The sequence below is a fragment of the Phacochoerus africanus genome, chromosome 4 (assembly GCF_016906955.1).
Source record: "Phacochoerus africanus isolate WHEZ1 chromosome 4, ROS_Pafr_v1, whole genome shotgun sequence".
NCBI lineage: Eukaryota > Metazoa > Chordata > Mammalia > Artiodactyla > Suidae > Phacochoerus > Phacochoerus africanus.
In genome coordinates, this window is record NC_062547.1 from 26,769,986 (window position 1) to 26,907,299 (window position 137,314).

The window sequence follows — 137,314 nt, forward strand, 5'->3', positions numbered from 1 at the left end:
TTTTATTCATCAATTTGAAAACTTGGCACTTCCATTGTTCATGCCATTATATGCAAAGCACTGTAGCATGAAAGTCACTTACAAAGCTTTTTTTTTTTTTTTTTAAAAAAAAACAAAACAAAACAATTCTCTAAACACAAGAGGTTCCTGGAACCAAAAAAACCTCAGGTAGGAAGATGTTATGTTTTGTTTAGCTAAATGTTCTGGATAGTCGAAAGGTTTATTCCTTTAGTCCCTAAAAGGGAAATTTGTTTCTTTTTGTTTGTTTTTATCATTGGTGATATAAATATTTCTAAAATGTTTGATATGAAAATCCTTTCTTTCTTCTGGGCATAATTTAATTTCTTCAGGTGTGATGCCCAGGGCCATCATTTTAAATATAATTGTATGGTCCTATGATGTTAAGAAAGAAGAATTGAGATGTGTAGAGAGCTATTTTTGACACTAAATGCCTCCCTAAAACAGTGCTTTCTGGGTTCTTTAGTCTACTTTAACTTTTTTTTTTTTGTCTTCTCTATTGCTGTCAGCTCTTTTTCCATCTTGACCTAAGTTTCTGCTAGAAATGTTTCTTACCCTTAATCTGCTGTAGAATCAGAAACCAGATGCAAACCTTTAGAATTATGTGTGAAGTAGGAATAAATAGGTTCTGAGTATGGTGCTTTATGGGTAGATAGATGGCCTTTTTCTTATGTGTTTGCTTCATGATATTTATTTCAACTGGTCAGCCATCTTGTTTACTGATTTCTTAGTTCTCAGTCAGTTTTATTTTTGTTTTTTGGATATACCCATGGCATGAAGAAGTTCCTGAGCCAGGGACTGAACCCGTGCCACAGCAGCAACCTGAACCACAGCAATGACAACAGATCTTTAATACACTAGGCCACCAGGGAACTCAGTCATTTTTGAACAGCCTCAGCAAAGGTTTCAGATTTTTCCAGTTCTGCCTCAATTACTAATCGTCAAACCATCTGTGTAGATTTCATGTTTAAGAAATAGGGATAGGTGAAGCTGACAGATGGCTGAGCTCTAGTTAAATGAGTTAGGTGCAACAGACTCCCTAAAATTGTGTGAAGGTTGTAGGCCATTTTTGTAAGGTAAATGGTATGCTGTGGCCATGATGGCTCAACTCAGTAAATGAACTATAAAAAACAGACAAACTCCTTTTGCAGTCCCTTTCCAAGAATATGAAGCTGGCCTAATGTCAAGCTGTTGGAGATGCCTTCAAGATGTTTAATTAAATTACAGACTCAGTGCTAGAGCTGGCCGACTTTTGAGATTCTAAGACTATGGCAAAAGAAGCCATGGTTTTGCCTCTCCTGGTGATTTCATTATTTACGGCCTTGGAATAAAGGAGATAAAGCAATCTAATAGTCTTCTCCTTCCAAAAGTGAAGTTTCAGGTCAAAAGAGGATTTCACTGCTCTCCTCAGTCCTCCTTCCCTCACTATACACTGCACTTTGCAAACTGTACAAAATGAGGTCTAAAAAAGGCAAATTCTTTTGTCCCAAGGCCATACCATATATGTTTGTGGGGAGGGGATGGGTTTTGTGGGGAGGGGATGGGTAGGGGATATTATTCACCAGTACAAAATGGAATCAGTAGAGCTGGAGAGGAGAGGTTGAGAGCAGAGGTGTAAAGTCTGCTAGACCTGGGTATTTTTTAAATCCTAGCTTCTCATTTATTAGGGTGTGACCTTGGGCATAGTATTTAACTCTCTGATTCCTAAGCAATAAAACAGAGAATGCACTAATAAAATCAGTGCTGTTAAGAAGTAAATAAGATAAAGTAAAAAGCAACTGCGACAGTGTCTGGCCCAGAAAAGAGCTCACTAAATGGTAGCTATTATTATAAATAACAATGAATGATTAAGCCTGAACACTGCACTATGTAACAAGGACAGATACTCAGCCCAGCCAGTTATTGACTTCAAGCAGCCTTTCATTTTGTTTTTTGTGACACCTTCTTCTCTTACTAAGACTGGCAGCGTGACTTTCTACGCAGTGTACCTACCTCTGATGCCCTGTTAAGGCCAGGAGATCCTCCAGACCAGCTGCAATTTCACACTTTTATGAGTATAAAGGAAATGGAGCCACCTGTAAGTTGGACCAAGCAAAGATCAATGAAACAAAATCAAGAGTTGTAGCTTTCAAAGGGAAAGACAATAAAATGAGAAAGGGCTGGGGCAATGGGATGTGGTATTGAGATATTGGCACCAGGAAGTAGAGAAGAGAACCTCCAAACACATTGTGGTTCATTAAAACACTGAGCCTCCCCAGTACTACAGTGCTTGGCAATCCCATCCCACCAGGCAGAAGTGTCCTCAGCAACTGGGGAGGAAGGAAGTAGGACCTAATGATTTCTATAGGAGACAGAAAGTCTGCTGGCCCGGCTGTCTCAGCATGGCTCACTGGGTGACCCTGAGTGACTGACTTGCTCCAGTACCCTATCTTGACGAATTTCTCTAAACTTCACATAGTCCCCAACTAACTAAAGGAGTTTGATGGAGACAAACGTGTTAAAAATTTTTTAGAGCAAGGTTCATAAACTGCAGCTTCTCCAGACACTCTTGCTGGTGGGTTTTAATGATGAGTTTTTAAAAATTGAATTTTAATGCCATTAGGTATGACTTGTACTTTCTAATTCATACAGTATCTACTATCTTGAGTTTTCACATTTTGCCTCTGGGTTTCAATGCATCCTCTGCTCCTAATATTACAAACTGGACTAGAATTGCTTCATTTGTAACTTAATTCTACCTCTTCATCAATTATCAAGTGCGTACTTCTAAGGTTCTTCAAAGATGATTTTCCTGGCCTAACTGTAATCTGCTCTATGAAGATTTTTTTTTCTAGAAAAGACGGTAAAAATTAAAATTTGACTGCCTCTCTGGTTAATCCAAATTGCAAAACTTTTATGCTATTTCATTGAAAACATCATTTAGGACCGAGCATTCTTTAGGCTATAATCTACTTTGCTCAGAAAATTTAACCCAGGCATGGATCATTTCACTTTGAGGAGAAAACATCTCTTTAAATAACAATGACTTTAAGTCTGTCCTTTTGCCACTTTCCAGAAACCTCCTAAGCTACTCAGGAGAAGTCCGGGGCGAATGAGTGTTCCTCTCATAACCCAAACACCATCATCTCCAGGATTGTCACAGTTAAGAATGCAGACCATCATGAATATTTACACCTAGCAGGGCCCTTTGTGCCCAACTCGGAGAGACAAATGGTATTTCCAGTAATAGTTTATTGATTTCCAAATGCACAGGGGCGCTGAGTCCAAACATCCTGGGATAGCGGTAAATCTCTCTTACAAAATAATTTACAGTATGAAAATGATATACTGAAACATTAACTCAAACGTGTAATTCTCTTGAAAGATTGAGTGTTCCCTTGTTTAATGTAAAGGGTGAAAGGGGAAGATGGCTTGGGAGGGAATGTGACTGTGTGCACAGGATCACAGGCAGAGGACAATGGATCCACTCGTCCTTTCCACCCATGCAATGTGGCCTATCACTGTGGAAAGACTAGTCAGACTTAAGTCCCATTAAGTATAAATCCACTGTACCCTCAAGGTCATATCAAGCTCAGAAAGACTCCGTGGCATTTTTTTTTTTTTAATACCAGTACACCCGCAAGTATCTTAATTTTTATTTTTTCTGCTCTGGCACTTGTTCTGCTGTTTCTAGAATATTCTCAGGTCCAAATGCCACTGTTTTACTAGGCAGGCCCCCAGAGGACAGGACTGTGTGGGCCTTAGAGCTTTTGGGACGGGCTGGGGCTTCAGAAACACTGCTGGGTGAGGCAATATGCATGAGATCTGAAGCTTCCCCCAATGGATTTTCTCATCGAAAATCCATTCCATGAGTGTGGAATTTCAGGTACTGGCAAGAGAATATTTTCTAGGAGGAGGAGCGGATTTCCACAGCCCCACCACTACCACTAGTAGTGGACTCTGCAGCTGAGCCCTCAGGCCTGACTGGAGGCTCAGACTCTCCTGTCGCCAAAATGGCTGGGTAGCCACATTCCCCGCGCATCATCAGGCATGGTGGAGGAGGGCTGGGGTGCAATTTCCTTCAGGGCTGTCACCTTGGCTCAAAACTTTGGGAGCTGACAAGCTTTGCCAAGGAGTTGCTCTTTTTGTAAACATCTTGTAAGCAAGCACCTAAGCTCCATTTATCTGGTGATACTTGTAATCAGGGCTGGCAGAAGCTGCTGCAGTGGTAGGCAAGATAATGAGGGGCTGCTTTGAATCTCCCTTAGTTGTTAAATTGCGTGTGTGTGTGTGTGTGTGTGTGTGTGTACACACACACATCAGGTATCAGGAGGAAAATCTATATTCACTGGACTTTGAATTACCACATCCTCCGAGCAGAGACTGGCTGGGTTTACTAAAATATGATTTCCTTTTCCGCAGCTGTGCAGCAGCAGCCATTTCAAATTAAGTCAGAGAGAACACGCTTTCACTTTGACCATTTCTGAGAAGTTCCATACTCCTGAAGGTCTAAAGACACTGTATTTAAGGGGGATGGCAGCACAAAGGAAAGGTCTCCCCCTGCTCCTGGGGGCAGGCTCAAGTAGGCACTGTGTACCCAATGTATCTGAAGAGTGAGGTTACCCTGATGCCCTTTCTGAGTCTAAACTACAGCCATGAAGTGCAACTGAGAGAAAGGGTGGAGTTGTCAGATTGTGGTGGGGGACCCTGCAGCCCTCTTCTCCCTCTGTGTTTTGAGCATGCAGAGAGTTAGGAAGAGCTGAGGACAAAACCTGACTCTAACACTTCCTAGCTGTGTAACTCCAGGCAAGTGACTTGCTCTCCAAATATGTACTATCTATCACCTGAGAGATGAGGCGCAAGTACGGGGTCTGGCTCAGAGGCCATGTCCCTTTCTGGGCTGTCAGAGCAGAGACTCAAAGCACTTCTTGGAATTGCCCTGGATCTAATGACATCAAATCAAAGGACAAACCCCCTCTTAGCCTCCAGATACCCAACCTTTGGAAGGCAGCCAGGGATTACTCTGAGGACCCAATTCAATCTGAAGACATTCATCACTTGCCTCCCTTGATGACTTCTCCCCAGAGGTTTCTACAGACCCTGTAGCCAGACAGGACACAATTTTGAGCACTCAAACTCTTACTGACCTGGCAGGAAGGAAGCCTCCACATGCTGGGGATTAAGGCTGAGCAGCACGCTCCAGCTTTGGGGAAGCTGGTACCACTGCAGGAAGCACCCAAGTTCTTACATTGATAAATGCTGCTGGCAGGAACTCAGGAGCCTGGGCAGAAGGTGCTGTGTTGTGTTTAATGCTTCCCTGGTTAAAGTTTTATCAGGTGCTGAAGACAACAGGAGCCCTTTCTAAGTAAATCTGAAATCCTTTCTAAGTAAAGGCAAAAGTGCTTTCCTTGAGGATTACAGAGATATGATAATTCATTGAGACAGGCTGGCATGTACTTTTATATCTTCATTCATATCCACTGCATAAATGCCTGGGTTTCCCAAATACTGACTTAAAATAACAACATATGATAAGCTGTGGAGGAGCCAATGATCTACCTGTCCACTGCAGTCCATTGCTAAGATAAGGCTAATACTTGAAGATTAAACAATAATTATTGGGAAAAGACAACACAAGCTTCAAAATCCTAAAGTCTTCTTAATCTTCTGGATTTTTAAACTCTTTTAAGAATGACCACTGGTCCTCCTTTAGGGATAGTTTCACTGGGTGTGGTTGGGGGTTGTAATTAGTGGTATACCAAATTCTCCAGTCTTTGCAGGCAGAAAGGTTAAAGCACCGAAAATGTCTTAGCCATTTATTGGTCGCTGGTTTGAGTGAAAAATACTTTTTTTTTTTTTTGAACAGCCCAAACTACTCTCAGCCCCAGCATCCTGACATATTTAGTGAGCCAGGGTAATCCTAACACAGAAGCATATATGCCTAACAGCTTCCTGGCCTCAAAGAAATAATCATTTCATAGCATGCACAGGACTGAACAATGATATAAATAGGATTCCTACAGTAAATATGGTTTATCCCTAAAACCATCCTGCACACACACATCAGTTGGGCCTAAAGCTTTGTGACAGGTACACAGGTCACAGGTAGGCAGACAGAAAAGGAAGAGTTTCCCCCAATGCAGGCTTCTTTGGTTCTGCCTCAGAGGCACTAGAAGTCTAGGCCCTGAGTCAGCAGAAACCCTAAGGCTGCGTGGATATGGTTCCAACTGTACTTCTCAGAAGTGAACACCAAAATACTACTACAGGCAGAGGAGGGGGAACACGTGCCCCACTTGCAAATACAAATTCTCTGCGAAGCCTCCCATTTTACCTTTACTGTTTATATGTATGAACATGCTATTTCACAATACAGTTGTGTTTGTTTTATCAAAAAAATAATGTTACTCCCCAAGTCCAAACCATTTCTTAAGTAAAACTGATATTTCAGAAGATGTATTTTTTAGTCTGCAGTTTTGTATTCCCTAGCACATCATTGCTTACTTGGGAGTAAAAAACTTGGTTTTAAGGAAATGTGATTTGGGAGTGTGGAAAGGCTGGAGTCCAGCCACGGGCTGTCTCTGCTCATGTCCCTAAGGGGAGAGAGCCAGGGCATAGGAGGTGAGCCGGAGGCCTGTGGGTGGGGAGCACGGGGAGAGGTCCCGGCTGCAGTAACAGGAAGGTGTACCTGCTGGGAGCCAGTGCAATCAACACACCACGGAGTCCAGGGATTCTCCCCACGCTGAGTTTAAGCCGAATTAGGCTAAGCTAGGAGAGCAGGAGCAAAACCTACACTGAAAATTCCCGTTTGGTAGCACACATTTCAGCCTTTTATGTTGTGACAAGACCCATAAAACCTCAGATTCCACCCAAATAATTCAGGTTCCATCAGATCCTTTAGTGACCCCTTTGGAACTCAGGCAATTTGAGTTCAGAAATACTGATTTCAATGTCAACTTTTAATCAAATCTCTTTGGTCCCTTTTTTTAAAAAGTCATTTCCTTCCTACTTCTTCAATCTTTTTTTTTTTTTTTTTCTTTTCATTTCCACAGCACTGAATTATGAATCTGAAGTCCTGGATAACCGCATGTACTAAAAATATCTCTCTATATTTCTAACTTTTAACTCTTTCTCTGTTTTCAAGCCATCCATTTTATTTCATGAAACTACATTTTCACAGATGCATACTGGAATTTTAGAGACTAACTACGTGGGTTGATTGGGCCCTACTTTCCCCTCATTTATTTCATGCCTCAATAATAATGAAGTGGAGTTTTATTAGCAGGTAGGGAAACAAATTTTGACTGCCCTTTGAGATTATGCCAGATCCTTCCTAATGAAGTGATGCTGTTTGGGTATACAATATTACAAGGGCTGGCTTTCCTGAGTAAGTTCAAAGCAGCCATGGAGGGATCACCTGAAGGACTGTTTAACAGGTCCTAACTGATCAAAGGCGCACCTTTCCTTGACCTACCACGGTAAGAGAATGAGAGGCACAGTCAGTAACAGTAAAACTGGTCATCCCTTGGAGAGCTATTTGCTTGCTGTGGATCTGGGGACGTATCTGGTAGAAGTACGTTTGTTGCTGGGCAGTCTTCACAGGAGTGAGAAGCTGTTACATACACGCTGTCACATACACACAAGGGGAAGGGATGATTTTCCACCGGGGATGGCAGGCCTTCATGTGTCCTCTTCTTCTTCACTGGCACCACTACAAAGGAAAGGAGAGCAGGTGAGTTAAGATATGGAAATAAGGGAGGCAGCCTAGTCTACTGATGGCGGTGCAGGCTCTGTTGTCAGACTCACCTGGATTCCAGTCCTAACCCTACCCTGCTGGGCACTACGGTAGTAGGCGAGTCAATTGGCTTCCCTGCTTTCTGATTTCATTTGACAGCAATGATAATGATGATAGTAAAACCTGCTTTCTTAGCATATTGGAGGAATAAGTATGGTAACACATGTAAAACACACTGTACCTGGTACGCAGTAAGCAAACAGCTATTTAAAGGAGCAGGGGAGGGTCATAATTATTTTTAAAACTTGGCAAAATAAATTGCTAGTAATAATCAGGGCTTTGACTTCCCCCAAACCTTAAAGTCGTCTACTGTTAGAAGAGAAAAACAATGAGAAGCTATTGTTCCGCACACCCAATGATATTTCTCGCTTGTAATAAAGCCAAGGTTTCAATTCATGCCACAAGGAGAATTGCTGGGTTCAGATGTCACCTCTTCAGAGAAGGTACTCTAAGTCAGCCTTCCTGGTTACTCTTTTTTTTTTTTTTTTTTTAAACTGCCATACTTGCAGCATATGGAAGTTCTTGGGCTAGATGTTGAATCAGAGCTGCAGCTGCCAGCCTACACCACAACCACCGCAACACAGGATCTGAGCCGAGTCTGTGACCTACACTGCAGCTTGTGGAACTTGGGATTCTTAACCCACTGAGCAAGGCCAGGGATTGAACCCACATCCTCACAGATGCTATTATTGGGTTCTTAACCTGTTGAGTCACAATGGGAACCCCCAGACTTCCTGGTTATTCTCCAAGTCCATCTTGCTTCTTTTACAGCCCTTATCATATCCTAAAGGATCATCTCTTTGCTATTTACTCTCCCCTCTCCCCTGCACCAGGGCATAAAAGAGGAGCAATACTGTCTGTTTTATTGACTACTATTTATCTAGCACTAGTCCAGTGCTAAGCATACAGAAGTGTTCAATAAACAGTTGTTTTAAAAAGGAAGTGAGAAATAAAAACAATAGGAAGGGAAGGAGAGAAAGGGTTGGAAGGGAAGGACAGAAAGGGTTGAAAGGAATGTCTTTGACTGTCTTGACCAGGGCATCCTAGATGTCAGTGTATTTCAGTGGCCAAAAAATGAGTTGTGAGTCTCAGGCACATCTAGACCTCAGCTGCTCAGGGTGACAGCCTCCCTGGCTCATCCTGGGAGAGAATATTGTTGATACAGGGACCAGGGCCAGAAAAAGACCTAGGACACTTAGAAGGACAAAAGTAGCAAACTTGTCTGGTTTCTCCTCCACACTTCCAGAGGCCACTGTACTTCAAACAAAAATAAGAACCAAACGGATCAACTGAGCTGGGGCACTGAGCTCAGGGCTCCTGGCCCAGTCTTTCTCATACTCCCCACAACAATCCTAGGATGTAGGGACTATTATTACTATTGCTGTTCTTTTCACTTGGCAGATGAAGAAAGTGAAGCTCTGAAAGATGTAAAGTCTTTGGTCACATAGTAAGATCTGTGTTCTTAAAACTTAAGGATTAGTTTTGGCTAAAGTCTGAAGCAGTCAGTCTAGGACACCTGGAAGGGAGGTACAATCCTTTGGTTAGAGACAGAAGTTAGGGAAGAGGAAAGGCCTAGTGTGCATGAGCTCCCAGCTATGACCTGGAAATGTTTTTATCCCACAAGGGGTTACCTATGTCTATATAAAATCTGTGCTTTTTTTGCATGCAATTGGGAAAGACTTTAAGGAAAAACATCCCAGGCAACAGACCTGTAGTTTTCCTGCTAAGGGTGAAAACATTTCAAGACAAGAAGCCTGAAATTAAGGTAACTAAACTCTAGAAGCCAAAAGAACCAACTCAGCAATCATCACGATTTAAACTGTGCCCAATTTCCATGCTCTTTTTCTGCCTGTTATTCACTCATGGGATGAAGGGCTGGACAGTGGACCATCATTAAGGAACAATGTTTGATGGCATTTGTCCCAAAGGAAACAAAGGGTCTTTCATGAAAGAATTTCACTAGAATCAAGGCACAGTTGGAACCAGCACCATATTCTTCCCTTTGGTATTATAATCCAAAGCAAGCTCAATGTTCTTCTGTCAATTTTCCTTCAAATATGAGAGGTCTAGTGTTAAGCATGTGCCCTTTCCTTAAACTGTGGTTCACTTTTTAGCCTTCTTAACTTTAGATGCATAGTTTAAAGGGTTCATGAACCTACTGAAATTGAATACAAAATTGTGTTTGTGTATTCCTTTGTCTGAGAGGAGCTGTAATTTCCACCATATTCACAAACAGGTCAACAACCCTCCAAAATGGAGTATAATAAAATTATAAATAAATTAAGTTCTTTTCAAGTTGCCAGTCCCTTACTATAAGACTTGCAGAGTTTACTTGGGGAAAAGATCAGAAGCCCTGACTGATTAAACCTTTTCTCATTACCTTAAAAGAGATTTGTTCTTGGGCCTGAATGATATAGCTTGTCTCATAGTTTAAATGCATGAGACTCTAGGATTCTGAACTATCATTCTCTACTTTGTGTTTGGCATGATGCTAGGCACAATAGTGAGAAAGATGACATCACAGCAGTTGCCCTCATAGATTTCACAGCCTAGTAGGTGGGAGAGGCCGGGGGTAAGGGGAGGGGATGGGGGGAGAGGGACATTTTTTGTCTAGCATTGAATAAAGCATATTCATTTTCATAATTAATAACCTGTTTTTTGTAACAATGAAGAAGAAGGAAAGTCATAACTGCGTCTGTAACACAGATTTTTGTTCACCTTGTGTGTGGTCTCTCCTGAAGGGTCACACAGTATAATTAGTGTGAGTTATCATCTGAACGTTCCTTCTTCACTCTGCGTATAATCTGGTCTGTGTTCATAAGATTTTTATCTTCAATAGCCTAGAGTTTTTACTTTCTCCAAGGTAAGTAACACAGTCTCCCATTTCAGCCACTTATCAGCCTCTGAAACATCTACCATTCACATTTGGATTTATAATTGGAGTGGTACTCGGTGGGTACTGAAATTTTGTGTCTGTCTTGTCACTGCTGTTTTGAAAATAATCTAGAGGTGTGAGATAGCCCATTCTGTAGTAGGTAATTACCGAGAGAAGTAGCATTATGCACTGGCTTAAGTCACCAAACTAAACTAGGCTCAAATCCCTGCTCTGGCACTAATGAGTGGCAGGACCTTGGGTGACTTGCTCAACCTCTCTGAGTCTCAGTTTCCTCATGGTAATAATGTGTATCTTACATGGCTATTGTGAAAGTTTTATGTATTTCATGCAATATACATACTTTAAAGTGTTGGCTTCTATCTTCAACCTGCTTCCTTCTTACCCAGAATCAATACCTGCCTCCTAATAACTTCCTTTCAATGTCAATCTTCTGGCATCCGAAATGCTACATTCCACAGCAAGTGCATTCCTATCCCCAGATATCCTTAAATTTCTGGAGTGCAACAGTGCTTTCTTTGCTTAGAGAGATTTTTTAAAATGACAACTCCAGACCTAACAAAGTGCAGACATTGAATAGAAAGAAAGGCTGAGTGCATGGCTCTGACCCTTCTATTTGACAGGTCTCTAGAAAAGTCAGTCCCTGCCAAACATGGTTGAGGACAGCTGTCGAGTGAAGCCAGTTAACTGGCCTCCGTCACAGGCTGATCTAGTTTGAAAGTGCTGTTGTTATCTAAAAGCAGTGGTTTTAAAACTGCAGTACACGTACCTTTCTTTTTGTGGCACATAACGACCTTCCAGGAGGTATTTGGTCATTGCTAATTCAGAGGAAATCAATCTCCAGATCCTTATCTTCCATACACACTTTTTCTCAAAACTGACCTTTCCCAGAACATGCCAGTGATCTGCAGGTTCTCTCTTCAGCCACTCTCACTTTTACAATCACCTTACTCCTGCCTCAGAAAAGAAATGCATACCCCTCGTCCTCCTGACTCCTACCATGGCGCAATTTTAGAATGCCTTGCTTCTAAGAAGAGTCCTAGGAGAGCAGGGTAGCAAACACTGAAGGTTACAGTCCCTTATTTCATCCAGGTAGTAAACTTTTGGCAAAGCTGTGTGTCCTTATCTGTCTATCCACAGATCAAAGAATTCATATTCAGAAGTGAGATGGTTGTCGTGACGTATATACTAATATGTTTATTTTAATTGAAAAAAATGAAACCAGACTTGGATCTGACAGAAAGTAAGATTGATATGGCTGGATGGTTTGATCATAAGGACCCTCTTTGCCAATGAAATTATACAGTGGATCTCACCTGTAAATTTAATAAACTAAATCTGTAGTGCCAAAGTTTTGATAAAAATGTATATAAAGCTCACACTACACAGTCTGTTAGAAATAACATCCTTTTCAACTATCTAAACTTGATATATAGTTTTAGGAGTTAACTTAAAAAACGGGCAAGAAAGCACATATTTTTTTCTAGATTATTTTAGGGGTTATAAGAACAAAAAGTTTAACTAAAGGAACCGAGAGTTCCCAAATCATGACTGGGAGAGTGATTCGACATGTGACACCTCCCTGACGAGGGGCAGGGGTCCAGTTGACAGAACGGGACTAGGAAGCCCAGTCAGCAGGATGCTATGTCCCCTGTGTCATCAGGCACACCACCTCGTAAGCAAAAGTCCTGGGGTGCCTGTGAAATTGAAGGAGTGGTTAGAGGCATGCCACAAGCCCCAGTCATATTCAGCCTCTACACATTTGCTGAAAGAGTGATTAGGACCAAGGAGTGTTTCACTGCCTGACTAGTTTTTAGATGATCCAGGTAGTCAGGCAGCTCTGTTTTTCAGCTTTAGTCCCCTGAAATGGAGGCTTATAAGAGAAATAATGAATAAATGAGGTGGGTAGACATTCAGGTCTCGTAAGTTAAATAGCTTCTTTTCCAGAGAATATAATAAAACTTAATTTGATTTAGCATCACTCATACTGTTGAGTCCTTGGCTCTTTATTAATTATTGCTGTAAAAGTATTATTAACTCAAGAAGATGAAGAAGTTAAGAGGTATGAACAAAGAAGGGAGGCTAGATTCGGTTGAGATTCAAAAAGACAGAGGTAGCATCTTCGAAAATGAAGCCACATAGGTACAGCATAAGAAACTAACTGGGAAGTCTCCATTCATCACCTGAGACTGTGGTGCTCAGTTTTAGGAAGTGTGCGATCAGCCCAGCCTGAAGTGGGGGTGGGCCAAATACCCAGATCCAGAAACACTCCTCCACTAGACAAGAGCAGAACTGACACTTTTGTCTCCCATGTCACCTGTCTCAACAGCCTGGGCTGAAAGTGAGGAGGTTAAGGAATAAGAACTTATATATTTAGCTGCTATGTGTAGAACTAATACAAATTAATTTTAAGGAACATAAGTATAAGGTTTAAAAGATATATAAATACAAACTAAAGTAAAATGTCCTCAGCTTATCCTGAGTTAACTGAGAAAAACATGAGAGGACTTCAGAGTTCTAATTCTGGCTCTGCTGTGTGATTCTGGGACCCAGTTTTCTCAGCTGGGAAATTAGGATGCTTCACGTTATAAATGAAAATTCTGACTTACACATTTGCTGAGCTAATTAATTAGTGCTCATTTACACTTTTTCCTCTCTTGCTTCCTGTGCACTTCTCTCTTTCCCCATTCCTCTCCAGCTCAAGCTGAAGGCTGACCTCGACATTCCAAGTTCTTTCGCCTCTTTTTCTGGCTGGGCCCAGATGTCAGGTTGATGAATCGTATGGCTTGATCAATATCTAGTACAGACCCTAGCACAGTGAGCTCTAGTATGGGCAGAAAGCCCATGATTTCTCAATTCATTGTGGCTCTTTTTTTTTGGCCATGTCTGCAGCATGAAGAGATTCTAGGGCCAGGGATCGAACTTAAGTACCACAGCTGCCACTCAAGCCACAGCAGTGACAATGCCAGATCCTTAATCCACTGTGCCACCAGGGAACTCCCCATTGTGGTTCTTAAAGTCTAAGATGGCACCAGCCTTGTTCCATCTTCCTTCGCAAGTCACAGGAAACAGGGAGAAGGGCTCTTCTCTCTCCAGATCACATGACACTTTATCCCATGAACCGTTTCTTCTTCAATAATAACCACTGTTTGCTAATGACTCACTTAATGATTTCTGCACTGTGCTAAGCAACTTATACATGCAATCTCACTAAACCCCAACAGTAACTTTAGGATAGGTATTATTATCTTTATCCTACAGATGGGAACACCGAGGTCAAGAGAAGCTACATGACTTGCTTGAGGAACACAGCATGTAAATGGTAGATCTAGATTATGCAGCCTCCGGAACCCTTAGATAGGACACTGCACTCATGTAAGAGGAGAGACATAAAGCTGGTCTTCTGAGCCCTGGTTACCCAGACAATATGTGACAGCCATTTAAGGTCTCTGAGGCTCCGTTTTTTTTACCTGAAAATGGAGTAGCAGTATCTACCTCCAAAGGTTGTCGTAATGAGCTGGAAGGTACATGCAAATTCTTTTTTAAGATAAAAAAATGCAAGATACGGAGTTCCCATCGTAGCACAGTGGTTAACGAATCTGACTAGGAACCATGAGGTTGCGGGTTCGGTCCCTGCCCTTGCTCAGTGGGTTAACGATCCGGCGTTGCCATGAGCTGTGATGTAGGTTGCAGACGCGGCTTGGATCCCGCGTTGCTGTGGCTCTGGCGTAGGCCAGTGGCTACAGCTCCGATTCGACCCCTAGCCTGGGAACCTCCATATGCCGCGGGAGCGGCCCAAAGAAATAGCAAAAAAAAAAAAAAAGCAAGATAAAGGTAGGATTACTATAGAAGGAGAAGGAAACAGACACCGGGTTTGTCTCTCCACCCTCACAGCTGCCTACATCACCACAGACCTATGTAGGCAGCTCTGAGAGAGCCTGGGGGCTTCAGGGCAGCCACAGGTCCCCACAGTGACCACTAAGCGCTAAGTTTGATCTCCATGCACCTTGCAGCCTGTTCACTGCTTTTACAGGTGGAGTGCGAGAGTCCACAGGGGCTGGGTGGTGGCCTGTTTCTATGGAGGATGGAAAGACACCAGCAGGCCTGTTCAGGCAGTGCCCTTTTATAGGGAGACACTTGAACAGAAGTAACAGGCAGGCTTGTTAGCTGCCAGTATTCCATCTGCTCTCAGAACTCCTTCATAGGACTGAGTCTTCTGTTACTGCTGCTGCTGAATTTATAATGGAATCATTCCCAGTCCTTTTTTTTTTTAAATTCATAAAGTAACTTTTTCTTCTTTTACTGATCTGTACTTTCGATAACAAACAAGTATTACTTCTATAATAAGTAAAAATCCATAGTGTTATCCCTGGTGAGAATCACCATTAACACACTGAAATATATTCATTTATATCCCTTCTGTGCATATGCAAAAATATACATGCATAGGAGGGGTACAGATGAATATACCTCACAGGTATATTCTTTTATAATCCACTTCTTTTTTTTCCACCCAACTATCAATCATGAGTACTTTTCTCAATCAAGAAATAGATTTCTGTAAGATTAAGATTCATGACTAAGTTGTATGGATTTACCATACCTAATGCTGGACATTTAAATCATTTCTGCCTTTTCACTGTTACCTACTCCTCTGTGACGCACATCCATGTTCATCCTTAATTATTTCTGAGGAGGGAAAAATAACAAAGATAGTACAGAGGGTTCTAATATGCAGTTTCTCTACTTTACCGCCTTACACTAGGGTACTGAATTTGTTACAATGAATCAGTATTGGTACACCAGTATTAATTCAAGTCTGTGTTTTATTCAGATTGTCTTAGTTTTTTCCCCAATGTCCTTCTTCTGTTCCAGATTTCGCCCATGATACCACCTTACACTTAATCATCAGGTCTCCTTAGGCTCTTCTTGGCTACGACAGTCTCTTAGATTTTTGTATTTTTGATGACCTTCCTTGACAGTTTTGAGGAGCAATGGCCAGGTATTTTGTAGAATATCTTTCATTTGGGATTCGTCAGATGCTTTTCGCATGATTAGGCCATGGTTACGGGCCTTGAGAAGTAAACACTTTAGAGGTAAAGCACCATCTTCTTCACACTGTACTAAGGGCACATGCTATGAATATGACCTGACCTTGATCATCTGGCTGGGGTAGTATCTGTTAAGGATTATCCACCGTAAAGTTACTCTTTTTTGCCCCTCTATATACTGTACCCTTTGGAAAGAAGTCATGATGAGCAACCAGACCTAGGGGATGAGGAGTCATGCTCCTTCTGGTTGAAGGTAGAGTACCTACACGAACTATCTGAAATAATTCTGAACATGAAATTTGTCTCTTCTCCTTCACTTATTTATTTATTTGATCATTCATTTATACTGGTATGGACTCAGGGATGTTTATTTTTATACTCTGGGTTATAATTCAATACTACTTAATTGATTTCATTGCTCAAATTGTTCAGCTTTGGCCTTTGAGAGCTCTCTTAGTTCACTCTTGATGGCCCCTGACATACCCTCATCAATGTAAGCTGTGTTCTGAGTTTTGTTGGGAGGACTTCCTTACTTCCTGGCACTACAAAATGCCCCAGGCTCATCCTATATATTTCCTGCCCCAGTCCTAGAATCAGATACTTCTCAAACAAGCAAAGGATAAGTATTTTTTTAAAGTAGCTGATATATTGTTGTTAAACTGCCCTCCAGAAGTTATCCTGTCCTGATTTACAATCGTTATTCATGCAGGTATGAGAACGCCCATTTTCCCCACACCCTTGTCAACATGGGGCAGTTTCGAAGTATCTGTGGGGATGAGAGTGTGCATGTGTTTCTCCTCTGAAATAACTTCTATGTTATTACTCGGTTTCCTGTTGAACTTTAAGAGGAAAATACCGTGGTGGCTGTACGCTTTCCCTTTTCATTGGCCTTCCCCAACCTCCCTTCTCTTCCCCACTGCTGCTGGATTTCACTGAACTGACGACCTCCTGTGGTGAGGGCTGAAAGGAACCTTCCCAAGCCTTCTATTAGGGCCCAGGCAACTCTAGGAAGCGGAGGGTTAGAAGCAGAAAATAGCCCAAGAGTTTTACTTCCCTGCTTCCTGCACCTTCAGGAAATCCACCCGACCCAGTTTCCTTATCTTTTCTTGGCAAGTGAATAATGGAAAACCAATCTCTCTCCAGCAGTTTCCTTCCACAGAAATCTTCAACATAAGATTTAATAAAATGTTAAACTTCAAATTTCCTGTTGCTTCAGCTGCTGTATCTTACAAGTTACCAAAAGGAGAAAGGAAAAAGAATCAATAAATGAATATGCTCTTGACACTCATCTCTAATCTCTATGTGAGTAGTAGGCTTTTTTTTTTTTTTAAGTGCCTCATATTAGTTCTCAGTAGTTTTATTTTTTATTTTTATTTTTATTTTTTTTTTGTCTTTTGTTGTTGTTGTTGTTGTTGTTGCTATTTCTTGGGCCGCTCCCATGGCATATGGAGGTTCCCAGGCTAGGGGTCGAATTGGAGCTGTAGCCACCAGCCTACGCCACAGCCACAGCAACGCGGGATCCAAGCCGCGTCTGCAACCTACACCACAGCTCATGGCAACGACGGATCGTTAACCCACTGAGCAAGGGCAGGGACCGAACCCGCAACCTCATGGTTCTTAGTCGGATTCGTTAACCACTGCGCCATGACGGGAACTCCAGTTCTCAGTAGTTTTAAATCAAGGTCCGGAAGTTGCAGAAAGTTGGAAACTGGAAGCATGGCAACTCTCAGAAACTACTTCTCACATCACAGAGGGTTATGAATGTAGAGTTAAGAGTTAGAAACATCTAGGCTTGAGTCACAGCTTTGCCATTTACCAGCTGTGGGATTTTGAGTTCAAAGTTCGTACATGGAAATGGAGGTCAACCTAGTGCCTACCAGGAAGAGTTGTTGGAAGGATTAGATGAAGGTTAATACACAGAAAGAGTGCTGGACATATAGAGAGCTTGACGTGGAACCTGGCACCTTGAAAGTGCTCAATACACTTCATAGTTATAGATGAAAAAAATCAAGGCTAAAAAAGAGGCTAAAAGTCATACAGTGAGTTGATGGCAGTGAGATTAACTCAAAGTCAGTTTCTGATTCTTGAATATACCTTCATACCGGCCATCCCCATTTTCTCTAGGAATGCCATTTATTAGCAAAAGAGAAGCGCTAACACTGCTGTCACACATGCCTTGTAGGCATCATTCTGTCACTTGAATGGGTTCAAGACTGCCTCTCAATCTTATTCTCCTGGTGTCTGATACTAGGCTGCTGGCTAATAACAATAGTCGACAGCTGTAATTTATCGAGTGCTTTGTATGCTAAACACTGTTCTCAAAATCTTAGAAGCACCATCTCCCCATCCCATTAAGTCCACCAGCAAGCTCTGCCCACCCCACTGCACTTCCTGTCTGCCCATTCCTCTGCTCCACTGCCACCATTAGCTCTTGCCTGAACTGCTGCAATTGACTTTTGACTAGTTTTCCTACTTCTGTTCTTACTACATTACTGTTTAGTTTTTCAAACTGTACTCAGAGTACTATTTTTTAAAAACGTGCAACAGATTATGTCACTGTTCCACTTAAAAATCCTTCGATGGCTTCCTATAGCCTTAGGATAAAGCTCATGGCCCTTACAAATCCTTACATGCCTACCTCTCTAACCTATTTCATGCCACTTGCCAGCTATACTGGCTTTCTTTCTGCCCCTCAAATAATCGAGCTTGTTCCTGCCCTAAGTTCTTTGCATTTGCTGTTAGGTCTCAAAAGCTCTCCCCTCACAGCCTGGAATGATTTGCTCCTTAACACCTAGGTCTCAGCTCCACTGTCACCTTCTCTGAGGCTTTCCCTGACCAAGCTACCTAGATCAGCCACTTCACCGCTGTGCTATCATGTCAGACTGTTGTATTGTTTTCACAGCACCAATCGCTATCTAAAGCTGTTTTGGAATGTAAGGGTCCTTGACTATTCTGTTTCCTGCTGTATCACTAGTACCTGATCATGTGCCTGGTACCAGTGAAACCTCAACATGATTTTTTTTTGAATGAAGGAATGAGTGAATGATCACAATAACCCCATAAAGAATTACTGTTCTAGAAACATTCTAAGTCTTCCTAGGCAAACTGTGGGCAACTTGCTGGTCTTAGAGATACTGCGTGGGAATCTCACGGATAGCTTACTCTACAGGTGAGCCCTGGCTCCATTTTTTTCTAACTCTCACAGCAATCACCAGGCACACATAAGCACCGGGGGACCAGGTGTGGATTAAAACACTGTATCAAAAATGACGATTACTCTTACAAATGACTAAGCCTTACTGGTAAAGGATATGTGTCTGTGTGATGGACAATGAAGGCACTGAGGGCAAAGCAGAAGTAAGTTCATATCCAGCCCTTGCCAAGCAAGGAAACTTGAAGCACCAATGCACCTCCATGAGGAATTTTCTCATCTTCCTTACCAAACAGCTGCCTGTTTGGCAAGGTGCAGCCCTCTGCAATCCAGCTGTGAGCTGTACTCAAGGCAGGCTTGGATTCCAACACTTCAACCATTCATCCCTCACTCTGATGGTCTATGAAGGGACAGAGTTGTCAGGACAAGGCAGAAGTGACAGGGTGCTTAATCACTGCTCCTCTCCTTCTCTCAGATGAAACGAAAGCTGAGGTGTGGATCCAGGAGTGTGAGTTGGGCTAGTTTGTGGTGATACTGACGGGCAGTGGAAAAGAGCATCACTAAGAATCAGAGACATGGCTTCAACGCCATTTCAACATTCAGCGGTACAACCTTGGGTGAGAGGCCTCTTTAAAGTTTCCACATCTGTAAAATGAGGCTATTGATACCTCTAAATACTCACTAAATGGATGCTATAATTATTTGCTAAGCTCTGAATGAATCACTTCAACATTTTCACATTCAGTTTTCATAATAATAACCCTGTATAACAGCATTACCACTCCATTTTATAGATGAAAACAGTGAGAAGCAGAGAAATGCAGTGACAGTCCCAGTCCCACAGCTGGCAGAGCTTGCCCTTGCTTTTAATCATGGATGGGGGATGCCAGGCTGAGTGAAGGCAGCTATGGCTGCATTTATCTAGTCAGGTTACTGATAATGCCTCATCACCAGTAGCATAAGTGGTGATCTCTGCTGATCGCTAAAAACTTTCCAAGGTCTCAACAAAATCAGACTCTAAACCAAGTACTAAAAAATTACCCGGAGTTCCCGTCGTGGCGCAGTGGTTAACGAATCTGACTAGGAACCATGAGGTTGCGGGTTCGATCCCTGCCCTTGCTCAGTGGGTTAACGATCCGGCGTTGCCGTGAGCTGTGGTGTAGGTCACAGACGCGGCCTGGATCCCGCGTTGCTGTGGCTCTGGCGTAGGCCGGCAGCTACAGCTCCAATTCAACCCCTAGCCTGGGAACCTCCATATGCCGCGGGAGTGGCCCAAGAAATGGCAAAAAGACAAAACAAAACAAAATTACCCCCCTGCTGAAGGGGATCCCAATAATCTCTTTTTAAAAAAGTTACAGCCAGATTTTTCCCGTTTTTCTCAACTACAACCAGTCTGTGACTTTCTTACAGCAACCTGGCAACAAGTCAGCCACTGCCCTCAGATCTCACCTTGGTTCTTATGGGCTCCAGCAAAGTCATGCAGAGGGCCTGTTGTCAAGCCCCACCTACCACGTATCCTGGCCTTAGGACAGTCTCCCTGGGTTAGACACCACTTTCAATTGCAATTCCATCTGTCCTGAGGTGAGAGGCACCCAGGTCTCACTCTTTTACACAGGATGCATAGAAAATATCATTCAGGGCTCCAGCCAATTTTCCATCTACCCCACCAGAGAATAAAACTGGTGGGCATTAAGTCGAGATAATGCCCCCTTGTCTGCCTTCAGGGAGCCAGTGAGGAAAGTGGTCTGACAGATGCTGCTTTCCCTTGCAGCCTCCAGGGGTTCAGGAATCAGCACGCCTTAGCTTAGCTGTGTTATAAATGTCAGTCTTTGCCATGTGAACTCCTTAGAGGCTGAATCTGTTTCTCATTCACCATTTACCTCCTGTGTTTAACAAGATGCCTGGCACTCAGTGTCAGTGTCTGGTGGCCAGCAAACTCTGTCTCTCTTATTCTGCCTTGGCCTAGGAGAAGGGACTTAGCTGGCAAAGTGAAAGGGGGAGAAGGCTGACCTTCAAGGCACAACCAGGTCCGGCAGGAAGGCAGACTTTTCTCCTAGGAGCACCAAAATCTGTCTGCTGGGAGCATTCCTAAAGGAGGCACTATAACATGGTAGGAGGGTCCACTTCAGAGTAGGACCGGAATTCCCATCCAAGCCCTTCTGAGCTGTGTGACTTTGGCAAAGCTAATTAACCTCTCTAAGTCTTAGTCTCCTTATCTATGAAATAGGGAGTTATTTATTTATTCATTCTCTCAGTGAATAAGTGTTTACTGAACACTCACAATATATTAGGCACTGTAACAGGTGCTGGCATGATAGCAGTGTACAAGTCTGACAGAGTCCAGTTTTCACGAAGCTAAATTTCTAGTAAAGAAGACAGCTAGTAATGAAGTAAACAAATGATTTCAGATAGTAGGAAGTATTATGAAGAAAACAGCAGGATGCTGAGATAGAGAATGATAGATGCATGCATGTTGCGGGATAACTCAGGAAGGGGAAAATATCAGGATGTACCTCTTAAAGTTGGTGAGCATTAAATGAGACAACAGATATAAAATATTTAGCATACTTACTAACAAGTAATGAGCACTCAACCAAATTTCAACTGTTCTTAATTACTTCTTCCTGAGGTCACTTGCTTCTCTTTCACCTCCCAGTGGCTAAGCTCCCACTACACACCAGTGATGGGAATACAGAAGGGAATCAAATAGGAGCTCACAGTCTGGCAAAGAATGCAGCCTGTGTGCTTTGACAAAAGGATGAAGTGATAAATTCCACCTATAGAGTCAGAAAATACTATCACTTACTGTTGACAGATGGATTGGTATTTTCCAAGAAGACTACGAGGCCAGAAGAAGGGCATGCCGGGTGGAAGGAACAGCTTAAAAAAACTCTTGAAGATGTGAAACAGCCTGGCATGTTCAGAGAGATGTGAAAAATTCAGAATAGCTAGAGGTAAAGTGTGAGAGGTACACTGAGAGAAAAGGAATCTCATCAGCAGCTCCTAATGCTTATCTTCATGGGTCATGCTTGAAGTGTCTCCTAAGAAGACAGTCAGGGATGTGGATGGGAAAGAAAAGGAGATGAGAAATGTGTCAGGGCTCCATATGGCATCTACCACACTGCAGACACTCCAAGATGTGAATATGGGCTATGCTGAAAATATTCAGCACGAGTTCTCTGTGACACCCCCAGGGTAGCACAAACAGATGTTTCAAGGGGAAGAAAACCAAACACCCAGTGGTAACAATATAAATCCTATATGGAAGGAAAGCAGGCATCAGGCTGCTCAAATGTGATTATACCATCAGCACAGGTCTGAGACAGCCTGGAAGAGGAATACAGGTGTCAGTGAATAATGACACGAGGTGTCTGGAGAGAGTGGACCCTTGCTTCCAAGCAGAGCCAAGGAGTCCTTATTTGCCCAAGAGTCTAAGACCCATGCTGGGGACACTGAGAGGGTTCTGTAATAGAGAAACAGGAAACTACAAGGAGACTTCTTGTACCGAGTTAGGAGAGGATGTTTGTGAAAGGGAACCATACAGATAGAGGCCTGGTTCCCTGCCTGTTTATTACTCTGTCCTATCCCTGCACTTGCAGTAAATGCTCTTGTCATGAGTCTCCCCAGGAAATGGAGAAAAAAAAATTAAGAAAGCTGTCCCCATCCAAAATATTCCAAAAGCAAGGTCAATGGCTCACAGCAGCCGACAAATCTGGACTTAGGAATCTTCCCAAGGTGGGAGGACAGCTGCTAGATGCAGACAGCCAAGAAGATGAACATCACATCCAATACTCTTTGAGCCAGTCTTACTAGAGGCTCTCCCTGGATTGCAGCTGAGTGCTGTCAGATGAGACAGAGCACTAGTCTGGCCAGAAGAGAGGAAGACGACCCAAAACACATGAACACACCAAAAAGGAGAGCTGAAGCAGAGTAAGGAGAGAGGAACTGAACAGCACAGGTCTACGTCCCTTTTGCATGCCACCGCCCAATCTCAAGACTAAACAAAGCCCACAGCTCTGAATCAAAGGGCTGCCCTAAGCACTGGAGGAAACAACAGATACCCAACATGACATCCTGTAAAAAGAAGCCACAGCCTCTGTCACATTCAAAACATCTCTCCATAATCCATTAAGTCTAAAGACCTTATCAAAGTTGTTCCTTTAGTCTAAGGCACTGCACTTTTGGCTGAACCCCTGGAGTTAAAAATCAGTAGCTATTACGAGATGAAGAGACCATGGGATCACCATAAACCACTTGAGCACAGATGAGTTTCTGGGTTAGCCAGCTGTCATCTAGGAAGCTGATGGGATGAGACGGATGGTTAAGTTTTGCTGGGAAAAAGAACTGATACTCTTTAAAGGGCTGGGACTAGGGTATAAGTGCATGATGCTGAAGGAAGCAGATAAAGATTATTAAAGACATCCTGCCTCCTATGTTTTCCTGAAGCCAGCTCTGCTGTGACACTCAAATGACATAATCCTACCACTTCAGACCTGTTTCATCCATCTGCAGAAGAACATAAATCAGATATTGTAAGATTTACTTATGATACCTGGAAAGCCACTATTCTCCACTGGCCCACTTACAGAGCTCAGCCGGAGTAGACAATCCAAACACCCCACCAGGCACCAGGGAGATGTTCCCCTTCTATTGAGTAAGGCCCAGTCACCCTCTAAGGTGGTGGAGTTGAGGGGCATCTGTCAGCAACCTAGATGGCTCCCCGCTGCCAGACTTTCAACCCTGGCTTTCAGACTGCGAGGAGCAGGAAGAGCATAGAGAAACCAAGGCTTAAATCTAGTCCTTCCACTTTTTACCTGGGCTCCCTGGCCAAACTTACTCCCTGGGCCTCAGTTTCTTCATCAGTAAAACAAGGTTAATGGCTCACAAGTTCTTCACCAATGTAAGAGCACATGGCACGTGGTAAATGCTCATTAAGCAACCGCACATGGCTCTGTTCCCTTCTCCCAACCTGGATCAGATGCCCTCTTAGGCTCTGCATTCGGAGTCGTAATCAGAATTCAGTTTTATACAGGACAGTATCAGATAGCGCTTCAACACTGGTGTGAGATGGTAACAAAAACTGCGCAGACCTTCTGCTTTCCCCACCCACTCGCTACTTAAAACATGCCACAGAGTCTTCATTCAGCCCAGCGCGGGGGTGGGAGGGAGGGAATGACAACAAAACAAACATTTCAGCGAAATGCTTTGGGGAAAAGATGAGAAGATGCCTCTAGGGGTTGTTTTTAAATTAAAAAGCATTGGCTGTGAGACAATAAAGCCATCATTTCTAAAAACTGGTCTTAGGGCCCTTGGCTGAAATATATACAAAAAAGAAAAAAAAAGACATTAAAAAGATGGTAATTCTGTTATAAGAGTTTAAGAAAAGCCTGTGGAACTACCTGTTTTATGTTCAGCTGGAAAGAGGAAGCTCTATTCCTTCTCAAACTACTTCTCTAACCTCTGAAGTCTGAGTTTTTATTTTCCCAGCTTTAGTGAGACATCACTGACATATAATGTTGTGTAAGTTTAAGGTATACGATGTCATACTTTGATGTGCGTGTATACTGCGCAGTGTTCACCACAATGAGGTTAGTGAACACACCCTAGGAACAACAATGATTACCATGTCGTTACTGCCGCTAGGATCTGACAGTGCTCAGAGCCTGGTGGGGCCAAGGACTCTGACACCCACTCGGATGCCTCTCCTGCCCACTGAGGGGGATGGCAAGACCTGGCTTTGGACATGGGGTTAGACTGACTGAAGGGGCCCGGCCCTTAAGGCCAGAATCGCTGATCTTGGTGAAAGAAAAGATGGTCACACACTTAGCTCTTATTCATTCTGCACAGCATGAATGGTCACAATGTGGCTTGAATGGGCATTCTTGCTAGAGGTCAAAGTGAGATCCTCAAATTAGGCCCAACACAGGAACGTGAAAATTGTCTGCAGGAGGAGAGGAGAACGACTCCACGAATATGACATAACTCCACACCAGAAGCTTTATTTTCTCTCTCATTCCAACTCCCCCCAGCCCCCGCCGTAAAGAACAGTAATAGCACTGAAATCCACAGATAATCCTTAAATCTCTGTGGCAGCTCCAGTTCTAAACTCCTCCTTCACACTGACGGTTTTAACAGCTGTTAACAAGTCATAACAAGGGCCTCTCTTGCTTCAGCCTGGAATATCGATATCCTTTCCCTGCTCAAATCATAATGAGCCTTCAAGTCAACATGTTCCACGAGGCTGTGCCAACCCTCCACTCCCCAGAGACTACTCTCCACTCCCTCTCAGACCCTCAGTGTCTGGGTCCTGCCCGTAGGGCCCAGGCCCCTTTAGCAGTTACGCTGTTCACAGGGGAGTGGGAGTGGGAGAAATGGAGACCGCTGAAGGCTGGTGACACTGGGTGAGCTAGAAGCAGCCTAATTAAGAGAATATGCATGAAAATGGCCAGGGAGCCAACGCTAGAGCCAGAGCCCACCAGAGGGGTGGAGTGGCAAGGGAAGCAGTGAGCCATGTCCATAAACAGGGTCATTCATTACAAAATCCCAACTTCAAAAGGTCCAGGGAGGCTAAGAGTGCAAGGCGAGCAGGACTGAAGAGCCCCGGATAGAGGCTGTGAACAGAAGGGGGTCCTGGGAGTCTCTTTAGGCAGTCCTGGCTGGGTGGTTTGGGGCAAAGCACCTGAAAGGTTCAAGAGAGTCACATAAGACTGGGCACGAAGCACTTAATGTGAAATTCATTTCCCTGGCAGTGATCCCCACAGCTATCTCTGTGGTCCTATTAGCAAGCTCTGAGGCTTGCCTTTTCTTCCCCTGGACAGTGAACAGCAGCTCAAAGGCATGTGCTGTGACTCATCACTTACAACTCTGACTAGCAGTTTGGGTCTAAGATGTGTGAAATGAAGACAAGGGCTTTGCCCTTTCCCTGCATTTGCTGTACCTCAATCACCTTCCCCTTGGTGAAAACAGTCACAATTAGAGGGTTACAAAAAGTGGGAGGCAGTCTGGGTGCCCATCCGGTGGGGGTGGGGGTGTGGGGCAAACCGTGGGATAACGACTGCTTGGGTCTAGTGTATGCAGGATGCTCGGAAGGGCACTGCACTCCTCTCAGAGAGAGAACACAGACACTGCGGACATGTGCTTATCTTTGTTTTCATTTTGTTCTTGGTTGGTGCTGTTTAAGAATGTTGCAGTTGGAGTTTCTGTTGTGGCTCAGTGGTAACAAACCCGACTAGTATCTATGAGGATGCGGGTTCGATCCCTGGCCTTGCTCAGTGGGTTAAGGATCCAGTGTTGCCATCAGCTGTGGTGTTGGTCACAGATGCAGCTCGGATCCTGTGTTGCTGTGGCTGTGGCATAGGCTGGCAGCTGCATCTCCGAATAGACCCCTAACCTGGGAACTTCCATATGATATGATGCACATGCGGCTCTAAAAAGACAAAAAAAAAAAAAAAAGAGAGAATGTGGACATTTACCCATTCCATAATCCTCTACTGATTGTACTCCCAGATACACTGGCTAAAGGTGCAAAAGGTGTGAAGGGAACCTTTGGAGCCACTCCTCCAGCTGCCTGCCCACTGCTCGGGGACCCATGGTCTTGCTCTGCTGGAGCAGAGCCCAGCTCCCTCCTCCAGTCCCCACTGCCCTCCCAGAGGTCAACCACAAGTTCACATCAAGCAACAAGCTGCGATTACAAATTGAGTGTCTGCTGGGAATATCTCTCCAGTGTCAAGCAGCCATTAAAAGCACTTAAGGAAATCACAAAGGGAGGTGAGAGAACACTCCAGGGAGGTACAGGATAGGGAGGGCAGAAGGGAAAGCAGAAGCCCACCCTCTACCCTGAAGGGAGAAACAGGCCATAAAAAGCAAAATTGGGTCTAAAGAATGGGCCTTCTTTTGGGAAACTGAAGAACAATGTATCTTTCGACCACTTGTCTGCTGGGGCCGAAACACTTCAGCGGTGCCTAGGAAACCTTTTGCTAAAACAGAGTAAAATGACATTTTAAGCAACTGCGTATTTTTAAAAAAATTATTCAACGAGTATGCATTAAAATAGGTACTATATAATCTTTCATCTGATTTGGAATACCTCTCTGTGAAGAAGACATTATGATTCCCCATTTGGCAGGTATGAAAACTGAGGTTCAGAGAGGTCAGTGGCTTGAGCATGTCTGAAGCTCAGGTTTGTCTGACTGCAAAGCCAATGTTCTTCCTACCAAAGAGAATGCTGGGCTGCGACTTCCTGCCAGGTCAGCATCACTCTGACCTATCTGTTGTTATTCCTGGAGTCCACAGAGCACAGTGGCTTTTCCTATCCACCTGATTAAAGGAAGAGGAAACCTATATATCTTAAGTGGGCTGAGTCTGTGATGGAATCCTTCTTAAATCTTCTAGGTGGTAATAACTATCTAAAAGGGAAGGACTGAATTCTGAGATAAGCAGATTATGTAACCGTGGGAAAGTCACTTTCCTCTCTGAGTTTAGTAGCCTCATCTGTAAAATGGGTCCATTAAAACCTATGTAATAGAGAGAGTAGTTGTGAACACTAAATAAGACATCTGATTAAAGTCCTTAATATACTACCTGGCACAAAGTAAATACTTTATAAATAGCAGCTGTGACTGTAATTTCTGTTAGATAACCAGTTTTGGAAAATACACAGTTTTAGTATCAACTTGTTCTCACTGCATACACGCTATCTATGGTTAAATTTTTTTTTTTTTAAAAGCACAGAAAATGTGAGTTGAGAAAAGAAAGAGCCATATTCTCTCTGGAGCTGGTCCTCTCCCTTTCTGTTCAATCATCTTAGAGCACAGCTATTTAGAGACTAGAAACTTATGCTATATATACATATGGCACGAACCTTGAGCATTTTAGGAGGCGAAAGACATGTGTAGGATGAATTCATGCAAACGGTTTTGCTTCTGGTTATACAGGCCCCTGAAGGCACATTTGCCAGAGGAACTCTCTTAAGATGGGCAGCTCCTCCAGAGGGCAGTTCAGGCTGGTTCCCTGTCTTGCCAGCCAGCTTAACTGACCAGGGAGTAGCAAGCTAAAGGAGAACCAGGCTTATACTGTGTCCTCACTCTTGCTCTTCACTCTGAGCCCCAAGGGGCACAAATACCCAGAGGTTCTCTGTGGGTTTTAATACCCTGTGCTTGCTTGCTTGCTTGCTTCTTTATTTATTTATTTGCTGCACCTGAAGCATATGGAAATTCCTGGGCCAGGGATCAAAGCTGAGCTGCAGTTGTGACCTACACTACAGCCATGGCAATGCCAGATCCTTAACCATTGTACTGGGCTGGATATTGAACCTGTGCCACTGTAGAGACAACGTTGGATCCTTAACCTACTGAGCCACAGCAGAACCCCCAAATCTCCTGTACTTTTGACTCAAAGCTGCTCCAGTGGTAAACTACATGTTTTGCTGTCTACGGAAACCTGTAGCCATAGCTGTGGGACAAAGTTTCTATCTGCATTCCCATTTCTGCACTCCTTCAGTTGAAGCAAGACTAAACCCTGACCCAAGGCAAAAGTAAACTATGCTTCAAATCACTGCCCCTCAGGAAATGGTGAACGATTTTTCTCTTACTATTTGACTGTTTTTCTTTTAGAGGATACAGCAAGCCATAATTGTTTGAATGTGCAAGAATGGAGAATATGGAACTCAGAGATTCAGTTCAGAGCTAGATTCATTTGTGTTTTAACTAATCCCTCAAACAGTATATTTGGTTTTACAGAACCTTCTGTAACATAGTAGAATTTTCAGTATAGGTCAAGTGCTAGTAGCTTTTTGGCATGAAGAAAGCAAAGAACAATAACTTCTTTAAGGTTACTGCACTGGTCTTATCTTGGCTTTTATTTGTAGGTAGATTTGGGAAAACTAGTTCTTTCAAGTCTGTCTTTCACATATTGACAGAAGAGTCAGGTGATGCATTTTGTAGAAATTAAGGCTCCAGAGACTCAGAAGAAAAAGCACTCCCTATGAAACAGAAAAGGACAGACGGCAAAATTCTACAGTCTAGTTTTTTGATAGTAGATTTTCAGGAATAAAAAGCTGGTGAAATTTAAGATCACTTGGAGATGCAGAAAGAAATCTTGCTCTCACTCAAGCCAAATTTTAGAAAGAATCTCATTTGCCCTTTTTTGTTAAAGGCAAAAACAAACATTTCCAGACCCCCTAATATACTGCATAGTGTATATCTGTTTACAAACACATAAGCATACACACATACAGATAATCATTCTAAATTCAGTTTGCAACATCTATTCCTTCTTTAATTTGCCTTGCAATCACTGAATCAGTAACCTTAAACTGGGTAGCCAGTTTTTATTAAGGGGAAACTCCTACATATTTAAAAGACTTAGCTGGAATAGGTATTGTATAAAAATATAAGTTTTTATGGAAATTTAGGATACTCCTACATTCTGCAAACCACCGTCATCACCTCTTTTTAATACACACAACCTTTGAATGAGGATTCATAATACTGGGCCTCACAGGTTATCTTCCAGGCAGCCTTTAACTGCTGAGACCCCATGCCTTGGAAAGGATATGTTTAGCACAGATATATCTAAAAAGATGTCTTCCAAGACAGGCTCAATGTCTAGAGCCTTATCACCTACACATTGTTTCAAACAGAGGAGACGCCATTTCTTGGACAGCTGAGTGCCCCAACCCTTCCCCACAAAGGGGCTAGATTCTACCACAATCTGGCATTTCAGATTCTGTGTCTGTTACCATCCCCCTCTATGTCACAGACAGACTCTCACCATAAAGATCAGGTCACATATCTAATCCCAAACTGAGCACATGCTGCTCCCTGGTTGGCCTGTCCCACTATTAACCCTCTGCATTGAAAAGGCTGTGCCTGTGTGTGGCTCACTGATGGGGTGATCTGCTGGTACCAAGCACATCAATATTCCTGGCTGTGCACATGAAGGTAAGATGATCTCGGGGTGCCCCCAAACCTGGATCCATCAGCAAGGCTTTCCTTCCTGCCTTTCTAAGGAAATCTGACTGTAATCTGTGCCCGTGAAGTAAGACCTTCCATTCCTAAGGAAACCTGCTTCACAGGTTTGCTGATGTGCATAGCATATTCCTTCCAATGTGCCCTTCCAGGAAAGGGCCAGACTCCCACTTCAGGCACACAATTCATTCTGATCCAAACATTTTCTCTGTTGCATGAATGCAAAAACATATGCACACACATAGGACGTTCCTCATTTTCTCTGGAGTAATGGGAGCCTGGGCAATACTTTAAGTATTCATTTTCCAACATAAATTAGAATAGGGCATAGAAAACACTACTGACATCTGCACAGATACAAAATGTATTCATTACAGCTGGTGCTATTACAATGAAAGGAAATGCATTCATAATGGCAGGACATTTGAAATAATGTGTTGCTGGATTCTGTGTCCATAAAAGCAATGATGAAGAAACAGGAGTGGGTCAAATAAATTAAAAGGAGTAATAGGGGCATGGGATGAGGCGGCTTCAAGGGCCCTGGGCAATGTCAGTGAGATGGCACATTCACTGGATCCACAAGGAGAAAGTTATGATAGGGTAGGTGAGGCAAGAAGGGCATCAGGCTGACATTCTGGAGAACTGAGCTTTGAATCCTGGCTCTGTATATTCGAGCTGTGTGATCCTGGGCCAGTTGTGTCAACATCCCCTTAGGTATGTCAATACCTAGACTTCTCACCCACACAGTGAAGAGAGCTGCCTCACAGGACTGCATGAGGAAGAAAGGAGAGGTCATACGTAAAGTGCTCAGTTAGCATCTGGTATATAATAAGCATACAGTCGACACTGACTTTTATTTTTTTTTGTTATCACTAAATAAACATACAGTTCTGTGATTTTTAGGCATCATCCACCTCTCCACATCTCAATTTCTTCTTTTATAAAGCAGAGCTAATAACACCTGCCTTCTACTGCATGAGCTTATTATGAAGAGCAATTAAATAAAATGTTTGGCAGACACTACTGGTTGGCCCACTTAGTCATTCCCAACTTGCTCCCCTTGCTGCTTTCTGCTCTGGAGTGTGGAAGGGTTAAATATTTACATAACCAAGCCTGCACTGCAGTGGAGGGGGATGGGTATATGGAGCCCAGTTGAAGTCCCTGATACAGAAGGATAAGTTTTCTGGTTGTTTGTGGGGGCTGTCTGCTTGGAAAGTGTTTATTTTTTCCGACTAGTACAGACATGGCCCTCCTTCTGACCCCTTCTTCATGCTTGAACAGGGATATGACACCCAAAGCTGAAGCCTTTTTTCAGTCATAAGGCAACCAGCACAAAGAAAAAGCCCAAGGAGTCTCAAAGGCACATGGCAGTACTGACATCATTAGCCACTGAACCAAACCAGCAGTCACCTCTTTCCAAACTTATTTATGTGCAACAAATAAACCTTTGTTTGTTTAAGCTACTGATACCAGAGTTCTCTGTTACTCAAAGCTAAACACAGTTCTGATATAATGCATTAAGTACTCTGGGGGATTAAAAGCCCTCTATATAAGTACATGATCTTTCCTGTGCCAAGAATTTCATTCCCTTGGACCCGTCTGGCTAATTTATATGCATCCTTTAAACTTAGGTTTAGTAATATCTCCTCTAGGAAGCTTTCCAAGACCTACCCCTCACATCTCTCCCACCCTTTGGACTTCTCAAAGCACTCCATAACCCCTCTGTTGGTATGTGTTGCACGGCTTTGTAATGATCCATTTACTTGTCTCTTTGCTCCACCAGATGGTTAAAATGTCTCAATAGCAAGGATCCCTATCTTAGCCATTTAAAAAAAAATTCGTAGCGCTTGTCACAATACCTGGCATACAGTAGATAACCCATTAAGGATTTGTTGAAATAGTGAATAAGTCAACAAAAGAAAGACCTGAAAGGGCATGAAGTAAACTATAGCCTGTAGTCTTATTACCCATTCACATTTTTGAAAGACTGCAAATTAGCTTTCTAATTCCTGTTATTATTTTCAGGATATTTAGGCTGGGAAAGCACAGGTCTAGGCAGTGATTTATCATTTTGAGTTATTCCACTTGATTCAGTTTGAGTTCATGACATTCCCCTATTGCTGCCTCCTAAATTAATTTTTGTTGTGTTATTTTAGTCCATACTTATCTACACAAAAATAATTTTATTTTCTTCTTTGCTGTTAGAATTTACCCTTGTGATAACCAAAGGCATCTTGGGAATAATGCTGTTTGGCACCAAAATAAATGTTCATACCACCCAGCAGCTCCCTTCCTAGGTGTATGAGTTCTGTCTCTGTGACTATGGCTTCTAGAGGCTTCCTGCTGACTCTGCCATATCTGGGTCCTTACCATCCTTAAATGAACAGTGTGTAAGGTCCTCAGGCTGAACCTAAGATATATATATATTTTTTTTTTTGGTTCTTTTGGTTTTTTTTTTTGCCAGGAAACAGACGTAAACTCTCATGTCCTCCCTCTTCTTATAAAACCAGCTTGTCTCCATGATTTGTATAGACCACAGCCTTTCTGAAGACAGATTACTAACTCTGCTGCCAAAATATCCAGAAAAAAAGTAATGCCAAATAACGTAATATTACTCAGAATATAAATCAGAAACATGCTCTATTATTGGGCACATTACACTAAAAAAAGTCTAAAAGGTGAAGTGGTCTTCCCCTGACTGTCACCAGCAGCTGGCCTCAAGTCTGAACTTCCATTCCCTTTGCCTATAATGCTTGCCAGGCCCATTTCTGCTTGGCTGGCTCCTTTGCTCAGTCAGGTATCAGCTCAAAAGTGACCTCGTTAGCCCTTCTTTGAACCCCTTATCTATAGCAGCTTCTTCTCCCTAGCTATTCTCTATCGAATCACTTGGTTTCATTTCCTTTCTACACTGCTATCTGAAATTATTTTCTTCATTTAGTGGTTTACTAGTTTTTTGTCTATCTCTTCCCACTAGAATTAAATTCCAACAGAGAAAGGATCTCATCAGTCTTGTTCACTCTGTATCCTCAGCAACAAGAGCTGTGCCTGGCATAATAAAGGTGCTTAATAAACATGTGTTGAAAGGGAATAAGAAAGTGGATGGTGTGTGTTCACTCAGTAAATCCATTTTGCTGTCCTTTACTTGAGTTTCCCTTTGGGAGCAGGGATGAGGACGGGGTTGACGGGCAATACGAAAGCTCAGAGGTGGTAAGGTTGGCTTCAAGAGGCTATAAGGAGATATGGAAAGAGCCAGCGTTCTGGTTCTGCCTCTTAACTTACTGGAACATGTTTCTCCATTGCTCTGAGCTTCAGTTTTGTCATCTGAATGGTAAACTATTTCAGGGAATCAGTGTAATGATTAAATGAGACACTGGTGGCACAGAGTAAATAAGTTAGTTCCCCTCTGCCTTGTCCCTCAAGGCTGTAAAAAGAGGAAGCAGTCCAAGACCCCCAGGAAAATAGTCTAATGCTTTTTCCCATCCCAGCAGTCGTCTTAGTAGCTGGGACGATTCTTCATAAAGATAATACCAACCTGCTCCATCAGGGATCTAGCCCACAGGCAAATTTTGAAGTCCTGAGTCTACTCTAAAAACAATGAGTATGACTCTACCTTGCAAGATTATTAGAAATTTATTCCTCTCTTCTCAACTTTACATCAACTTACATGAAAGTGGGCTGACATTTTTCCACAGAGGCAAGCTTATAAATCTGTTTTAAAGAGCTTTGGGTGCTGATTCTGCCACAACATGTGCTTCCTATAGTCTCATCAAAACCAGAACACTCAAAGTCATCAAAAATCTGTGGTCTCCAGGTCTCCTAGAGATACTTTTGGTGACATGTTCTTTACAGCTATTTACCTATTTAAACACATTTACTTCCTTACATTCAATTTATTCTACCCATTCACTTGTTAATTCAACAAGCATTAATTAATTGATATGCCAACTGCATGTCTAGCCTTAGTAGTGAGAGTTACCATATCCTGGCAGTTATTACATGGTAAGCACTGTGTCTAATCCCTTAGGAGCACCCGGTCATTCATTTTACCCCACAGGCAATATGATCATCCCCATTTTAGAGACAACAGAGCTGAAACTGAGAAGCTTACATAAATTGCTTACACGGACAATAAATGGTGGCTAGTACTTTAACCTAGTTCTTTCTGACACCAACTCCATGCTCTTATCACAATACTATAGCATGTAGGTCTAGAAAATGCACTTGGTACTTATCAGGGTCCTAAATACTTCCATGAATTTAAAAGAAACAAGGCTAGACTATATGACCTTTCTCGGGGTACGAGCTCCATTTTACTCTTCTTTGTATTCTTAGCCCCTCAAACAATAATGAGAATGAATTAATGAGAATGTGGCACTTGTTCTCAAAGTACAGTAGAGCCAAACTGAAAAGTTTGCGTAAAGATCTTTAAATAACAACATAATAAGAAGCCCAAGACACAAAACTGTATAGGGTACAAAAAGTGTGAGTGATTACACACTTATAGGGTTTAACCCTATAATCAAGCAACAAAATGAGGAGATGGAATTAGCCAAGGTATCATGGACTTAAATGCTTCTAGGGGCCTGGTAGGGAATATGAATGAATGCAGGGAATTAACTGGGCCAGGTGGAGTCTGGTAAATCAGAAAGCACACGCCCCATTTAAGGACTGGTCAATGTTACAGATAAACATAGGTCAAGAACTGCTAGAAAATTTGAATTTTCAAAAGAAACTGAAAAAAAATCTGTTTTTTGATGTTAAATCTTTCAATTTGTAAATTCTGGTCAGTAAATAATATGCTGAAAAAATACTTTATGAAGAAAACAAAGCATATACTTAGGCTAGATTTAGCTAGTGACCCCATAAGTTTGTGGGTTTTGGATTCGAATATATTTCACAATCTTTTCATCACCAAGGACCCCCAGAGAATTCAGAATTTGAAACTCTTTGTCTAACAAAAAACAGTTTGAATATTTAGTTTTCTTGTATGAATTAAAAAAAAACTGACAAATTAGGTTACCACAGAAGGAAAACAGCTAACACAATTCTGCCCTGATGCAGTTAAATGTAGGATTTCCCCCTACAATTTTTGAAATACCGAAGATATAGTTCCTAAGACTTTTACTTCTAGCTTCATAGTTCCCTTTGGGATCTGAAGAGCTCAATTAGAAATTACTGAACTAAACATGGAGAAGCTAAGATCTGGTGGCACTGAGGCACAGTAGCTAAGTGTGGGATTTGGAGTCAGAGAGAACTGGGTTGAATGCTAGGTCTTCAACTTCCTAGCAGCTTTTACTTGTTTGCACAATGGGAATAATTACTCCTCTTCCCAAGAGAAGGATAGGGTTAAGGATAAAAGAGAGGCAGAAGCATGCCCTCGAGATGGAGGAAGAGTGGCAGGAGTTTCTAATTCAGTGGATATGTGGGGGAAGGATAAGGTTTCTCCCCAAAGAGACTCCTAGGCTGACACCGTGAAGGTGTGAATATGCTCAAAGAAGTGTATAAAAATGCTAGGATATCAAAAGACGCTGGAGAAACATTATGCATAAGGCTACATTAGTCCCATGACCTCAAGGCTCTATGTGTTCCTAAGGGACCTACTTTGGAGAGGAAAAACAAATTCTATCTCCTTTTTGGATTCACAAGAAAGCCAAGGAGAAAGTGAGGGCTATGAGCAAAGGTAAAGAGGAAATGCACACAACCCAATGGGCTGAGACAAATGCAAAATGGAGTCATTTTAACATCTTTCTCTCCAAGCCAACCTTCCCTCCCGTTAGCATCACCAGTAGTCTGTGGTCTTCTAAGACAAAGAAAGACTCCAGGGTCTTAGAGCCACAGAGGGATAGTGCTAGAGGGAATTGCAGGGGCCACGACAAATAGGCTTTTCATTTTATAAATATTAAACTCAAGCCCAGAAAGCTTGCCTGAGTTATATAGCTAAGTAGCGACAGAGGGAGGCCTGGAAGCCAGTGCTCTTGACTGCACCCCATCTCTCTCTGTTGTTCCTCAAATACAGCCACTCGCTAAATCCTCTCCAGACCCCATACCCATGTTTCCCCCATCCATTCTTTTCTCCCTCTTGCTAGTATTCTAATCCAAGTCAAATCACTGCCACAATATTGTAATCTTTTAGGCCTTCAAGACGCTTCCTTCCATCTGAAATCATTCTGCACCTGCCTCAACCCCCTGCTCTGCTAGGGTAGGTTGTGCTATTCTGCCCTTGGTCTTTTCCCTTTGCCAACATGTCCCACACAAGGGGGCTGCTCTTTAGCCTTGGCCTTAGAATGAAGGAGAAGGGAGCAGAGGTGAAGTTGATCTATAGGGGGTATGCGGTATGTGAGAGAGTCAATGTTTGCTGCTGTTGCCACTGGGATGTCAGGGGCATTTACATATCGTGCACACTCACAACAGTGCCTTTACTCAAAGGAGCTTGAAAGAATTTTTTTTTTTTTACTGAATTATCTGACTAATCTTTACAATAATCTTACTTTAGAAATTATCATCATCATCTTCATTTTATAGATGAGAAAACCAAGGCTTAAGGAATTTAAATAGTAGGGCTAAGATTATATAGGTAGTAGGTGATGTGGCTGGAAACTGACCAGAACCTCTTACCACAAAGCTCATATTCTTTAACCAACACATCATACTGAGTCTGAGAACCCTTTTTTAAATTTACATAAAAATCTGATAAAATTTAGTAAGTGTACATCAAATATTATAAACACAGTTTGGAATTAGAAATATAAAGAACAGGAGTTCCCTAGTGGCTCAGCAGTTTAAGGATTTGGCATGGTCACTGCTGTGCTTCTGGTTACAGCTGCAGTGAGAGTTCAATTCCTGGCCCAGGAACTTCTACACACTGTGGGTGCTGCTAAAAAAAAAAAGAAAAAGAAATATAAAGAGCAATAGAACAGGCTATAAAACCGATAATGATACTATGTATCTACTGCTAGAGTCTAAAATATACATTTAGTTTTAAATTACATATTATCTCATGTTGTCTGATCATTTCATATATTACACTCATCCCTTGGTATCCTCAGAGAATTGATTCCAGGATTCCCTTCAGATGTCAAAATCTGTGATGTGCAAGTCCTTTAAATATAAAATGACATGTTACACATGTATAATCTTTTGACTATCCTCTGCCATTTCCACTTAGTTGCAGGCAAAGATTTCACCCTAGAGACTTCTTTACTGATTGATGATGGTTAATTCAGAAAAGAGCTACCCTTCTTATTTCTAGTTCTCAGGGAGTCATAAGTCTGGCTTGAACACTCCTCTCCTTGACTCAAGAGCTCTGGTAGCAAAGGCTGAATTTTAAACAACTTTCGGGTCTGACGGAGACATAACTTTTGAAGGAGGAGATCACTTCCTTCTTCTTAGATGCCAGCCCTATCCCTCAAAGGCGGGGAGGAAGAGAAATGCCTTCTAGAAGGAGTGTTCTAGGAGAAGAAAGAGGAAATGGACCTCAGGTTGGAAAAGTAGGCGTCAGCACAAGAAGATCTGTTTATTTTGGGAACTATCTCAGGATGATACATCTGAGATCTCACCCTGCTTTTCCAGATAGCAGCCTGTACTATTGCTGGCTCAGATAGGCTGCTGTTCTCCAACCTCAATATGCACAAGGCACAAAAGTCTGCAGCTGAAAGGGTAGCCACTGACATGAAAGCATCTCTGCAGCTCATCACTTGCCAAGGACAGGGAAGAGGGCTGCCCCAGTCTCTCCAGAGTCCTGAGCACACAGTCTACTCCCCCTCCAAAGCTCTCACTACCGCATCCCTGCCCTTCTCGGAAGGCTCAAACACACCAGACAGGGCCTGTGTGCAGCTTTAAATGAAAAGAGCAAAGAAACTAGCCTTGTATAGTTAGATTACAACCCCTCTTTAGAATATATACATGGGGAGAACTTTTTCTTTTTTACTATTTATTTACTAAACATCTACCTGCCTATCTATCTCAGTGTAAGCCTACAGTGGTGATTTGAGAAGGGAGTAGAGAGAGCTGGCTAAGAACATATAGACTTTACAGCCAGATGGTTTTGGTTCACACCCTGGCTCTCTACCATTTATGAGCTATGTGACATGGGCAAATTATTTGATCTTTCTGTGCTTAATTTCCTCATCTGGAAAATAGGGATGGTAACAACCTTTATCCCTTTGGGGCTATTATCAGGATTAAATGCAATCATGACACATAATACTCTTAGAACAGTGCATGGCACACAGTAAGCCCTCAATTAGTGTTTGCTATTATGACCGTGATCCCCATTATCAAAGGAATAGCTAAGGGTTCATGAGTCCTAGTTGGTCATTTTCCAAGTCTAGAACATGGCAAAGTATTGCTCATATAGATAGTTAGCAAATAGCATAACGGACCTGCTACGTCTGCTACTGAGATTAAAAAAAAAAATCGGAATAGGAAGATGGCGGAGGAGTAGAGGGGGACACGCTCGCCCTCTCCCACAAACACAACAAAAAAAAAAAGCACGTCTACAGAATAAATGACTCGCACAGAACAGCAACCAATCGCTGGCAGAAGAACCTAAACTCCAATAACGGCAAGAAGTTCGTGACATTACGGGGCAGAACGGGAGAAAAAAGGAGAGCGAGAGAAGGTGAATCCGAGCGGGACGGGTGCTCCTGAAAGGGAACTGAGGAGGAGAAAGGGATCCCGCACCCTGGAAAGTCACCTACATGGGGGAAAGATCAAACGAACCGGAGGAATCTCCAGATGCAGAGAGGAGTGTAGCAGTAAGATGGAGTATGGAAAAGCCGATCAAGAACCGAACGGACCATCTGAACTACGGGCACAGTCACCAAAAATTGAGATGCCTGGGTGGGGGCTGGGCACCGAGACCTAGCCTCCAGAGGATAGTCCCTGGGCTGGGGGGCGGGGCAGAGCGGAAACTGCTTGGGAGGTCTAGAAACCATTTGACGGGTCAGAGACTGCCTGGGAGACTAGAAAACAAAGCTGTCGCAGAGGAAGGGAGCAATACTCTAGGGGCGGGGAAGTGGAAAGCCGCATCAGAGGGACCCTGGGAAAAGAGCCTGGTCTGCGCCCGTGCTGGGGAGGGGAGAGAAGAAGGGGTGGGTCCCCATAGAATACCCCCCATGCCACAGCAAGCTTACAGGCCCGCTAGCTAGCTGAAAGCTGTGCTTCCCAGTGCATCCCCTCCCCCCACCCCCACCACCCTCTACGCTCTCGCCGAACCTGGGGCTGCCTGCCATCCAGGAGGGCTGGCCTCAACAATTGCCTGAACCCTACCACCGCAGGGGCTGTCCCTGCACAGGCCTGCCTGCCCTTTGGAGGGGCTACACTTCTGCAGAGTAGCACCAAACACCACCAGCCCCCGAGAAAAGGCCTGCAGCCCAGAAAAGCTAGAACAAGCCTAGCCAGGCAGTGAATAGATCTGCCTAATTCCCGGATGGTTTTTCTGAGTCGGGCTACCCCGGGGAGGAGCCTCTTCGGTTTCCAATGGCCCTGCTACCCGCCCTAGCCCCCAGGGGGTGCCTTAGTGGATCAGCTGTATAGGACTGCCAGCTCCAGGCAGGACCCCCTACAGCCCCGAAAAGCTGCAACAAGCCTGGCCAAGCTGGGAAAAGTTCTCAGACGGTTTTTCTGAGTCAGGCTGCCCTGGGGAGGAGCCTCTTCAGTTTCCAACGGCCCTGCTACCCACCCAAGCCCCCTGGGGGTGCCCTAGTGGATCAGCTGTATTGGACTGCCAGCTCCAGGCAGGACCCCCTACAGCCCCGAAAAGCTGCAACAAGCCTGGCCAAGCTGGGAAAAGTTCTCAGACGGGCCCAACACCACCAACCCCCTGCAAGAACCCCACAGCCTAAAAATACCAGAGCAAGCTCTGCATGACCAAGTGAAATCTGCTACCATCATGGTGTGGACCTCCCAGTCCTGTCTGCCCTCAGGAAGCCCTCCTTTGCTTCAAAGAAACCCTGTTAGCCCCATCAACACTCCAGAAAAGCCACACTGCCTCAAAAAAGATTGACCAACAACGCTAGCCCTCAGGAAATATTCCATGGCAGTGACAAGGCAAACACTGCCCGATAACGGAGAGTATAACTCCCTAAGGAGAAAGAAAACAACAAGCAAGATGAAGAAGCTGAGAAACCACCCCCAGTCAAACCAACAGGAGAACTCACCTAAAACAGTCAACAATGAAACAGATCTCTGCAGTCTGACAGACCTGGAGTTCAAAAGAGAAATAGTGAAAATACTGAAGGAATTAAGAGAAGATATGAACAGTAATGCAGATACCCTCAGAAAGGAACTAGAACATATAAGGAGGAGCCAAGAAAACTAGAACATTCATTTGCAGAGATGCAAACTGAACTAAGGGCAGTAAAAACCAGAATGAATATTGCAGAAGAACGAATCAGTGATATGGAAGATAGAATAATGGAAATCACTCAATCCGGTCAACAGACAGAAAACCGAATCCAAAAACTGGAAAGCAATATAAGAGACCTATGGGATAATATAAAGCGGGCCAATCTACGCATAATAGGAATTCCAGAAGGAGTAGAAAAAGATAAGGGGATGGAAAATATATTTGAAGAAATTATCGCTGGAAACTTCCCAAATCTAAAGGATGCTGGGTTCAAGATACAAGAAGCACAGAGGGCCCCAAACAAACTGAACCCAAATAGACCGACAGCAAGACACATCATAATAAAAATGGCAAAAGTTAGTGATAAAGAGAGGATCCTAAAGGCAGCAAGAGAAAAACAGAATGTTACCTACAAGGGAACCCCCATAAGAATATCAGCTGACTTCTCTACAGAAACACTACAGGCCAGGAGGGAATGGCAAGAGATATTTAAAGTGCTAAAAGGAAAAAATATGCAACCTAGAATACTCTATCCAGCAAGAATATCATTTAAAATAGAAGGGGAAATAAAAATTTTTTCCAACAAACAAAAACTTAAAGAATACTGCAACACAAAACCCAGGTTAAAGGAAATATTGAAAGGGCTTCTCTAAACCAAAAAGAAAGGAAGGAAAGGGAAGAAAAAAGAAAAGAAAAAAAAAAAAAAGAAGAGGAAGAACTAGGACTGAGGAAACCGCAATCAGAGAGCAGTCACTCAAATAACCCAACATACAGATTTAATCATGAACAGGCCTCAAACAAAATAAAATTAAAAAGAAAAAAATAAAAAAGAGTCATCAAAACCATAAAATGTGGGCAAGGGATGTTAGGAAGTAAATAACCCTTTTTGTTTGTTTGTATGTTTCTCTTCTTAATTTTAATATAGTAATGAAGGGTTTGAACTTACAGGACCATCAGGCTAAAACACACAATTATGGGAAGGGGTTAGCATACTTAAAAAACAGGGCAACCACAAGCCAAAACCAAATATTGCATTTGCAAAAAATGAAAAAAAAAATACACTCAAGCAGATAATAACGGAGACCATCCAACCAAAAAAAAAAAAAAAAGAAAGGAAGAATGGAGAACCATAGAATCAACTGGAACACGAGGTTCAAATGGCAATAAATAATCACCTATCAATTATCACCTTAAATGTCAATGGACTGAACGCCCCAATCAAAAGACACAGAGTGGCTGAGTGGATAAAAAGGCAAAAACCTTCAATATGCTGCCTACAAGAAACTCACCTTAGGACAAAAGATACATATAGATTGAAAGTGAAAGGGTGGGGAAAAATATTTCACGCCAATAGACATGACAGAAAAGCAGGAGTCGCAACGCTCATATCAGACAAAATAGACTTTAAAACAAAAGACATAAAGAAAGACAAAGAAGGACACTACTTAATGATTAAGGGATCCATCCAAGGAGAGGATGTTACTATCGTCAACATATATGCCCCAAATACAGGAGCACCCAGATACATACAACAAATATTAACAGACATAAAGGGAGATATTGATGAGAATACAATCATAGTAGGAGACCTTAATACCCCCCTCACATCAATGGACAGATCCTCCAGACAGAAAACCAATAAAGCAACAGAGATCCTAAAGGAAATAGAAAAGTTAGACTTAATTGACATCTTCAGGACACTACATCCAAAAAAAGCAGAATACACATTCTTCTCAAATGCTCATGGAACATTCTCAAGAATCGACCACATATTGGGACACAAAGCTAATCTCAATAAATTTAGGAGCACAGAAATTATCTCAAGTATCTTCTCTGACCACAATGCCATGAAATTAGAAATCAACCATGGGAAAAGGAAAGAGAAAAAACCTACTGCATGGAGACTAAACAACACGCTACTAAAAAACCAATGGGTCAATGAGGAAATCAAGAAGGAAATTAAAAACCACCTTGAAACAAATGATAATGAAGACACAACCGCTCAAAATCTATGGGATGCTGCGAAAGCAGTGCTCAGAGGGAAATTTATAGCAATACAGGCCTTTCTCAAAAATGAAGAAAGATCCCAAATGGACAACTTAACCCTCCACCTAAATGAATTAGAAAAAGAAGAACAAAAAAGGCCTAAAGTCAGCAGAAGGAAGGAAATTATAAAGATCAAAGAAGAAATCAATAAAATAGAGACTCAAAAAACAATAGAGAAAATTAATAAAACCAAGAGCTGGTTCTTTGAAAAGGTAAACAAAATTGACAAACGCCTGGCCAGACTCACTAAAAAGAGGAGAGAAAGAACCCAAATAACCAAAATTATAAATGAAAACGGAGAAATCACAACGGATACAGCAGAAATACAAAAAACCATAAGAGAATACTATGAACAACTATATGGCAACAAGTTGGACAATCTGGAAGAAATGGACAATTTTCTAGAATCTTACAGCCTGCCAAAACTGAATCAAGTAGAAACAGACCAACTGAACAGACCGATCACTAGAAATGAAATTGAAGAGGTCATAAAATCACTCCCTACAAATAAAAGTCCAGGACCAGATGGCTTCACAGGCGAATTCTATCAAACATATAAAGAGGAACTGGTGCCCATCCTCCTGAAACTCTTTCAAAAGGTTGAAGAAGAAGGAATACTCCCAAAGACATTCTATGATGCCACCATCACCCTCATTCCAAAACCAGACAGAGATACCACCAAAAAAGAAAACTATCGCCCAATATCATTGATGAAGATAGATGCAAAAATTCTCAACAAAATCTTAGCCAACCGAATCCAACAACATATCAAAAAAATTATACACCATGACCAGGTTGGGTTCATCCCAGGTTCACAAGGATGGTTCAACATAACGCAAATCAATCAGCATCATACACCACATTAACAAAAAAAAAAGTCAAAAATCATATGATCATCTCAATAGACGCAGAAAAAGCATTTGACAAAGTCCAACATCCATTCATGATCAAGACCCTCGCCAAAGTGGGTATAGAGGGAACATTGCTGAATATAATCAAAGCCATTTATGAGAAACCCACAGCAAATATAATACTCAATGGAGAAAAACTGAAAGCCTTCTCACTCAAATCTGGAACAAGACAGGGATGCCCACTCTCACCACTGCTCTTCAACAGAGTTTTGGAAGTCCTAGCCACAGCAATTAGACAAACAAAAGAAATCAAAGGCATCCATATAGGAAGAGAAGAGATCAAACTGTCGCTGTATGCAGATGACATGATACTATACATAGAAAACCCTAAGGACTCAACCCCAAAACTACTTGAACCGATTAATAAATTCAGCAAAGTAGCAGGATATAAGATTAACATTCAGAAGTCAGTTGCATTTCTCCATACCAGCAATGAAATATTAGAAAAGGAATACAAAAATACGATACCTTTTAAAATTGCACCTCACAAAATCAAATACCTCGGAATACACCTGACCAAGGAGGTAAAGGACCTATATGCCAAGAACTATAAAACTTTAATCAAAGAAATCAAAGAAGATGTAAAGAAATGGAAAGATATTCCATCTTCCTGGATTGGGAAAATCAATATTGTAAAAATGGCCATACTACCCAAAGCAATCTACACATTCAATGCAATCCCTATCAAATTACCCATGACATTTTTCACAGAACTAGAACAAACAATCCAAACATTTATAGGGAACCACAAAAGACCCAGAATTGCCAAAGCAATCCTGAGAAACAAAAACCAAGCAGGAGGCAGAACTCTCCCAGACTTCAAGAAATACTACAAAGCCACAGTCATCAAAACAGTGTGGTACTGGTATCAAAACAGACAGACAGACCGATGGAACAGAATAGAGAACCCGGAAATAAACCCGGACACCTATGGTCAATTAATCTTTGACAAGGGAGGCAAGAACATAAAATGGGAAAGAGAAAGTCTATTCAGCAAGCATTGCTGGGAAACCTGGACAGCTGCATGCAGAGCAATGAAACTAGAACACACCCTCACACCATGCACAAAAATAAACTCAAAATGGCTGAAAGACTTAAATATACGACAGGACACCATCAAACTCCTAGAAGAAAACATAGGCAAAACACTCTCTGACATCAACATCATGAATATTTTCTCAGGTCAGTCTCCCAAAGCAATCGAAATTAGAGCAAAAATAAACCCATGGGACCTCATCAAACTGAAAAGCTTTTGCACAGCAAAGGAAACCCAAAAGAAAACAAAAAGACAACTTACAGAATGGGAGAAAATAGTTTCAAAGGATGCAACCGACAAGGGCTTAATCTCTAGAATATATAAACAACTTACACAACCCAACAGCAAAAAAGTCAATCAATCAATGGAAAAATGGGCAAAAGACCTGAATAGACATTTCTCCAAAGAAGATATACAGATGGCCAACAAACACATGAAAAAATGCTCAACATCGCTGGTTATAAGAGAAATGCAAATCAAAACTACCATGAGATACCACCTCACACCAGTCAGAATGGCCATCATTCATAAATCCACAAATAACAAGTGCTGGAGGGGGTGTGGAGAAAAGGGAACCCTCCTGCACTGTTGGTGGGAATGTCAACTGGTACAGCCACTATGGAGAACAGTTTGGAGATACCTTAGAAACCTATACATAGAACTTCCATATGACCCCGCAATCCCACTCTTGGGCATCTATCCGGACAAAACTCTACTTAAAAGAGACACATGCACCCGCATGTTCATTGCAGCACTCTTCACAATAGCCAAGACATGGAAACAACCCAAATGTCCATCGAAAGAGGATTGGATTCGGAAGAAGTGGTATATATACACAATGGAATACTACTCAGCCATGAAAAGGAATGACATAATGCCATTTGCAGCAACATGGATGGAACTAGAGAACCTCATACTGAGTGAAATGAGCCAGAAAGACAAAGACAAATACCATATGATATCACTTATAACTGGAATCTAATATCCAGCACAAATGAACATCTCCTTAGAAAAGAAAATCATGGACTTGGAGAAGAGACTTGTGGCTGCCTGATGGGAGGGGGAGGGGCAGGGAGTGGGAGGGATCGGGAGCTTGGAGTTATCAGATACAACTTAGAATAGATTTACAAGGAGATCCTGCTGAATAGCATTGAGAACTTTGTCTAGATACTCATGTTGCAACAGAAGAAAGGCTGGGGGAAAAATGTAATTGTAATGTATACATGTAAGGATAACCTGACCCCCTTGCTGTACAGTGGGAAAAAAAAATAATAAATAATTAAAAAAAAAATCAAGTACAGATATTGCCATTCAGAAACTCACAGACTATTGGTGGATAACAAAGGCAGATTCACACAGAACAGAATATCAGCTGAAGGTAAATGACCTGCACAAGGTGACACACTGAGAATATAATTAAGTGAATCTAAGGTTTTCCTATTCCAAAGCAGGGTTCTCTCCACAATTTTGAAAACAGGTTTTGCATAGCTATTTTTTTATTAAAAATGTTTTATCTACAATGTTCTAGGCACTGAATACAGTGGTGAAAAAGACAAAGTTTCTACTTTTCCATTTATTTTCTAGAGGGGAAGAAAGAAAATAATAAGTTAAAATACATGGGACATATTAATGTAGTGATAAGTATATACAGAAAACCAAAGCAGGTAAGTAAGGAATGAAGGTGATATTTGAGGAGAGGCCTAGATGATGTGAGAGAATGAACCATGTGAAGATCTGGGAATGAACATTCAGGCAGAAGGGAGCCCAAGCACGAAGGCCCTGAAGTAGGAAGGAACGCCACCCCTACTTGAAGGAGGATAAGACAGCTGCATGGCTGAGGTGAGGACTGAGGTGAGCAGCAGGTGTGAGGATGGAGAGGTGGATGGGACCCCCTTTTGTGTGACTCTATAGGACCTCTTACCCCCAGGTCATTCTGAAGCAAATTCCAGACATGATATAATTCATACTGGAGCATTTTATAGAGAGTAATACACACTCTCCTTTGTAATCTAAAAGATTACTCTGGCATCTACGTGAGGAATGGAATGGGGAAGGGGTTCAAGGGAGGGGAAGGGTGAGTAGGAGTGGCAATAAGGGATCAACAGTAGAATTCCTGGAGATAAATTATGTGACCTGGACTAGTATGGTGAGGAGGAGGGGGAGGGAGGTGAGAACTCCCTGGATTTGATGTAGTTGAGGGTAAACCTCTGACAAAATTTGCTAATTAGATATGGAATGTGGAGAAAAGAGAGCTGTTGAGTATGACTCTTAGGTTACCGGCCTGAGACGTGATGATGCCATTTACTGAGAAGGAGAAGTCAAGGGGAGAAGTGTGATGGAAAGGGAGAAGAACACATAACAAGACTTATGTTTTGAGCAAAAGCAGCTATGAGAGCAAAAGCACAGGATATAGAACAAGAAAGAAGGCCTTACTTCAAGTCCTGGCTCTTGCTGCTTCTAGCTCTAGCCGGGCAACCTGGACAAGTCCTTTAAGTCCTTTACTCACTTTCAGTTTCCTCATCTGTGTAATTCAGGGATAGCAAAGCCACCTCTCAGGTTTGTTCAAACAAGGAAATGAGATGTCTGTGTACACCTGTAAGTTGCAAAGCTGCTGAACCAAGGGTAATCTTATTTCCTTTGTTATTTCTGATAAACGCTTGTTGAAATGACTTATGCATGAACTTCAGGTTATAAATACCATGATGTCTCAACAAATACCATTATGAAAAGACTTAACTTTACATCATCCAGTTCTATTTTGTTTGTTTAATGCTTATACTTTTAAAGAGCATAGAGCCTAAGTTACATTTCTCATTTGCATTTCTTAACAGACAATCATTCACGATGTTATCTCACTTGATCCTAAATAAAGAGTGGGTGCTATTGCCCCTAGATGACTGATGAGAAAATTGAGAATCAGAGAAGTTCTACCAAAGGTCTGACATTCTAATCTCATTGCCTTGCTCTCTTGGCCTTTAAGTAAGAATACTGCAGTCCTGGTGTATAATCCCACTTGGCATCATACCAGGGAAATTTCGACACATACAATGCTGAGCACCTTCATGAACATTAGTTAAAAGAAAAAACAAACACAACTATTCTTTAGGTGCAGCACGTAAAAGTTTGCAAAATACATCTATACATGTATACGTGTGTGTGTGTGTGTGTGTATACATACATAAAATACATAATATTTTTTTGGTTCCTCCCAACCAGTGATAACCCGTAACAGCTATTAGGTGTAAGAGGCACTATCATGTGACAAAAGGATATGTCCACTTTATACACTGACCTAAAAAATGACACTGTTGTGGGCGACTCTGCCTTTGGTAATGTTCCTCATCACTGTCCACTCCAGTCTTGCCTTCAACACTGAGGGTCTGCTCTGTACTAGACCACGTGCTGGGTGCTTGGTCCACACTGGAAATACCACCTTTTTATGGTTAAAAAGTAAAAGGAATTATATTATTAAAAGAACAAAAAACTTGTTTATGATGGATATCTTATTTTTGCATGGAATTATGGACAGCTGAGTTTCATTTCAGTGTCCATTACAAAAATATCCCAGTGGCCCTCTCTAGGCTTTCTTTTCCCAGGAGTGTGTATCAGTTTCAATTATTTGTAACTTTGGTAACTATCTATTTGTACTGGACATAAATTATATCAATAACAGTAGAGAAATGGTTCAGAAGTCCTAGTTTTTTTGAAGTTCAACCTACTATATTGCCTTACATTTTGTAGGCCCTCTTTCTGGAGGACAAATCACCAGCAATAAGTCTCAACATCTAGTGGACAATGAGCCATATACCTACAGTTGAGGAACACTGTTTTTAAGGCATATTGATGTGAAAGGGGTTAAAAGATCCTAATGCTCAATAAGTTTGGGAATGCTGGGTTAAACAAAGAAAACATTATCACAATGTTTAAACCAAGGTCTCAACGTCACAGGACTGCTCCAAGCCTTTATTATATGATGGTACTGGTGGAACTCCAAGAGGTGGGTAAATAAGAAGCATTTGCCAGACTTATCGGACCATGGAACCCTAATTTAAAAGACTAAGTCAACGAGTCAAATAATCAGTGTTCAGTCTAACATAACCTGGGAAGCCCTGCATTGGAGGGTTTCCATGACGTGCATCCTTTTAGTAGGGTGCTGATTCTTTAAGCTTGTGGAGGGCTAAACAGACAGAGATCAGCTATATGGCCCTGAAATGTGCAGGAGCAACCAATTACTATATAGTAAGCACCATGAAAACAGGGACTATTTGGTTTTGATTTCTACATCAGTTTCAACATCAAGCACTGCTTTGCACACAGCAGACATTCAACAAAATTTGTTAAACAAATGGATAAAGGAATAAAACCTACAGAAACGAAAAGTTATGTCAATTTCAGAATGAGAGGCTGCATTGTTTTTGTCTTCAATGATTTCTATTTCCATATCTAGCCTCCTAGACAGTGCTTAATTTATTTTCTTAGAACAAAAGACTGAAAATTATTCCAACCGCTTTTTGCATCATGACCCTGCACTAATCTAATAAGAGAAAGGTTACACTGCTCTTTGTAGATGAACAGTACATTAATGAGATCTCCTTGAAATAATCCCACTTCCATTATGCAGACAAAATTACATTTTCCGGTATAATTATTGTGTCAGTCTAGTTCCCAAATTTTGATATTAATTGTTTCACTTGCAAAGGCAACATCAACTTTCTAGTTTGTCAAACCTCTGGAAAATCAAGGGAAATCTCACAGTTTTAAGTAGTAATTATCTACCTATACTTCTTTGGTATTCTATCTTTTGCATATTTTCCCATTTGCCAGAAGGACTGTGCAAGTTTTATTTCCTGTAATAGGTTTTAAGAAAAGAAATAATGGGTTTCTTTAAAATGTGTTTTTAAATTACATACTACTTACACTCCTCAATCCTTACTTGAGACTCTAGACTATAAGCTCTTTGAGGGCATGGACCTTGAGTGTTTCATTGAAAACTGTATTCCTAACACCAAAGACAATGCCTGGAACAAAATAAGTGCTCTGTAAATACTGCTGAATGAACACTATGTTTCTCCTTTCACTAAAACTAGTTGTTGTTTTTTTAAATTTTTAATTATAGTTGATTTGCACTGCTCTGTCGAATTCTGTTGTACAACAAAGTGACCCAACCATACATACGTACACATGTACCTTCTTTCTTTCATGTTATCCTTCATCGTGTTCCATCACAAGTGGCTAGGTATAGCTCCCTGTGCTGTACAGCAGGATCTCACTGCCTGTCCACTCGAAATGCAATAGTTTGCACCTATTAACCCCAGAAACCCAGTCCATCCCAATCCCTTCCCCTCCCCCTTGGCAACCACAAGTCTGTTCTCCAAGTCTATGAGTTTCTTTTCTGTGGAAAGGTTCATCTGCGCCATATATTAGATGCCAGACCTAAGTGATATCATATATATGGTATGTGTCTTTCTCTTTGACTTACTTCACTTAGTAAGAGAGTCTCTAGTTCCATCCATGCTGTTGCAAATGGCATTATTTTTTTCTTTTTTTATGGTTCAGTGGTATTCCACTGTATATATGTACCACATCTTCTTAATCCGTTCATTTGTCAATGGACATTTAGGTTGTTTCCATGTCTTGGCTATTGTGAATAGCGTTGCTATGAACAGAGGGATGCATGTATCTTTTTCAATGAAAGTTTTGTCCAGATATATGCCCAGGAGGGGGAGTAAAATCTTTCTCTCTCCCCCTGCCAACTCTTTTCTATGTCTCCCTCATACACACATGTGTGCTTGTACTCTGGAATACAGGGAGGTCTTCCTATATACTATGGCATTTTTCCCATAAAAACTATATAAACCATGGAAATGTGGTGAAAATATATCACTAGAGGAGTTTGCACAGTTACTGTGCACTGTGTAATGTCACTTCTTCCTCCCAGCCTTAACCTGCCCTGAGCTACAGGACAAGTTAGGAAGAAATTGTGACTCACACTTATTCCCTGATCAGAACTTGGGACACAGGGCTAATCTGTGAGCTATAAGTCTGGATAGATATCAAAAGCATGATAGGGAGTTCCCACCGTGGCGCAGAGGATTAAGAATCTATCTGCAGAGGTTTGGACCGCTGAGGAGGTGTGGGTTTGATTCTCAGACCGGTGCAATGATTCAAAGGATCCAGTGTTACCACAGCTGCAGCAACAAGTCATGCCTGCAGCTCAGATTCAATCTCTGGCCTGGGAACCTCCATATGCTGCAGGTGCAGCCTCATAAAAATTAAAAGAATAAAAATAAAATAAAAAATAAAAGCACTATAGGACATTCTCCAACATTGCTTATTCAGTAGTTTATTTTGCAACTTACTTCTTCTACTGGAAAAAAATTATTTTCCTTCTTTCATAAATTATTTATAGCTACTTAAGTCTGATTTTATTCTAGATTGGGACCACGACTTCCCCATAGAGTGGTACAGGTTTATTTTATAAATACAAATCAATAGGATAATAGGATTTAGTACACTGACTTAGTAGCTCTGTGAACTTGGGCAAAGTACAGAACATCTCTGATATGAGAATACTAACAGCACCATCCTTCCAGGTTGCTATAAGGATTAAATGAGATAGATAATCCACATGGAATGCTTAGCTTACTTACAGCACTACAACCTCTGAGAGGCTGACACACTAATATGATGATCAGGTACCTAAGCAAAGTTATCATCTCTATAAATCTTCCTTTTATTTTCTTTCTAATAAGCCACTCTCCCCGATTCCATTCACAGAGGTGGGAACTCACAAATGGGTATGCTTTGTGGATCCTGTTTTTCTCCCTGAGCATGAATTCTTCCTGCAGTTTAGACAGCATTTGTGGATTGCTTCTGGCTGGGTGATGTCATTTAGGGCACTCATTTATCTGGCCCCCTGAATTTCTTTTCACAGCCTATGCAACATTCCTCTTTCTTCATTTAGTTCCTTAAAGAGTCTTCATTGGCTGGGGACTCAACCCTTCATTTTAGTTTATCAAAAATTCCCAAGCAGAGGGGTAAGTGCTGAAATCTAGGGGCACGCTGAGCTGGAGCATCTGTGCCTGGCCTTTTTTATCTAAGTGGCTTGTTGGTAATTGCTAAGTTTTCCCTCCCGAAACAATTATTTCCCCCCCCCCCCATTTCTCTCCCCACCTCCACCCCACCCCCCGATTAATTATCAGTTCTGGAATTAAACTGCTTGCCTCTCCTGCCGTTGTCATGACAACAGTTGGCCTGCACCTGCCACTGGGTGAACAGTGGCTCTTTCAGAAGAGGCAATGGCAGTTGCTGGCTACACAAAAGCCAGGGAGCAAACTAATGTTTACCTGTCTGGGGAGAAAAGTTCCTGTTCATTCCACCTTAGGCATTTTCCTGGCAAGTTCTACCCCCAACTTCCATCTCATACAAAGTGCTTACTGGCATTCAACAAAGAAAATGAAAAAAAACTTTTCTGATAAAAATGCCTAATCCCTGTTGACTTGTCACAATTCCACACATTAACTTTGCTTATTCTCAGCCAAGATGTTGGAAGATATGACTCTTCCATCTCCTGAGAAAAGCAGTATAGTGTGGTAGTTGAAGGTACAGGATTTTAAGCCTATTAGATCTGGTTGAGTTACTTTCTGTGTAACCACAGCTTAATCACTTAACCTCTTATAGTACCAATTTCCTCATCTGCAAAATGGGGATGAGAATAGCTACATTTCATATAGTTTTTTAAAAGCTCTGAAATAATATATGTAGGTCTAGCTCCTATTTAACGTTCAGCACATAAGCAGGTATCATTATCACAGCTGTTTGGCTACTGATCCTGAACAACCCTGAAGGTCAGGGCAAAGCTGACCAGTTGGTCAGTTTTAACTGGTCCTTGTCTGAATGGCAGTACCTGCGCAGGTGGGATAAAACAGCACATTGCCCCACAGCATCTAGACCAAGATGCTAGCAGCCAGGACAACTGAGAAATGCTCCTTTGCCTACCTTCTCTGTAATTCTCTCAGCTCCTTCCTCTCTGCAGCGTTGTTCTCATGTTCAATCTCAATTTCCTTTAAATAGAATTGATAGAACCAGAGGGGAAGGAGACATGTACTCACCAAGGAAACAAAACGCTTTTCTGTTTTACAACCACATTGCAACCTATGGGGAACAATGCGTAGTGGTGCTAAGGAGTGTGTATGTGTTGGGGGATGAGGCATTTATGTAAGAAACTGTTTTTCTTTCCTAAAACCTCTGCTTGTGGTTAAAGAAGTATTTTTACTTTGGGGAGGCCCACACCCATGGCATGTGGAAGTTTCTGGGCCAGAGATTGAACCTGCACTATTATAGCAGAGAGCCAAGCTGCTACAGTGACAACACCAGATGCTTAAGCTGCTGAACCACATGGGAACACCAGGAAGAATTTCTTTAATGAACCTACTCATGGTTAGGTCCCAGGTCCAAACAAGACAGGCACATGAATACTGGTCCTTGGCAAAGACCTCACTAAATACGGTACCTGGGTTTTATCTCAGCCTTTGGCCACCTTTCTTAATGTTCTGAAGCTACCTCCTTGCAGTTCTAATTTTAAAGAAACCTGCACTCAATAACTCTAAACTTCATATCACCTTGCAAAGAAAAAAAGAAAGAAAACAAAACAACACATCAGCTTCTGCTGCCAGCATCTGTTACAGACACCTGCTGTGGGTTTTTGGGTAAAGAAGTAAATGCAGTTCAGCCACATAAAGTTTATTTAAAAAAAAAAAAAAAGGGAAAGATCCTTGGAAGTTAGCAGAAAAATGGAATTAGTGACCTTTTGTGCCTGCCTCTCACTGAGAGGAAGTGAGAAGACACTAGAGACCAGCAGATGTCTCCTAAAATGAAAAAGACAACACTAACATTTTGGCTGTGGCTACCACAGGCAAGGGCGGCATAACCAATGACACGAAATTTATTTATTATTATTCTTAATACACAAGTGAAGCTTTGTGACTTCCTAAAATCTATAATGCTTGGTGCCAGTCCAAAATGGTTATGAAGATAAACAAGGAATACGAGAACTAGACTCCAACCAGACTCTTCAGCGTCAGATCTAACTCAGGGACAAATGTGACATCAATTTCATTCTTTGACCAGCTTCTAAGAAACACCTAAAGCCTAACATCTATTTAGAAAACATTGATGCTTTAGTATTCCTTACTCCATTAACTTAGAAGGAACTAGGTATCTACTTTCCAAATTTGATTTTAAGTTAGAGGAAGGTAAAAAGTGTCAAAACAGGGGTATAAATAAGATTAAAATTAAATAAGCAATTTCATTTTACAACTACTTTGTCTCAGTTGCTTGTTTTTCCATCTAAAAGAAAAAAACTGAAAAGGAGAGTCTTTTCTTTTTTTTTTTTTGTCTTTCTAGTGCCGCACTCACGGCATATGGAGGTTCCCAGACTAGAGGTCAAATTGGAGCTGTAGCCACCGGCCTACACCACAGCCACAGCAACTTGGGATCTGAGCAGCGTCTGCGACCCACACCACAGCTCACAGCAACATCAGATGCTTAACCCACTGAGCAAGGTCAGGGATCGAACCCATGTCCTCATCGATGCTAGTTGGGTTTGTTAACCGCTGAGCCACAACGAGAACTTCGAGAATACTTTCAATGCTTCATAAAATAACTGTTCTTTAAATATAATAATATGTGCTATTTGATGGGGAAACTAAGGCACAGGGTAAGCAAACAATTTGTGCACTAACAACTCAAAAGATGTGACTATAGGAAGAGACCCATAAGATTCAAAAGTCTGTCCATTTCTTCTCTGAATAGGACAATGCTGTAGTCAAGACGTAAGTAATGGGAAACGGTACAAACTTTTTGGTACCTCAAGTGACATACAAGACCCTATATAAGGGAGACTCACCCACCTTTTAGTCTCATCCTTGCCACAGTCCAGTGAGGCAGTTAGCATTCCTCATATAGCACATGCGTTTTCATTCCTCTGAGCCTTCAGAAATGCTGGTCTCTCTGTTTGAATGGACTTCCTACCCTTTCCATCTAGAAAAGCCTACCCCCTACACCTATCCTCCAAAGTCTAGAACAAATGCTATCTTTTCTGACTCTATTCTGATTTAGTTGTACCCTCTTACATCCAACATATTTACAATCACTTTTTAGCTGAATGACCTCATTTGTGTATATATAACCTCTCTGCAACTTGGTTTTCTCATTCGGATGAGAAATGAAGGCAATGTGTTAACCATTTATTAGGACTGTTGTGAGAAATAAAATATGTAATGTTTAAAATACTTCCTGGCACATATTTGACACTCGATAAATATTTCTTTATAATAATTTATAATAATAATTGTTACATTACACTTAAATGTGAAATTAAACTTGTCTATGTAGTTCTGTCAGACTAGACTTGGAGGTCTTTAAATGCAGGGACAAAGTCTTTTTCATCTTTACATCTCTGAGGCCTCACAAGGAGCCTGCCAATGCAGTAGACAGCTGAAAATGTCTGAGAATAAATGAATGAAAAAAATCCTTCTTCAATTTTTCCTGCTAAAGAAATTGGGGAACAAAACTCCTAGAGGTGAATGTTATCCTGATAAGCTCTGAGGTCAAAGACATAAATAAGGTTAGCCTGCCAAGCATCAGGACTACCTACTGGATGGCAAACCAAAGTTGATTAGCATAAAACCACACCAGGCAAAATGACATCCAAGTCTCTTCCTACTGGACCTTTTCTCTTGGCATTATGAAGCCAAAAAGGGCAGGCAGATGTATATTATAATACAGGCTGCTCCTAGCCAGCATTTCCAGTGTGAGGCAAAAGAAATCAGCTAGAGGTACCTTGGCTGAATTTTCCAGCTGTGAATGGCTTTTCTGGTTATATACCAATCTGAACAAAGAAAATAAAGTTGTGACTCTCACAAGCAAATATCTGAAAATCAATTACTTTAGCAAGAATGCTTGCTTTATTATATAGAGGCAATACAATGCATAGCATGCCTTCATCCTTCACCTGGAAGAGGAGAGGAGAAACAATCCACATCAGTGGGAGAAAACAAAGTCAGCTTAGGCTACATAAGAGGGAAAGGTGACAGCTAAGAGACTCTCTACACTAAAGGCCAACTTAGATGTTAGAATCTCACTTCTGTAATAAGCAGCCCTGATAGTTCTACTTCATGTTACAAGTATAAGGATAATTTGCTTTGGTTTCCAGCTAGGTCTTCTGAAATGAAAATAATATAAAAAACAAAACATAAATTTGTTCTTACAGAACAAAAGAAACCCTGTATCACTGACTTAGTCCCCTCTTATCTCTACAATCTAAGTCATCAGGAAGAGAAATGCTATATCTAAGAACATATATATATGTTTATTATTTTTGGGAGGGGGGAAGAGTACCTAGTATATAGCCCCAAGAAATTTTTTAAAGAAACAAAATTGAGAACTTTAGAAAAAAAGTCTACCAAATTACAGAATCTATAAGCAGATTCTTCTCATTCCACATTTGATATAAGACTGTATTTCTCCATCCTTGGTCCAGGAATTTCCACATGCCACAGGTACAGCCAAAAAAACAAATATCAAAACAAAATTTAAAAAAAGACTGTATTCCTCTACACAGCCATATCCCAGAAAGTTAGATAGGGAGTGGGGGAAAGAAAGGCCAGTATTTACAGGGAAATAAAAACAGACTACAAAGGGGCAAAGAGGTTAAATGACCTGCCCAAGGTCACACAGGGTCCCAGGCAGGCCAAGAATAGAAGGTAGGTCTGATGACTCTTCTTGAGCTCCTACTCCTTCAGAACTCACTGCCTGTTTGATCACAGAATCAGCATGGGACAGATTCACACTAACCTCAGCTGGAGTTTTTTGCCTGAATAAGAGCCAGCTCTGAAGATGAAAAATTCTACAGAAGTCCTAAGTATGGCTGTTCTTATTAAAAAGCAGTTTTCCTCTTAGTTAAAAAAAATCCCAGAAAATCTCAATAGCAAATCAAAATTTAATATTGATCTTGCTCCTTTCTCTTCTGAGCACAAGAGTTTGAGGATCCTTCCCTTTCTGACTTCCTCCCACTACACAATAGCTTTCAGGGCAGCAGATCTTACTGCCATCCCTTCTCCTTGAATATATATCACTTCTCAGCAGGCTCCGGCAGGAGCAGAGAAGGAGCCAGTCTGCGAGGGAGCAAACACAACATCTCCCATAATAGCATAGAGAAGACAGAAAATTGCTGCCAAAAGTGTAAATTGCTTTTTTTCTTTTTTCTGGCTTAGAAAAAAATCACTCTGGGCTTCAAAGACACTCTCTTAAAAGGTGACTCTACAGTGGTTAATATCCATGTTGTGCACATTTAGGACTTTTGCTCCTCCACACCCTCTAAGGATCCTTGTCATCTCTCTGACTGTACCATCGATTTAAAGAGTAACTACTGGATGGAGGGGCAACTGGCAGCTAATTCTTCAGGTCAAAGGATGGCTTGGTTTCCTGTTCCCAGGGAGTCTCTAAAAGGACCACTTTTGCTGCTGACCCTCAGACAACACCCTGCAAAGATGAGATAAAGAAGTATCCCCTCATAATGACAGGGGTTAAGGAGAGGAGAAGCAGCTTGCAGAAAACTAAGGCCACAGCATTTCGATGACAAAAAAGTAAGAACTTCCAGGTTATAGGAAAAAGATCAACGTGACCCTTGATGAGTGAGTATGAATCCTCTTGCCCTTCATTCAGGGTCACAGAAAGAAGTGGGATGGCCTCTTGGAGACGGTCCCAATGGTGGCTGAGGGCAAGAGCTCCGAAGCCAGGCGAGATTCAAGTCCTAGCCCTGCTACTAGCAGGGTGATCTAGAACAATTTAATCTTTCTGAGTATTCACGTCCTCATTTTACAAGGGGGATAATAACTACATCAGTAAGCTTTACCAGAAGGTTAAGTGAGAATATATAAAAAACATGGTACATAACAAGGAACAGACATAAAAAGCACAAATACTTGGCCACCTCATGTCAAACAACTTGGGAAGTCCAAACTAAAAAGAAAAAAGAAGGCATGGCTCTAACTGGTGGGAACAGAGGAAAACCTAGATCTACTACAGACAAACACATTACAAAAGGACAGGAGTTTTCCTTTATTCCTGCCACCATGGAGAGTGGATCCAACCCAATTTTCCCTGGACTTCTGTGTAGACAGTGGGGAAGTGGATATGTAGAAAGAATAGTAGCAAAGGAGACACCAGTATGAAAATCCAAGCAGCCTTGGACCGGGAGTCTTCAGATTCATTTATATTCCATCCCTGGTACGGACAGACCCACACTTCCTTTTGTCTTTCTCACACATCAAACTCTCATTTAAACCTGTCAGCAAGACAGAAGCCTTTGGAACAAAACTCGGGTTTATTGAGACGGTAAAGTGTATAACACAAGTGAGAGAAATTTCAGATCAAAGGCAATCTGCCCTCAAGAGTTAACTGGAATAAACGTAGCCAAATAGTAGTTCAACACACACTGAATGAAACCAGTAAGTATGAATTTAAAGAGTAAGAGGAAAATTTGATTCATCTTTCCTCTTTCTGCCAAATTGGAAAATGCTTTTTTTCAAGTGCTCATTGTACCAAAAAAGGGTTGTCTCAAATCCCAGTCCAACGGAATCCCTACTGACATCCACAGCAGCCTGGCTCAAGGGAGACAGGCTGACACCTTGGTTGATAGTAAAGAAACTCTATGCTTCGCCACTATCTTGTCAAAGTGACATGAAGGAATCTGCAGTTAAACTCTAAAGCCACTACCACACACTAGATAGTACTTCTGAAAGGAGTTAATCTCTTCATAAGGTCCCTATATTCTTCTAATCAACATGACTCGGGCACGTGGCCACAAAGACAAGATGAATGTGTCCATCCTAATCAGGTTCTCCCAAGAAAGAAATGCCATTTCTATTCTGTGGAGTAGAATAGAACATTACATCTGCTGAGGTGTTTTCTTTATATAGGTTTTGTTTGAGCTCTCTTTCTAGGGCACTGCTTGGACTGGATTTTAAGAGCTACAGCTAGTTTTTGGAATAGAAGAGATAATTTAAAGAGTTTGTCCAAACTAAAGGTCTGTATAAAATGGTGAAAAATTGATCAACAACTAGAGAAGATATTGACAAAGACTCCCATGATCACTAGCCTAATCAAACTAGTCTCCCAGGCTCTAATGCTGACCTACCTTCAATTCACCTTCCATTCTACAGGCAGAGAGGACTTCCAAAATGCAAATCTACTCAGGTTAATCCATGTTTAAAACTATTTAATGGCCTCCCGCTGCCTGCAGGAGAGAGCTCAGATACCATAAGCAGGCCTATAAGGTCCTAAATGATCTGGGTTCTGCTTTCTTTCCTCTACCCTTCTCTTGTCTGCCACAAATACCTAAGTTGCTCCCCATCCCTAGAACAGCTCTATGCCTGCCTCTCATTCTGCAGACCTCCATGTATATATAACCTTTCCTGGTAGGCCTCCCCTTATCCTCCAAGATAACTTAGGAGCCCTGCCTAAAGCAGCCTAAACTTCACTTAATCACTGCACTTCCTCCAAAGTATAAGTGCTTGGTTATACGCTTGTCTCTCCCACTGGACTTAGGATCCACAAGGGCAGGAATCATGTCCGTCGTAGTTTTCATTATTTGTTCAGTGCATAGCACAGTTAGGATCATGAGAAAAGGAGGGAGGAATCGAGAGAAGAAAGAGGGAAATCAACCACAATACAAAGGGAGCCTGTTCTTGAGAATGGCTAGAAGATGGAGTTTGAAGGGATTCCCTGAAGGTTTAAAGCAGAGAGCCTATAGCTTTAGCCACTGAGGACAAGGAACTAGCCCTCGGTTGAGAACTAAAGTTGGCAAGGGAGGCAAGCCATCAGGAGGTGCAGATGTGGGATAAGGTTTGTCACTAAGAAAGGGGCTCAGAATGTGGGGAGGGAGAAAGGAAAAAGAAGGAACTGTACTTGTTGATTTGTAAGTAAAACCAAAGAAGGGTGGAATCCTGGCACCAGTAAGGTAAACCTGGACAACTCATTTGGCTTCTTTCAATGAGAAACTTGAATCAGGTAAGTGAGTTTCAAATTGAGTTCTCAGGAACCCTAGGTTTCTGCAGCAGCCCCTCAGGTTTATTGTAAGGAAGAGAAAAAAATGTTTTTATACAGTGGAGTTCTACTCAAAGCTCATTTGAAAAAAAAGGCGTTTTCTTACGAAAACCAAAGCTTGAATAGCAGTGGCCTGAATGACCTTTCTGATACCTCCCAGCCTGAACTATCCTGGATCCTATGTGACAGAGGGGACCCACATGGACATCGCATTTAACTCTGCACACATGCCCCTTCATTGTGTACACAGAATGGCTATATAACATTTCCAAGAGCCTGTTCTCACTGCTTGAGCAGAAAAACAACCAAAGTGAGTAAACCAGAGTCCAGGTCCACTGCAAGGCTGAGGCAGCAATAAAATGTATTTTTATACTTCATGTGGTGAATGAGAAGCACAAAGAAACTTTTTAATTTTTTTCTAAACAAAGTTTTGTACACCTATGACCTCAGATTCACTGTATAGGTGTCTTTAGTCAGACATAAAGATGCTGCAGATCAGAAATAAAGAATATTGAATCCAGGAGGTCCCGTCATGGCTCAGCAGAAACGAATCTGACTAGCATCCATGAGGATGCAGGTTCAATCCCTGGCCTTGCTCAATGGGTTAAGGATCCAGTGTTGCCATGAGCTATGGTGTGGGCCACAGACACAGCATGGATCTGGCATTGCTGTGGCTGTGGTGCAGGTCAGTGGCTACAGCTCCGATTTGGCCCCTAGCCTGGAAACTTCCATATGCCGCAGGTATGGTCGTAAAAAGACAGGAAAAAAAAATATTGGATCTAGAGTCCATTTTTAAAAAGCCATCCAATTCTAATAAAAAAAGAACAATGCAAAATTTTATCTAGTCAGTCCACCTGATATCTAATTACCATTCAAATATAGTGCCTACTCATCTTAACAATGTATTCTGAATGTGCTAAGGAATAAAGCATAGCTACTGTCATTACATACTTTAAAGCCTACCTTTATCTGAAGGTTACAGTCAGGAAATGGCATAGATGAGGAAGGAGATGGGAATCTTACAAAATATGATCTTCAAAGCCCTGGCTTAAGATGGAGATCCCTTTTCTGTGCTGTTCCTTGGCTGTCCATATTTCATGGAGCATTAAAAGGCCACAAATGTCACTCTACTTCAATTCTGAGAACAGACAAACAACAATAATATGATCTTACCTGGGTCCTTCCTCGTCGCCCTGAAAGAAACAGAAAGAAACTGCATTAGAAATCAGCATCAGTAAAAGCTGATTTATATTACTTTCTTTTCCCTCTTCTCTCCTAACCTGAAAGCAAGGCTTCTACATTTATTGTAACAGAGACAAACCAGTAGGCATCTAAGGGCTAAAACAGGGCTAACATAATCCTATGTTCAAACTGCCCAGCAGAGATGAACTAACAATTTGCCCTTGCAAGCAGAGAAGTGAATGCATAGACCTAGGAGGCCTAAATAATAGCCCTGCCTTTTTATTTGTATGGCTGGCAGTATTTAGTTCTGAGCAAACTGAGAGCCCAAAATAGTAGCAGGTCTTAGGCAAAAGCTGACCAGCTCCAAAAGCATCAAGCTGTTTCCCTCAAAGACTCACCTCTTCTTTGGCCTAGCATTTTTTTTTTCTCCAAACATAACACAGAAACTCTAATAAAGAACACACTATGGTGCAAAAGGCTCTGAATTGGGACTCAAGAAAGGAATTCTAGTCCAAGCTCTGTTATTTATTAGCTATGTGCCCTTGGGCAAGCTAGTTAATTAATCTGGACGTTGGTCTTCTCCTTTGTGAAAGCATATTTCTAGCCATTTGATGAACCTCATAATTCTTTAGCCAAACAATGGCTTTTTTTCTTTTTCTCATGCACTCTTAACAAAAACATGTGAGGGTGATTTTTCCAGGTACTGTATTCTCTGAACCTAACTTTATCAGTGATCACAGCAGATTTCCTTGAGCCTCTTTTAGTGACCAAACAAGATTTTTCAAATGACCCTCAAGCCTTTTTCCAAGGGACTTCACTCATCCTTTTGGCAACACATGTATCTTTTAGATCCTCCTCTTTAGTCATTCAGGATTGGGCTCAACAGAGACTGTGTCTCCTAGTTGGGAGGTAACTCCCCAGAAAACTGACTTAATTGAGGGGCTGACTGATCAATTGATCCTATAGGTAGGTATAAAGGAGAATGAGATCTGGATTCAGACACACTGGGTTCAAATCTTGACTCTATTATTTGCTTGCTATGTTACTCTGGACAATTATTTTGCCTCTCAACTTCAATTTTCAAATTTGTAAAACAAGGGGTGGAAATTGCTCTGTAACACAGGATGAGTATGAGGATTAAGTGCAATACTGTGTACAAACGTCAAGCACAGAGACATAGATGCACTTAATAAAGGTTATTATCAGTATCACTAACAAATTAGTATGACTCATTAAGAAGCTATTTAATGACAGTGCTGAGGGGAAAAGATTTAAAAATCTATCATGCTCTAACCTTCAAGGAGTTCCCCCCATTCAGGAGCAGGGGAAACAGACAGAAAATGAACTATCACTAAATGTCTTAGGGGCTCTACCCTAAGAAAATGCTTTGAGAGTCAGAAAAGAAATGACAAATACTGACTTTTCTGGAGCAGGGGAAGAAGGCTTCACAGAAAAGGTGACACTTACACTGCCACTTAAGGTATAAGCAGGATTCTCCTAGGTTAACAATGGAAGAGAAGTGGGACGAGCACTGGACCAGCAAGAGCAAGGGGCACAGCAGTTTGCTTTTTTTTTTTTTTTTAAGTGTGTTTAAGGAATTTTGAGTTCTATGAACTAGAGAAGAAGGATGTATACATGTATGTCCTGGACAGGGGATTGTGAGGGTGGGCAGTGGAGTGGAGCTGAAAGGCTGGGAACGCAACAGGGTAAGGGGAGACGGCCAGGCACAAGGTGAATTAGAACAGGTTATACACTGGAGGGTGGATAAAAAGGGCATTTTTAGCAGACTGTTAAGAATTTGCAATATTGGTAAGGGTGGTAATCACCTGTACTCTAATGAGAGAGAAGTAGGGCACGTGGTGTAAGCAGGGTATGGGGATGGCGGGAATCTTCTCTGCACTTTATTTGACTGGCATGTGTTATGAGAACTGTAATTCAGAAAGAAAAATTCATATAACTTAAATTTAATATGTTACAGAACTATCAATGATGTAATTAAACCTCAACACAATCTTTCAATTATCTTTGGATGTTGAAACAAAAGTATCTAGGAGAACCATGTAGGAAAGGTATCCAAACTTTCTTCCATGATTTAGAGTGGTCCTCCACTCTCACATGTTTTGGTAGGATGTTCAGAGACAGGCTTTCTGAGTTAGAGAAACATGGCTTCAAATTCCAGTTCTTCAGAATAGCTTTTGGCAATTAACCTTCCCAGGGTTCAATTTCCTCATCTACACATAGAGATCCTGATTCTTACCTCACCAAGTGGCTATGTGGGTTAAAATAAATGAGAGAATGTGTATAAAAGTAGCTCTTAAGAGGTGTTCAACAAATGGTGGTCATTACTGTACTACCCTAAAATGTTAACTAGTAACATTTCTAGGGAGAGTGGGGAAGAACAGAGAAGATGGGGCACAGGACTCTGTTTTACATTCATCCATTTCTGCTACTTACAGGTAAATGGTTACTTTCAGAAACAATAATCACTCCCACAAAGCATGGGGAGGACCAGGGTGAGAGTTTCACTTTTGAAGAAATGAATAAATAAGTAAAGAACAAAGACACATACATATAATTATTAAGCAATTTTGAACATGTCAGCAGACATTCAGAGGATTGCTAATCCTTACTAGTAAAAGCTGTGTCCATGCTCTTCCCTGAAGATGCACATTCTTGTTCCAAGAGCCTAGCTAATCTCATCCATCCCTTAGGTCAAGGGTCACTCAGAGTTTTCCTCACTGACAGACTGGAATAACCCTACTTTGTCCTCCACATCTGTATGGGGAACACTTCTGGGCTAATTGTTAGAGCAGAAAATTGAGAGTACCAGAACCACACAGTCTCTCCCTCTTTGGATTTCAACTCCCTGAGAATAGAAACTGTGTGGTCATCTCTTTATTCTCTGCACCCAGCACAGCACAAGCCATAGTACCATATCTACTCAAGAGGGGAAAGAAGGGAAGGCAAAATATAAGGATTTAAGATTAATTTCTACCACCATTATGAGTAAATTCTGGTTTCAGACACTATTAGAACTGAAAGTCTTTAAACACCAATTTGCGTTTAAATGACCTGTTAGATGAAGCAATGCTCCCAAGTCCCTCTGTAAAATATCCTAAGTGCTCTTGTATGTTACACTCTATCTAGTACAACCTTTCATTTCTACATCCACCAGTAAAAAAAGGTCTGTTCACCAAGAATCAAACTCGTTTGCTCCTGAGCCTGCTTATATCAGATGAACTTGTAATTATGATAACATCTTATTAAATTAAAAAAAATGAATGCAAGAGAGAAATGTTGTTCCATGAGTTGTTGCTTCCATGAAAATCAAATTTAACACATCCAAAACATTCAATAAAGATGGGTTACTTAAGAATTGCTGTCAATTTTGATATAGGTGAGACACATGTAAAATATTAGAAAAAATAATGCATAAAAACCTAGGATTCTATATTAAACTTTCTTCAAATGTTCTCCTCACTTATAAACAGACTGATATTGGACCTTATAAATGGTGCAGTATGGGTGTAGTTTATACCAGAAATATGACAGTCTACTCCAAACAGAAATCCATATTCTGAAAGGAAAGTCCTTGACTTGGAATCAAAAAAATACATAGATAGGTATTTCAAGTTTATAATAAATGTTTAGAGTATTCAAGTATCATTTATTTTTCTTTTTTCAGCTGTCCCCACAGTATACGAAGTTCCCAGGCCAGGGGTAAAATCCAAGCCAGAGCTGCAACCTATGCCACAGCTCCAGCAATGCTGGATCCTTAACCCACTACTCCAGGCTGGAGATGGAACCAGCACCTTCAGAGAGACAAGCCAGATCACCAACCCACTGCGCCACTACTGCCAGGAACTCCCTCAAGTATCATTTTTAATGGTTTAGTCATTTGAACTAAAATTTTCTATGATTATCTCACTATATATTGCTTTTTTGCTTTTTTAGGGCCACAGATGGGGCATACGGAAGTTCCCAAGCTAGGGGTCTAAATGGAGCTGCAGCTGCCAACCCACACCACAGCCAAAGCAACACAGGATCTGAGCTGCATCTGTGACCTACACCACAGCTCATGGCAATGCTGGATCCTTAACCCACCGAGTGAGGCCAGGGATTGAACCTGCATCCTCAGGGACACTAGTTGGGTTTGTAACTGTTGAGCCACAATGGGAACTCCTAAAAGTTTAAAATATCCCGTTAAGAAAAAAATGGCATGATGGGATAAAGGTATTAACTATATTGTGGTAATCATTTTGTACATCTTAAATTTACATATGTTAGACATTAATAATATCTCAACAAAGCCAGGGCGGGGGACAAAGAAACACACACACAAATAGAACACCCAAGGATAGCTATTCACTTAGTGTGCTGTCTTTACTTTCTGCTGTGTCTGCAAGTTTTAAATATACTATGATTAAGAAATAAAAAACTGTAGTTAGTTGAAGAGGGAAAAGAGCATATCTTATTGAAAAGAAGAAAGACCACAGTACATATAACTGGTACTGAAACTCTTCCTCTACCCTATATTCTATAAGATGACCCAAACAGATATATTAAAAACACATTTTTAAAAAGAAATGTCAATAGGAAAGCTTGTAAGTTTTGGACTCCTTCAACCAAAAGCTCTGTTATTCTTCTTGACCTAATCAAATTCATCTGTACTGAAGGTTTCTTAAAATAGACGCACTGTGTTAGTGTTCTGTTTTTAGATTAATCCTCATGAATCAAAGGCAAATAGCACTTGGGGAATGGGATAGCTAGACATGTTGTTTTTATCAGCTTTTCTGAGGTATGATTTATAATAGCATGAAATTACCTGTTTTCAGTACACATAAAAAAGTAAATTCAGAATTATGCAACTATTACTACAAACTTGCTTAAAATATATATATATACACACTCACAGATATGAAATTATCTTTTTCCTTTTTAATTTATTTAAAAGCATATGATTTAAGCTAAAATTATAACTGTCTGTGTTTATACCATATGTAAATTATATATACATATGACATATATATATGTGTGGTTGTCATATACATATGACAACCACAACACAAAGGATATGGAAAGGCAGGCAATTGGCCTATATGGTTTCAAGCTATCTGCATTTTATGTGAAGTGTTACAATATCAATTTTAAGTAGAATGAAAATTTAAGAGTATATATTATAATCCTTATAGAAACCACTAAAAATAATGCAAAGTAATAGAGCTAAAGGCCAATGGATATATTAAAATGGAATTAAAATAAGTGTTTCAAAAATCTAAAAGAAAGCAGGAAAAGACAATGAGGAATAAAAACAGAAGAACAAACAGGAAACAAATCATAAAATGGTAATGTTAACCATGTTAATAATAACATTAAATGTTAATGGACATTACATTCAATTAAAAGGCAGAGATTTTCAAAATGGAAAAGAATAAGAACCAGCTATATGTTGCCTATGAGAGACATAACTTAACAATACAGATAGACTGAAAGCAAATGGATGGAAAGAGATATATCATGAAAACAATAAGCATAACACTAGACTGGTTCTACTAATATTAGACAATATTAAGACAAAGCGTATTACCAGAGAAAAGGAAATGGTCATAATGATTAAAGAGTTAGTTCATCAGGAAGATTTAACAGTCAGAAGTACAGACATAAAAATCAATAAAAACATAAATTATCTGAACACATAACTGATATTTAACAGAATAATACACTCAAACAACAGAATACACATTCTCTTTAAGTGCATATTCATTCACCAAGAAAGACCATGTGCTAGGCCATAAGATAAGTCTCAGTAAGTGTTAGAAGACTGAAATAATTCAGAATAGGTTCTTTGATCACAGTGGAACTAAATTAAAAATGAATAACAGTAAGATATGTAGGAAATTCCCTAATATTTAGAAACTAAAAAATTACTCCTAAAAAATTAACAAAAAGAAGAAGTCACATGGTGAATGAAAAAAATTTTGAAACTGAATGTAATGAAAATACAATATAACCAAAGTTGTGTGATTCAACTAAAGCCAATGATCAAAGGGAAATTATTCCTCTAAAAATTTTACATAAAAGACGAATGTAGTAAAATCCATGAACTATAAAGCTGGAAAAAAAGAACTATGTAAACTCCAATAGAAAAAAGCAAATATAAACAAAATAGAAAACAAAAGAGCAAAATTAGCAAATTCAAAAGTTAGTTCTTTAAAAAGACTAATAAAATTAGTCAGACTGACAAAGGAAAAAAGGGGGAAATCACGAATTATCAATGTCAGAAATGAAAGATGGTTACCATTCTAGAGGCTACGGATAGTTTAAAAATAATTGAAAATATTATAAATGACTTTGTACTGAAAACTAAAACAGATGAAAATGACAAACTCCTAAAAAACTACAACTAATGAAAAAAATCTTATCTCTATAGTAAAGAAAGTGAACTGGTTATCGAAAATTTTCACATAAAGAAACTCCAGGACAGATGTTTTGCTGGTAAATTCTACCAAATACTTAAGGAAGAAATAACACCTATTTTCATAAACTCTTCCAGAAAACAGATGAGAAGGAAGTACTTCTCAGCTTATTTTCTGAGTCCAGGACAGCCCTAATGCCAAAGCCTGACAATGACATTATAAAAAATATAAATTTAGAAGTGAATATCCTTCCTTAAACACAGACATAAAAACCTTTTTTTTTTTTGTCTTTTGTTGTTGTTGTTGTTGTTGTTGTTGCTATTTCTTGGGCCGCTCCCATGGCATATGGAGGTTCCCAGGCTAGGGGTTGAAATGGAGCTGTAGCCACCGACCTACGCCAGAGCCACAGCAACGCGGGATCCGAGCCGCGTCTGCAACCTACACCACAGCTCACAGCAACGCCGGATCCCCAACCCACTGAGCAAGGGCAGGGACCGAACCCGCAACCTCATGGTTCCTAGTCAGATTCGTTAACCACTGCGCCACGACGGGAACTCCTTTTTTTTTTTTTTTTTTTTAACAGACAAAAATCTTTAACAAAGCATTAATGCATTGAATGAACACAGATAATATATAATGACCAAGTGGGAATTTATCTTGGGAATGCAAGGTTGATAAAATATTATAAAATTAACCAAGGTAACCAACCATCCTAACAGAATAATGGTGAAAACCCACATAACCATTTAAATAGATACAGAAGAAACATCGTACATACACCACATTCATTCGAACTATTGTTCCCCACATCTAATGTGTCATTTCTCTCTGGCTGCTCTGCTTTCAAGATTTTTTCTTTGTCCCTAGTTTTTAGATGTTTGATATTGACGTGTCTAGGGTAGATTTCTTAGGTTTATCTCACTTAGGTTCATTCAACTTCTTAAATCTCTAAGTTTATATTACTCAACCAAATTTTAGAAGTTTTGAGCCATTTTTTCTTGAAATTTTTTTTCACCCTATATTCCTTTTCTTCCCTTTACCAGACATGTGACATGAATGTTAAATCTTTATTATCCCGCAGGTCCTGAGACTCAAATTATTTTTCAATCTTTTTGTTGTTGTTCAGTTTAGATATCTATTGATCTGTCTTCAAATTTATTGATTCTTTCCTTTGTCATCTCCATCAATTCAACTGTTTTTCAATCCTTCTTTCTTGGCTGTTTAGATTGGAGCAAATATTTTCAAATTCACTGATTACTCCCTGTCATTTCCAATTTGCCACTGAGCCAGTCCAATGAATTTTTTGTCAGTTAATGCATTTTTCAGTTCTAAAATTTCATGTGGTCTTTCTTTATATCTTCTATTTCTTCTGAGATTTTTTCATTTTTCATTTTTTCCATAGTGTTTGTTATTGCTGATTGAGACATTTTTATATGGTGGCTTTAAAATCCTTGTCTGATAAGTCCAAAATCTGTGTCATTTTGGTGTTGGCATCTACTGATTTTCTTTTTCATTAGAGTTGAGATTTCATTGGTTCCTGATATAAAGAGTAACTCTGGACTGTATCCTGAACACTCTAAGATATGGTTCCCATTTAAACCTTCTATTCTAGCAGGTCGTCAACCCATTTAGGTTCAGAACACATGTCCTAGATCACTTTTGTGGCTTGTGGTTCAAATATCAATGGAACTTATAAAGTTTCTGCAGCACTATTCTGGTTGGCCCTCTCAGATGATGATGCTCCAATCTACAGTCTCTGTTGTGCTGGCTCAGGAGGAGGAGGGGCATCAACTCATCACTACAAAGTAGGAGGGGAAGGTATGACTCCACCCACTGATTCAGCTGCGAGGAAGGCATTGCTTAGTTAAAGTTCCATCTACAGTCCCCATGGGGGCTTTAAGACCTCTTCAAGAAGATAGAACTCAAAGCCTCTGGCAAAGACAAGAAATACCAGAGCCTTATCATCACCCCATCAGTCTCACTGCCCCCTCCCCTACCTTGAGCAACCTGGCCTACTCCTTCCTACCTCCTACTAGAAAAGGTATGTGGCCCACTCTTCACCCTACCCCTGTAGGGGCCTTATATGTCCCCAACCAACCAACAAGTGTATCGTAAGACCCCTCTTTCCCCAACCAATCAGCAGGTCAGCAGGTATATCCTGAGACCTCTCCTCTCCTCTCCCTGGGCTATAACACAGTCATGACCACACGCCCAGGGTCAGCTCTCCCTGATCATCAGGAAGTTGTCTGCTGCACTTGCAGCATCTCTTATCTCAATAAACTCTTTCTTTTTACCTTGCTATGCTCAAAAATTCTTTTTTTCCGATTCACATGCACAGACCACTACCTAGGGGTGCTATTTCCTTCCTATCACTGCAGGGGAGGGGTAAAGTCAAGAGTTTCACCTTCAACCTCCATGGGAGGTGGGCACTACTCACTACTGAGAGGGGCAGGGGCAATGGTAGAAGTTAGACTTTTACCTACAGGCTCCACAGAGAAAAAAAAAAAATGACACCTTGTTACTATAGGCAAGGGTATAAAATAGGTTTTCACCTCACCAGCTCTGCTACTATGGTGCCAATATGCAGTTTTGTTCATGGTACTCATCACCAGAATAGGCACGTATGGATAAAAGGTTTCTCTACAGATGAATCACCCTTTTCCTAGTCCTTTGGCTAGAGAGAGCAGGCTTTTTTGGAACTTTCTTTTTTCTGTGCACATTAGTGCTTCCAGTTGGCAAGGCACCCAGGCCAGGATATATAGGAGGCAAGAAACCACCCCCTACCCTGCCAGGGAACTCACTGCTGTGTGGTTCTTTATATCCCAAGATCCCTGGTCAGTCTGCCATCTTTCCTCCATTTTTGAGAGTCTTCTGGTAGATGACTCAGTATCTTGTCAAGAATTTTTGCTGTGATTAATAAAAGGAGTAAAATAATATGTTTACTCCATTTTGTTCAGAATCAGAAGGTGCAATTTGTTTTCAAATGCACCAAAGCTAAAATGCAATGAAGGGTAGAAGGCTGGAAAGATGGCTATATATATAAAATGAATTAAGTATAGTAAAATGTTAATGGCAGAATCTTGGTATAGGTATACACCAATCTTGGTGGAGGTATACAGTTATAATCAAATTTTGCAATTTTTCATAATCAAATGTTTGTGTGTGGGGGGGGTCTTCTGGTCAAATTAAAGATGCAGGTGATTTAAAAAAATCACCATACAAAGAGAAGGAAAAAATTCCTATTGAGTGAAAGAGAGCTATTGGAAATTGCTCTGATCAATAAGTTACCAGATTATCTGGAAAGAGAGTCTATTAAACGATAACAGCTCTGTGTAAAAGCTCTAGCTAACTGAATGCTACTTCTCATTTTTTTTTGTCTTTTTTTTTGCCTTTTGTCTTTTTTGTTGTTGTTGTTGTTGTTGCTATTTCTTGGGCTGCTCCCACGGCATATGGAGGTTCCCAGGCTAGGGCTTGAATCGGAGCTGGAGCCACCGGCCTACGCCAGAGCCACAGCAACGCGGGATCCGAGCCGCGTCTGCAACCTACACCACAGCTCACAGCAACGCCGGATCCCCAACCCACTGAGCAAGGGCAGGGACCGAACCCGCAACCTCATGGTTCCTAGTCGGATTCGTTAACCACTGCGCCACGACGGGAACTCCTACTTCTCATTTTTAATAGCTGAGTTTGTCCACTGCTTGGTTCTTAGGCCTTGTCATCTTTGCATCCCTAGGAGTAATTCCATCAACGTTAATAAGCATAATACAGTTGAGCTGCTGAAGCACATAAAAGACAGTTAGTACTGGAGAGGGAATTTATTTATTTATTTATTTATTTATTTATTTATTTAATTTACTTGAAAATAAAAAAGAGAGGAAGATCTCTCTAAATTAAATGTTTATTTTTGTAAAAACAACTTAATCAACACACGGAATAAATATGGAGGGTATCAAAATTTGAGGGGAATTGGGCATAGTTAGGCCAGTGATTCCTTGAGTTAACTCTGGTTGAAACTTTTTGTTTATTAAGACACAAAGTGACCACCTCCACAGAAAAAAAAGGTCTTAGGAATGCAAAGCTGTCTAGGACACTGATTCTCCTCATTCTTCCCACAGACACAAACAGGACATTTGACATACAGCATATAGTCGGGAAAAAGCACGGGCACAAGAACAGGATGGACTGAACCCTGGTTCTCTTTTCCACTAACTAAACGACACCAGGTCAGTGTCTGCAGTTCCTGGCATCTCAATAGCCCAGAGTGGAGACAATGAATGCTGAAGTAAGGATTAAACGAAATGATGAATATAAAGTGCTCTCTTACCAATCTAGAAACTCATTCAGGCACGCACCTCTTTAATTCTGGGGAGGATGAATTGAAAAGATCAAGAGCTACTCTAGTTCATTCAGACACTGATGAAAATTAATCAAGAACCCTGGATGAGTGAAGCAGGTACTGTCCAATGGTCTCTTATGTTTCCTGTTAGGATGGCACAGATAGTACCTGCCTCCTAGTTTGTAACTCAGTGCTTTTGCTCACTGGTTTACTGGCTAGGCTCTACAGAGCCAAAGCAAAACTGTCAGTTAAGGCCTCAGCTCACTGAGTCAGCAGGTATCCTAGAAAGTTCACAGGACTCTCCTACGTTTTCTTCTAGGAGGGCCTACCCTAAACCTATCTGGAATAAGCTTGACCAGAATTTTCAATATAATAGTATGAAATCTGATGAACAACAGCCTCTCCCTAGTGGTTGAAATATTTCACATTTTTTAAAAACAGCAATAATAAATGTATTTTTGTTGTTGTTTTTAGAAATAGATTCTAAATGCCTGAATTTATTTATTGTTTGGTAAAATGCCTGAATTCATGGTTTGGTAAAATGCCTAAGATCCTTTTATTCCTGTTATAAAATAACAATGAATGTAGTAACTAAAATTTGTACAGTGATTCAACATTTATCTTGGATCCTTAATTCATACTTTTTTTTTGTTCCTCACAATGCCATAGCCCACAACAGTAATGTCCCCAATTTATGCAGTTAGCTCCATAAAAAAAACAGCCTGAGGCACCTTTGCGCTACTCACTGAATCAGTACAGAATCTTTTATTTGGGCCTGCTTTATGCTCCACTTCCTGATTTAGTCTCATTCAGCCCAGTTCTCTTCCCTATGATGACTTTATTTATAGGGTCATTTTCACAACTTGGGATCTATCAATTGCCCTCTTCTTTGGCTCTGATTTCTGGCTTCCCTCATTAACTGTGAATAATATTTGCCTCATTGATTATACTCCTTTAGGTCATGGTAAACAAATGTTTTGCCAGGCCCAACTGCTGAGTACAGGCCCTTGCAGCCAATACTTCATACTAGTTTATACACTGGTGTAAACACGTATACCCTATCTAAGCTTTCGATCCATTCACGTTCAGGAACCAAAAGGGGGAAATTTCTAGAGTTAGCAAACATGGCAGTCAGTTTCCTAATTCTCCAGCTCCTTATTATTACAGGCATTTATTTTCTTTACCTCTGCCTTTGGCTCAGCTGATTCATTAGAGGTATCAAGTTGTTCCTTGGCTTGGGCCATCTGAGTCATCAACCTATCCATATGGGATTGGATATCTGCCAGGATCTCAGTCACATGAGCTGTGGCCATTGCTTCCTGGATGTCCACCAGATGAAGGGTCTTCTGCTCCTCATCAGCAATCACTTTTTGAACTTTCTTAAATTCCTGCTGTATAAACACCTTCATCTGGTCCCGGGTTACCTGCAGAACACAGACAAACAAGAATAAGTTGGACATACCAAGAAATAGGAGGGTAGTGCTATTACTATAAGTGTTAAGAAGCCCTGGCCAAATAAAAACCAACCACAGGTCCTATCTGATCCTGAAGTTTTAGGAATCTCCTCTGAGCAATGTTACTCTAATATCTTTGATGAATTTCTTAACCAATCTTTTTGGGTTTTTTATTTTTTATTTTATTTTTTTGTCTTTTGGCATTTCTTGGGCCACTCCCGTGGCATATGGAGATTCCCAGGCAAGGGGTCTAATAGGAGCTGTAGCCACCGGCCTACACCACAGCCACAGCAACAAGGGATCTGAGCCACGTCTGCAATCTACACCACAGCTCACGGCAACGCCGGATCCCCAACCCACTGAGCAAGGCCAGGGATCGAACCCGCAACCTCATGGTTCCTAGTCGGATTCGTTAACCGCTGAGCCATGACAGGAACTCCAGGAAATAATTCTTTATCTTTCCTTTTTATTTCTTTTATTTTTATACCAGTAATACATTTATAAATTTATTTAAATATATTAAATTTATTTAAAATCTACTAAACTTTAAAAATTTAATATATGAGTGTATATTGAAAAAAATGAAATTCCTCCTCTCTCTCCATCCCAATACCATTTTCCACCTCAGAGCATATTTACTGTTAACATATACTTGCAGCCATTTTTCTATTTTAGTTAAATACATATACAGGCATACCTTAGAGACACCGTGGATTCTGTTCTAGACACCACAGTGAAGTAATTATCATAATAAAGAGCGTCACACAAGTTTTTTGGTTTCCCAGGATATATAAAAGTTGTGTTAAAACTATATTGTAATCCATTAAGTATGCACTAGCACTATGTCTACAAAAAGGACATACTTTAATTTAAAAATACTTCACTGCTAAAAAATGCTAACCATCATCAGAGCCTTCAGCAAACCATAGTCTTTTTGCAATGGTAACATCAAGATCACTTATCAGAGATCAACATAACAAATACAATAATAATGGAAATGTTTGAAATACTTTGCAAATTACCAAAATGTGGGAGATACTGTTGTGGCCCAGAGGGTTGCAAACCCAACTATTATTCATAGGGATGCAGGTTCAACCCCTGGCCTTGCTCAGGGGGTTAAGAATCAGGCGTAGCAGCAAACTGCAGTGTAGGTCACAGAGGTGGCTTGGATCCAGTGTTGCTGTGCCTGTGGCGCAGGAGGGCAGCTTCAGCTCTGTTTTGACCCCCCAGCCAGGGAACTTCCATATGTCACAGGTGTGGCCCCAAAAAGCAAAAAAAAAAAAAAAAATTTACCAAATTGTAACATAGAGACAGGAAGTAAGCAAACAGGGTTGCCACAAAACTTCAATTTGTAAAAAACACATCTCCAAAGTGCAATAAAGATAAGTGCAATAAAACAAGGTATAACTGTATGTACAGAGACAGTTGTTTTTATGTAAATGGATCATGGTGAACATATGGTTCTATGTCTTGCTTTCCTACTTAAAATATTTTAGTACATACCATACAGATCAACTTCACTTTGTATTATTTTTAATGTCTGCATGATACAGAGGTATATATATATATAATATATGGATTTTATAGAAAGGGATAAAAGGACAAATATATCCACTAAATATTTCCACTCTTACTGGAAATATAAGATACTTCTAAATTTTGCTTTTATGAACACAGCAATGAACATCATTGACTACACCTCCTAATATTTGTATATGAATTTCTTTAGAGACCTTTGGAGTCAATGAATCAATTCATTTATATTCTAAAAGTACTAACTGAGGAGTTCCCATTGTGGCGCAGCGGAAACAAATCTGACTAGGAACCATGAGGTTGCAGGTTCAATCCCTGGCCTCGCTCAGTGGGTTAGGGATCTGGCTTTGCTGTGAGCTGTGGTGTAGGTAGCAGATGTGGCTTGGATCTGGCGTTGCTGTGGCTGGGGTGTAGGCTGGCAGCTGTAGCTCTGATTAAACCCCTAGCCTGAGAATCTCCATATGCAGCCCTAAAAAGCAAACAAATAAATAAAAAATTAAAAAATAAAAGTACTAACTAACACTGCCAATTGCTCTCCAAAAAAGATGCACCAATTGCACTCCCACAATAATGTGTGAAAGTTAGCATTTTCTTATACTTTCATCAACACTGGATAATACCAAGGCTTTAAATTTGTACTCTCTGATGGGTGAAAATATATCATTATTTTATTTTGCAACAACAACTGTGCAGACTAAATAAAATATACGACTCTTGGCTGTATTCGACTAGAACATAAAGCAAACAAAGTGAGAAGCTACCAAAATAACTTTTAAACTCTACATTTTGCCAGTAACTACATTTATTGATGTTTTTTTCATAACTATGTTTATTTTATGAGAATTCTTATAATTATTTTATTTTTTCTTTTTAGGGTTGCACCTGTGGCCTATGATACAAAAACACTGGATCTGAGCTGCACCTGCAACCTACACCACAGCTTGTGGCAATGCTGGATCCTTAACCCACTGAGCAGGGCCAGGGATCAAACTCACATCCTCACAGAGACAACGTTAGGTCCTTAAACCACTGAGCCACAATAGGAACTCCCTACATTATGAGTATTTTTAAACTACACATATTGAGTGGCTGAGACAGGAAACAGGAAAGAGAGAGAACGGTAGACAAAAGGAGAGATGCCAACAGAGAATTTTAGAGCTGAAAGAGAAAGTATTTGTCATCTAAGTGAACCCCTTTCTTTTACAGATAAGGAAACAGATCCAGCTAAAAACCTGTAGGAGACACAGAGTCCTCCAATCTTCTTGCTCCCAGGCTGGCGCTCTGTTCACTGTAACAGAAGGGAAGTCAAACTGGGAAAAACTAAAAAGGAGACTGAGAAAGATTAAAGGAGAGGGGGGAAATAATAAGGCCATTTTTTATTAGATTCAAAAACTGAAAGAGGCTTGATACTTAAAGCAGCTTTTGCAACACTGCTATAAAAACACCAATGCAAAATAAGGCCTATAAGACATGTATCCGTTCACACATCAAGTGACTAAGTGACATAAGCCCTCAGGAATTCATATACTCTTTGCAGGTACTCTCCCTGGTGCTAGAGAAAAGGGGAGGGGGAGTGTTGAATGTTATTCATTCCTGCAAGTTCTTTATCAGATTGAGAACTGTGATTTGTGTTTATTTATATAATTTCTTTTTACTTTCAGTGTGTATATTTCAAGGCTGTTATCCTTTATGATGATCATTTATCAATGGATCTCTACCCCTGAAACAAATTCAGTCTTATAAGACCTAGAAACTTCTCCTAGAGACTAAACCTAGGAAGTTTTAGCTAGGGGATGGATGCTTCTGAATGCCTAAGAAACTGAAAATTCAAAGCATAATAAAAACTGACTTGCAACCTATTTTATTAGACATCACATACACATGTAATTTGAAGTTAGCAAGGTGACATCACAACTGGGAAAGGTGGGACCACACTGCAGTAGGTGAATAAATCATGGTTCTTAAAAATTACATTCTCTACTTTGCTTTGCTCTAACTGGGTTTTCAACCTTTATTTTATGCAATTAATTTTTATAGAGATAAGGCCACAAGCACAAATTGAAAGCAGAATAATTTACTCTATAAAATCTTTATGCCTTCATCTCATTCCCATTCTCTACTAAACAACAAATAGGTATTATCCAACCTAGTTCAAAATGGCAAGAACAGGAGTTCCCGTCGTGGCGCAGTGGTTAACGAATCCGACTAGGAACCATGAGGTTGCGGGTTCGGTCCCTGCCCTTGCTCAGTGGGTTAACGATGTGGCGTTGCCGTGAGCTGTGGTGTAGGTTGCAGACGCGGCTCGGATCCCGAGTTGCTGTGGCTCTGGCGTAGGCAGGTGGCTCCAGCTCCGATTCAACCCCTAGCCTGGGAACCTCCATATGCCGAGGGAGCAGCCCAAGAAATAGCAACAACAACAACAACAACAAAAATAAATAAATTAATTAATTAATTAAAAAAAAAAAGGCAAGAACAAACTTCTGGGTCATGGCATTCATTTAAATTCACAGACCAAAAGAGAGGCTCCCTGGGGGACTGGGCAAGTGGTAGGAGCAAAGACTCCTACCAATGACAGGAAGGAAGCAACTTTCAAAACTCCCTTTCAGGTTTCATTTCACTTCCATTCTGCTATGAACTTCACAGTTCTCCAGGAGTAGCTGGTCCTTCACGGCAGCACCTGCTAGTTGGGAGCCACTGACATCACTTCTGAGTAGGTTTCTTAGAACTCTCCCACCTCTATCCTCCTACAGCTCCCCAAAGGTAAGAGTGATAGTCTCATACTCTTGACTATACGACATGAGTATTATGTCCAAAGAGAAAATTCTTCATAAGCAGAGAAGAAAGAAGGCTGGATGTATCGCAGAACAATAAAACTGGTGATGTAAAAGTTTCCTTTTTTTATAGAACCTACTAGTAATTGTCAAATCTTTTTAAAGCCACAGAACCTCCCTTGACCCAAAGTCTTAATGTAGAGCCCCAAAGTATAAAGAGCCAAAAGTAAAACTACTCCGGCTAAAAGAAAAGTCTCCCCTTCCTCTCTGAAGTACTTCCTAGGCCACTGGTAGTGCTCTCCAGGAAAATCTCACCTGAGGGACCTGGGTCCGCTGCACAAAAGAAGCCATTCAAAGAGCTGGTTCTCTTTGGTCAAGTGATTAGCCCCCAAGCCGTTAAAACTTTAAAACCCTAGGTTACAAGCAAGTTGTATCTTTGTTATAGATGCATTAGGACGAAAAGCTATTAAACATAGCATTTTACTGAAATTACGTAAAGCGCAGCACTGTAATTTGAAAAAATAAGTGGCTTATTTGTGAATAGTCAAAACTAGGAACATCTAATTGTTCCTACTAGAGCTGAATTCAACTTTAAAGGTGGGGGGAAAAAAGGCTCCGGCGAGATGCAGTAATAAAGTCCACTTTAGAAACCTACTTCTCTCTGTTCTAGTCCAGTGGACTTTCTGCTACAACATATTGCCTCTAATGATCACTTCCTGCCTACTTCAGATTTTTCAAATTAATTTCTTCTTAATGGAGATGTTACTTCAGTTAACAGGTTGCTTCTGTTGTTATCCCCACTAGGATGTTATTCCCCCCGGGTGAATTTTGGGATAAAGGATGAATAACTGAAGAGTCAAGTCTCCTCCCCGGGTACTTTATATATGCTCTTATAGTTCATATTTCTAAGCTAGACTGGACCCAAGAGGCATACAGACTGGCACTTTACACATACATAATTAAACAAGTAAAATCTTGAATTAAGACCCTGTACTTGTGAACACCACCATTCACTGTGTTTGACAAGGGCTGGAAGCCATTAACTCCTAGCTAAGTGGTCTGCAGGAAACCAAGGTTTTATTTACTTTTCTATTACAGGCAGATTATTAAAAAACAAACAAACATGCATACTAGCTAGAAAGCATGATGGCTTAAGAAAGATGTGTTCCGGAAAAGTGTTGCTGAGATGAACTGAGAAAGATGGGACAGGGTCAGGAGCAGGAAGCTACACAAAAGAAAAGCATCCGCGTCTACACCAACTGAAGCTTTCAGAAATACTTGTACTATTAGTCCAATTTACTGCAAGTAATTCTAAAGCAGCCTATTCCAAAAATGACTAAAGAAATTGTTAAATGCATGAAATACAGTAATGATGACTCTAAATTCCTCCCCCAAAGGTCAGAAAGAGCATTTTTACTCCCCCTTTCCTCTTGTCAATGGCCATTAAGAGTAAAATAAAAACTTTTTTCAATGTTGCAATCTATCCTTGCTTCCACAGCACAGCACTCTCTTACCATGGCAGTGTCCATGGAAACTTCCAGATAGGGAATCTCAAAGTTTAGCCTTCTGGATAGCCTGCAGAATTTATTCTGACATTTTACTTCAAGAGAGCTCCTTTCAAACCTCTGCCAGGCTCCTGTGACGGCAGGCAAGGGAAGAGCTTCATCAACAAGGAGGCCAGAGTCCTTTTTCAGTGAATGGCTGGGTCTCCTATTTCCTATGTCCTTTGTGTATGAGTAGAAGAGTAACTATTTGTAAATAAAACAACCCTCCACCCCAAGGCTTGGAAAATTTTCCAAGAGCCTAGAAACAGGCAGACCACAAACTACATTCTATTATCAACATTCTGAGTGATGTCAAATATTTTCCTGACGACCTGGTTAGAAGCCTGCATTGCTCGGATTTCACAATAATGTTGAGAAAGGTAGAGAAACGGTTATTAGAATGAACATTTAATTTCTTCCCTACACCATTTTTCTCACCTTCATCAGAAGCCTCTAAACAAAAGCAGTCACTTGTATCTTCTTTACCTCCTTTTTTCATTCTGTTACTAGAGAACCATGGGATCGCAACCTCAGTTATCACTTCGTTACTTCAAGTATCCACTCAATGAAGTAACAGCTATTTACTGCTGCTGTTATTAATTCTACTATAAAAGACTAGAAGAAATACACCAAATGTTAGATAGTGGTTATCGCTGAGTACTGCATTTTGAAGGGTTCCCCTGTGGGACCCTTAGTCATCTTAGAGCTCCTCAACAGAGCAGGGTTTAGTGTCTGGAAAAACTCTGAAAAAGGTCTAACTAGCTGATCCATTGAATGATCTCAAGTGTAAAGTCATCCACTTCTGAGAAATATCAGGCTCAACAATGACAAATAGACGTCATTGCTATATAGAAAGATATCTGCTTTGAGAACTTGTATAACCACAGCAGAAGCACCCTCATGACACTGCTCTTATCATAAAGCAGGAGATGGAGCTGGGACAAAGGCTGGGTGAAATAGGAGGCAAGCCTAACTTTAGCCTGGTTTCTCTCACTGGAATTCTCTGGCCATTTAATCTGTGACAAAGATTTGCCTTTATGAATAATGATAATGAAAATATTAAGAGCTATCATGTGCAGGTAATGTTCCAGGCGCCACCATATATGTGTTTCTGATTTAATCCTCAGGTAGGCAATAATATTTTCATGTTATGTTACAGGAAACTGAGGCTGACAGGGTGAAGTCACTTGCGTGCTGTTACACAGCAGGTAAGCTAAGGAGCAAAGATTCACCTCAGGTCAGCGCTCTGTCAACCACTCTACATAGTAACTGTCTTTTGAAAAGGAAATTGAGCCTCTGAGAACCAGGATGTGACCACTGGGAAGCAACTTGGCACAGAAAAGAGCACTCAGGATGGGAAGTTAGAGGGCCTGGTTATTAGTGAGGTCTGTCTTTTAGAACCAACCAACTGTGTGACTTCGGGCAAGTCACTGAATCTCTTAGGGCCTCAGCCTCCTGAGCTATTTAAAATGAAAAGCGAGTCTTCCTTTTATCTCTACAATGGCAAAGCAGCACAAATTTTTCACTCTCGAAACTAATTCACTAATCCAGATTTGCTCATCATCACATTTCTTGCTAAAACAAAAGGGGAGTATCAGGGGACTAGGACTCTGACCTAGAAGTTGTTAGGGTAACAGAGTCAAAATAAGTGGTAAAGAAGCAGCAGAATAACCCTTTTCCTTTGGCAATGCTGCCCTATCAAGAGATCATCCTCTCTCCTACCTTTAACCACCAAGCTTATTTAGAAAATCATAAAACTGGCTGCCCAGCCTCCTCCAGCACCAGTCTACTAGCCACCAACTGCACTTGCTCCCACTCCTGAACTGTCTGTACCACTGAGCACTGCTCATCTCCTCAGTCTTTAATTTCTCTCCTCTCATGGTTTCTGTGACCCTGGACTTCTCTGGCTTTCTGTTAATCGGCTTCATTCCTGCAATTTTACACACTCTCCAGGCGACTGTGATGGAGAAACTCCAAGGGTTTTTCAGCCTTGGCACGACTGATATCTGGAGCTGATAATTCTGTGTTGTGGACAGAAATGTCCTTCACCTTGCAAAATATGCAGCAGCATCCCTGGCCTCTATGTAGTGGATGCTAGTAGCATCACCCCTTGCCCCCAATTATGACCACCACAGGAGTCTCCAAACCTTGTTAAATGTCCTCTGGGGGCAAAATCGCTTTCTCTCTATACCCTCCTCCTTAGCTGTTCAACCCACCTTTGCAACTGAACTACCACCTCCATGGAGATGGCCTCTGAGCCTGGCTTCTCTAGGTCTCCAGTGTCACAATTCCTTTTGTCGTGTATCTCCACCTGGACACTCTTCTATTATTTAAACCATCAAGCCTCAAACTGCATCTTCTCCCTCCTCATCATCATTGTCACTGCTACCATTTTCAGCACTTACATATTAGGCACTATTCTAAGCACTTTACATGTGTAACATCAATTAATCATCATAATGATACCGTGAGGTGCAATTATTATTGCTATATCAATTTTATAGATGAAGAAATCGAGGTATAGTGAGAATAAGAAATCTGCCCAAATTCACACACACACAATGGTAGCAGAGCTGGAGTCTGAACCTATGTGGTTTGACTACATAATCTGCCCTCTAACCACATCATTCTTTCGTATCTTCCCTTCAACCTTGCCCTGTCCCCTTTCCCACTTAAAGGTACCATGATTTAGGCAATCGCCCAGGCTCTCAACTCTAGAGTCAAGTTTTATCTTCTCCTCCAGATAACAGGTTTCTTGACTTAATATTTTGAAGGGAAATTATGATATCTTTGCTTAGGGTCTTTCACATCATGGTGATCAACACATTCTGAGTGTCAGAAGCCATCCTGTATCTGCCGCTCCACCAGAGTCTGACTGAAGGAGTCTGCTCCTATGAAAATCCTTCTTGCATCCCCTTCCCACTACTCCCCACTACACAACTAGAGCCATGCTCTAGATCCAAAAGCTCCATTTAAACTCCACCTGCCCCCCACCTAAACCCTTTAAGCCAGTCCCGCTCTCACTTGCACACTAACTTACCGAAACAAAATTCTAAGTCACAGAGAACTTCTGAGTGATCTGCAGAAACTATTTAGGATTCTGATCCTGCCTTTAACTTGTTCTAGGTCAGCTTTCTCTCCTTTCTCATCTCCACTTGGCCCTGAACCTTGGCTTTCTAACTGTACCTCAAATCCCACCTTTGGCCCTCTCAGGTATTATAACCACATGTGCCCTTCACGCTTTCCTTCTTAGTGTTTAGACCTTACATTTGCCTTATATAATCTTTGGCTCGGCTTGTATTTTTCCTTCTCAGAATCACATTCTCTTGGACTGAAACCCTGTATTTCAGTCAGAATACTCCAGGCTTCCTCTATTTCTGCCAGAGACTATAAATTTCAGTACTTGAGCGTAAGTACTCTATTGTTCTTTACCAACTTCATGCATATGACCCTGTAATGGGCTTCTTCTGAATTTCCTCCCTTTCATGGTTTTCCCTCCCCCACATACAAACATAAATACACACGTACATGTACATATGCACACAGAGAACATGAGGGGCTCAGGACCGTGTTTCCAAACGGCTTTGTACTTGGAAGATCCTAATAAACACTGCTAATCAGCTGTGAAGTGGAGAGCAACTGTGTGCCTCAGTCATCTGAGAGAGAAACAGTCACAGAAGACTGACAAGCAGCCCGTGTATGAGAAGTGGAGTTCTAACCACTACAGCTGTGGCATCACTGCCAAGCACCCTCTCCTCCCAGGACTGCCTGTTCATGCTGCCAGCCGCTAAGACTTTACTGCCATGACAACCTGATGTGTGACCCAGTGTCATGGCACTGAACTGGATGGGGCAGAGAACAGTTCGACAGGGATTCTGGGCTCACTCTGAACTGATACTACCGCTTGCTCTTAAGATGCTTCTCCCTGCCTGACCTCAGCGTGACAATAAAGAAAGCAATCATAAACTTCTGAGCAACGCTTTCCCTGAGTGAACAGAAGAAATTTCTGGGTGCCCCGTGTAGAAATGTGAAGGTAGAAGAATGGATCCCCAGGGACATCCAGGACTGTAAGAAACAAGAATACAAGTGAGAGCTTTATTCTACTTTGTTTTCTAGCTCGCTTTCCACCTTAACCTGTATAGAAACTAGAAAGACAGCTTCTGCCTCAGGAATTACCATGTAGGAAGTGGGAGGTGGAAACCGACACTGAAAGTTTCAGGAGTAACCAAACAAAACAAACAAACAAAAATACTATTTTTAAGCCTCTTAGGCTTGAATATACAAAGAAAGCCTATTTCATCTGCTGAAGATTAAAACAACATTCACCCCTCATTTCCATCCCAGTTCTCTATCCAAACAGCTTTTCTGCAAAGCCACAGCTATCTGTATACTATAGAAACCACAAAACCAAAACAAGTGTATGCCACAAAGAATACTCAGGAAAGGGAATTGAGATATAGGTCTCATGGTTTGCTACAGAGGGTCAGAATGGTAAAGTTCGTGGAGTTTGTGGTGACAGAGAAAAGTTTCAGTTTTGGCTCTGCTAATGCTATGCTCCCGAAGCTCAGAAAGGTGAAAGCTTTTTCATTTGTAAAAGAGGGGCAATAATATGGTTCTCACAGCTATTTTTGTGAAGTTTATACAAAATAATACATGAAAAGAACTTAGTACTCTCTGGGAGTATAGACACAACAGCAGAGTGTTCTGCTGGTCCAGATAACAGCACCTGAACATCTATGGTGGGTTTTTCCTATGGTACTCACTGAGCTCTCACAGATACAGGGCCTCTTAGAGATAGAAAACCTATGCTCTTAGGAGTGCATATTCTGACTTGTCAAAGGAACACAAGAAGGACTTCCTCACACATCTAGGCTCTGAAGAAGATGGATGTCAATCACAGGCTCCTTGTTTCAGTTTCAGTAAATGACCACAGGCTGTCAGGGAGCACTGCCGCCTTTTCTAGTTTGGTAAGATCAGATGTAACCTATTTCTATAACATAGAAGCAAAGCACAGGAAGCATAAGAACAAAAGGTCAACACTCTGCTCCTCAGAGTGTGGAGGTATAGTCAGCTCCTCCACCTTACAACTTGCCTCTATCGCAAGTGCTCTGGTTGGCAGACTGAAACCCTACTACTCCCCCTAGAGCAGCTAACAGTCTGCTTACCTAACAACCACAGGGCTTGTTAAATAATCAGAGTCGCTAAAATACTTTCCAGGCCACTGAAAACCATGATACCAATCATCCTCCATTATTTTTTATCTCCTCAAAAGTTTCTGTTTTCAGGGTACTCATTATTAGAAACATAATATGATTAGTCCCATTTTATAGATGAAACTGAAGGCTCAGACAAATCATGTGATGGAGATAATAAGTACCAGTATGTGGACTCATCTGGCTCCAATGTCTGTGCTCTTTCACCATAAAGTAAAGGCATCCTCAATCTAACTCTTTTCCCTGCAAATCTGAACAAACTCTATATTGGGTATACTATTCCCCATCCATCTTCTGTATCTTCTGTAAGTGAAAAGTTAATAACTTCCTACAACTACTATCAATTCCATACAGCAATCAGAGAAAGGCAATTTATTGCCATCATGAGCTCTGTGGCCTCGGACAAGTCATTAAACCCTTTAAATGTATGTCTCTTCATCTCTAAAATGGGGATTATAATGTCTAATCTAGTTGAGTTGGGAATTAAGGCAAATATCACAGAATGTGTTTCACCTGCTAAAGAAGTAAAACAAAAGCCTTTCAACAAGAGGATGGTCATCAACAGGATCACTGGGTGGAATGAAGTTCTCTGCACAACCACAGAGAACTGACAGATTTTGCCCTTCAGCTAAATGCAGTCAATCAGGGGAGAGGCCTGATTTTCAAAGTTTACATTCACACACACACATACACACAAGCATCTACATATAGACCTGGATGACTGAGGCTGCATTCTATAGCTTCAGCCTTAAGATAATCAAAAAAGAAAAACTGTATTTTTCCTTGAGCAAAGCAAGTTTTATTTCCTAACTGAATGAGAAGCTGAACTAAGAGAAAAAAAGGGGGGGAGGGGAGGGATAGGAAAAAGGAGACCCTTAAATAAAAGTCTAGGTGATTTTTATCACTATTATCACAATAAAGTTTTATATCTAGATACCCAGGCTCCTAAATTAAATGTCAAATACAATCCTGCCCTGGAAACCTGAAGTGTGGCTGCAAAGGGGGAGTGCTGACAGCTCCACTCCCTTCTTCACCTTGGCCACGCAATAAGCCCTTTAAGCTTTGGCAAAGAGTATATTTTAAAGGCTTCTGTCGCTGCAGAGAGGAGCTGGAGCAGGGGAGAATGACATCACGATGTGTTAATTTTATTAAGCCATTTAAAGCTCAATCCCTTTGATTTCTAACAATACTCCAGCCCACCAGGCAGCTCAGAGACCACATCCACCTAGCTTTAAAACGCCTAGAGTCCATTTGTATGGTACTTCAATCAGGAGCTCTCAGGCTCCAAAAGAAAGAGAGTAGCCAAAGGGCAGAGCTAAGGGGAAGGGGGAAGGGGAAGTAGGAAGGGAACCAGAATCTCACAGGAGTTTACTTTAAAGTGGGGCTGTATCTCCTAACGAGTCTCTTAAATGTGATACATAATTTCTTTTGTGACTCTTAATTTATTTTTCTTTTAATTTGGCACCCAGCAGCTTTGCTAACAAGAGAGTTTGTGCCATAGTAATAAACATAATTGCTTTTATGCATTGATTTCTTGTTTCTATTGGGATATATGGACACACAGCTGCACACTCCTCAAGGCAGATATATTTGCTTCAATGTGAATGAGCAACAGAGCTACACTAAACCAACAACAGACAAGGCAGCCATGTAAGTCCAGCCAAGCAGGAACATCTAGCAGTCTCAACTATGGAGATTTAACTCAATTTATTTGCATGTTATTTTCACTCAAAGAGGTAGCAATGATCCTCTAAAATCTGCAATCTCTAATGTCACTAATCCCGGGAAGTGTTAACTGCTCAAAGTGCAGAATCCAGTTAGTTATAAACAATTGGCTTATTTTTCTCCACCAGTATTAGAAGGTCTCCTGAACTCTTGGAGGGGACTAAGGGAGGGAACAGGTCCACGGACCCATGCCCTTCTGCTGGAAACTGTGGTGGTTCTCAGGACTAGGAGAAAAGCAGCAGCCATCACTTACAGGATGTTGTCCTAAGCATTTTAAATGGATTTTCTCATTTAATCTTCTTAACAACCATATGAAATATGTAACATTATCCTTTATTTTGCAGATAGGAAAAAAAAAAACTTGAGAAATGAAGAGGTTAATAAGCACAGGATCTGCCCAAGACTGCAAAGTTATCAACTCTGGAGGGCATCTGCCCCAGTGCTTTTATACCTACAGAATACTGTCTCCTGGGGACAGAGGCTAACATTAGATTTCTGACCCTCATTCCTGTCCAGCAGAGGAAAGGAGAAAGAAAGAGACTATTCACTGCTGACAGCTCAAGTGAAGAGCTGAAAAAAGTGATTCAGACAATAATCTCTGTCAACATCTTTACTGAGATATAATTCACATATCTCAGTATGTGAATTATAAGAATACAAGAATTTAAAGAATACAATTCAGTGGTTTTCACTATATTCAGAGTTGTGTGATCATCACCACTCAATTTTAGATCATTTTCATCACCACAAAAGAAATTCCATTAGCAGTCACTTCCTCTCCATTCCTCCATCTTTCTCAGCCCCAAGCAACAAGTCTATTCCTCTTCCCTCTAAAAATTTGCCTATTCTGAACATACCATAAAAAAAGAACCATGCAATATTTGGTCTTTGTGAACGATTTCTTTCACTTAGCATGTTTTGGAGGGTAATCCTTGCTGCAGCATGTCTCAGTGCTTGATTTCTTTTTATTGCCAAATACTACTCCACTGTATAGATATACCACATTTTATTTACCCATGCATCAGCTGGGTTGTTTCCACGTTCTGGATAATATGAATAATGCTGCTATGAAAGAACACTGTGTGCAATTTTTGTGTGGATGTATATTTTCATTTCTCTTGGGTATAGACCTAAGAATGGAATTGCTGGATTACAGAGCAACTCTGTGCTTAACCTTCTGAGGAAGTGCAAGATCATTTTCCAAAGTGAATATATCATTATATACCCCTCCCCTCAGAAATGTATGAGGGTTCCAATTTTTCCGCATCCCTGTTAAATGAACAAAACTTCTCTTCACTGGGAAAACTAGAGCTGTACTCCTAAAATCTATCAACCTTCTTCAGCTCTGCTATAACTGCCTGGTGAACTTGGGCAAGAACCTTTATTCTGCTGGTGCCTCAATGTCCTCATCTATATAGTGCAGGGATTGGCGCAGATGGCCCCAGACCTCCCACTGCATTTACTTATTCAGTCACATCATGTGAGACACCCGACCAGAGGGGAGGTAGATGATGTGAAACAGACAGCCTGGGGCTAACAATGCATCTATACATCTGACTTTGCATTAATTCAGTTTCCACTGTGCCTGAATAACCTTAGAATGTGACTGTCATGCCTGCCTCAGAAAACAAATAAACTCAAAGAGCCTTCTTATGTCATTAGGGAGAAGACATGTCTTACTATGTGAAGTTTCTATTTGGCAATAATGACAGACTGTCATTCAAGATTTTAGTATTCTAAATTGTGGTTACAAGACAGTGATTTAAGTGATAAAATGTATGCATTTATAAGGAATATGTTAGGTGAAAAAGGAGGGATACAAATTATGTACAGGGTATATAAAGTTATAAAGCTTTATATATATACACACACACACATATATATATATGAACTGTGTGTGTGCATACGCACACACACAGAGAATAATAGTTATATACACTGTTGACTCTTAAAAAAACAGTGTGGTTAGGGGGCTGACCCTATGACCCTCTATGCAGTTGAAAATCCTTGTACAACTTAGACTCAGCCCTCTGTATACAGATTCCTCCATATCCGTGCTTCTGCATCCAGAGAGTCAACCTACTGCAGATCATGCAGTACTACAGTATTTACTATTGAAAAAAATCCTTGTAAAAGTGGGCCCATGCAGTTCAAACCTTGTTGTTCAAGGGTCAATTATATATAGAATAATAGGACTCTTCTATCTGAAAGGCAAAGTACCATAATATTAACCAGGTTTTTTTTTTTCACTGATGTGTCTCAAAGTATGGTGTATTAAGGCTGTGCATCAGGCTGCATATTAAAAAAGCGGAATTCAGAACTACCAAATGAGACATTCTGAGTGAAGCTCAAGAATCCATGTTTAAAAAAAAAAAAAAGTACTAGAAGTTTAAAAACTACTGCAGGTAGAAGACTGGCTTTTTTTTTTTTTCTTCATTATACTTGTCTGTGTTTTCCAAATTTTTCTACAAACATGTGTTACTTTTATAACTGGGAGACAGAAAAAGGGGGAATTATTTTGTTTTAATAACAGCAGAGAGATGGTGAAAGAGGGCAGAGAGCTCATTTCTCCTCTTTCTGCTGCCCAAGTGTCTATAGAGAATGACAAGGGGCCACATTTGCTTCTGGGTGAATTTCATGCCTCAGGGTCTAGACTGGACCTGAGAAAGCGTGGGTAGTTTTCCTACTTGGTGTCCTCCATCCATAAGCGAAATACTGAAGCATTTCATTTAGTTCTTCATTTATCCAAGGCTAAATGCTCTGGGGCTGTCATGGCTCTTTGCCATCTCTCCACATTTTCTCCAGTCCTGGGACTCTAGGCTTGTGGGGAGCTGTGGTTGCAGGATACAGTAAAGGAGGGGAAATAAAGTATGAGGGAAAGAGAGTTAATGAAGAGCCATACTGCTAGGGATGACAGGCTACGTGTATAAATATCGACATCCATGGATTCAACAATAGTGTGGGGATGAATAAGAAGCAGCAGGACAAATCTAATGGGTCCTGATCCCATCACTTACTATTAGCTATTAGCAAGCTATTTAAACCCTCTAAGTCTTGGATTGCTTGTCCATAAAACAAGGCAAACAGTAATATTTCTTTTCATATGGTTATCATAATAGATAAAGCATATCTACTACTATGTGCCAGGTATGATGCTAGTAGGGCTTGAGAATAGAGATAAAATAAGCTCAATTCATGCCTTCCAAGATTACCACTTACAACTTCTTTTTACATAAAGTGAAGAAATAGGTCAATAATTCTAATAACCTTCCAACCAAAGAAACACTTTTGAATGAATCAACTTGATAACTGAGACACCTCAATTTCCTGCTTCAGTTGGTTGAGTAAACACTGCCCTAGTCAATATTTCTATCCTGCAGCAGGGCAAGGACTAGCACAAGGCTTGGCTTGATCCTGGCGAATAAGTGGACACTAACACCAAGATTCAAGTTAGGTTTTGCTTATATCTACTACTATTTGTATGTGGAAAATCTATCATTTTAATAATAGTCTGATTAGCACAGTAATGAATGACTGGTCTATGTTCCACATCAATGATATCGGTTATTAGAAAGGACTGTAAGGTTCCTGCAGTTATAAAATGATCTGTAAATGCTAAAAAAAATAAGAAAACAATTCTCAGTTTTATTTAACTAATTTCATGTTACTAGACAATTCTTTGGTTTCACACTTCAGTAAGAATACCTTTAGAGATCAGAGAAAATAAGAAGGAAAAGAATCTGATTATGTTCTGGATCCCATGTTTAATCCCACTTCAGTCAGACAAAATAATGTAAGTCATTTGGCTTGAGTTTAGGATGCTTTTTTTTTTAGAATAACTTATTAAATTAGCATGAATTCAAGATAAACAAATATGGTTTTAATTGTTTCAAGAACGCCAGTTATAGGAAACAGTGAATGGCACATTTTAGATGGAAAGAAAAGCAATCAATATGTAATAGAGAAAATGGCTATTATTAGCTGCATAATGAGAGGTTAGTTTGATTGAGCTTAGCATGTTATGATTTTGGTTTAATGCTTTCTGGGAGACTAGGCGGTGGGGAAGAAGGGAAGGGAATCAATATGTTTTCTAAGTTTCAGTTTCCTCTGGGTAAACTACACAAGATAACTGCATGGTCACCACAAAGGAAAGCTGTAAAGAACTCAGATGCTTTAAATTTCCTAAAAATCCAGGTCTGGACATATGCGCACATATATACCCCGATTAATTACATCTTTTAATTTCCTTAAAGACTAGCATAAAGGGAAGAAAGCTATAGACTAAAATCCTGCTTTATGCAACAGATGTTTTTGAAAAGTTTGGCTGAAAAAAAATGTTTGCAAACTTGATCATGTCAAACATATTAGGATTATTTAATAAACCACTTCCAACTAAACAAAATAAAAACTGTTATTAAAAATAATTTCTTTCCACCATATACAAGTTCTAGGTCCCAGGGCTCATTACAGCAAGATGCATGCACACAACTTCATCTGGATCTGTGCCTTATTTACCAACCATCACTGGCTCTCATGCCTGTCCTCATGTTCCTCCCTAGTGGCTGGGTTCCTCTGATGTTAGATCTCAGCCCACTCCTGGACCACCTAATTCCTGACCAGGACTCCTAATTCCTGACCAGGACTCCTTTCCCTTTTTTTGGCTTTGCTACTTCTCTGTTGGACAGCACTATTTAAAGGCATCCTATCCCCTTGGGCAGCCTAAGCTGATGACTCAGTTCACCTCCCTTATTCCTTTGCTACCTCGGCTCAATGTATTTGCTTTCTAAGCCTGGACTTTCATGTGTTTCATTTTTTTCAAGGCTGAAATCATTTGGACTTATTTAGAAGAGCTCTTCTAGATATTTGCTGAAAGGAATTAAAAAACACAAGAAGGCAGGAAAACAGACAAGGCCAAGCACGGCTTCTGGACCTCCCCGACCCACTGATTCAAAAGCTGAGAGTGGGCCCAGCACTCTGTACATTAACAAGTCCTCCAGGTGGTTTTCATGCAAACTAAAGTTTAAGAACCACTGGTCTGAGAAAAGAGGCTGTCTGACCAATACTGTGGAAAAAATGAGGCATCTCATCAAAAAGTCTAGATTAATGACATAGAAAAATGTTTAAGACATTCTATATAATAAAACCAAGCAAATGAGGTCCTGCTGTATAGCACGGGGAACTGTATCCAACCACCTGTGATAGAACATGATAGAAGATAACATTAGAAAAAGAATATGTATTTATATATATGTATGACTGGGCCACTTTGTCACTTTGCTGTACAGCAGAAATTGACAGAACATTGTGAATCAAACTATAACAAAAAAATTTTAAACCATAGCTATAGTATATTTTTATAAAATATCTTAGAAGTATATTTCCACATGAAAAAAATGTCTAGAAGGTTAAATACCAAACTGTTAATAATGGCTTACTTGAGGGAAATTCATTTTACTTTTCCTTTGTGGATATCTGTATTTTTAATCTATAAGTATATATTACTTAATAATTTAAAAAACAGTTAATCTAGGCATCTTCCACTCTTCTCTGGCAAAACTCAGTTAAAATTAACTCAGTTCCAGGAGACCTCAGTGTCTGGACTAATCAAGCTTTGTGAGGCTTTAGGGAATTCTAGAGGAAGTGAGGCAGAGATAGTGTTCAGAGCTCCATGACTCAATCAGTTCTTCTATGTAAAGCTGCTGTGCCAGGAAATGACAGGTCATAAAGCCTGAGAGATTCTGCCCTTCTTAAATAGGCCAAGTTAAAAAAGGGATGGTGGGGTTCAGAGGGAAAACAGACTAAAAAAAACTATGGGTTCTTTTGGAAGACATCAATTTATTTCTAGGAAATTTTTCCTTACTGTAGAAACTATGTATCTAATTATCCCCTTTTCATCCCCTCTTTGTGATCTGGCAGTCATTCTACAACTTTGTTGGTTCTTCTTCAAGCTGGCTCCAGGTAAAATTAGCATACACTTATGGCAGACTAGACAGGGGCTTGAAAATAAAAGAGATAGTGGGAAATTATCCAGGGTGAGATAAAGAGAAGATAAAAGAAAGGTGAGTATGTATAAACATATGCAAGATAAAGTGAGGTCCTAAAAAATATCCTTTAGCTTATGATGCATCATGGGAAAATCCTGAGGCTTCCATGGTTTGCTCTCATGGGACCACTCAATTCTTTCACCTCTGGCAAGTGTCCCATCAAAAGCACTATATGCCTTCATAAAGGATCCCAAAGCACTTTACCTATATTATCACCATGCACAGAAGTGACTCAGTGTAATTTGTACACATCCTCACGAATTCACTGCCTAGACGCATGTGGGTGTGGCAGAAAGAGAAAATACAGTTGTCTCCTTCAGGATAGCTATTGTCCCAAAAACCAGAGAAAGCCGGTTAAAAAAGCTTTCCATTATCTTTAATATTTAATTGGTTCATCTTCACTTAAAGGAAAACTACTTTGGTGTAAGTAGTTTGAGGGGGGGGTCCTTTCCACTTTGGGCTAAGAAAGGTTACCCCAATTTTTTCCAGACACTTTCTACCTCTGGAATCCTAACCACACCAGAAGACAGGTATCACCAATGACCCAGTAGTTTTAATGCTGTATGAAGAGGAAATTATTTTGTAGATTGGTGACTGTAGCCACCTTCTGTAGAGCCTGTCACTGTCTGTGGCTCTGCCTCAGGCATGTTTCAGATTAGAAAATGGAGGCACAATGTTGTTACGTGGTAGAAAGGAGATGAATCACAATGCTTACAATATAATACGAAAGAGCACAGGCACTGGAATTAGATTTTGAATCTCAGCTCTAAATTATACTCTATCTGGGGCAAATGGCCCTATCTGGGCCTCAGTGTTCTTATCAATAAAATGGGAATAAAAGCTAGTTTACAAGGCTATTGCAATGATCACAGGTATATAAGAGGAGAGAGGGAATGAAGAGGTGGTGCTTTAAATGAACCTGTCTACAAAACAGACTCTCAGGACATGGAGAACAGACTGTGCTTGCCAAGAAGGAAGGGGAGGGAGTGGAATGGACTGAGAATATGGGGTTAATAGATGTAAACCATTACATTTATATGGATAGACAATAAGGTCCTACTATATAGCACAGGGAACTATATCCAATTTCCTGGGACAGACCATGATGGAAAATAATATTAAAAAAGAATATATATATATATATGTCATATATATGTATGACTGAGTCACCTTGCTGTATGGCAGAAATTGGCAAAACTATAAATGAAATATATATATTTTGTCTTTTTGCCTTTTCTAGGGCCACTTCCCACAGTATATGGAGGTTCTCAGGCTAGGGGTTGAATCGGAGCTGTAGCCACTGGCCTACACCACAGCCACAGCAATATGGGATCCAAGCTGTGTCTGCGACCTACGCCACACAGCTCACAGCAATGCCAGATCCTTAACCCACTGAGCAAGGCCTCATGGTTCCTAGTCTGATTCGTTAACCACTGAGCCACGATGGGAACTCCCTGTAAATCAATTATACTTTAATAAAAAAAATAAAATAAAATAACACCAAAAAAAGAAGTGATGGAGTTCCCGTCATGGCACAGTGGTTAACAAATCTGACTAGGAACCATGAGGTTGTGGGTTCGATCTCTGGCCTTGCTCAGTGGGTTAAGGATCCAGCGTTGCTGTAAGCTGTGGTGTATGTCTCAGACATGGCTTGGATCCCTTGTTGCTGTGGCTCTGGTGTAGGCCAGCGTCTACAGCTCCAATTAGACCTCTAGCCTGGGAACCTCCATACACCACGGGAAGAGCCCTAGAAAAGGCAGAAAGACTAAAAAAAAAGGGGGGGTGGTGGTGCTTAATAGGTACAGTTTCAGTTTAGGACGATACAAAAAGTTCAGGAGATGGATCGTGGTGATGCTCCACAACAATGGCCACTGAGTAATACACTTAAAATAGTTTTTTAAAATGGTAAATTTCATTATGTACATTTTACTATATTTTTTTTAAAAAGTATGTAAGGCTCTTAGCACAGTGCCTGGCTCTTGCTAGCTGCTCAAGAAATTCTAGTCTTATTGCCCTTATAATTTTTTTTTAATTTTTAAATTAAAAAAAGACCATACAAAAAGCCAAACAAAATCATGCTCCCTTCTGTACTTAATTATAGAAGCTTTGACTCTCAGGCAGAGCCAGCTGGCACCAATACCTGGTAGTGCCACAGCAAGTGTCTGGGGAGGAGAAGGGAGGCTGTGTTAGTCATAATCCCTCTGGCATGTTCAGTTCCCAGTCCACCCCCAACCCTGGTATGATGTCTCCCAGAATAACAATCTTACAGCCCCCAACATCTTACAAAGAAAACCGGGAAGCTTAAACCACTTCCCAGACCAGACTCCAGGTCATGAGGACAAAAGCATTCACAGTAGCAGCTGGCTGATGTAAGTAGGGGAGTGACAAGATGCTAGTACTGAACACCAACTGGATCGGTCTGAGCTTGTTCCAGTCCTCAGCATTAAGCTGATGGTATCTCTGATGCCTCTGGCTGGATTTAATGGACACAGAGGTCAGCAGTCTCAAAGGCCCGGTAAAGGAAGATTAAAAATGCACTTGCCTGCAGTTCAGAGAAAACATTTAATGATTATGTGTTGTAAGTCATAAAATACAGAAGGGGGAAATAGATGACTTATCTCTAGGCATATTAGAACACTGCTTTTGATGGGCAGGCTTAATTAGATCTTGATGCAATGTTCACATAGATGGTCATTAACATCCCTTGAATTTAGCTCAAGGAGAATGAAGTGACTGGGCACCAATATCCAATTAATTCTAAAACAATACTTACTTTAGGGTCTGAGCTCTTGAACTTTAACCTTTCCACCAACTCTATCATGGCTGCCTTCAATCCGCCTGAGTCTTTGCTCTAGAAGAAAGAAAAGGCAGGGGTCATTAGACAGCATTTTGTTGCTCTCTCAACACAAATAGCATTTCATGGGACAATGAAAGGGAAAGCAATTTTTTCTTCTTATCAGCCAAGAGAACTCAACGACTAAGGAAAGCTGTGTTGTCCGTCATCCTCTTTTCTATGGACAAAGAGGGTCAGGACATAAATTGCCCAGTGACCCCAGAGAACAATTGGAATGAAAATTAAATGCAATTTGAATAGGCTGACTCATGGCTTCATCTCAGGGCTCAACTGCGCCAGTACTCACTGAGGGCTGAAGTTTTGCAAAAGAGCCTTCCATCTGGGATGTCTATTTTATGACCTAGTGATTTTTATTTTAAACTTCTACATACCAAATACAGAAATATGCAATCTTAAATATTCTTGTAAAAATAAAAACAAAGAAAATGCCCTAAGATTTAATTGGAAATGATATTTCAGTGTGCTGGCTGAGTACAGGTTTTTGAGTCAGACATATAAGATTTCAAACATGGGGTCTGCATTAACTAGTTGATTAACCTCAGGAAAATTACTGACTTTCTCAAAACCTCTCCTCTTTGATAAAATGTGGATATAAACAAGGTTATTTTAAGCTTAATTGAAATGGTATTTGTAAAGGCATTAGCACAGTATACAGCACATAGTAAGTGCTCAATAAATGTCACTTATTATTGTCAGGATTGCACTGGAATGGCTTAGAGTAGCACAGTCCAACAGAAATAGAATATAAGCCGCAAATGCAAGGCACATACATAATTTTAAGTTTTCAAGTCGTCACAAAAATAAAGTGAAATTAATTTTACATAACTCAGTATATCTATGATATAATAAGTGCAACACGTAATTTCAACATGAGGTATTTTATGTATGTTTCCCTACTAGGTCTTTGAAATCTACTGTGTATTTCATACTATAGCCCAATTCAATGTGGACTTGCCCCATTTCAAAGGCTGCAAAGCCATCTAGGGTTAGTGACTACTGTACTGGTCAGCACAGATTTAAAGCATACACAAAAGCCACGATGCATGGATTCAAGTCTCAAATCTACCACTAGATTTGTGCGACTTTAGGCAAGTCACTTAGCCTCTGTGTGCCTCGCTTTCTTTATCTTCAATATGAAGCTAATACTAGTACCTATTTCATAGGGGTGTAATAAGATAAAAATGAGTTCATATACATTTGGAATAGGGGCTGGTACATAGTAAAGACAATAGATATATGAGACATTTTTATTACTATTACCTGTCTCACCATATTCTAAACTCCTTAAGGGTAAGAGCTCATCTTCTGTCTCTGTATTTGTGCCCAGCATCAAGGTATGTGAAAAAGTATGCTGAAGAAATGGATGAATGAAGGTGCAATCTGAAGATATGAATGCCCTTATCATCATACGTGGGTGTAGCACAAGCTAAAATCACATGAATTAGTTTATTTTCTTATCTCAACTCCTTGGGGGTAAGACAGGATCATCACCTTATTTTTCCAGTGAGGAAAAAGAAGTAGGAAGAAGCAAAATGACAATAAAAAGTACCATATAAACAAACACTACAAATATCTGTTCCTCAAAACTGACCTCAGAATCAGTAATATTTTCCAAATATTTTTGGCAAATTCCAATTCCTCCAAGACAGGACATATTTTGAATAAGACTCTGTCATACAGATTAAAAGAGACTAAAGTCTAAATGCTTTTTCCCATCTAACCTTCTCTCTCCCCCAAATCTATCAAGTAAAAGTCTGATGGAACATGACTAAGACCAGTATCTGCTTTAGATGTGCTCTCCAAGTACAGCTGAGTTAATACTGCCATTCTAACTGTGGTTCTAAATTTTAATAGTTTGCATTTTTTAAATGATAGTTTATAACTCTCCAAATTTCTTCACCAACTTAAATCTTTAACCTCTGGTCTGACAGCAGACATTTGAGAAAAGGAATCTGGAGGTCACATACCAGGGAGTGTGTGAGATCTGAAGTACCTAAAAAAGGGTTAAGCTGCCAGAAACAATCCTGCTTTTATGAGATGATCAGACAATAAAGCCTGTCTGGTGATATCACTCCTCTAACCTGCTTCTCATTGGCTGAACCAAGCAGGTCACTTGTCCCTGGAAAGCTCTCTTCCCCCACATCCCAGCTGCCAGTGCCCATTTTAAGCATTTTAACAAGAGCCCTGATATACGGTGACTTTCCCCCTGGCTCTAGAGAACAGAAAGGAATGCACCAAACTGTGTCTTAAAACATTCAGAAGAAAAACAGGACGATGGAGGGATCCCTAAGAAGCAAACAGCCTGTTTGCAGGCAGATGTGTCTTGTGTGGAGAGATAAGGGAACCCTCAGCCTTCTTTCATAAAAATACAACGTGTCAGCAGAATCCTTCCTCCTTTTCACAAAGCCTCAGCAGCCCTGCCTACCCAGGGGAGTGACAGAGGAGAGGCACAGACTCTCCCTTCAGGGAAGTTCACCCATACTACCTCCCACCCCACTCTCCTTGAGAATTATTCTCAAAGATCAATCAGGGTCTATATTGAGCCAGCCTTTAAACAGGTGGGAAGAAAACCTTTCCCACCCCCACCAATAATAAGCAGTTGGTCAGAAGGGAGAGGCTCCTCTGAGTAGACCCGCCTCTGACAGCTGCAGGACTGGTCCAAATCCACTTCCTTTCTTTTCTCACACCCAGCCTCTTCCTGCACCTCAAGGGCCTTGCACACCAGTGTTCACATTAGTAAACCCAAGCTTTCAGACATCCCTCTCAAACAGTTGCCCTTGACCACACCTGGGACCTAGAGATGCACATAACAGATGGGATCTAATGGTTTGATCCATTTTTGGGAGGATGGACTCAAAAAGAGCCTTTGCAGAAGGAGGGTCAGGACAATTCATCAGGCAATTCTTGGGCCCTGGGTACTTGAAGAGTGGTCTAGAAGGAGGCAGGTATGTCTAAAGGAAGTGCACAGGGCAGGGGCACAGAGCTGTCCAGGTCTACAGTGATATTTGAGTATGAATGTCCCCAAACCATAGGGTAGTATCATGTTTTAGTTAATTATTTGCTTGCAGAGGGCAGTAGCCAGAATAGGAGATTGCACTCTCACACTTCCCTACTGTGGTGGAACAGAACGGTGCCTCCGAAACCTATGTTCTAATTGAGAAGTTAGAAGAATTCTAACCTTGCAGACATTTGGTTCCATAAATGACTAGATTCTATTCTGTCAGTCCTTGGGGCAGGCAGGCACTGTGCGTGGAGAAGAAGTGAGATTCTCCTGATACTGCTCTTCCTCACCCCCATCCCACACAGTGTTTTCCAAGAACACAGGAGTTCAATGTGAGCCTATCTTGTTTATGTACCTCTTTCCTCCCCCCTAAGAAATGCAGATTAAAACAAGCCAAGTGCTATGTTGTGACATCCACACCTCAAAATCTGATCACTCTGTGGAGATGTGTGATGCTTCACAAAAGCCAGCACCTAAGGATGAATCATAATAAAGCCAAAGAAAGGACACAACACCTACATTTCAAGGTATTCTTAACTCTCCAAAGCACTTTCATCGGCATTTCACCAAAAAAAACCCTAAAAAGTAGTATATTCTCACTTCACGGCTGAGAAAATGGCTGGTGGAAATCAAATGAGAAATCACAGTACTCATATACGCTTCCACTAGCATGACATAGTAACACAGTAACTAAAAGGTAGTGTATTCTCACTGTACAGTGGAGAAAAATGGTTCTGTTGAAGTCAAATGATTTCCCCCAAATCACAGAGCTAGTACGTAGCAAAACAAAGATCAAAATGATTGAAATGAAAAGATTTATAACATATACAAGAGAAAAGGCTGGTATCAATAATACACAAGAAAATACATAAGGGATCCCCCTATAAATAAGAAAAGGCCAAAGAAGCACGAAAGAAATCCCAACAAAGGATATGAACATAATAGTGTGAAATGGCTAATAAACCTATGAAAAGATAAAAAAGATACTCAAACTTATAATTATGATATAATTTCTTACCTATCATATTAAAAAAGTTTTGATTTGAGAATACCAATTGATGAGAAATTTGGGGAAAATTGGGGATTTTCATAAGTTGCTGATATAATATGATAAAGCTACTTTGAAATCACATGCTAGCACGTCCTTTCTTTTTTTGTTTTCTCCCCTTTGAAATACTAACATGTGTAAAGGAGGCATGCACAAAAATAGTTATTGCAGCATTGTTTGTAATACTGGAAACTGGAAACATCCCAAGCATCCATCAATAATGGGTGACTAAATAAACTATGGAATTAACAAATGGGATATGACACAGAAAATTTTAAAAATGAAGTAGACCTATCTTCTAGGTGTATAGCTGGGTACAAGGCAACATCCAATGTTGATTTTTTTTTTAACTTGCAAAACAACACATACTATAAATATCATTTATAGAAAAAGCTATTATTTTCTATGAGTGATACATATGTATGTAAAAGACAAGATAAATCAATGACTGGAGAGACTAGCAGTGAGGACAGTAGGAGGAAGAGTCTTAGACTTATTTAAATTTACTCCTATTGTCTAATTAAGGTTTAATACACAGAAAGGGAGGGAGGGAAAAAGGGAGGACTGCCGTATGGCTTCTGCTTCAAGTACCTCTCTCCAAGAGTGTTTAAGTATAAATATTGGGGCACTGATTCCTTTGCATTCAAACATATAAGTCAACAGATATAAGAGAGGGTTTTTTTAATCTAGTGTTCACATATTGATTTCAGGGAGGGAGTTTGTATGCAAAATTTAGAATGAACATGTACTTTTCTATGAAAAGGGGCTTGAGTGTGCCTCAGAATCCCTCAAAAGTTTAACTTTCCTGGGGAGTTCCCGTCGTGGCGCAGTGGTTGACGAATCCAACTAGGAACCATGAGGTTGCGGGTTTGGTCCCTGCCCTTGCTCAGTGGGTTAAGGATCCAGCGTTGCCGTGAGCTGTGGTGTAGGTTGCAGACTCGGCTCGGATCCCGCGTTGCTATGGCTCTGGCGTAGGCCGGTGGTTGCAGCTCCGATTCAAGCCCTAGCCTGGGAACCTCCATACGCCGCGGGAGCGGCCCAAAGAAATAGCAAAAAGACAAAAAAAAAAAAAAAAAGTTTAATTTTCCTAGTGTAAAGAACGTTGCATAAAGAGAAAGGAGACCTAAGCTCCATTCCTAGTTCCTGTCCTTCAAATTGCTGTATGAGCTTGGGAAAGTCACTTTACATCTCTGAGTTTCTGTTTCTCAATTTCTAAGTGAGGAAAATGGGTCAAATCAGAATGTACAAATTCACAGCCTGCAGCCTACATAACTTTTTTTTTTTTAGTTTTTAGAGTGTTGTCCTACACAACATACTAGGAATTTTTAATTATTGCCAACATTTAAAAATCAGGAAATAAGACATAATAAAGATTTCTAGCTTCTTCTTAAAATCTGAAAGGTATGACTGCACTGAGCTCCCTTTCCCATTTAGCAGCAACTGGCTGAAGGTGAACAGCAGCTATAAGCAAGGCAAGCTCTTTGCAGTGTTCCAGTTAGCCTGGCCAGCGTCTCTCATTTACATTAACTTTTGGGTCCCTGTAGACATTGGAAGTTGCTATCTCTGAAAGCAATTCTCTAACAGTTGTCTACCTCTAAGGGTTCTTGCATTTGAACACCAAGAAAGTTGAAATGTCTTCTTAAAAGGGGTTCAGAATACCTCATTAACATATGTTCATCCATTCACTCCAAAATACAGAAATAATACAGTTCATTGTAAAGGAAACGTCCTTTGAATGGGCAAGGGGGCAGAAACAAAGGTGGAATATGGTAGGTAAAAGCAGCATCAGAATAGGAAGTATTTCTTGACAATTGGCCTCTACACCTTCATAGGAGTCAGTCTAGTTTAATGCCAATAACCAGCTGGGCATCAAAGGAAAGGTCATGTGTCAGTAGAAATCTAAGTGTGAATCACCTAAATATCCTAAACTGGCTCCTGAATGTTGAATTCTATATGACAAAGAATTAGAAGAAGCTGAGTTCAGAAAGAATACTGACTGCCTATCTTTTTTTTTTAATCCCAGTGGCCTTGCGTTGGTACCACCACATCACGTCCACAAATTCATTTCCATCTTCTTCATATGACATGATTTACCAACTCCAAATCCATTTTCCATTAGGCAATCACCTTTGTACAGTTGCTTAGATCCAAAATCATTTTTGTGTGGAAGAAAAACTATCACCATGTCATTTCAGACCTAACTTTAATACACAGGCCAAGTCCCAGTACTCTTCACCACCGCCACATAGTGACACTGCTCCCACTCACCAACCTTATGGTCTATTCTCCACACAGGAGCCAGAATGAAATTTTAAGAACATGAATCATATCACTCACTCTCCTGCTTAAATAGTCTACGGCTACTCAGGGTGAAATCCAAAATCTTCATCACAGCCTACTTGGGAACGTGACCTCATCTACTACTCCCCACCCAGCACCCTTACTCATTATACTCTAGCCATCTTTTATCTCCGAGTAGGCCTGTCCTCTCTGAGTCTCTACACTCGCTACTTCCTCCAACTGGATGCCCCCAAATCTGCCCACCACTGGCTCTAACTATTCCAAGGAAACTATCTTAAGAAAAATCCTTCTCAGACCCTTAAAGAGTCTCCCTCTCATTCCCCCATCCCAGTCACCCTCCTTCTCCTTCCCCATGTTTGCTCACAGCATTTATCATTATTTGAAGTGTCATTTACTGTTTAACTTGCTTTTGTCTGTTTTGCTTATACAATAAAAACTCCATGAGGAGTTCTGTGGCACAGCAGGTTAAGGATCTGGTGCTGCAATGTGGTACGGGTCACTGCTGTGGTGCAGTTTCAATCCCTGGTCCAGGAGCTTTCACATGCTGTGGGTGCAGCCAAAAAAAAAAAAAAGGAAAGAAAAAAAAGCTCCGTGAGACCAGGGACTTTGAACTGTTCAATGTTAAATTCCCTATAGCCCTAAATAGGCCACCTGACTGAATGAACAGATCAAAGGAAAAAAACACCATGCCATTAACTTCAAACAACATATAAAAAATATCTTAACATTCATATGCTGCAAGTGGGGCTATAAAAAAGCTATATATATATATATATATATATATAGAGAGAGAGAGAGAGAGAGAGAGAGAGAGAGAGAGAGAGATCCATCTACATATCTTAAATATTCTATCTCAAAGAACTGTGGTAAAAATTAACCGAGATAATACGTAGGAAGTTTATACTATAGGGCCTGGTACATACTAAGTTCTCAATAAATTTTAGTCATCATTATTCTTATTGTTACTATTAAGTGATAAACAATATATTAAGTGACTGACTACTAAGTATCAAGTACTGAGCTAGAGAAGTGCCGAATAGAAAAAAATGAACAAAACAACCTGTTACTAACTGAAATACTATGTAAAATATCTAGGAAGGAAAAAAATCCAGATAGGGATAGAACAGTTTTAATAGTCTGATCAGAATATTCAGAAAATATTTAGCTACAAAATACCTTCACAGAGATACTAAACATCAGGAGAACGTGTCAGTACAATTTAGAAAGATTAAATGTAAGTGGGGATAATTGAGAGTAGAGCCTGAATGGGATGGCAGAATGAAAATATACTTAAGGGTGAGACCTCAATTCAAATCCTAGTCCTTCTACTTATTAACTAGGTGAACTTCAGCAAAGCTCAACCTCTTTGAATATCAGTTTCCTCATCTATAAATGAGAATCAGAATAACATGGCTTATTGTAGAAGTTATACTGAAATCAACTGAAATAATGAGTGAAAAACACCTGACCTAAAGCCACTTAATAACTATTATTATTACTATCTGATCTCTGGAAAGAGCCTCAAAATTCAACAGCAGACAAGAGTTTCTAGACTCCCTTAGTTTTATAACCTCAGCCAAAGGCTAGCATTTCCATTCTTCACTCACATGAAGTCAGAGTCTACCACGCAACACAGGTTATACTCAGTCAGGGTCCACAAACACCCAAATTACAGAGACGAGAAGAGCAGGGATAACCTCTTTCCCCCATCACCTACTAGAAAGAAAATGGAGGCTATTTTCTAAGCAGAAAGTAAAGGGTGTATTGCCCCTACCTTCCCTCAGTGTCTATAAAAATTTCCCACAGTTCAGAATGTAAAACAGAATTTAAAGAGGACAACCAGCAAGACTTGTGAACCTAAAATTAGACACACCAGCTGTGTTTTGGTTAGCTAGTGCATAAGGCACCAGCAGGACACTGAAATATACAGGCGCCTCTTCTCTGAAGAAAGGTTTTTCACCAGCCTATCTACCCACCAGAATAGAGCATGCAGAAGGAGCAGAAGGAGAGGGGGCTGAACAGTTTTCACCCAAAGAAACTTGGTGTCCGAACTTCTACTTCTGCCAGACTGGTCTAGAATTGAACTCAGAAGAGAAACTTAGATGGCTCTATAATGGTAATATAGTAACAGTAAGAGTCACTAATTGCTGAAGGATTATTATATTCCAGGCACTGTGGTAAGCTCTTTACATGTATCATCTTGTCTGTTCCTCACTACAACCCAAAAAGGAGAAATAATTATTATGCCCATTTTACAGACTAGGAAACGAAGACTCAAGAGAGACCAAGTGAACTATCCAACATGACACAGCTAATAAGTAGCAGAGTCAGGACTCAAACTCACAGACTGCAAAGCCAATTAAGGCAACACCATTTGGTCCTCCATATTCATTCTCTCATTTTTCCCTAATAACACACTCCAGCTTTTAGCTGGACACATCATGGCCCAAAGAACTAGATAAGGTCATGGGACTGAACTCCGACCAATGAAACATAAGCAGCAATGTGTCCAACTTCTAGAAAGTTCCCTTAAGATAGACGGGCACTACATTCTTCACTTTCCTATGTCTGCTATCCTGGAATTCAAATATACTAGATGGACCTCTAGCACTCATCTTGTTCCATGACAAAAACTATACCCTAACGATGGCAGAATAGAGGTAGAAAGAGCCTAGATTCCTAATAACTTTACGGTTCCTCCATACCAGTTTTAGAATGACCACATCCAGACTTCTTCTATATAAGAGAATAATAATAAAACATTCATCTTGTTTGAGCTGCTGTTATTTTGGATATTTCCAAATTATTTCATTATTTCAGATGTGGTTAAATGTAACATTAACACTGATACACTAAATCACTATGCAAAACTATCTCTTTCAGTTCTCATTGATGCCCTGGGGCTATTTGAGATTATTATACTTCATATCACACATTTACCAAATATTTCACATACATCTACTCTCCAACAGGCACTGTGCAAGGTGCTGGGAAAACAAAGATGAATAACATACAGTCCTAACCCTAGAAGAAGAGTTTATAACCCAAGAGGGACAGATACATGGGAAGAAATAATATTGATATAGTATACTATATTTAATGCTATAATAAATGTGCATACGCTGTTGCTGTGAGAACACAAGGGGCAGCTGCCTAGTTGTAACTACCTGGTGAAATCCTATCCATTTTTGAAGGCTCACCTCAAATACCACTTCCTCTATGAAATCTTTCCTGATTCCATGCCTCCAGCTGAAATGAACTTCCCTTTTCTCTGAGCCTCCATGACATATTATTTGTACCTCTCTTCTGATATTCATATCTAATATATAAATAAGCACATGAAAAGACTATAAGCTTCTTGATGTGAGGAATCTTTCTTTATTCTTCTCAATACCTGTCACATGGCTCACCATAAGTGCTCAGAAATTATTCACATAAATGAAATCAACTTAAAAAATACTAGTTTTGGACAATAAAGCTAACTATATGGTATAGTTTGGACATATAACAAATGTTTTCTTTAATATTCTATTGAAATTAAAAGATTACTCTGCTACCTGACCAAAAACTAGCTATATATATATATATATATATATATACACACACACACACACACACACACACACATCTGAAGTGAGTTTAATTTATATAATTAAATGTTCAACAAGAATAATTTAGCACATCACAATGTATGTCAGAGGTACTGGTTATTTGCCATAAATTATGGATTGAATACTTAGTGTATTTGGAATATTTTGGTTGGTTTTATTTTTTTCATTAGTTCATTTTTACCATTTGAAAATGACATCAATACTGATTTTTTTAATCCCCTGATGCCATGCTGGCTTGATTCCCATCATAGCCACACATACACACACACACAAAGGATTTTCATCTCTACGCTACATATCAGGACTAAAGTTTGTGTTTCACTTCTTCTTTGTCTATACTCTGTCTCTTCTGAGAGGTCCATGAGCATCTGTGCTTCTTTCTGCCACACAGCAAATTTAGCCCCTGGCTCTGGATATAAAACCACGGAACAGAAACAGAAGCATGAAACAGCTAGTTATTCTGGTCTGAACTGTAACTTCAAGCAGAAGACACATTGAGCAGTGGCACAGATAGATCTCTGGCTTCTCAGTCTTGGGTCAGATACAAGGGAAGAGAAAAGAAATGGACAGGCAGGGCAACCTCCACGTTGTGGGCTGTGGTTGAGAAAAGGTGGTACCACAGACACATAGTCCTTTATCCCCAGAGGGGCTTGAGAATACTACACCTACTGCAATCAGCCACCTCACCCTGAAAAGCAATCATCTAATAGTATAATATGCCTATTAACCCATTCTATTTTGACTGGAAGTTCACAGAAGAGAAAAAGAGGGCACTGGATTCTTGGGAGAGAGAGCAGAGAAAGTTTGCAACTTTTCTCTCAAGAGTCAGCTACTAAGACTCCTCTACCACTTTCAACTGCATGACCCTCAGCAAGTTATCTGATCTTTCTATGCCTCACTTACCTTCCTGTGTAAAAGAGCTAATAAACTGCACCTCTAGGATTGTTATGATGATCAAATGTGTTAATACATATGCAGTGCTTACAACAATGCCTGGCACACAGAATCAGATAAATGCTTGTTATTACTATTAGTTGACCCTTAAACAGGTTTGAACTGGGCAGATCCACTTACAGGTGGATTTTTTTCAATGGTAAATACTATAGTACTGTGTAATTCAGGGTTGGCTGAATCCACAGACGCAGAGAACTATGGCTACAGAGGGTCTCACTAAAAATCATACTTGGATTTTCAACTGCGAGAAGGTCAGTGCTCCTAATCCCTGAGTTGTTCTAAAGTCAACTGTAATTATTTCTCAAGAATTGGGCTGCACTCAAAAGTTGACCAGTGAGTAAAGGAGGAGCAAGGAGACATTTTCTAAGCTAGTGCTTGAGACATTACATGACTCTTGCTCATGAGGCACCATATGAAAAAGAATCAGAGAGAGAACATGCCAGAGGACTCTCTGTTTCCTCTCTCAGATCCCTGTCTCCCAGACATCAACAGTAATAAGTTGTCTTGATAGTATGTACTCTTAATTCTATGGTCTTCCTCCTAAAAACCAGTAACTCCAGTCTAATCATGAGATGAACATAAGACAAATCACAATAGGAAGACATTCTACAAAATACCTGACCATCCCTAAAGGTTTTGATTTAAGGCTGGGGTGAGGCCAATCACAGGATTTTCTAGACTCCCCCCCCCCCCGCCCCCCGCCACAGGTGAGTCTAAAATGTGGCAACAAGGTGAGAGACACACGGTTTACTTTGTTAAACTATTTCCTACCTCTCTCTCACTCCTCTCAACTCCATAATGACCTTTCTGCTGTCCCTACAACACCCTAAGTTCACCTCTACCTTAGAGTCTTTGTAGTCACCATTCTTTCTGCCTGAACCATTCTTCTCCCAGACTTTTTCTTGATTCTTAGATTGAAAAGTGTAATTTCAATAATTAAGATTGTGAGGAGAGTCCATGCTCTTAAGAGAACTGGATGGCTTTCCCCTCCACTTAACCCTGTAGAAGCCCCCTAGGCTCTCTTTAACGACATTTCACCACCATGAACGTTGACTCCTCTGAAAAACTGAGCTACTATAAAACAGAGTCCCCATAAGTTCATACTACCTAGATAGAGTAGTATTTTCACCTGTGTTAACAGCACGTTACCACTGTAAGAACTACACTGCTACTTTCGTTTTTGTTTTTTGTTTGTTTGTTTTTTGTTGTTGTTGTTGTTGTTGTTTTGTCTTTTTGCCATTTCTTGAGCCGCTTCCCACGACATATGGAGGTTCCCAGGCTAGGGGTCTAATTGGAGCTGTAGCCGCCGGCCTAAGCCAGAACCACAGCAATGCAGGATCCGAGCCATGTCTGCAACCTACACCACAGCTCACGGCAGTGCCGGATCCTTAACCCACTGAGCAAGGGCAGGGACCAAACCTGCAACCTCATGGTTCCTAGTCGGATTCGTTAACCACTGTGCCACGATGGGAACTCCCTACACTGCTACTTTCAATTCAAGAGCCATCTAATGCCTTTACAAAGAGTTGTATGAACTAAACTAATCATCTCTGCTATGAATCACTGGACATTGCACAAAAAGCACTGAATGGAAACACAGTAGGGGGGTTTCCCAAATCTTTACACTATCTCATAATTCGGGTCTCTGCAATAATGTCATATTCTCAAAGACACCTTCCTTGACCACCTGATCAAAAAGTAACTCCCTCCTGCCACACTACTCACTCTTCCATTACTGTGACTTATTGTTTTCACAGTATACACTACCATCCAAAATTACTCTTCCTTATCTCTCTCCTCAGTTAAAGGGTAAACTCCATGGAAGACAGAGCTCTGTCGTCGTCTTCTTTTTTTTTTTTTTTTTTTGTCTTTTCTAGGGCCGCACCTGCGGCATATGGAGGTTCCCAGGCTAGACAGCCGCTGGCCTACACCAGAGCCACAGCAACACGGGACCCGAGCCGTGTCTACGACCTACACCACAGCTCACAGCAACGCCGGATCCTTAACCCACTGAGCAACGCCAGGGATCAAAACTTCAACCTTATGGTTCCTAGTCGGGTTCATTAACCACTGCGCCACAACGGGAACTCCAGGGCTCTGTCTTCTTCACTGCATACCTCCCAGACTTATTATAGGTTAAGAAAGTACATTTTGAAGGGTAGACTGAGATGGAGAATCCCAGAACTGCAGGCCTTACTTTAACTTTCCATGGAAACATTCGAAGCAGCTTCAACTGACACCAAGCCATTCCCCTTACCTTAGTCTTAGCTTTTGTCTTGTTCTATACAAACCACAAGACACTGATGGAACCACTGTGTAGCCAGTACTTCATGGTTTCACTAGAAGGTACCCCAAATCATTTCGGCACGAATAATAAAAATATAAATAGTGACATTATAGCAGACATTCACCCTTCTGCCACCCTACCAGAGCTGCTTATGAACAGACTACAGAACCAGAGCCCCTGACCATTATGAGACACAGCAGTTGCATACCTCCACCTCCAGCCCCTCTAGAGTCGCAGCTGTTCTGAGCACATGCCTATGTGCTTCCAGCCACCCTGCTACTAGCGCCTCCTCACTGGCTCCCCTCTACACCTGTTCCCACTGTTATTTAACCAAACATTCTTCTCTCCAAATACCCATCTTAAAGGCAAACTCTAGGGAAAAGGGTATAGCTTCAAAAGCTTTGGATCTGCCCATAACAAAGCCATGTTAAGAGCTCCATAGATGCTTATAAATATGTGCTAAACTCTGCCAACCACTTCTCCCTTTGCCATTTTATGAGACTCCACCTCTGCTTCAGGTGGTCTTGGAGTGAACAAGACAAGTGCTTTTCAAACCACAGGACATGACACATGAGAGTGCAATGAAATCAATTTATTGGGAGAATCCAGAAATTTTTCTGAGCAAAAGAGAATAAAAACAGAACACATCATATGCAGTAAGCTAAACAGTGTTCCATTTGAGTTAGTTAAAGGTATATCTCTCTGTATGTGTGTGAGAGAGAGAGAAAGAAACAAACCACAATGTAAACTATATTTCCCCTACTGTAGGTTACGTTCAAAATATTTTTTTTTCTTTTTAGGGCCACTCCTGAGGCATAAGGAAGTTTCCAGGCTAGGGGTCAAATCGGAGCTGCAGCTGCTGGTCTATGTCACAGCACGGTGGGATCCAAGCTGCATCTATGACGTAAGCCGCAGCTTGTGGCAATGCCGGAGTCTAAGCCCAATGAGTGTGACCAGGGATCAAACTCGCATCCTCGTGGATACTAGTTGGGTTCTTAACCACTGAGCCACAACAGGAACTCCCCAAATAATTTTTTAAACTACTGGTCTAGAATTCTAAATATATCTAATTGTACTTATATTGTTCAACAAAAATGATTCATTAAATGTAACTATGAATGCAAATTCCCTTGACAACATACGAATTTTCATATGAAAGTATCCATGAGTCAGATCAAACCTCTTTGTCAGACCCAATGATCCATTTTCAGAACCAGAAATCATGGTCACTGTAAGATAAAGTGGCATATCTTAGATAAGTGGTCGTAATATAGGTTATGACGCTACATTTCTATGATAAAGTTGGAATACAGGTTCAATTCAAATCTGGACCCACAGAATCCTTTGGTGACCAAGCCCTCTGAAACCAGCACAGGAAGAAAGGCAGGACTTTAAAAGTCGCTTCAGTGGTTGAAGGTTAAACTTAACCCTTCAAGGTGTTCACCTTAGTCCTGGAATAGCCTTCAGGTTGCCTCTGCCCTGATCCCTTCTTGCCCTGATCCCTTCAGTCACCATGGTTTTCTGCCCATTCTGGCCTAAAGTTTGCTTAATTCTAGGTATCAGCAGCCCTTGGTGACACTTTGGCTTTCTACCACCAATATCAGTCACTCACAGCTCAGTCTGGCATCAAAATCAAAACATACATTGTTGAAATTCCTCTCAACTCTAAACTTGTATGTTTAACTAGACTTCTATTAATAATAAAAAACAATAGCCAACATTTAAAGATCACTTAAAATGTGTAAGCATGGTTAAAGTGTGTTACCACCAACTAAGTAGTTTTATTCTCACAAAACACTATTTTATTTCTTTATACCCATTTTTTAAAAAAAGAAACAAGGCCAAAATGTTACCTAACAAGGTCAAAAAGCAAGTGCAAAACTAAGATACTTACTGTCCCTCCTCTCTAATCCCACGCTGTGTTTTATTTTTTCCTTATAACACTTCTTACATGTTTATTTGCTTATCTGTTCTTCTCTACTTCCTTCCAATACGATGTACACTCCAGTAGTAGTACTCTCCAGTAGGCTTTTTCTGTTTTGTTCACAACTATATTCCCAATGCTTAGAAGCCATCTGCCTTTGGCCAATACTCAATAAATATTTGCTGAATGAATGAATGCAATATTACAAAGACTGTCTTCTTTCATCACCATGCCGAGCCATTTTTAATATTTCAAGAGACCTACTCTCCTGTCAGTAAGCAAATGTACATTGCCCTCAAAATATATGAAACTAGAGCTAAACTGAAACTAATTAAAGCTACAACCAAGCTCTGACCAAGTTCAAATTTTTTAAACACAATATCTAGTATTGAATAAAAAAAAAAGTGCATGAGATGAGAACCATTAAATGTGCCATATGATCAAGAATCAGATCTCCAGAGATGAAGTGAAGTGGATCTTTTAAAAAATAGGCATTCTAGGGTTGAAAAACACAAAATCATAACTTAAGAATTTAATAAATGACACTCACTGGAGTATGTGCAGCTATAATAAATAAATAGTAAATAAATAGGCAGATCTATAGAGTGATTTCCAAGACATATTGCTAAGTCAGAAAAGCAAAACATAAAAGAGAAGCTATATCACTCCCAAGCCCACAATTCCAGTTGAACCACAAGGAGAACATCAGACAAACCTAAACTGAAAGACAGTCTGCAAAATACTGAAGAGCATTCTTCAAAACTATCACAATCTCCAAAATCAAGAAAATGTATATGGCTAGAGGATCATGGTACAGAAGTTATTAGAGGAAAAACTGGTGAAATCCTAATAAGGTTCGTAGTTTAGTAACTGTTCCAAGTGTCAGCATAAGATAGTGCAGAAAGCAGCCCTTGATTTGAGTAAATTTACAAGAAACTGGGCTGTGAATCTGATGCTCTAGGTGGGAAATTTAAAGGAGATCCTTTCCATACAGACTTGGGACCCTCCTACCACTGCCAAAGAGGAAAATTCTAGAGTAAAAACAAACTAAAGTAAACCTGCCACTAATTCACCCTCCAAAGAGGGCTGTGAGGAGCGATGCCTCGCAACGCAACGTAACAAAAGGGGGTGGGGTAAAGGGGTGGGTGAAGAGGGGGAAGAAAGAAAAATCCCTTAGGCTGTAAACTTGGGAAGCCACCTCCTGATAATTTGGTCCAAGGAGTCTCAATTAATTTAGTTTAAGGAAGTTCTAAACAAGTTGTACTCTTAGGTTTCAGCAGAAGCAAACTCAAATCCTCTTTTGAAGAATACGGCTTTGGGTCGAGGTTTGAAAAATCCCCACAAATGATCTTTTAGAGGCAACAAGAGGCTACTCAAACATAAGAAACACAAAAGGAAACAAGGAAACATGAAAAAACACCATCAAAAACAATAGCTGGCAGAGAGAAATCCATGAAGTATTCATATACTGTAATTATCAGTGTCAGATTATATATCAATATGCTTACTATTATTAAAGGAATAAAAAGGACAGCTACAGTATGAAAAAAGATAATAGGGTATGATTCACAAATTTATACATGTAATTTAAAAATTCAGACAAAATGGACAAACTTCTAGGAAAACATAACTTATCAAAATTGACTTAAGGAAAAATAGGCAACCTGGACAGACTTAAAACCACCAAATAAACTGAATCCATAGTCAAAAATACCATACAAACCCACAAAATTCTCTCTCCCTCTCTCTCTTTAGGTCCAGACAGCTTTCATGGTCATTGCTACCAATCATTCTAGGAACAAATATTCTTATACAAACACTTCCAGAGCATTAAAAGAGAGAAAATATGTGAGAAACAACATACTCTGACTCATACTATAAAGCCAACATAACCTTGATAGCAAAATCTCATGAGGGCAGTAGAAGAAATTTACAAGCTAATTTATACCATAAATATAAATGAAAAAAACCTACATAAATTATTAATAAACTAAATTCAAATACATAAGGCTACTTCAGCATGACCAACTTAAGTTTACCACAGAAATGCCACGTTGTTTTAACTATAAAATATAATAATGATACAAAGGGATGGAAATAAGACCGTATATATGCACATGTGTACTTGCAAACAGAAACAAAAGATAAGCAAAAAAACTAATAAAAGTGATTACCAAAGGTGAAAGAGAGGCTTTTGAGACACGTAAACATATTACTGTTTAAATTTAATACATATATCAATTAATGTAATTCATCACATTAATACTGTAAAAGAGTAAAATGACATAAACATCCATAGATGCAGGAAAAGCATTTGATAAACTTCAGTATCCATGCAATATTAAGAAAAACTCTCAACAAACTAGGATTAGAAGGGAACTTTCTTAACCTGATGAAATATATTTGTGGGGGGATAAAAACCTACTAACTGTGAAAGGTTATAAATTGTCCCTCAATTACCACCAAGGTGCAAATACCCACTATCACTTCTATTCAACTTTATACTGGAGGTCCTATCCAAAGCATTAAGGCAAGAAAGCTAATAATAATAATAGGCATAAGGATTGAAAAGAAACAAAAACTGTTCCTCTTGCAGATAATGTGATCAGGCATGTAGAATAAATCTACAGATTTATTACTAGACTATATAAGAGAATTTGGGAGATACTTTAACACAAAAAACAATATATAAAAGTTACTCATTTCCCTACACAATTAGAAAACAAAAAATTAAAACATTTTTATAATACTATAAAATTGTAAGTATTCAGGAATAAATTTCACAATGATGTACAAGATCTTTTGGGAAAAATTATAAAACTTTATTGTAAGGCAAAACAATAAATGGACTACAAGACTTCATTTTGTAATGGTATTAATTCTCCATATATTGGTTTATAATTTCAAAACAATACAAAAAGAAAGCCCTGCCAGCTTTTGTTTTTATGGCTGCATATGTGGCATATGGAAGTTCCTAAGCTAGGGGTTGAATCAGCACTTCAGCTGAGGCCTACACCACTGCCAGGGCAACAGTGGATCTGACCTGCATCTGCTACCTACATTGCTGCTTGTGGCAACACCAGATCTTTAACCCACTGAGCAAGGCAAGGGATCAAACCTGCATCCTCACATAGTAAGTCCTTAACCCACTGAGTCACAATGGGAACTCCCCAGCTTCTTCTTCTTTTTTTTTTTTTTTTTTTTTGCTTTTTAGGGCCACACCCATGCATATGGAGGTTCCCAGGCTAGAGGTTGAATCTGAGCTCCAGCTGTCGGCCACTGCCACAGCTACAGCCACGCCAGATCTGAGCCATGTCTGCAACCTACTGCACAGCTCATGGCAATGCCAGATCCTTAACCCACTGAGCGAGGCCAGGGATTGAACCCGCAACCTCATGGTTCCTAGTCGGATTCGTTTCTGCTGCACCACAATGGCAACTACCCTAGCTTCTTTTTAAAATGGAACTTCATGATTCTAAGAAATATAGAAGTCCAAGACTGACTGAGACACTCTTCTAGAAGAACAAAGTGGACAGACTTGCTCTACCAGATATTCAGACATGTTACAGAGCTATGGCAACTGAGAAAACATGTTGTTTATACAGGGATAAACTAACATGTCAATGGAACACAACAGAAGAGCAAGAAATACATCAGGCACAAATGGGCACTTGATATATGACAGTTGGTACAACGGATCAATGCAGAAAGAACAGGCTTTTCAATAAATACTACTTGATCAGCTAGCTATCTGTAAGGGGATAAAAATGAAATTGAGCCCCTACCTCCACTACCCCAAATCAATACTAAGTGGAGCAAGACACAAAAAGTACTAACAATAAAGGAAATTATGGATAAATTCTACTACCTTAAAATGAAGAACTTCTCTGTTGAATGCACAATTTTTTAAAGAAGAAAAGAAAAAGAAAAAAACCAAGAAGATATTTGCAACCCATGTAAACAAAGTCAAATATATATATGTACATAAATTCCTATAAATGAGGAAAAGATAGACAACCCGGTTGAAAAATGAGCAAAAGGCATGAATTTTCTTCCTTGCAAAAGAAGAAATACAAAAGATAAAGTCATCAGCCAGCAGAAGAATGCAAATTTAAACCACAAGAAGATACATATTACATAAACATAAAACTGACAAAAATAAAAAATTCTGTAATATCAAGTGTTGGTGAAGATACTGAGCAACAGGAACTCTCACACTCTTCATGGCAACACAAACTGGTACAACCACTTTGAAAAATAGTTGGCAACATCTAGTATTACTGAAGATATGCATTGCGTATGACCCAACAATCATACTACTAGATTTATATTCCACTTAAGTATATGCATATGTGCAAAAGGAGACATGAACAAGAATGTTTATGCTAGCACTGTTTATAACCAGAAGCTCCATAATCTGGAAATCAAATGTCATCCTTCCCAGAACAGGTAACTTGTGGCATATTCACAAATTCCATACAGGAGTGAAAATCGACCAACCATAGCCACCCACTGGATGCAATTCTCACAATGTTGAAAAAATGAAGCAAAATCCAAAAGAATGCATGATAACAATACAATACCAATTGTGTCAAGTTCAGTAAGTTTAGAAATGCATACGTATGTATCAAGTTCAGTAAGTTTAGAAATGCAGACGTATGTGGTAAAAATATAAAGAGAAGCAAGGAAATTATCCCCACAAAAGTCAGGATAAGCGTTATCTATGGGGAAGGGAGATGGTTATAATAGCAAAATTACTTTTTTAAAAAGGCATAGGGCTTCAATATCGTTAATATTCTATTTTTTAATCTAGGTGGAGATTACATCAGTGTTTGCTTTATAATTGTTTGTTAGACTATGCATGTGTATCATACATTAAAAAACAGAAAATCTTAAAACGGGATTTTCATTTTCAAAGTATTTGTCATCCCAAGCCACCAACTGCAAGGTTGCTGAGGCAAACAAAAGATGTCATAATGACATTAACTAATGAACCAATCAGGCCACACAGACTTTCTTCCCTAGTTAATTTCAGCAGTTTCTCTCACTGATTATAAATATCCACACCATAAATAAAAGGCGAATCCTTTACAAATTCATTCATTCAACAAATATTTACTAGTATTTATAATATTTCCAAACACTGTTCTAGGGGATCAGCAGGGTTCAAGATAGATAAAAGCCCTGCCCTTTTGCAAAAGATAAAGGACAGTCACCCCCACTCCCATCCCAATTTTGCCTCAACCCTCTCATCCTCCTTTCCAAACAAGCACCAAACATGAAGAACCTAAAAGGAATTTACCGTATACATAAAGTTATTATTAAAGCCATAGCCTTTGAGTTCTCACTGTGGCACAGTGGGTTAAGAATCCAATTGCAGCAGCTCGGGTCCCTGGGGAGGATCGGGTTGGATCCCCAGCCCTGCTGCAGTGGGTTAAAGGATCCCACCTTGCCACAGCTGCCATAAGTCACAGCTGCAGCTCGGATTCAATCCCTGGCCCAAGAACTTCCATGTGCTGCAGGTGCAGCCATAAAAAACAAACAAACAAAAAAAACCCACAAACAAAAAAAAAATCCCATAATCTTAGGAAGTCTTTACAGAGGAACTATCTGCTTGACTTCATCTGACTAAACCATGGTTTGTCCTGTTTTCAAGAAGACAAAGTAACTGCCCTGTCAAGAGCCTTGAGTCAAGGCCCTTAGTCTCAACAATGGAGATACTGTGGGAACTAGCTTAAGTGGAGCCAATATCCCAAAGAATGTTTTACTTGGGATCCGAAGAGTTGCCATTTTCTGGGAATTGGATACTAGATTTTGTGTATACATTAATATGTTTCTTGAGTTCAGAAACTTTCATCTGATTCTCAAAGCAGTTCAATCAGAAAAGGTCCATAAGCACTGCTCCCAACAAGCTGAACAGACCAACCTTTGGGGGACAAGGTGAAAGGTGAGTGTGGCACCAGGAAAGCCACCTGAGTTGAAACCCAGGTGTCCTGACCTCTAGGCCTATACTCTGAATGCCCAATACTTACTCTTAGTTCTTCGAAGGCTTCATCTAGGGTGGAAAGCTGATGACCCTGGTGAGCCCCAATGACTGGGCACAGGACACAGATGAGCTGCTTATCTTCCTGGCAATAGGTACTCAAATCGAGCCCATGGTCCAGACACTTCCTCTTGGCCACTCGCTCTGCTTCCATTTCTATTTCCGGATCAAATTCGCTTTCTGCCTCAGTTTCTCCCTCTGCCTCCGATTCTCCTTCTTGGTTGTCTTCCTCTGCTTCACTCTCTTGCTCATCCTCCATTTCCTCCTCACTGTCCTCCTCACTCTCTTCCTCGCTCTCATCCTCACTCTCTTCCTCCGTCTCGCTCTCTTCTTCGGACTCACTGTCCTCCTCAGACTCGCTCTCTTCCCCTGCCTCGCTTTCTAGGGCCTTCTTCTCCACCTGGGCCTCGACTTCTTCCTCCCCTGTGCCGCCCCCTTGAGGTCCCGAGGCCCAGGCCTGGTGAGCACCGTGGACGTACTCGGCCAGGTGGTGCCGGGGGAACTTCTGCCCGTGCACCTCCGCGTGACGGTGGCAGTAGCAGAAGCCACATTCTCGGCACACTTCCTCGGCCCCCGGAGCCTCGTCGGGCTCGCACTCATCACACGTGCCATCGTGCGGCAGCTCCTCGAAGGCCGCGCCCCCTCCGGAGGCCATGTGGGGGCCGTGCAGCGGCCTGGGGCTCAAGCCCACCGAGCTGGCCGCCTGGCCTCGGCGCGGCCTCCTCGCGTCTTCCTCCCCACCCGGGAGCCGTCCCGGGCAGCTGCCGCACCGCGTTCCACAGCCCCGCTGCCACCTACTCCTACAGCCCCCGCCAGGCCCAGGAGCACACACCCCGCCTTCTCGCCGGCTCCACGGCTAGGCACCCTCTGAGCTTCCTGCAGCTGCCCGGGCACTTCCGGCGCGGCCGCCCCGCGCCCCCGTCGGCCCCCGCGCCACGCCGCCCGCTCGCCCTCCCCGCTGCCCCGGCGAGAACACGGCACGATGGGCCCTCGCGCCGCCCCGGTTCCACTTTCCCTCTCAGCGTCAGGAGGCCCCCTTTTACTTCCTGAGTCATTTAAAGTGGCACTGGCCCTTTTCCGCTTTTCCCGCGGGGGCTCAGCATCCTCAGAAGGAGGGGGAGAATGGATGAGGTCTCCCACTTGCTCACGCTTACTCTGGAGGAAGGGGATTGGGCCCCGCACCCTCCACTCCTTCCCAGGAGGTGTCGGCCTGACTTTTCAAAGCCACTGGGCAGGTGTACAGGTGCATTTCAGTCTCTCTCCTTCCAGATTGTTACTGCCTGTTCAGTCTCCGCTTCGGCCTTTCTGCAAGGTGTGACGGAGGGTTGTTTACCAGACTGAACCTTCCCCCTTGGCATTTCCAAAGGGCCCAAGGAACGGTTATGTTTGTTCTCCTAGGCTCAGGGAATCAGAGTCAGGGCGAGCAAACACATTTTCTATCTAAAGCAATACTATGCTTTGTCTGTTTGCAAAGTGTGTTTGCATTCCTCCTCTCCTAGGGGCTCAGAATCTCTAGGGTGGTAACCTCTGCACCTGCGCCTTTTTTCTTTTTAGAGAGAGAGAGAGAGCTTGCCTTGGGTTTGGCAGAGATGTCAGGTGAAGTAGTTGAGGCAAGACAGTATTTGTGGAGTGAGAGTTCCAGTGTGCAGTCATTATCCTTTCCATAAGGAGACTGTCTTAGTTCAGATTAAGTTCCAAAAGAAAGGAAACTGTTATTTATGAACCAATACTAAGGTGCCAAGAATGGGACTAGATCTTTTTATGGCTCTTTATAAACCAGGTTGGGAAGAGCTACTGCCAGAAGATCCCCACATCCTGGTACTACAACTTATTGGCTTTGTGACCCTGGAGAAGTTATTTGATCATTCTGTTTTCCAGTGTGTGTGTGTGTGTGTAAAGTGGAAATTATAATAATACTGACTTCATGGGGCTAGTTTGTGGATGATATGTAAAGATGCCTGCCTTGCAGAGTATTCACTACATTTTAACTATTATCATTGGCCCTCATTAGACTTAGTGCACATAATAAGCCTTTGGAGGAGGTTTTAAACATTTTTAGCACATTGGACATTTGGGCTGGCTGCTGGTAGTGTAAGAAACCCCACCCACCCACCCACACACACCTTTTACTCCATATCTGTGTCTCTCCATTCATAGAAGAGCTTTTGATTTGTATTTGGGAGAGGAAATGGATGTTTTGATCTAGTCAGGCGAGAGGCTGGGGTGTGGTTGAAAAGAAGGAAGGAGGATAGGATAGTGTCTGTTTTTCATTGATTCCCCTAGATATTTTGAGCTAAGATTTCCAAATGATCTTCACAGAAATGTCAGGGGATTAGGTGGGGTAAAAAATCATTTAAAATAATGTTTAGGAGTTCTCATCCTGGCGCAGTGGTTAACGAATCCAACTAGGAACCATGAGGTTGTGGGTTCGATCCCTGGCCTTGCTCAGCGGGTTAAGGATCTGGCATTGCCGTGAGCTATGGCGTAGGTCACAGACACAGCTTGGATCCCATGTTGCTGTGGCTCTGGCATAGGCCGGCAGCTACAGCTCCGATTCAACCCCTAGCCTGGAAACCTCCATATGCCACGGGAGCAGCCCCAGAAAAGGCAAAAAGACAAAAAAAAAAGATGTTTAATATTTTCACATATAATGAATGTGTGCTTAATTTCTGGGAAGCTTTTTCAGACATCTTACTGTGAGAAAAAAATTTTTTTATTTTATTTACCTCAGAACAATTCTGTAGAATGGGGGGGGGGGATATTCCAAAGGTTTGTTTGGTTCTAATTCCATATACATTTCTATTTTTATCCAGTTCATTTCTCCAGAAATTATTTCTCTGCCTGCATTCTAAACAAGGATTAAATTGATGCACCATTCCAACAAAAATATTCAATAAATGTCGACTCAAACATCAACGTCAGTGTACTTATAAAAGTGTTTCTTGCTTATTTCTGCCTCCTCAGGCGTAAAAGGAAATAACTTAGCCTTTACAAATATAATTTTATCACATTTAGAAAATAGTTTGTCAATGAAAATAATTTTTTTTTTTCTATTTCTTGGGCCGCTCCCGCGGCATATGGAGGTTCCCAGGCTAGGGGTTGAATCGGAGCTGTAGCCGCCGGCCTACGCCAGAACCACAGCAACGCGGGATCCGAGCCACGTCTGCAACCTACACCACAGCTCACAGCAACGCCGGATCGTTAACCCACTGAGCAAGCGCAGGGACCGAACCCGAAACCTCTTGGTTCCTAGTCGGATTCGTTAACCACTGCGCCACAACGGGAACTCTGAAAAATAATTTTTTAATGTCTTAAAAGTACATGTTTTTGTGTCCAAGATCTTTAAGGGAGGAAGGTTTGTCTTTTTGTTGTCATTATTGTTGTTACTGTTTGTTCGAGAAAGTTAAAATATCAAACTCTGCAGCACAGTATCTAACACTAACACTTCGCAAACCTTCTTTGAGTCCTCTGTGGTGAAAGGGTCTTAGAGACAGAAGTTGCTGGAACTGCTAAAAAGGGGCTTCATAAAATTCTCAGGATGGAATATGGCAGACCAATGAGATGGGCATTTTGTACCCCTCTGCACAGAAATCAGAATCTTCTGATTCCACAGGAATTGGAAACTTTGATAGTATCTAAAGAAAGCAACCTTGTTATAGTAATCCATTATGGTACAGAAAAATATTTCAAAATGCAACAGGTTGAAACAATGAATGTTTGTTTTCTCACACATTCCTGAGCTGCAATTATGGGAGTGGATTAGCTGGGTGGTCCAACTCAGGGTTTCTCAAGAGATTTCAGTGAAGATGTTGGCTGGGGCCATAGTCATTTGAAGAGTTGACTGGAAATGTAGGATTTACTTCCAAGATGGCTCCTTCATATGGCTATTGACAAGCAGCCTTACCACTTTCTCTTGGGTTGCTTGAGTGTCCTCAAGACATGGCAGTTGAATTCTCCCAAAGCAAGTGATCCAAGAGAGGGCAAAGTGGAAATGCAATGTCTATATGTCCTGAGCTCAGAAGTCACACATTGTCATTCCCAACATAGCCTATTAGTTACAGACATGAGCCCTATTTAGTGTGGGAGGGGATTATTTGTATAGGACATGAATATCAAGAGGTAGGGCTCTTTAGGGCCATCTTTGAGGCTGGATACCATATTCTATATTTTGGTCTTCCAATGATATATGTCTCTTTTAAGTGCCAAATAATTCATTTCCTCCCAAGATGCTCCAAAGTCTCAACCCATTAATCATCAGCTCAAAGCCCAGAATCTTTTCATCTAAATCAGGTCCAGGTGTGGATGAGGGTCCTCAGTGTAGAGTCTTAAATGAAGCTCCTCAAGCGTATTTCATCTTCATCTGACTGTCTTCTAACCTACAATGGTGGGACAAGCTTAGAATAACTGCTATAGACACTCCTGTTCAAAAAGAAGAAAACACAGGAGGCACAAAGGAGTCACTGGCCCATAGAAATCCTAAAATCCAGTTGGACCCATGTTAGAAGTCCCTGATTAAGGGCTCAGTTCTACTTCTGCCTGGGAATGAATCTCCATGGCTCTTGACTTCACCCCTTGGGCTCTTCACTCCATACGGAGTCATCCTTCCTTTTCTATTAAAGGAAGCCCATGTTTGCAGCTATGCAATTTGTCAATCTGCTTCCTGTCAGTAGAATTTAGGGATCCAAAGTCTCCTTTTCATTTTGTACTATCTCTGTCCCATTTAGTCCATGCTGCCAGTGTTTCTGCCAATATCATTCATTTAAAAATTTTGTGAGTCTCCTGTGAATCCAGTTGAGGCACCACTCCACTGGACAAAAATCATATCCACAAATTTCTTCCAGATAAACTCTTCTCTATTCTGGAGAGTCATTTAGCTGAAACTGCTGAGGCAAAATACTCGTCAGCTTCTTTAAAGCCCTATTGTTTGTCTGAATGAGTCTCTAAATCACTTCTGTAGATATTTTTGAGGTCTAAACAAAGGGTTTTACAGTCACGCCCTCACCTCATCATCTGACGGTGTTTTCCTTGCAGAGCCCTAGAGTTTATTTTTAACTGGAAGCCATTTCTTCATTTTAGCATTATTTGCCGTCTAAGGAAGATGAGAATTTTCAAATCTAACAAGCTCTGGATCCTTTTTTTAAAAAAACCCTTCTTTATATTATCTCTTTCTTTGCACATTCTGCTATCATCTGGAAGAAGACATCAGTCAGTATCTTCAACATTCTACCGGGAAACGTACTTAGCTAGAATACCCACTTAATTAGGCAAATTTTGGACTTTCCACATTACTGCAGGTGACAGTTATGCTAAATTCCTGTCACTACATAACAAGGACCCTTTTCCTCCAGTTCCCAATAACATTTTCTTCATTTCCCCTTAAGCCTTCTCAAAAGCCATCAGGGTTCTCATTATAGTTTCTTCAGGATTCTTCAGGCTTTCACTAACGCTCTCCTCAAATGCTTTCAGCTTCTCCCACTGTCCAATTCCAAAGCCATTCCAACATCTTAGGTTAGTTTTTTGTTATAGAAGCACTTCACTCTCATAAGAAAAAATACATTAGGAGTTCCCGTCGCGGCGCAACGGTTAACGAATCCGACTAGGAACCATGAGGTTGTGGGTTCGATCCCTGCCCTTGCTCAGTGAGTTAAGGATCCGGCGTTGCCGTGAGCTGTGGTGTAGGTTGCAGACGCGGCTCAGATCCTGAGTTGCTGTGGCTCTGGCGTAGGCCGGTGGCTACAGCTCCAATTAGACCCCTAGCCTGGGAACCTCCATATGCCGCGAGAGCGGCCCTAGAAACGGAAAAAAAAAAAAAAAAAAAAAAAAAGCCAAGAAAAATATATTAGTTTTTTATTAATTCGTAGTAAATTATCTCCAAACTTTCAGTCATCTTGGGGGCTACCACACTTGGTATTGGCCTTTCACATTGTGGTTAACAACAGCTGTAAGGTATTTGCAAGATACTCAGCTGGCAGGACATGTGGAGAACAGGGCAGTTTGCCTTTGAGACTGTTTTGTAAGTGCATGTGGGACTTTGAGAAATAAGTGATATATTCCTAAAATAAACAAGTATTTCCTAATTATGTGGGTGATAGCTCTTAACTTATTACACATTTGAACTCCGTGCACATGATGAAACCTAGGGTCAAAGAGGTGAAGAACTTGTTATGTGTTACCCAACCTTGGCGTTCCCGTCATGGCTCAGTGGTTAACGAATCCGACTAGGAACCATGAGGTTGCGGGTTCGATCCCAGGCCTCACTCAATGGGTTAAGGATCCGGCATTGCCATGAGCTGTGCTGTAGGTTGCAGACACGGCTTGGATCCCGCATTGCTGTGGCTCATGGCATAGGCCCGGCAGCTACAGCTCTGATTAGACCCCTAGCGTGGGAACCTCCATATGCCGCGGGAGCGGCCCCTGAAAAGGCAAAAAGGCAAAAAAAAAAAAAATGTTACCCAACCAGAAGGTGGCTAAATTGGGATTCAAACTCAGATCTACTTGTCTCCATCTTACCATAGTCACCTGTGGTGTGAATAGGTGATACTCCCAAATTGCCTGCTTCCTAGTAACCTTACCTGGCTTTACGTTTCAGCTATGCAATCAATTTCTCTTTCACCTGTTCCAAAAAGACAACCTGGGTATAAGTATGGTTCGTAACATCGTACATTTAATTTCAGAAAAACCTCTAGAAGTTGAAAAGAGAACACAGTAGAATTTCTAAGTCCACTGCTTTAGGGAAGGTATTTGCACCCCTCAACAGATCTCCTTCTTCTGTAATTAGACTGTCACTTTAGTGACTGATTTCGTTCCCCTGCCTCAAGCTCCTGAGATCACCTAAATCTCTTCTCATGCTGTTATCATATTAGCCAACATCTTATCCTATTAAAGTCAGTGCAGTGAAATATGATATCCCCCAGCCAATCCCAAAGCTGCCAAAATACAAAGAATGAAGTCTTTACTGCTGGGCCTGACACTTTCTGTTTCTCAGAGCCTTCTAGAGATGAATACCAAAATGGTTTCTTGACCCAACAGCTTTCATGTTCGTTTCACTCAGTTCTTATAAGTGAATTCACTGCTTGTTAATAATATAATTTTCTAAACACATCTACCCCTTAAAAAACAAGTATATGCTGGGAGTTCCCACTGTCACACAGTGGGTTAAGGATCTGGCATTGTTGCAGTCGTGGCATAGGTTGCAGCTGCAGCTTGGATTCCATCCCTGGACTGGGAACCTCCATATGCCATGGGTGCCAAAAAAAAAAAAGTAAATGTAAAGATAACCACAGGTAATCTCTGATCAAGATATTTTAAGGCATTCATTTAGTATGTTACTTGCTAAATACTGTTCAATAATTTCTATAACCACAACAAATAATAAAAATATCTTATTTTCATAACCTCCGTTTCATTCACCCCAGTAATTCAGAAGATTCCATTGATACTTCTTTCAGTTTTATTTGGATTCTTTCTACAAAATCCTTGTTTTAACAGTAGGGAAGCTAATGCCAAGAGTTATTTAAAAGAATATCCAGTCAATTGTGAGTTAATCTCTGACTTCCTTCCGGCTCTCCAAGCCAGCTCCCTGATCCCTGGGTGATACTAATTCTTTCTGGCAAAATTATGTTTTTCAAACTTCTCTCCTTGGAAATGCTTTCTTAGGGGTGGTCTTGGCTTTAATCTGAGGGGGTGCAGTGAATGAAGGCAGACAGTTAATCATCTGTAAGATCAGTACTCATTGGGAGTGAGAAAAATCCCTAAATTTGCCTTCCATTACCCCTTTGGAAAAGCAGTCACCTATGGACAGGAACTAATTAAAGACTTTGTGTATCAGTGGTTAGTGCACTGACCTCGTAAATCAGGGATTATGAGGGAAAATCTCTCTGAGGCTTAGTCTCTCCATTTAGTTATTTATTTTGGAACTCAGATGCAGATAGGCTAGTTAATCACAGGACTCAGATCATATCCTGTCTTTCGTTCATGTAAGGCAGCTTCGTTATTTCATTTAATTTTATTTTCTCTTTATCTCCAAACCCCACTCCCATTCCTCCAACTTTTTTCCCACAGACTCTCTAATATGTTTGATAAATGTCCTTGAATATATGCTTCTTTAAAAAGTATTCTATTGTTCTATGTATGAGTTAAACTTTACAGATATGGCACTCAAGAATGCCTTTTCTTTCATTGTTTTACTGGATGCTGTGATTGTTAAAATCTTGGATATCTACTCCTTGACATTTGGTATTATATAAAATTCTAATTTTTGTCAATCTAACATACATAAAGTGATAACTCATTGTAGTATTATATTTGTATTTCTTGGCTTACTAATAAAGATGAATAGCTCTTTATACGCTTTCTATGTGATGTCAAATGACAAAACTAAAATAATGTAGGAAAAGCTTATCGTAATATATTAGCATGCCAAATGACACACCCACCAGTTGACAATTGCCATGACAACAACCGGAAAAGCCCAAACAAGGACAGATAAAGAGAGCGGCATCAGTTCTGGATCCAAACCAACACCACTGTTCTCAGAGAACTCATGAATATTCCTCTCACTTTCCCCAATTTCCTCCTTTTTTAACTTCCTCCTTCTGTATATTTGGTGTCTCTGACTGAAATTTGTTTGAGAAGTTGATTTGCCAAGGAGATTCCCACTTTTCCATTCTTTGGCCACTGAATAAAACTTGTTTTGTTCCAGTCTCAGCTTCGGTTTTGTTATTGGCTGCGTGAGTTCCATAGGAAAAAGAACCTTCCTGGCCAGGATTTACGGGGGTGTCTGAGCTTGGCTAGGACCCTAGCAAGGGTCAAGTTGACCAATCCGTAACACTTTATTCCAGGGAAAACAATCCATAGAGCCTCATAAGCAGTAGACCACTCTTCCTGAGGAATTTGGGGCAAGAGTGAGTTTTATAGAGCATTGAAAGAGGCAATGTGGAAAGGGCATGATTAGCTGGTGTTGTACATCGGACTTTATTTAGAAAGTCAAGGAACAAGAAAATGGAATCCAGAGTTGGCTTGGCCTTTGGGATTGCCTGACAAGATATATTCTGTTTCTGGTCAAGTGGAACGTTTAGAGGAATATGAAAATTTGGTTTGCTGACATGACCCCCAGGCAGGAGCAGGTCCATCTTGGGTCTGGCAATTTATTTCAATAGTGAATAGCCTCTTTTCAGCTTTTGCCTCTTTCTGAATGCGTTCGAATGCATTCTCTGGCATTTTCCTATTGTTTTGCAATATTTTCTTGTACCCTGCAGATATTAACCCCAATCAGCTTTAAATATTGCAAATATCTTCTCCCAACCTGACACTTGTCCAAGAACATTGTCTTTAGTATTGTCATTTTGAATAGTGATCTTACATTTTGAAGTAGTCAATTCTATCCTTTCTAAGCAGCCCTGCTCCATCCCAAGAACATAACATTATAATTCCAACATCTTTCATATTTATGGTTTTACTTTTCACATTAAACTCCATCTGGAGATCACTTTTGTATACGGTTTGAGATAAAGATCTAACTTTATTTTTTTTCTATAGTGTGAGACAGTTTTCTCAATATCCTGATTTAATTTATAATCCTTACCGTGAATGAAGAAATCAATATTATGAGAGGTACTACAATGAAATGACTAAGAGCTAAGGGTGAGGGGAGTTCCTATGGTGGCTCAGCAGGTTGAGGACCTGACATTGTCTCTGTGAGGATGGGGTTGATCCCTGGTCTCACTCAGTGGGTTAAGAATCCCATGTGGCCAAAAGCTGCAGTGTAGGCAGCAATGGTGTAGGACTGCAGGTGCAGCTCCAATTCAGCACTTAGCCCAGGAACTTCCATATGCCACAGGTGCAGCCATTAAAAGAAAATAATTTTTTAAATTAAATTAAGTTTAAACATGATAATAATAGTAAAAGAAGAGTAGAGAGTGAGGAGCTGGTAATAGATGATATTCCCCATGCGCGCTGCTGAAAAGTGGTGCTTTTTCAAAAAACTTTTAAGGTAATATATTGCTGTAGCCACTATTCAGACTATAATGAAAAGACATTTGGGGAATAGAATTAGTTGGAAGAAGAGGCCTTAGTTCAGATAAACCAGAAGGGCCATAGACTCAGTCAAAAGTGGAGAGCTATCTGAAAACTCTTGAGGTAGCCTTCTCTGATGAGGGTGAAATGAAAGGGGAAAACAAGCAGCTTCAGAGTGGACCATTTGTTCATTCACTACTTCATTCACTTAAGAAGTTTTGATTGCTTTCCATAGGCCAGGCACTCTTCTAGGCTCTGAGGATGCAATGGTAAAACAAGTGAGATGAAATTGCTGTTGTCAGTACTCTTGTATTTCTGGCATAAGTTGACATTCCTATATTCTGGCTTCCCCCCACTACACTGCCATCAAAATAATTCTTCCACAATGCAAATTAAATAAGATATCCTGATCTTACAAATGTCCATCAGTAGATTTCCTTTGGTTGCTGCAGAGTTGGTAATTGATACCAAGTCTTCCCGAATTTGACCACTTGCCTACCTCTCCAGCTTCATTTCTTGCTATTCCCCCAACCCCACAGGCTGGTCCCCAATAGAACAAACCATTATATGTGGGAAACCTCAAGTAACTCCACTGTAAGGCAATTCCCCCATTTTCTCATGAGAGGACCACCCAAAAAAGCTCTAATGACTAACTTGAATGTCCAGATGTTTAGAGATATAGCTGAAACATTTTAATGTTTACTAATTATCTTTAACATTAATTTAAACATATCTTAAGTAAACATTCCTGAAATATTAATGTAGAACTATTGATTCCTTTTGTCTTTTAAATTTATGAAATAATTATATTCTAACTCTTCACTGGCAGCTCTGACCATAGCATTTGTCTTCATTATTACTAAAGCCACCTTTTGAGTCACAGAATGCAGACTTTCCGAGTATTTTGCATATTATTTGTAACATGCAAAAAAGAATGTTTTGAAGCTGTGAATGATGCTGCCATTGGAATATTTATCCTAAGCCATACATACCCCTTTATATAAAAATAGGACATTTCAAAATGTCTCCTATAGGCAGTTCACGTCATGGCTCTGCATCAACAAACCTGACTAGGATCCATGAGGATGCAGGTTTGATCCCTGACCTTGCTCAGTGGTTTAAGGATCCTCGTTGCTGTGGCTGTGGTGTAGGCCAGCAGCTATAGCTCCAATTCAACCCCTAGCCTGGAACTTCCATATGCCACAGGTACAGCTCTTAAAAAAAGTGTAAAAAAAAAAAAAAGTCTCCTGTAGTTGTGTATATGTATCCTCCATGATGTAGCCATGTGCTATTTTTAAATGGTCTTTAAAAGGCCAGTTTAGGAGTTCCCACTGTGGTGCAGCAGAAATGATACCTGACTAGGAAACTTGAGGTTGTGGGTTCGATCCCTGGCCTTGCTCAGTGGGTTAAGGATCCAGACTTGCCATGAGCTATAGTGTAGGTCGCAGACACAGCTCAGATCCCATGTTGCTGTGGCTCTGGTGTAGGCCAGCAGCAACAGCTCTGATTAGACCCCTAGCCTGGGAACCTCCATATGCTGCGGGTGCAGCCCTCAAAAGACAAAAAAAAAAAGACAAAAATAAAATAAAATAAAAATAAAAGGCTAGCTTATAATGACATGTATCACTAACAATTTTGAGGAAATATTCCAGGCAAAAAATAATACTAAATATACATTAAATCTTTTTTTATCTCCCTCCCTCTCTTCTTCCCTCTCCTCTCTCTCCCAAGTCATCTTCTTCCCCAAATGGTAACTATTTTATTTAAAATAAAGTAACCATCAGGAGTGTAATGTACAGCTTAGGGTATATTGTCAGTAATACTGTAAGACCTTAGTATGGTGACAGATGGTAACTAGACTTATGGTAATCATTTCATAATGTATAAAAATATTGGATCTCTATGCTGTATACTCAAAACTAATATAATATTTAAGTCAATTATGCTTCAATAAAATAAAATAAGAAGATAAAATAAGGAGATCAGCTCATAAAACAATAGAGTTTCAAAGAAATAAAATATAAGATGACCCTCTTCTGAAAAATGGTTTGGGGGAGAATCTTGTCTTATATTTGCACATCAGGAGGGATTGGTTACCATGGTTCCCTAAACCATGCTGTGTTTTTCCACACCTCCATGACTTTGCCCTGGCTTTTCCCTCTGCCAATAAGGCACTGCCACATCTCTTGCCTCCATGTCTGCCTACCACTGTGCCCAGCAGTGCTTCATACATCAGAAAGCTGTTACATGCCCCCCGCTTCCATGCTGTGGATGGACTCCTGGAGGTCAGGGACTCTGTCTGATGATCCTGGGGTCCTCGGCACCTGTCATAGCACCTAGTACCTAGTTCTCTTTCATGAACCCCAAAGTGGATGACTGGGAGTGAAATATGGTTGAGGGGGTGACCTTATGATGTACCTTCCAAATTGCTGCAACTTGAGGCTGAAATGAAGCATTATTGACCATTATGCCAGGACAGTAGGCATGGGCCAGAACTGTCCTGAGGAACCTGAGATGTAGTTATCCTAATAAGGCGACCAGGGAAGGCAACCTTAGATTTCTATTCCAAAAATAGCAGGTCAATATTTTACCCTTCATTTGTCCAACTTCCTTCCTGCTTAGCCCTTCTTTCCCATTCCTCTTCCCTTCTTTATTTTCTCTCTCCTTGCTCAGCAAGACTCATACGAATTTGCTAAACCACAAGGCTACGAGTCTCATCCTTTACTTCACAAGGTAATCCAAGAGTGAGAAGAGCCCATGGATCCTGAGAGGAATGTACAGCGGTGGGGGGAGGTTAGGGGAGGAAGTGCCTTGAATAGAGCTCTCTTGAGGCTTAAAACTCAAGACTTTTTTGGAAGTTCCCAGGCTAGGGGTAGAATCAGAGCTGCAGCTGCCTGCCTACACCACAGTCACAGTACCATGGAATCCAAGCCGAGTCTGTGACGTATACTGCAGCTCACCGTAACGCCGAATCCTTAACCCACTGATGGAGGCCAGAGATCAAAACCGCATCTTCATGGATACTAGTCCTGTTCATTTACTGCTGAGCCACAACAGGAACTCCCTGATAAGGATAAAATCTTAAATGATCCAAATGTGTCTTCTCTGGCTTCATCCTGAAATCCACAATGAACTGGAGGCACATTACGACATGAACCACGGAGCTGGGCTGAACGGCATCACTGCATCATGCAAGAAAGAAAAACTTGATTTGCTGGGGAAATGCCCTTGTGAGCCAGCGGAAGCTGTGTACCATGATGATTAAAGAGCAAGCATTTTAGAATCTGACAGATCTAGCTTGGAATCCTGACTCTATCACCTACTTAGCCGGGTGACTGCGAGCAAGTTACTGAACCTCTTTTCCTCAGTTATCGTATTGTAAAATAAGGGGTTGCATCTGACCTACTTTAGAGGCTCACTGTGAGGATTAAATGAGATAATGCATTTAGCACTGTGCCAAGTACATCATAAACACGAGCTCAGTGCAAGCAATTATGTTATAGGCACATCAGCTAAAGTGGCAAATGCGATCGTTTTATCTGTATGAAAACAGTTATGTCAGGTTTGATGATCAGAGCCGTGGGCTGAGAATGCAGAAATCCGAGTTCTTGCTGTGCCTGGGCCACTCCTCAGCTGTGTGGCTCTAAGTAAGTCATTTAACTTTGGTTAAATGAGCAAACCGAAGATGATTCCTGTTTCAATCACCAGTTGCCCTGTCACACACCACCCCAAAGTAATGATTCATTATTGCTTAGGATCTTGTGAATTTCCTGGGCTCAGCCGGGTGGTTCTTTTGCTCTGTATGATGTTAGCTGGGGTCACTCATGCAACTACTTTCAACAGGGTGCTCAGCTAGGGCTGCAGTATCCAGAATATTCTCGTTGGCAGCTTTATTCGTCAGCTCCAGGTCTTTGTGCAAACTCATGCTCTGGGACTGCTCTCTCTACATGCTCCTCCCACCAACCAAAAGCAGGGTCACCAAGACCTCTTTACATGGCAGCAGGCTTCAAGAGGGCAAAAATGAAAGTTTCAAAGCTCCTTAGGCTCAGGTCAGAGGTCACACATAATTAATTTCACTGTAGAATATTTGTCAGAGAAAGAGGCCAGCCAAGCTTCAGGGTAGGCGAAGAGAGTTTACCTCCCAAAGACTTTCAGAGTCACATTATAAAAGAGCATGTGGGCTGAGACGCTGCGACCATTTTTCAAAGCAATCGCTGCAATCCCTATGTTCCATGCTGGTTCTGATGGTCCACGTTGTAACCTAATGCTCAGAGGCAATCCTACTTCTCTGTTTATTTTATGGACTTTCTGAATTCTCCAATGTACTCCTCATTGTTCCAAGAGTTAAAACCTTCCCTGCTCTCAGTTCAGCCCCAGTAGAAATCCATTGTTTTTGCTACCCAGTGTTTTCTCAGCCTCCTACCAAACACCCCAATTTCCCTCCAGGCACCTAGTGTAGACTGGATCCAACCCAGTTGTCACCCCCATTCTTCCTTACTAGTAGGACCCTGATTTTTCTAGATGTTTAGATGTTAGTGTCCTTAGTCCGGGGACGTGAGCTTTCTTAGAGCTAAACATGTGACCCAGTGCTGGCCATGGCACATTAAGGCAAGTCTCATGAAGGGGCATTTGGAAAAAGATTTACTTCTTGAACAAAAGAAAGAGACTCGACTTATAAGAAGAAAGACTTATCCCTTCCTTTCAACTTCAGAGTCCTGTTGTGTGCAACCAAATCCACCTTGTGATCATGAGGGGTAAACCCAAAGAACAGCAGAGAAGCACCTAGACCCCAGACATTACCAAACTCCACATTTATCCAACCCAGAACTGCCCACCCCTAGATTTCTTGTTATGTGAAATAATAAGCCCTTATAAATAAGCAAGTCTGTTACCTACAGTCAAAAGCATCCCTCCCCCATTGCTCTGCGTCTATATGCTGCTAGTGATGCCAACTCCACCCCTGGATCCAGAAAGGAACTCATAACTAAGCAATCAGCACACGTATTCACCTGACCATAGTGGTTACTTTAAAGATGGGCCAGAGACTCTGGCAGAGCCAATGAGGGGTAATGAAGTTTTCCATGGGACTTTTGGAAGGAGGCATCACTTTTTTCTTGCTGTACTTAAATGCAGCTAGAACTACTGTGGCTGCTTTGCAACCATCTCACTGAATTAAAGAGTAAACTCTGAGGGAAGTAGATTCAACAGAAAAAAGGAAAACTGAATATTGGTAAGAGCATTCAAGTCCTGGATCCAGCTATGCCTGAAGCCCTAATCCAACATTTTTTTTTCAGTTTATCTGACCTACTCTTTTTGGAATAAGCTGTCCTGTTGGGACTTTTGTCATTTGCAAGGAAAAGACTCCAACCTGAGAAAGAGTGGATAAATACTATGAGACTATCCACCAAGCTGCCGCTTTGACTTGAGGGCACTCTCTGGAACTTTCATCTTAAACCTCTGTTCTTTACCCAAGCACATTCACTCCTATAGGTACATTTTCCATCACCTATAATAAGGCCTTGGGACTGGGCCTGGCCCTGAGTTCAAATTAAGCTCTGCTGCTGATTACATCTGTGACCTTGGGCATGTCTTTCAAACTCCTGTGTTCTTTAGCTGTGGCATGTTTAAAATTAGAATTATAATGGTTCCTGACCCCTAGGGTTATTGTGAGGATAAAAGCAGAGACTGCATGCAAAATGCTTAATCAGCATAGTGCCTGGCACATAGGCTCTCACAATTTTTCTTTCTTTCTTTTCTTTTTTTTTTGTCCTTTTAGGGCTGTATCCGGGGCATATGGAGGTTCCCAGGCTAGAGGTCCAATTGGAGCTGTAGCCACCAGCCTACACCACAGCCACAGCAACGCCGGATCCTTAACCCATTGATTGAGGTCAGGGATCAAACTTGAGTCCTCAAGGATACTAGTCAGGTTCATTTCCGCTGAGCCATGACGGGAACTCCATTCTTTCGTTTTTTAAAGTTTTATTGAAGTATAGTTGATTTACAAGGTTTCTGCTATACAAAGCAATTCAGTTATACATGTACACACACCCATTCTATTTCAGATTATTTTTCCCCATAGATTATCACAGAATATTGGGTAGAGTTCTCTGTGCTATACAGCAGGTCCACATTGGCCAATCATTCCACATACCTCAGTGTGCATATGCCAGTCCCAAACTCCCAGTCCACCCTGCCCCACCACCAACCTGTCCCCTTTGGTAACCATAAGTTTTTTTAAAGTCTGTGAGTCTTTTTCTGTTCTGCAAGTAAATTCTTTGTATCCCTTATTTCTTTCTTTTGTCGTTTTAGGGCCACATCCACAGCATGCAGAAGTTCCCAGGCTAGGGTTCAAATCAGAGCTGTAGCTGCTGACCTATACCACAGCCTTAGCAACACGGGATCTGAGCCATGTCTGTGACCTACACCACAGCTCATGGCAACATTGAATCCTTAACCCACTGAGCGAAGCCAGGGATCGAACCTGTGTCCTTATGGATACTAGTCGGGTTCATTACTGCTGAGCCACGGCAGGAACTCCATTTGTATCCTTTTTTAAAGATTCCACATATAAGTGGTATCACATAATGCAAAATCTAACCTACTATGATAGGCAGAGTAATGACCCCATGAAGATGACCATGTCCCAATCCTCAGAACCTGTGAATACATTACATTTCTTGGCAAAGGGGAATTAAGGTTGCAGGTTGAACTAAGGTTGCTAATCAGATGTTCTCACAAGAGAAAGAGTAGCCTGGATTATCCAGGTGTGCCCAGTGTAATCACAGGGGTCCTTGACAATCATAAAGGGAGGCAGAGAAATTAATTAAAGTGAGGTGATGTGGCCTCGATCAGTGGGTTAAGGATCCGGTGTTGCTGTGAGCTGTGGTGTAGGTCGCAGATGCGGCTCTGATCCCACATGGCTGCGGCTCTGGTGTAGACCAGTGGCTGACCGGCAGCTACAGCTCCAACTGGACCCCTAGCCTGGGAACCTCCATATGCCACCGGTGTGGTGGCCCTAAAAAGACAAAAATAAAGAGATTTGATGTGGGGAGGACTCAATATGCTGTTTCTGGCTTTGGAGGTGGAGGAAGGAGGCTATGAGCCATGGGATGTGGGCAACCTCTAGAAGCTGGAAAAGGCAAGGAAGCAAGTCCTCCCCTGGAGCCTTTGGAAAGAAATGCAGCCCTGCTGACACCTTGACTTTAGCCAGTGAGACCTACTAAGTTTTCCTCTACATCTTTCTGTAATTGCTACCAGAGGCTCAACAATGAAGGAGAAATCATGGCTCTACCCTTACGGAGCTATGGGGTGTGTATTCTGCGGCCCCAAGGGCTTTACAAAATCCTATTTGGTAACAAGCTTGAGGTTGACAGATGAGAATTAGAAGATGGGAATCAAAGCAACACAGACCTATGAAGAGGGAGAATAGCAGTGGAATACAGGTTGGTAATTGGAACAAGAGCTGAGATAGTAGATGCTTGGAAGTCCATCTAGGATGGAAGTCTTGAGGTTAGACTGTGAGGAAAGAGACATACATCAGTTTCAGTAGCGTGAGGCCATGAGAAGGGGACAGGAAGCATGAAAACCACGCCTTCTATGTGCCAAGTGCCAATGACTTCAACCCTTACCTTTCAAGAGATGTTATTAAGCCCCTTTAATAGAAGAGAAAACAATCAAGGCTCATAGAAATTAGGTATTAAAGGAGTTCCCGTCGTGGCGCAGTGGTTAACGAATCCGACTAGGAACCATGAGGTTGCGGGTTCGGTCCCTGCCCTTGCTCAGTGGGTTAAGGGTCCGGCGTTGCCGTGAGCTGTGGTGTAGGTTGCAGACGCGGCTCGGATCCCTCATTGCTGTGGGTCTGGCGTAGGCCGGTGGCTACAGCTCGGACTCGACCCCTAGCCTGGGAACCTCCATATGCCGCGGGAGCGGCCCAAGAAATAGCAAAAAGACAAAAAAAAAAAAAGAAATTAGGTATTAAAGAAGAAATTTCATTAAGTTAAAATATTAAGAAATTTCACCAATAAGTAAATGGTGAAATGGAATTTCTAAAAATGAATTTAGTTTTTTTTTTTCCCAACGAAGAACCACAAATCCTCCGTTTCCATGCAGTGTTGACTTAGTTGTGTCAATGTTCTTTGTACAGTGCGCTTCACATTATAAATTATTTGATAGCCAGAACCGTCTGGGTTTATTTACTCAGAACAGAGCACCAGGAAGCTTAACGCATGAGACCATATTTCATCAAATCTTAGATGCCATCAATTGGAATATGAACCATCATTTCAAATAGCATGAAAAAAAAAAACATGTTAGGAATAAGACTTTCCAATTGAGAGATGTCAAAATGTGGAAAATGTGCATCTTGGGAGTCCATAAAATAGAGGAAAAAATTTTTTTATGATGATGTTGATGAAGTGTCAAATTCCAGTTTGCTGATCTACTCTCAGACTTACCCGTGATTTAGTTTTCTTATATTTTACCTCAGATTGTTTTAAAATGTCTCAAATAAATTCCCTTTGGACAATTCTTTTGGAAGTTTTTCATTGCTCAAAATATGATGCTATTAAGAAATATCTCCACAAACATCAATAATGATTGCACATTTTGTATGTGCTAGGCATTGTGCTACGCGCCTTAAATGCACTACCCCTCTTGTTTCACATGGGCCATCCTCTGACCAATTAGGTTTATCTTATTGTCATTTGCAGATGAGACAACTGACGTTCAGTTCCTTGGCCAAGGACACCCAGTTAGCAAAGGGCAGAAATGAGACGAGTCACTGCTTTGGTCTTCAGGGCTTGTGCCCTTAATAGCTATTTCTCATATAGGCAAAAATGTTGGGGGGATTCTCTCTTTTCCTTTATAAAAAAATTCCACGACCATAACCCTTTGCTTCTGATAATTAATGTCTGCTTTTTCTCAGTCTTTCTGAGCTGCTTACCCAGTCATCCCTTCAATAAGAGCTTTTACCTCCCAGGACTCATTTGTTCTTGTTCTCTAACGAATCAGTCTCCAGAATTTTAATCATGCTTGGCTTACTTCTCTGACAACCTTACCAAGGACCTGTGCTGGAATTGCAGTCAGGAAAAGTGCCCTGAAAACTTAAAAAAAAAAAAAAAAACCCTTCTATAGTGTATCTGATCTACACAGGAAATTAGAAAACACCACATACTTAACTGGAAAAATACTTGAAACGAAAAGTGAGGTTTACTGTTATGTAGATTTTGATTAAAATGTTTATCCTTTATCTAAGGCTCAGGGACACTGGAAATGAAGGCGCTGAAAGCTTGCTTTATAGAACTTTAATGATCTTCTCTTATTATGTTATATTACAGTTTCCTAAGCCTGTGGTCAAATACAATAGCTTTATTAAAGCTGTGATTCAGTTAGAAAGGGGAATGCATTTTTCTGCCACGGGAGCGTGGGGAGAGATGAGAGAAGAGGATGGGGCGGAGGTGAGGGTGGGGGGAGGGAAGAAAACTTAGCAAAGAAAGGACTCGCCCCACCAGAGTAGATTCTTCCTTTAGGAACCAAGTTTTCCTGAATCCACAGCTCACCAGCCCAGGCAGGTCCACTGAAAGAAGAAAAACAAAACAAAACAGAAAGGAGGTCTGGGGTTGCCGTTTGGATATGAGATAAGGCTGCGTGTGTTTTGTGTAAAGTTCTTGCGTATGTGGCGTGGACAATGATTAACATACACATGTATCCAACATTCACTATGAGCCAGGCACTGCTCTAAGCACATGCCTTTCTTATAGCGTCTAATCCCCTCAACAGCCCCACAAGGCAGATACTATTAAATAATATTTGTGTTTTACAGAGGAGGAAAAAGACTGAGTGAATAATTTACCTAAGTTCACACAATAAGGGGTGGAGGCAGGATCTGAATGGATACTTTGAGTCCAGGGTCGGTCCTGCACTTGGCCATGACACCACACTGCTAAGCACCCACCTGCTTTTGCCAGCTGGGCCATGCACCCTGGAGGCTAGTTAGGCATGGGGGTAGGGGAGCCTCTAAAAGAACAAATAACCTCAATGCAGCCTGAGAAAAGAGGGATTTGGAAGGAAATGGTTATGGGGCCTTCTAACGGAAGCAGTGCTGGCTCCCTTTGAAGGGAGAGAGATGAAGCAATTTCAAAGAGTCGGGGAGGTTAGAGGTCAATACTAAGCCACCGTAGCTAAGCGATGGAGACATGCAAGCCTGTCATTGCCAAAGTGACAAAATAGGATATCAGGACACATTCAAAACAACCTCACGTAATTATTATGGAAATCAACTGTTGCTATTTCTGAGACATTTTTGCCAGCCGTGTGAGGGGCATATGACATCATGAACCATTACTGATAAAAGAGAGGATGAGGAATTGAGACTTGGGGTGATGGTACGACCTTGGCCGAGTTACTTAACCTCTCTGAGCTTCAGTCCCCTCATTTATGAAATGGTTATATTAATAGCATCTTCCTCTTAGCATTCATGCAAGGATTAAATGTTGATAATGTAGGCAAAGTGCTTGGCACCACGCACAGCGCACAGCAAATACCTAAACTATGTGAATCCTCCTTTCCGCTCGCCTGTCAGTGCCACCTGCTATCAAACAGTCCCATCTATCTTGAGAGCAATGCATTATTTATCCATGAAAAGGGGGATTTGAACACCAACCAATGTTTATAAACTATACTCTGTGTCCCAGGGAGGGGGCTGGGTGCTAGAGAGATACTGGTACTCTCTTTGGGCCTGGTTTTTGCCAAAAAACAGGAGGTGTCTTCAGATTCCTTGAATGCATTAGGGTTCCTGCTCCATCCTCCTGGGACACCCTAAACGTCCACTCTTTAACAGCATTTGCAATCCTGGCTCCCACCAGACTGTGAGCCTCCCCAGGAAGGGACAATTCATGCCTTAAGGATGAATGTCAGCTGATTGAGGGGTGAGAGGCTCACGGGGAAGGGGAAGGGCTGAGGGGGAGTCTCAGAGCCTGCGCAGAAGGAGGCATGTCAGAGCTGACAGCCCGGGTGGTCCGGTTTGGCTGGAACGCAGAGCACAGGAGGATAGGTGCTAGGTGAGCTCAGAGAAAGAGCCAGAGGTGGGATTACAGAGGTTTTACTGTCCTGTTGTAGAAGCCAGCTCCTCAGGTGAAGCCCAGAGATTAGCAGCAGCCTTGTAACACTGTTAAGTCTAGACACTAGGCCCCAGGGGTAGAATCCTCCGTGTGTGCATGCATGTGTGTGTGTGTGTGTGTGTGAGCGCGCGCGTGCTTGTATAATTCTACCCAGTCAGGGAAAACAAAGGCTGCTCACTATATTCCAAGATCAAAGCGTTATGATACAGGGAATTAAAAGTTTTGCAAAAGAGAGGCAAGGAGAGAAGGGATGGTGGAGCAAAGGTCAGAGAAATACCTGTTGAGATTCAGGACACACTGCCCTAGATTTGGCACCTTGGCATATCAAAGACCCAAGCTGAAGGAAGTTGAGATAGCTGTATGCCAGGAAGGGCACTGACCTCCCCCACTCTTCTTCCTTAAAACAGATCATAAAACTCCAGATGGAAGTTAGCCTCCCTGGACCAGGGGTCTCATGGCCAGAGATGGGTCACTGGGAATCAAGAATCCATACAAATCTTGTTAAACTCACCTTTATCTTTCCTGTTACTATGACACCATTTACCATCCCAGCCCGAACCCCTCTGTCTGGTCAATTCTTCACAAATGTTTTGTTTCTGTGTCTAAAAGAGATCAAAAACCTCCTCCTCTGGCCTCTTCTCT

The 137,314-nt window shown here is 41.0% G+C and overlaps 1 protein-coding gene across 1 annotated transcript; it reads right to left on the minus strand.

The window, feature by feature from the left end:
* Window positions 1–3,231: 3,231 nt before the first annotated feature.
* On the minus strand, window positions 3,232–116,573 carry TRIM44 (tripartite motif containing 44). Its single transcript, XM_047775980.1, has 5 exons — window positions 115,531–116,573; window positions 94,292–94,369; window positions 72,419–72,658; window positions 60,474–60,493; window positions 3,232–7,705 (listed from the first exon to the last, which is right to left on the minus strand). The coding sequence occupies exons 1-5, from the start codon at window positions 116,194–116,196 to the stop codon at window positions 7,675–7,677; spliced, it is 1,035 nt and encodes a 344-aa protein (XP_047631936.1). The 5' UTR covers window positions 116,197–116,573; the 3' UTR covers window positions 3,232–7,674.
* Window positions 116,574–137,314: the final 20,741 nt, after the last annotated feature.

What these genes read in the sequence shown, in the direction of transcription:
- TRIM44 (XM_047775980.1), bottom strand. Translation starts at nt 116,196, where the DNA reads ATGGCCTCCGGAGGGGGCGCGGCCTTCGAGGAGCTGCCGCACGATGGC. An exon ending in CAGCTGAGCCAAAGGCAGAG is followed by an intron (nt 60,494 to 72,418) that starts GTAAAGAAAATA and finishes TGTTTCTTTCAG; the next exon opens with GGCGACGAGGAAGGACCCAG. An exon ending in GGCGACGAGGAAGGACCCAG is followed by an intron (nt 7,706 to 60,473) that starts GTAAGATCATAT and finishes TTTCCTTTGTAG; the next exon opens with TGGTGCCAGTGAAGAAGAAG.